The sequence below is a fragment of the Carettochelys insculpta genome, chromosome 14 (assembly GCF_033958435.1).
Source record: "Carettochelys insculpta isolate YL-2023 chromosome 14, ASM3395843v1, whole genome shotgun sequence".
NCBI lineage: Eukaryota > Metazoa > Chordata > Testudines > Carettochelyidae > Carettochelys > Carettochelys insculpta.
The window spans coordinates 41,461,673-41,600,076 of NC_134150.1; the positions used below are offsets into that span (position 1 = coordinate 41,461,673).

The 138,404-nt window shown below is 55.1% G+C and overlaps 5 protein-coding genes across 10 annotated transcripts; 2 read left to right on the top strand and 3 right to left on the bottom strand.

The window, feature by feature from the left end:
* The first annotated feature begins 7,316 nt into the window (after nucleotides 1-7,316).
* ZC3H18 (zinc finger CCCH-type containing 18) lies at nucleotides 7,317-74,446 on the top strand. 5 transcript variants are annotated; one of them, XM_075008426.1, is made up of 19 exons: nucleotides 7,317-7,423; nucleotides 15,192-15,790; nucleotides 19,567-19,651; nucleotides 25,814-25,962; nucleotides 26,256-26,348; nucleotides 27,131-27,288; nucleotides 29,402-29,434; nucleotides 32,847-32,973; nucleotides 34,404-34,690; nucleotides 55,707-55,907; nucleotides 58,033-58,158; nucleotides 61,135-61,236; nucleotides 63,156-63,299; nucleotides 65,024-65,176; nucleotides 66,446-66,600; nucleotides 67,200-67,399; nucleotides 69,210-69,306; nucleotides 70,981-71,080; nucleotides 73,491-74,446. In XM_075008426.1, the coding sequence occupies exons 2-19, from the start codon at nucleotides 15,206-15,208 to the stop codon at nucleotides 73,693-73,695; spliced, it is 3,000 nt and encodes a 999-aa protein (XP_074864527.1). In that variant the 5' UTR covers nucleotides 7,317-7,423; nucleotides 15,192-15,205; the 3' UTR covers nucleotides 73,696-74,446. The 5 variants fall into 5 exon arrangements, with proteins under 5 accessions (XP_074864527.1, XP_074864529.1, XP_074864528.1 ...); XM_075008428.1 differs by having other exon boundaries at nucleotides 70,984-71,080; XM_075008427.1 differs by having other exon boundaries at nucleotides 67,203-67,399.
* A 7,934-nt stretch (nucleotides 74,447-82,380) lies between these two features.
* On the top strand, nucleotides 82,381-85,822 carry IL17C (interleukin 17C). The gene is made up of 3 exons (XM_075008843.1): nucleotides 82,381-82,560; nucleotides 83,073-83,374; nucleotides 84,457-85,822. Exons 1-3 carry the CDS (start codon nucleotides 82,543-82,545, stop codon nucleotides 84,704-84,706), a joined length of 570 nt encoding a protein of 189 aa, XP_074864944.1. The 5' UTR covers nucleotides 82,381-82,542; the 3' UTR covers nucleotides 84,707-85,822.
* Nucleotides 85,823-89,596: 3,774 nt separating this feature from the next.
* CYBA (cytochrome b-245 alpha chain) lies at nucleotides 89,597-99,646 on the bottom strand. Its single transcript, XM_075008340.1, has 6 exons — nucleotides 99,482-99,646; nucleotides 93,814-93,883; nucleotides 92,968-93,042; nucleotides 91,799-91,882; nucleotides 90,653-90,734; nucleotides 89,597-90,055 (listed from the first exon to the last, which is right to left on the bottom strand). The coding sequence occupies exons 1-6, from the start codon at nucleotides 99,537-99,539 to the stop codon at nucleotides 89,867-89,869; spliced, it is 558 nt and encodes a 185-aa protein (XP_074864441.1). The 5' UTR covers nucleotides 99,540-99,646; the 3' UTR covers nucleotides 89,597-89,866.
* Nucleotides 99,647-102,166: 2,520 nt separating this feature from the next.
* MVD (mevalonate diphosphate decarboxylase) lies at nucleotides 102,167-111,822 on the bottom strand. Of its 2 annotated transcripts, XM_075008820.1 has the most exons (10): nucleotides 111,700-111,822; nucleotides 110,878-110,948; nucleotides 109,006-109,120; nucleotides 108,254-108,400; nucleotides 107,696-107,895; nucleotides 107,001-107,075; nucleotides 105,806-106,024; nucleotides 104,201-104,316; nucleotides 103,577-103,685; nucleotides 102,167-102,852 (listed from the first exon to the last, which is right to left on the bottom strand). In XM_075008820.1, the coding sequence occupies exons 1-10, from the start codon at nucleotides 111,767-111,769 to the stop codon at nucleotides 102,772-102,774; spliced, it is 1,203 nt and encodes a 400-aa protein (XP_074864921.1). In that variant the 5' UTR covers nucleotides 111,770-111,822; the 3' UTR covers nucleotides 102,167-102,771. The 2 variants fall into 2 exon arrangements, with proteins under 2 accessions (XP_074864921.1, XP_074864922.1); XM_075008821.1 differs by lacking the exon at nucleotides 108,254-108,400.
* Nucleotides 111,823-121,698: 9,876 nt separating this feature from the next.
* On the bottom strand, nucleotides 121,699-129,672 carry SNAI3 (snail family transcriptional repressor 3). Its single transcript, XM_075008580.1, has 3 exons — nucleotides 129,551-129,672; nucleotides 127,322-127,921; nucleotides 121,699-123,958 (listed from the first exon to the last, which is right to left on the bottom strand). Exons 1-3 carry the CDS (start codon nucleotides 129,630-129,632, stop codon nucleotides 123,777-123,779), a joined length of 864 nt encoding a protein of 287 aa, XP_074864681.1. The 5' UTR covers nucleotides 129,633-129,672; the 3' UTR covers nucleotides 121,699-123,776.
* Between the last annotated feature and the right edge of the window lie 8,732 nt (nucleotides 129,673-138,404).

A 138,404-nucleotide genomic window follows, 5' to 3' on the forward strand; every position in this document is an offset into this window, starting at 1 on the left:
CCCCCACCTGCTAGTTCCAGCCCCTCTGGGCCAGGGTAGAGGGAAGGGCTGGCTCCCCCCCAGCACCGAGGAATGACCCCAGACAGAGATCAGCAGGGGTCCGGCGCCCTGGCCATAGCACATCTGCAGCACCGAGGGTCGCAGCCCGGAGGTTCAGCGCCCAGTGTCCACACTACCGCCCCATGGAGCCTCTGGGCACGAGCCTCGGCCTCCACTCATACGGCTACATGGCAGCTTTCAGCCCCATAGCCCAAGGCAGCTGCGCTGGGCCAGTCACGGATGTGCTGGGGGGCTCTTAGTGCCGTGTAGACATACCCCAAACAAGCAGGCCTCCCATCGGGTGGGCAGGCGGGCACGGGGGGGTTGGGCTGTTACCCAGCTGGTCTCTGACTCCCCCCAAAGTGGCAGGCCTGCACGAGCCCGGCCGGTGGGGTCACATGGTGAGAACCCCAAAGGCTGCTCCAGCTTCGCCAGCCCCAGCCAGAGCAAGTGTGACTGCACAGGGCCCTGGCAGCCAGCCGCAGCCATTGTGGGGCACAGGGGCACCGCCCCAGGGGCAGAGAGGCTGCCTTGGTCCCTGAAAGCCTGGAAAACACCTCCCCTTTGGCTTGGCTTGGAGCTCCCCCTTGCGGTGCATTGGAAGGAGAATGGTGGGGTGTGAAGCCAGCCTGCTCCAGGCCCAGACTAGCACAGTCGGGGCATCCACTTGCACTGGTGCCGTTCCCTCCGAAGGGAAGAGGCTTCTGTTCCCAACGCTGCCCTTCCAGGACCAGGCCGGGCTGTTATAATGGCCCACACCTGGGGCTGCACCAGTACAGCCCCACCGCTGCGTGAGGCGACTTCTGGGTGCAGGCAAAGGAGTGCGGCTCGCGAGGAGCAGGGAGCGGAGGGAGGTGGGATCCGGTGTCCTGGGGTGAGGGGCAAAGCTTCGCCCTGTCTCACATGGGCTGGGTCTCTGGGCTGGGACCCCTGAGCACTCTGGAAGGGGGCGGGAGCAGGGAAACCAGCTCTTCCCATGGACTCCAAGCTACTAGAGTTAGCAGGTGCCAGAGAAGTGTGACGAGCTCATCAGAGAGACCTGAGTGAGCCAGGCTGGGCGAGGAGCTGGGGTGGCCTCTACTGGGGCAGCTCCAGTGGGTTTCCAGCCCCCGGCACTGCTGGGGCAGTGGCATGGGACGGGAAGGCTCAAAATCAAGTCCAGACTCCCCACTGAGAGTTCAGGGCTCCCTCTCCCTGTCCTGTGTGGTGCAGGGCCGTCTCTGACCCCAGCATTTTGGGGGTTGGTGCTTGTCTGGGCAGAGCAGCAGCCAGGCCCTGGGTGCTGGGCCATTCATCATGCACCTCCCCAAATACAGTGTCATCCGGGTCCTGCTTCGTGGCTTGTACCCAGCTGGCTGGTGGGACCAGGGTAGGGCTCTGCCACTCCCAGGGGTGACGGCTGCTCCACAGGTGGGATGCTGTTCTCAGGCACTGCTTCATTCCCTGGGTCAGGGCCTTCCAGCGAACGGCCGCCTGCAGCAAGGCCTGCTCCCTGCTGCATGGCTCACCAGACACCCTCTGCCTCCTGCCCCGGAGGCGCTGTTCTCTCTCCCCTCTCTGCAGTGGGGGAAGCACACCAACCACCAAACACACTGCCACTGGAGTGCTGTGCCTGCCGGTGCCCCCCCAGTGACAGGGCAGCTGGGGCTGGAGCAGGGGAAATGCTGGCAGACCAGAGAGCTGGGTCTCAGCTGGCTTGTGCTGTGCTCCAGGGTAAGGGACAGGGGCATCCCCGCCCATCCATAGTCACACGCATGGGCTTCTAGGGCAGAAGCGTTACCCCTCCCTGGCCACAGCAGGCTGGGGTCTGGAGGCTGCTAGGGGTGCATGCTGCCAGCTCAGCTGTGAATAGAATCACTGAATCACAGGGCTGGAAGGGACCCCAGGAGGTCATCTAGTCCAGCCCCCTGCCTAAAGCAGGATCCACCCCCACTAAGTCATCCCAGCCAGGACCTTGTCCAGCCGGGACTTAAAAACCTCAAGGGATGGAGAATCCACCACCTCTCTAGGCAACACATTCCAGTGCTTCACCACCCGCCTGGGGAAGTAGTTTTTCCTGATATCTAACCTACACCTCCCCCTCTGCAACTTCAGACCATTAGAACTCCCCTTCAGGAAGTTGAAGGCTGCTGTTAAATCACCCCTCAGTCTTCCCTTCTGTAAACTAAACAAGCCCAGATCCCTCAGCCTCTCCTCACAGGTCTTGTGCTCCGGGCCCTTAATGATTTTTATCGCCCTCTGCTGAACCTGCTCCAGCACATCCACATCCTTTCTATACTGGGGGGCCCAAAACTGGACACGCTGTTCCGGATGTGGCCTCACCAGTGCCGAATAGAGAGGGACAACCACAAATAGCAGCCTCCCGGCTTGTCTGCCCTTCCGCAGCAAATGCAAGCGCAGTGAAATGAGCAGAGCCCAACCCCTGCCCTGCAGTTCTTCCCCAGGGGCATCTGTTCCTGCTGGGCAGAAGCACATGGGGAGGGTGGATGGAGGGGGGAATGGGGGGTAGGTGGGTGGGGGCAGAGGGTTGGATGAATGTGTGAGGAGGGGTGGCTGGGTTCAGTGACTAGACAGCTGGATGGCGTGGGGGTGGGGCAGACAGCTAGATAGGGGGAAGGGTGGTACATGGCTGGATGGAGCTGTGGGAGAAGGGCTGGAGATGGGGGGTCGCTGGCTGGATGGAAGCGGGGTGGAGATGGGGTAGACAACTGTATGGAGCTGAGGGATAGGGTGTCGGGGGGGAGATGGCTGGATGACATTCTGGGGCACAGACGGCTGGGCGGTGATGTGGAGGACAGAGGGCTGGGTGGTGGTGTGGGGGTCAGACGGCTGGCAGTGTGGGGGTCAGATGGCTGGGTGGTGGTGTGGGGGGCAGACGGCTGGCAGTGTGGGGGTCAGATGGCTGGGTGGTGGTGTGGGGGGCAGACGGCTGGCGGTGTGGGGGTCAGATGGCTGGTGGTGTAGGGGGCAGACAGCTGGTGGTGTGGGGGGCAGACGGCTGGGTGGTGGTGTGGGGGGCAGATGGCTGGTGGCGTGGGGGGCAGACAGCTGGTGGTGTGGGGGGCAGATGGCTGGTGGTGTGGGAGGCAGATGGCTGGGTGGCGGTGTGGGGGTCAGATGGCTGGTGGTGTGGGGGGCAGACAGCTGGTGGTGTGGGGGGCAGACAGCTGGGTGGTGGTGTGGGGGGCAGATGGCTGGGTGGCTGTGTGGGGGGCAGATGGTTGGCGGTGTGGGGGGCAGACGGCTGGTGGTGTGGGGGGCAGATGGCTGGGTGGCGGTGTGGGGGGCAGATGGCTGGCGGTGTGGGGGGCAGACAGCTGGGTGGCAGTGCGGGGGGCAGACAGCTGGCGGTGTGGGGGGCAGATGGCTGGGTAGTGGTGTGGGGGTCAGATGGCTGGCGGTGTGGGGGGCAGACAGCTGGTGGTGTGGGGGGCAGATGGCTGGCGGTGTGGGGGGCAGATGGCTGGTGGTGTGGGGGTCAGATGGCTGGTGGTGTGGGAGGCAGATGGCTGGGTGGCGGTGTGGGGGGCAGACGGCTGGGTGGCAGTGCGGGGGGCAGACAGCTGGCGGTGTGGGGGGCAGACGGCTGGGTGGCAGTGCAGGGGGCAGACAGCTGGCGGTGTGGGGGGCAGACGGCTGGGTGGCGGTGTGGGAGGCAGATGGCTGGGTGGCGGTGCGGGGGGCAGATGGCTGGCGGTGTGGGGGGCAGACGGCTGGGTGGCAGTGCGGGGGGCAGACAGCTGGCGGTGTGGGGGGCAGACGGCTGGGTGGCGGTGTGGGAGGCAGATGGCTGGGTGGCGGTGCGGGGGGCAGACGGCTGGGTGGCAGTGCGGGGGGCAGACGGCTGGGTGGCAGTGCGGGGGGCAGACAGCTGGCGGTGCGGGGGGCAGACAGCTGGCGGTGTGGGGGGCAGATGGCTGGGTGGCGGTGCGGGGGGCAGACGGCTGGGTGGCAGTGCGGGGGGCAGACAGCTGGCGGTGTGGGGGGCAGATGGCTGGGTGGCGGTGCGGGGGGCAGACGGCTGGGTGGCGGTGCGGGGGGCAGACAGCTGGCGGTGTGGGGGGCAGACGGCTGGGTGGCAGTGCGGGGGGCAGACGGCTGGCGGTGTGGGGGGCAGACGGCTGGGTGGCAGTGCGGGGGGCAGACGGCTGGCGGTGTGGGGGGCAGACGGCTGGGTGGCGGTGCGGGGGGCAGACGGCTGGCGGTGTGGGGGGCAGACGGCTGGGTGGCGGTGCGGGGGGCAGACGGCTGGCGGTGTGGGGGGCAGACGGCTGGGTGGCGGTGTGGGGGGCAGACGGCTGGGTGGCAGTGCGGGGGGCAGACGGCTGGCGGTGTGGGGGGCAGACGGCTGGGTGGCGGTGTGGGGGGCAGACGGCTGGGTGGCAGTGCGGGGGGCAGACAGCTGGCGGTGTGGGGGGCAGACGGCTGGGTGGCGGTGTGGGGGGCAGACAGCTGGCGGTGTGGGAGGCAGATGGCTGGGTGGCGGTGTGGGAGGCAGATGGCTGGGTGGCGGTGCGGGGGGCAGACAGCTGGCGGTGTGGGGGGCAGACGGCTGGGTGGCGGTGTGGGGGGCAGACGGCTGGGTGGCGGTGCGGGGGGCAGACAGCTGGCGGTGTGGGAGGCAGATGGCTGGGTGGCGGTGTGGGGGGCAGACGGCTGGGTGGCGGTGCGGGGGGCAGACAGCTGGCGGTGTGGGGGGCAGACGGCTGGGTGGCGGTGTGAGGATGGGTGGGTGGTGGGAGAGAAAAGGAGAATGGCCTGACCAGAGCTCACAGTGTCGAAGGTTAAACAAGCAAAACAAACACCAGGCTGCTGTCCCTGAAGCAAACTGCTGTGGCTGGTCTTCCATGGGGAAACTCCAGCCATAAATGGTGCATGAAGCAGAGTCAGTCCCAAGCAGAGCGGCACCGGAGGGTTTCACCATGACGCGCCTCCGGCCTTGCAGCAAGACAGCGTGAGCGAGAAACAAGAACAGAGGCAGAAGACCTGCACTGATGCAAGCCCCTCAGGTCAGCACAACTTCCAGCGGCATAAAGCTTAGCAGCGCTGAGGTTTTCCTTTGGGTCCATCGCTCATTACACCACCTATCTACCCATTCCCCCTCCGAGCTGAGCCGTCTGAAGGGTGAGATTTGGGTCCTCAGCTTCCCAGGGAACACCTTTAACATAAGCACACTGAGAGAACCAGGGGGCTGGGCTGGTGTGGTCCCAAGACAACTGGGTAAATAGGTAAGGGGTTAATAAGCTCAGAAGGGCCCTGAATTACCACTGCCACTCACCCCAGACGCCCCCACGCCCTGTTGCAATGTCTGATTGCTGGGTTCACCCAGAGCTGGAGCTTTCTAGGGGAGAAGAGCCGTAAAACCATTGCAAATCGCACCCAAGACCTGACATGCAGCAGGACCTCACATGCCAGTTTTGGGCATCCCAAAACCCACATCTCAGTCCTGAGCCACAACTTCCTCAGTTCTTCTAAACCAAGGGTGCAAAACTCTGCCAGTTGTTAGCGCAGGGGCAGGATGTCGGGTGAGCAGAGTTTTAATTCCTGACCATGCCACTGACCTACAAGGTGGCCTAGGCATGTTTCTTAACCTGTCTCCTTCAATTCTCCCATCTATGAGGTGGTACCCTGCCATCTTTCCCTCTTGGCACATAGCCTATAGAAAAAAGCACCCACACATTGCTTTTATGACCAAGTGCATGCACATCTCCAATACAAGGCACTGCTTTACCACCACAGGTAGCTTCTCTCTTTTCAAACACAAGGATATTGCCACATGCTAGCTCTATAACAATCCACAGAGAATAACAGGCCACATGGAATCATATGTCCAATCTCTCTGAGCTTTAAAGGTGAGCGGAGGGTGGACATCTTTAGGGTTTGTCCAGTCAGGAATTTGTAAAATCCTCATTTGCATGCGGTGCCTGACCAGAAAGATGACCCAGCACTACACAACTGTTGCTGAAAAGTGACAGTGAAGCTCTGTCTTCTAAACAGATGTTGCCTTTCTAACTTTCCCAGGGCTATCCTGCCAGGGGCAGAGTAAAGGTGATTTGGGTTTCTGGCTTGGTAATAATTGTATTTAACTTTAACTCTGACTTTCTCTTGGTGACTTTGTTTTAACTTTCATATTCTTGAAGGATCATATACCTCCAGGCTTCTGCTATGGGCCTGCAGTTAGTGCGCCTGGGTCCTGCTATTGTGCTGCTTAAGCATTAAGGCCCCATGTTGTAGTTGCAACCCTACAAATTGTGGTGTGCATGCCTTGCTTTGCCTAGCATGGTATGACACTGTTGTATGGCACTGAGCCCTCTGGCAACAGGGTGGGGGGCAGAGCACAGGCATGTGGGCTGTGTGTGGTGTGTCACTCTGTGAGCATACAGATCACACACACTGCCTGTCACACATACACAACCTGCCACTCATACACAGAGCCTACCCCCACAGCCCGCCACACAAACACATCTTTCTCTTCCGCACACAAAAACCACAGATCCTGCCTGCTGCCAGCCTGGCCCCCGCCCCCCAGTGCTCACCCACAGGCAACCTTCCCCTCTCCACGTGCACAGAATCAGCTTCCTCGCTCTGTCTCCCCAGCGCACACACAGCTTGACTCCCTCCGCACACATGCACACACACAGCCAGACCCCCCCAACCCACGCACACAGCCTGACTCCCCCTGCATGCACACACAGCCAGACCCCCCCAACCCACGCACACAGCCTGACTCCCCCTGCATGCACACACACACACACACACACAGAGCCTGACTCCCCCTGAATGCGCACACACAGCCAGACCCCACAACCCACGCACACAGCCTGACTCCCCCTGCATGCGCACACACGCACATACACACACAGCCTGACTCCCCCTGCATGCACACACAGCCAGACCCCCCCCAACCCACGCACACAGCCTGACTCCCCCTGCATGCACACACACGCACACACACGCACACACACACAGAGCCTGACTCCCCCTGCATGCACATACACACAGAGCCAGACCCCCCCAACCCAGCACACAGCCTGACTCCTCTTGCACACGCACACGCACACAACCTTACTCCCTCCGCGCGCGCACACAGCCTGACCCCCGCACCGAACCCGGACACGGACACACGAGCGCGCGGCCGCACCGCCCGCTGCCCCTGCCCCTTTAAGGCCGGCCGGGGGCGGGCGGGGGCGCGCGCTGTGAGCGGCTGTCGCGCTCCGATGATGTCACACAATGGCCGCCCAGCGCCGCCGCCGCCGCCGCGAGTAGAGGCCCCGTCCCGCGCCGCCCGCGCCCAGAGCCGGAGCCGCCTCCCCGCGCCCGCCTCGGAGGCGCCGCCGCCCCCTCCCCCACCCCGCGCGAGCCGCCCGCCCCTCACCCCGCTCAGGTGAGCCGCCGGGGGCTCCAGGGAGCCGGGGCCTGGGGGACCGCGCTGGGCTCGGGCTCCCGGCAGGGGGAGGGGCTGGGCCCTTGACGCGGGCGGGCGCGGGGGGGGGGGCTGACCGCCATGGCCCCGAGGGGGCGCGGGGGTGGGGCTCCGGCGGTCTGGCCCGGAGGTGGGGGGTCCAGGGGCCCCTGACCCCCGGGCTGGGCGCGGTTGGGGGCCTTGGGCCGGGGGGAGCGGCCGCAGGCGGGAGGGATGCGGCCCCGCTGCGAGACCGGGGCCGAGGCGGCGAGCTGTACGGAGAAGTGGGGCGCTGGGGGGGTGAATGGGCTCGGCAGCGGGGGGAGACACCCGGAGCCGGGGGGTGGGGGCGGGGGCAGTGGAGGTTCGGGGCAGGGTTGTGCCATAGGGTGAGCTGACCTGGTGGCGAGGGGCAGCTGGGGTCAGGGGAGGCGGGGCTGAGCTAGCGCACCCCCAGGCACAGCGGAGGGGAGAGAGTGGGCTGCTTAACGGGACAGCTAGTTTGGAATCGAGGACAGACGCACAGAGAGGAGGCAAAGACAAAAATCTTTACTGAGGAAAAGCCCTTCGGGGCAGCCTGGAAAACCCTCTGGCGCTCGGATGCTCTCTTCAGGTCTCTGATGAACAGTGGTCTGCATCTAAACTTGTTTTTCTCTCCTCACCTCCATTGAAATTGCATCTGTGGATTTGTTATAGGATGACTTTTACCCATTAGGAACATAGGGGTTTTGTTTCTGGACTCTCACTGCAGGTTCTAACCCTGGTGTTTAGAAAGATAGTCTTATATGTCCACGTCCTGCTGGTTGTTTCATAAGAGCAGCCGTATTGGGTCACACCAACGGTCCATCTGTCCCAGTGTCCTGTCTTCCAACTGTGGCCAATGCCAGGCACCCCAGAGGGAATGAACAGAGCAGTGTTCCATCATCCAGTGATCCATTCCCTGGATGCAATTGCATGAACTAAGTCTTAATGTGAAAAAGCAGTTCTGTAGCACTTTAAAGACCTGACAAAATAATGTATTAGGTCTCGTGGGACAGACCCACTGATCTGAGGAAGTGGGTCTGTCCCATGAAAGTTCATTGCCTAGGAAATTATTTTGTTAGTCTTTAAAATGCTACAGGACTGCTGTTTTGTTTTGTGAAGATACAGACTAACAAGGCTACTAAGGCTTAAAGTATGAATTCTTTCTCTTGACTTTCATAGGGTTTGTCCAGACTAATGAAAGAAGTTCAGATCTTTTCCTAACATAAACGAGCCCTTACTAATCATCTCATTCAACTTATTTTCATAGAACCATAGAGTCAACTTAATGGAATTTAACTCTAAAGTCTAATTATTAACGAATAGTGTGCTGTATAATCTTAACAACAATTCTTTCAGCAGCCGGGAGACTAGCTTTTCCCATAACTGTCTAGCTGTGCTGAGGAGCAGTTTCTTTTAATTGTTTCTTGCTCATCTCCTTTTGTCCTCTCCCAGCTCTCTTATCGCTGCAGAATGAAATTGACCTGTCTCCCTGAGGGCTTAGGGAAGTCCAATTTTGAAATTGACAATGGTCTAATCAACTTCCACTTTGCTGTAATTTGGAGACCTCTGTGCAGTTACAGAGATGCAGGAGCTGAGGGAGACATTATTTCTTAGGTTTACACTTGTTCCCATTCTGAAGCATTTCTTTTTGGTCATAATGATTAAACCTTTTTCCCTTAATGAAAAGTTAGGTTCTGTGGAAATTGATGTTTGACGAAGAAAACTTTTCATAGGAGACTGGATTTTTTTCAAATCTTTTTGTTTAAATAGATATTAGAGGATCTAGGAGACAACCATTTTCAGCATGATTACAGAAAGCATTATTATGGCTTAATGGTAGCAAGTTGCTGGTTACAGCACCTGTTCAATGGACTTGCTAACAGATTTTCTGCAATTGGTCAGTTTGCTCTTGTAGGCAGAGCTTAATTTTCTTCAGATTTAATTGAATATGCTACTTAGTACAACAGGTGCACCTTTTAACAGGTTTCTGTGAAATACTGCACAAATAGTGGAATTTCCCTTCTTCAGAAAGAGAGTTCTGGCAACAGATTTTGATTAGCACCTACTTTAAGACAGCTTGTCCAAATAAGAAACATAAATCTCCAGCCCTTTAAATTCTGCCCATGGGGTCATGCACGTCCCCGTGACATCAACAGGAGGTATGCATAGAGCAAGAGAGGACAGAATTTAGCCCCATTTCCTGCAAAAGGCATTATCAAGATCCCTCAGCCCAGAACACGGTCACTTTAAATTCCACTGTTTTTATTTTCACTGTTTCCCTTATATTTGTCTATTAACTCCATACAATGAGAGCAGTGGTGTTACATGGAATCCAGCCTCTATCTTTGGGGGAACCTCATGCTGTCGTACAGCAGTTCAGGAGCATAGGTAGTAACCTCAGAGCAGACATTTAAAAAGCAGGGCCCAAACCTCAGACTGGATAAGAATCTTATATTTAGTTTTCTTCAACTATTTATTAAGTGTGAATGCACCCTGTACCATAACAGCCTAATCACAAAGTTACAGACAGTCCACTAAGGTATTTTGATATAACTCTCCATCCAGGTAAGAATGACTTTGGTAGATGGTCCTTCACACCAAAAATCACAGCAAAATTCAGTGTTGTATGCACGTCTCTGCATATTAAAGCGGCAAGGTCGGTGGGGTAATATGTGTTACCGAATCCACTTTTGTTGGTGAGAGAGAAGCTGAACTCTGTAAGCTCAAATGCTTGTCTCTCTCGTCAACGGAAGTTGACCCAATAAAAGGTATTAGTGCACCTTTTTGACAGTGTTACTTTCATAGACACTAGGAGTTGAGCCTGGTCTTGAGCAGTGGATCAGAAGCTTGGAATTCCTGAGTTTTAATCTTGGCTGTGTTGTCCTGGGCAAGTTAAAGAACAATTAGCACGTTAAAAATCATATTTTAAAAAAGAACATCCTTATGATACCAGCAGTACTTTTGATTAATAATGTGAAGAATTATTAAAATCTCTTGACTAGATAAGCTGTTTTTTCTTTTTACATTTGTTTCCATTTCTAACTAACTTCATTGCGGCATTTCTCATGCATAGCTCCAGTGCTATGGTGTTGAACTTGCAAAAATGCAGACTCTTTCACATTAAACGCCTATTTAAATGTGATTTAAAAAAAAAAGTTATTGATCTCTGGGTTATGTTAAAGCAAACGTACGAAACCTAAGTGGGCTAAACATGCACATGCTACCCTTTTCACCGCTCCTCAGTAAGCAAATTTATTTTACCTGCTGTAAAATTCGGATAACTTACATATTTTGCAGGCACGGTATGAAGAGAGTTCATATTTACATCCAAAAACCTAAATTAAAGAAACACTGTTTGCAGCATCGAACATGGAGAAGTTAGGAAGTGCTAGAACTTGGGCTATCCATACAACATTAATTCAGCCACCTTATGCATTGGTGTTATGATAGTCTTTTATTGAATGCTCACACTCTACTTTTTTCCCTCAGGACGTGTACCTCATTCAGTGCCCAGGACAGACCTGCTTTGGGGCTGAATTGGGACTGTGGAGTAATAAAGGCTTTTTGTCTTTAGCACCTCTGCCTCATGTGTCACAGAAGCTGAAATGTGTATAGTGAAGGAGGCAGGGGATTGGAGGAAAAGATGACAGTCACTACAGAGAACTGGATTCTCTCCATGCCTCTGTCACGGAACATCTGTGTGATAGTAGGCAAGTCACTTAACTCCAGAGATCAATAGGTAGCCACCATATGTTCCTCATGTCCCTAGATGTTACACTTGGGGACAGATTAGCTGAAATGCTGAGTGTTCACAGTTGTAGCTGAGGTCAATGAGAACTCTGCCCTGAATAGGCAGACCCTGGGCATATCAAATTAGGGAGCTGATATTACTGCCCATTTTTTCACCTTTGCTTTCTGCAGTCAAGTCAGCAGGCTGTTTCCTCTTTTATGTTGTCTGCCGTGGAGGGAGGAAGGCAGGGCATTGCAAATGTAAGGGAGACAGTCTGTCTGCTTTCAGTTCTGGTGCCACAACCCTTAGTAGCCACAGGGTCTGACTGCAGGGAAGGTCCCACTCAACACTGGCAGCATTGCGATGGAGCATGCTGAGATAATCTGTGGGATAACATAGTCCAGTCAAACATAGGAACTGTAAAGGGATGTGGCAAGCTTAGTGCAAACAGAATCTTTGAAGAATTTTAGCTACCAAATCGTAACAGGTCCCTGCTGAGCATGTGTGATCTAGATACCTTTTCAGAATTTTCCAACTTGGTGAAATTTGAGTGAATTCTCATGTGGACACCAAAAGGAACAACCCTGGTATCAGAACAACCCTGTCTGCCAAACTTAAAATGTCATATCCAATGCACGGAGGCATTTCTATAACCTGAGCAAAACCAAGATTTTTCTATAAGCCCATTCACAGATAAACATGTCAGTTGTTTCTGAAACTTTCAGAAGAAAATAAAAACCACCCTGGTCCAGATGCTGATTCAGATTAAAGTTTGATAAAGTTACAGGCAACTGAAAACAGGGTTTTCTCATGAAGAAAGTCAGGCAACCTTAAAGAGGGACGGCCCCACCTATGTATTATGAATAGGTTATGAGGGTGAAGTGCTGTAAGTTGAAGGTAGAATTTATTTCTTGGTGGTCTATTGCCACATAACTCTCTAGTTTATAAGTCCTACAGCATTATATGTTGGTTGGCAGTTCTCAATTATTTTACTATTTGTATTTCTTAAGAACGTGCTTTTAAATGCAGTTGTAAACTGGCCTATTTTGTGGTGCAAGGTTCAGAGTTATTCCCTTTCTTTGGATCTGTTTAGTGTTCTCCTGCACTGAGTAAGGCTCTCAGCCAGCCACAATGCACCTCTTTGTGTCCTGTCATACTTCTGTAATACTGCTCTGAATAAAGTAGTTATGGCGTTAGCACAGCTTCCTCATTTCCTTTCCCTCCTGTTCTCTGGACCTGTGTGAGGAATCTGAGAACTCGGGCAAGTGTGTCTTCTAGGGTTAGGCATCACCACTGGTTGATTGCTGCGGTAGAGTGGTAAATGCTGTCAGTGTAAACTTTGTGTCATGAAAATAAGCCTGGAGTTTTCACTAACCTTCCTTTCACTGAAGGAACAGCAGTTCGTGGCCATCTAGGAGAACGGTGACCACTCCTGTCTCGGTGTGAGGATTTCTTGTACTCATGTGATTTCATTCCCCACTTTTTTCCATCTTCTACTTTCTCCTTTGTGATTCTTGGGGTGGGTTTTCTTGATTTCCATGTTGTCTCATGAAGCTTAACAATCACAGCAAATGGTTTAATTTTTTGGTGTGGGTATGGTGTTGGTGTTTCACTGGCAAACTGAGGCAGAGTGATGGGGAGGGGCATCGATCAGCTGATGGAACCAATGGTGCTCTGTGTAACAGCAGGCATTAAAAGTCCCTTGTGTGCTGCCCCCGACAGGAGCTTTAGAGCTGAACCAACAGAAGAAGTTTGAGGCACGTTGCTGAGAATGAGTGCAGGCAAACATGCAGTGCTGCTGCTGGCAAGTAGGAAATATGGCCTGCAGTGAACAAACATGGCCCTTTCATTACTGCTTAGCTGGGTTCAGCAGGAGAGAGCTGTGCCAGGACTGCACTGTGTTCTCACAGTTTTGGTAACAGCCAGTAAGCACTGAACATTTGTACTCCCTTAAATTAATGATAAAATGAGCACAAGCACATTCTCTCCCACTCCCTTCACATCCTGTAACTTACATCCTCTTTGTAAACAACTTATCTGCAGCAAGTCAGAAAACAAATTCTCTAACTTGTCTTTGCTTGAGTTTGTACCTTTCTACGGGCCTGTTAATGTTGCTTTCATATGTGAGATGTAAGTTAATTGCCATCCATGTGCTGGAAAATGATCAGTTCTAAGGCAGTTAGATAATTAAAATGGTCAGAACTGTTCTTACAGAAAGTAGCAAGTTGTGACTGACATTTGAGTTCAGCATCAACCTCTACGTGTTTTTAAAAGCATGATTTGTTTGAAGTCTGTTCCGTAACCTGTGTGGCTGCCCCGTAGCAGAAGGCAATTAGCTATGTTTTTACTGAGCTTTCAGTTTCTTAATACAATCACAAAGGTGGTCATTTGGAGAAGCTTTGTGTGCTGAGAAACTCTAGACGCTACAATTAGGACCAAAATTTGACTACCATAATCTCAGTGGTAAACTGGGCAGAGGGGCACTTTACGCAGCTCTCGGCTGCAGTTGTGCTATTCTCAGTGAACAACCTTTCAGGGGTCTAAAATGGGGAAGAATCAGCTGAGTTAAGCATGATACATATTTTGGTAGATAAACTCAGTCTGTGAAGGGAATTTAGTAAAACTGATTTGCAATCCCATGGTTTTTCTCTCCACTATAAAGATACCTTAAGATGCCGAATACCAGTTTTGTTCTTGACTTCTGCCTCGTGCCCTCCCAAACTGTTCTGTGGAAGACTCCCACAAAGAAAAGTCAGTGTGCGCATTTGTGTGCGTGTAAAATTAATGGTGAATTTAGTACTTTGGAAAGCATCAGATTGACAGTGCTGGGGACTTCAGGCTGCTGTTTAATCATGTCATAGGTGCAGAATGGAGAATTACTCTACAGGCTTCCCTGTGCTACACCATTAGTTTGCTTCCCAAGCGTTCTGGAATAGTAACCTCTATACCCTGCTCAGACTCATGCCCATTTGGTCATGGGTGTCTTCTGAAACTGCCAGCTGGTGCCGATTTATTATGGTTTCTGGTGATCTGTATTTTGTTCTCTGGGCTGAGTCAACTGCATATTGCACCAAAAAGCTATCGGGTGGTAACGACTTTACCTGGGGTCAGAGGACCTATGCCTCATTATCAATTCCCTGGACCATGCAGTTCCCTGTAAGTCATCCTTCTCTTTTCTGGAACGCAAATGAATGTGTTGATGCTTCACTTCTGAAATAAATTCTGTCTTGCCTTGTGTCGTTACTGCGCTTATCTTTTCTATTACAGGCAGAAATGTAAACTGTAAGCGTTCAGATTGAGCATACAAAAAAGTCATGTAGCACAGGGGGTATACCTGGAATTGAAAAGTTTTTAAAAATGTTTTAGACAGTGGTGTTTATATTATTATAATACATATTAAATAAAGAGGTGCTAGTTAAACATTGTTTTGCATGCTAAATTTAACTGTTTCAAATTTCTTAACTCAGTCCAATCACACGTACATGCAGTTCTTGTTTTGTGTGTGTGTGTGTGTGTGATTGATATATAAAATAATATAAAATCTCCATCCTTTTACCGAAATTCATAACTCGTTGTGTTCCTGGCTATCAGAAGAGCTGAACCATTCATTGCTCCGGTTTACTTCAGAGAGATCTTTGGGAGCTGAGCATTTCTGAAATGAGGCTTTGTATGTCTAGAACTCACCCACCTCTTGTGGAAATGCAGCTACCACTGGGGTGGAACGCAGCAGCCGTTTTACACTAGCAATGCGGTGTGCCGCTTTTAGGAGGAGATGTGAAAAATAACTTTTCCAGATAAAACGAGTGGAGAACTAGGTTCAGTAGACAATCTTTGGCTCTTTAATCGTGTTGGTTTAGTGCAGCTTTTTATAAGTCAAGACCACGCATTCAGGCAACACTCTCCAGTGGAAAGATAACTATATTCCTGTATTTTATGCAATGAGGGAGACAAGGGTTTTGTTCCACAAAATAAGCATATGTTGTTTGCCCTTTGCAGACTAGTAGGTACTGATGGATGTTTCCGACAGCCCTGAGCAACACCCCTGCTCTCCTGAGGAGGAGGACCAACAGCTGTCAGACGACGAAATCCTGAAAGGGAGTGGCTCAGATCGGGAACTGGATGGAGAGGGTCGTGGCAACATCCTGGAGGAAGAGGAGGATACAGCCAGAGGACTTAGTCAGGGCGAAGAGGAAAACCACTCAGATGAGGAGGACCACTTAAGTGAAACTAAGTCTCAGGACTCTGACAATAATGAGCAGAGCAGGGAGCTGAAGATCTCCCTGTGTCACAAAGAGGAGGAGGAAGACCGGGCAAATGACCTTGGCGATGAAGCATCCTCTGTTACTCGGGAACTAGATGAGCATGAATTGGACTATGATGAGGAGGTTCCCGATGAGCCAAATGCGGCTGTTCCAGAGGATGAGGCTGAGAAGGCAGGGGGTGAGGATGATGAGGAGGAGGAGAAGGGAGACGATGCACCTGAGGATGAGAAGAAATCCAACAATAAAAGCGATGATGAGAAGGATGGCCAGGATCCCCTCAAAGAGAAGAAGAAAGAGGAAGATGATGGAGAAATTGATGATGGCGAGATTGATGTAAGTTTGAGTTATCCTTAGACAGCGGGAATTCAGCAGAGCTTGTGTGGGGTGCGGAAATGGGTTGTTCTGCTGTACCTGGTCCTTAGGCTGTTGTGCCCTGAATGTCTGTCATGCGTGACTATCTGCAGTAGCTTTTTTGGGCCTAATTTTTGGCTTCTAACTCCTATAGGCTGTCAAACTGTCCAGCCCTCAAAATCCCTGGCGTATAAATGAGGTGCACGCCCCTGAAGAGGAGGGTCTGCTGTGTACTTCCATTGCTCTGTTCTCTGGAAAAGCCTGTTGCACGCAGCATCTGTAAAGGTGTCGCAAGGAAACTTGATTCTGGTTGAGTGCACAGGGTCACCAGGGCTCCAGATTTCTAACTTTGGCTCGCAAAGGCCTGTAGGGTAATGCTAGCCCCTTCGTAGTGCTTACAACCTGTGTTATCTCTTCTGCCTTATTAACCTACCAGGCTGCAATGGCCCCAGCAGATAGAATGTGTGGCAAACTAGTCATGAATAAGGACCCACTGTGCTAGATGCCAGGCAGACACCGTAACAAAAGTTGCTGACGATTGAAGTAAGTTGTTGTGCCGCCTTGGTGGTGCACGTTCCCTATGGGGACTGATCTGCGTTTACTCAGGAAGGCCATGTGACCGATGCCGTTAGGAGTGGTGGTCGACATGCTTACTTTATACTTTGTGCCCAGATGCTGCACAGCCACATTCTTCAACCCCCGTGGAAGCTCTTCGTGCCATACTACAGATGGAGGAGACTGAGTAGGGGGTGACATGACTTTCTCAGTACCACAGGGCAGGGACTAGAACCCTTCCTATGGGCTCCCACTCCTGTGTTTACACCACACTTCACTCAGATTACTGGGAGTGTAAGACACATGGAATATGTAAAAGCCAAGTGATTAGCATTAATTTCTCTCTTTTCCGAGACCTAAGTGCAAATTCTTGGCTCTCTTTCTTGTTCCCCACGCAAGAGGTGCAACCAGACAGGGAAAGTTTATCAATGCAGCACTTCAAGCTAGGAAGCAGTGGGTCTGGAAAGGAATAATTTCTAGTCCTCTTCAGCCAAGGAAGATTTCCCAGACCTGAGAGTTAGGAGGTCAGGGTGGGTGGAAAAGTAGGATCTTCTCCACTGAAGTCTAACGAAGAGAAGGTGACCCGGAGGAGATGTACAAAAGAATAGTTTGCCATTACAATTTGTCTTTCATTTGAGCTGCAGCTGGCAGTGATGTCTGTGGAGAAGAAGTTCGTAGCCGAGTGGAAACCGGCATAAATCAGCATTTGCTGATGGCCTCGAACCCAAATTATGCATTGATATGCAGCTGAACTCCCCTGATTGAGGGTAGAATGTTCAGGAAGCTTGGGTGAATGACAGAGGTCTTAGCTTGCTAGGCCTTCTTCAAAGGGACCTCGAGTCCTTTTTTTAATCAAGTAGAAGTGTGTCCTAAATCTTGCAGGTGGAATAAAATAACAAAATTAGCCTTTCTTGCATTGGCTCCCTGTCCTTCTGTTTAATACACTGAATAACTTGATTCTCACTGAACAAAACTGTTGACATGCTGGTCAGCAATCCTCTGAGAGGATCTTGAATTTTCTTTACCACATGGTATTTTGGCTAATTCATTGATCAAGTCTGTGTATGTGATGTTTCCTTCTTACGTTCTGCTCACTGCGGAAGATCTGATAAAATTCACGGCTCAAATGTTCCGACTCAGTTTCACTTCAGGTTAGACACTTCTGTGTTCTCTATTTCCTGAAATCCTTATTCTGGGAGAACCCAGGCAATTAAATTTACTAGATTCCTGATAACTTTTATAACTGGATTTAGAATAACTTCTTGATGCAATACTAAATCTTTCCGCCTGATTCATAGGAATTCCTGGATGGGCTGTCCACTCTAATACTCAAATTGAACTTGCACTGTGAATGGCCGTCCTATGTTAGCCTATAATGGAGATCTCAACTGTCTGATTCTTACTAGAACAAACGTGATTACTTTCCCTTTTGTTCAAGCAACAGGTTTGCAAAGATTTCACACAATTCTGCTGAAAGGAGCTGAGTTAAGCTGACTATACCATTCACATTCTACAGCTTGCAAGACAATATTTTATTTTTTGGCGGAGGAGGGGGTGCTAATTTGTTTGCAGCTTATTCTGTTGGCAGACTCTTCTAGCTTGCTGAGGAAGAAAACCTGGCACAAGATTTAAACGTATACACCATTTGCAAGCATTTTTCAAAATGAGCTCTGGCCCCAGAGACTCTCTGAAGGAATAGAGAAAGCAATATCAAACAATGGGTCCCTGGAGAGCAGGGCTACCAGAGCCAAGCAGAGATTTCCCTTAATTTCCAGCTGTTGCGTGGCTACAAATACATAAAACAATGCTTTTCTGTTCAAGTAAGCGTTGTAGTTGCTACAGAGATGTCATGATTGCTAGTGGGAGGGAAGATGTCCACAGGGCTCTCTAATTAAGGTGTGTTCTGCAGTGTGAAAATGTCCTAGGGAAGCCAAGAGAGACAAAGGTAAGGTTCCAACGCCCATTTGGGTATGTCTATGCTTCGGCTAGGCGTGTGCTTCCCAGAATGGGTAGCAGGCTCAGGCACTAGCTCTACTCGAGCTAGCATGCTACAAAGAGTAGTGTAGCCAGGGGCTGCATGGGCAGGTGTTTGGGTTTACAGCTGGAGTAAGTACCCAGGATGGCCGGACGTGTTTGTAGGCAGGTGGCTAAACTGAGCCTCTGCTCATGCAGCCTCTGGCTACTCTATTTTTAGCATGAGAACTCAAGGAGAGCTAGATTCAAACTGTCTCTCCATCTGCCCAAGCTGTTCCCCACTGTAGTGTAGACATACCCTTCATCAGAGCTGCTGCTATTCTTGAGAGCCGAAGCCTGTAGCGCTTTTGATATTACAGGTGACGTGCCTCTTTCTTCATTCGACCCCTTAAAAAAATCTCCCTTTGACTGACAGTTCCAAGTAGCTAAAATCTTTTTCCAAAACATTTCCTATGAGGCCAAAAGCAGAGACCTGCTCTGGGAAGCTACATTTGCATTATTCTGGGGAGGTATATATCATTTCATAACCCATATTTGGATGTCTAATCTTCTAAGGTGACTAATCTGGAAGGCAATTTACAGCTCCTTCGTGCTCCATCTTCCTAATGTTCGCTCGCGGCTCTCAGTTTATGCTGACTGCCATTCTAAGGATGCTTCTTTATGATTTGAACTTCCAAGCAGAGCATTAAAAAAATAAAAAGTGGAGAGGGATGTGTGCTTTAACTGCTGCAACAGGAAATTTTGAAAGCAGTAGACTTAACTTTTTTCTAAAAGGCTTCTCGTGAGATTCTGTCACTCCCTGCTATAGAGGTGTATATTCACGTGGGTGTTATAACCTTTGGCCTCCAGAACTTTACATGTAGGTTACCGACATCTGTATTGACTCTCCTCACCAGTCATTGTTTCGGGCAGGTCTCTGGGTAAGCGACCCAGCACTGTACTTTAACATGCACTTCTAAATTTATAAACTAGAGGCGGAATGGAAGATAAGTCAATGTGACGCTCTTGATGCGTGCAAGATTCCAGACCTCCCTGATTAATACCCTTCCTCCCCTTTGCAAAGCATGGGAAGGTCCACAACATGTATGGCACAGCTGTGTTCCCAATGGCCTTGCAGGACACATTCTCAGTCGCTTTCGAGTCCCTGGCTTTGATTTTTTTTTACTGTAAGAGTGTGAGGTTTTCGTGATGATTTGATTCCTAAATATCTGTGCTTTTGTGCCGTGCAGGATGATGACCTGGAGGAGGGTGAAGTTAAAGATCCCAATGACAGGAAAGTGAGGCCACGTCCCACCTGCCGATTCTTCATGAAAGGTAACAAACAATATGTTGTTGTGGGGGGCGTGAACCACTTTGAGGCTTCTGTTATTCAGTTGTGTAACTGTTAGGCAACTGGTCACGTGAGGGATGCTGTCCCAGACATTACTAAAGAATACCTTTCTGATTTCTGTCTGGACCGGCGTGCAAAATATATAAGAACTGCTGCCTGAAGTGTGGAGTGCCTTGAATAAAGGATGAATTGCCACACCTTGAAGTAAAAAAAGAAAGAAAATCTTCAGCTGTCAGCTTAATAATGAAATATTGCGTAAGATGTTTTGAAAATATTGCTTTGTACAAAATAGAGGTGGAAAGTGCTCATTCGTTCTTGTCTAGCTTATACTCTGCCAAGGCAGAATTGTTCCCTGCAGTCGAATATCCAGGTTACTCCTGTAAATCCCAAACAACGAGGTTCCACTTCTTCCTCGGAGAGACATTTATTGAAATGTATTTTATTGAAGACAAGGCTAGAAATAATATTGCGTTTCCCTGTGACTGTTAACTTGGTATGTCATGGTCCCTTCCTCTCAGCTCCACCACCACCCATCAGCTCTGCGTGAATGTCTGTCTTTGTTGCCATGCACTATGTTGCCTGTAAATGTGCTGTTGTGAAATGCAGAACATTTTTCAGAAACTGTCCAAAAAGAATTCAAAAGGGCCACAGTACTAGAGGCAGATCTAACATCAGGACAAATTGATGAGTTTGGGAACTGTGGTGTCCCTTTGAGCTCAGAACACTGGATCCGAGGTAATGTCCTCCAGGAAGAGAAACTTTTGCCTTCAACATGGAAAATAAAGAAAGTGAGACCTAGTAAAGTAACTGACATAATACAGTGTGAGTTAATGGAGTTTTAGGCCTTTATGGTTTTCATAGTAAAAGATCATGATGGCAGAGTCCTCCCTGAAGGTGGTCCCACTAAAAGCCAATGGAGGGATTATTGTGACCATCTGTATGCCTCATCAGAGCCACTTAAACTACAAGACTGCAAAAGGGTGACTATGGGCCAGATAAATAAATAAAGGGGCAAGATGAAACACCCGGGGTAGATGACATATCAACAATATTGCTAAACGTGACTGTTGACTACAGTATTGATCTTGTGTGGAAAATTTTCAGTGATGTACGAATGATTGGAAGCTGACCAGATGAGTGGCTGAATGGAAACTCTCTGCCCTTATCAGAAAAAGGAACCATAACAGAGGGTAGCAACAATCCTATTATCTCCCTGCTGTCGCACAAGAGCAAAATTCAGCTCAGCTTGAAGGAGTGATAGAAGCAGAACTATCACCACAAACAAACAGGTTTTGGAGATAGACAAGGCACAAGATCAAATCATGAACATCCTAAATATCACTGAAGACTGCGTGGAATTTCATCACCTATGGCCCTGTGTTTCATGGACTCCTCGAGAAGTGATTGGTACCTTCTGATGTGGTGGTTTTGGGGAGTTACTGGCTAAAGTGCACTCATGCATCTGACTAAGCGGGTCCTTGCCCATGAAAATTTATGTTCCAAAACATCTGTTAGCGTATAAGGTGCCACAGGACTTCTTGTTGTTTTTGAAGATATTAACATGGTGACCTCTCTGATACTGGCCAAAATGGGGATTCCAGAACATCTCTAAGCACTCCTTGGAAGGGTTTGCTGGCAATAACAGACCGCAGTGGGAACACCAAGCGATTACAGCAGTCGGGCTTTCACTGGCCTGGTATGAGACCCTTTTAACAGGTGTGCAGAATTGGTTATGAGACAAGCCCTGCAAGGTTTTATCAAAGTGGAAGGAGCTGTCCCTCAGTGCACATTGCCATCGGCTGTCTGCGGCACATGCTCTTTGCTGCAGCCACTGAAGAAAGGCAACAGATGTTGGCATCTGTTTTAATATGGAGGCCTAGGATGAAGTGAAAATGAAATGTATGCACATTGACAAGAGTACCGAAAGGTAGTACCCAAATGGTACGATGAAGTGGAGATGTTAATGTAATTTAATTATCTAGGCTCATACGTACCAAGCAAGGAGGCTTTCCCAAAGAAACCAGAACTCTGTTAGGAATTGCTCCTCAGCAATGACCTCCCTTCATAGAAGTTTGGAAACATAACAGTATCTCAATGTACAAAGATTCAGTGAATGAAAAGTTTAACTTTTTCCATAGTGATGAAGGACTGGGAATTTTTGGGAAACCAATGCTGATAACCTGAAAATTAGAGCCTTTGAGATGTGGTACTTGCAAAAATGCGTACATATCTCTGAGAATGAAAAGACAAATGCCTGTGTTTAAAAATATTACTGGAGACAAACAGAGCCCACTGCCAGAATTCAATGGGCACAAACTTATGTATGTCAGTCACATCAGGCATAGAGATGGAAGTGGCCTGATAGGTGGCAGGTCATTGCAGGGAACAACCAGCGGGTACATAGATGATTTGTGGTGGATCAATTGGAGGGTGGCTTCTGAGTGCTCAAAGTAACTATAGATCAAAGGCATCCAAAAACTGTGCTCAAATGTCTCCAGTATTCAGACATGAAGAAATGGACTTAGGTTTCTATGAGCTGGGATTGAAAAGGTGTACTACTGAGTGAAAAATATTTTTAAGAAACAAATCATCTTGCCTTTTTATTACACACAATGCCTGGGATTAGTAAAACAAAAATTTAAAAACTAACTTGTTTGTGCTTTCAGCTTGTTTTTTGCATTTTCTTTATCGTGACCGCTGGCAATAAACTAACCTGTTTTCACTTGCAAGTTCTCATATGCTAGCACATGGTTGCAAAGACCATGGAGAGTGTTTAAAAAAAGAAAATCTGTTCTCATGGAATTTCTTCAGAAGATGGGGGGGCTAGGTTTTGTAAGCACTGGTTTCCAACAGAATTTAATATGAGGGACGTGAAACAGAGTTGCTTCAACTTCCCCTTAAAACTTTTGGTTTTAATAGCATTGGTAAATTTAAAGAAACTAAACTAAAGCTAGAAAGAGTAGTGGGAAGACTCGCTTTCACTGGTATGTTGAACCAAGATTTGGTTGGGATTTTCCCAAGAGGCAAGTGTTAAGCTTAGCTCACCTGTTATATTGGATGGCTTCCTGTGTCTGTTTGTTCCCTGTCATGACTTTTATAGTGATGTCACTAGAAGGTGTGTGTTTCTCTGTTGGAACATAACGTAAGAACGGCCATACTGGGTCAGACCAAAGGTCCATCTAGCCCAGTATCCTGTCTGCCGACAGTAGCCAATGCCTGGTGCCCCAGAGGAGGTGAACCAAAGACAATGATCAAGTGATTTTTGTCTCCTGCCATCCATCTCCTGCCTTCGACAAAAGGCACCATACCTTACCCCTTGCTAATAGCCATCTATGGACCTAACCTCCAAATATTTATCGAGCTCTTTTTTAAACTCTGTTAGAGTCCTGGCCTTCACAGCGTCCTCTGGTAAGGAGTTCCACAGGTTGGCTGTGCGCTGTGCGAAGAAAAACTTTCTTTTATTAGTTTTGAACCTGCTACCCATTAATTTCATGTGGTGTCCTCTAGTTCTTATATTATGGGAACAAGTAAATAACTTTTCTGTATTCACTTTCTCCACACCATTCATGATTTTATATATCTCTATCATATCGCCCCTCAGTCTCCTCTTTTCTAGACTGAAAAGTCCCAGTCTCTCTGGCCTCTCCTCATATGGGACCCGTTCCAAACCCTTAATCATTTTAGTTGCCCTTTTCTGAACCTTTTCAAACGCCAATATATCTTTTTTTGAGGTGAGGAGACCACATCTGCACGCAGTACTGAAGATGTGGGCATACCATAGTTTTATATAGGGGAAGTAAGATATTCTTTGTCTTATTTTCTATCCCTTTTTTAATTATTCCTAACATCCTATTTGCTTTACTCACTGCCACTGCACACTGCATGGATGTTTTCAGAGAACTATCCACTATAATTCCAAGATCCCTTTCCTGATCTATTGTAGCTAAATTTGCCCCCATCATATTGTATGTATAATTAGGGTTATTTTTCCCAATGTGCATTACCCTACACTTACCCACGTTAAATTTCATTTGCCATTTTGCTGCCCGATCACTCAGTTTGCTGAGATCTTTTTGAAGTTCTTCACAGTCTGCTTTGGTTTTGACTATCCTGAACAGTTTGGTGTCATCTGCAAACTTTGCCACCTCACTGTTTACCCCTTTCTTTAGATCATTGATGAATAAGTTGAACAAGATTGGTCCCAGGACTGACCCTTGGGGAACGCCACTAGTTACCGCTTCCATTGTGAAAATTTACCATTTGTTCCTGTCCTTTGTTTCCTGTCTTTTTAACCAGTTCCCAATCCATGAAAGGATCTTTCCTCCTATCCCATGACCACCTAATTTACATAAGAGCCTTTGGTGAGGGACCGTGTGAAAGGCGTTCTGGAAATCTAAGTATACTATGTCTACTGGATCCCCCCGTCCGCATGCTTCGTAACCCCTTCAAAGAACTCTAATAGACTAGTAAGACACGACTTCCCTTTACAGAAACCATGTTGACTTTTGCTCAACAAATCATGTTCCTCTACGTGTCTGACAATTTTATTCTTTACTATTGTTTCTACTGATTTGCCCGGTACTGGTGAGGTTTCCCTGGGCAGGGTTGTTTGTCCAGTCTTAGTGTTGTTTAATCATGTTACGCCACATTGGATCAAACTTATTTTGATCCGTGGTCCTTTACTTCAGCCTGTGACCGTTCAGATTGCATCATGGCATGCTCCTTTGCCAAAAAGCCATTCTTCTGATTTCACCAAGAGAGCTGTAGAAATATTGCCAACTAGGAGCCAAGCTGAAAGCATCGTTGTGGGACCTCAGTGCTCAAATTCTAGTCTCTGCTCTTTCTGAGAAATTGATTGGAAAGTGTCACCTCATGTGACTGCATCAGTCATTTTGGTAAATAGCTGCTTCTGTGAAGCGTGTGTTTACGTGACCTATCCTCGCAGCACAGACTAATTCATAGCCATTCAGTCACATGCACAAGGGCCTCTTACTTGCCAGGAATAACTCTTTCCTTTGACATGTTTAACTAAGAAATAGCAAGTGGTCTGTGTAAATTCTTATTCCACTTTTCCCTGCTTACCGCTTTCAGATCCTTTAGTAATACTTTACTGGAAGTATTCAGGCATATGAGTGACTTCAGTTTTATAAAGCTCCTGATGGGGGCACACTAACCCCATTAGAAAACATGCAAGTACCAAATGACTCAGGTTAACTTACTCAGTGTTAGCTGTGCTCGCGGATAAAAGCACACAGGTAACTTAGTGTAATGCAGTGAATAGCCCTTGAGACTGAATGCCCCTTTAACACAGAAGCGATGCAACGGAGACAGTGTCAATGTTTGTGTGTTGTCTAGCCAATGTGCCTCTGCCATTAGGAGTGACAGTGTGCACACGTTTTTATTTCCCATTAACTTTTTGCCGCTGATGCTGAGACTGCCAATCAAGTTTGCAGTTGTGGTGGTGGTGTGAGACAGGGACCTGTTGGGATGTCTGCGGAAGGTTAGAGAGGAAAATTGAGTTTTGTTATCTACTAACCTGAGCTAAATTCAAACCAGGACCTGAGACCACATCCATTCAGCATTACAGACACCCTGGATTCCCCATGATAACTTCAGCTAATCCCTTACAACATCTGGAGCAGACTTTCAAAGAGCTGATGTTAAACCTTGTCTTTGGCCCCCAGGATTATGTCTTCTCTCCCGATATCGTGCAGACTCCTCTAATGGGGTGCTTGGGTTGTCCGTCCCACCCACAAGCTGGGATACTTAACTCAGACTGATGCCTTCAAACTTTCTGGCAGGTTATTTAATTTTGAGCTATAAAAGTTCCTGACTATGCTCTAAGCGCTTATAAAAATGCATGCAAAGCTCACAGCCCACAGAGAGCCTTCTTGACCCACCAGAATGAGTGGCTCCCATGAGCCCAGCTGAGTTCGTCTCTTAGAAAAAGCCCAAGAAAAAAGGCTTTGCCATATGCCCTGAAGGTAAGTGACCTTGGGCCAGGGTGGGAAGCAGAAAGGTCATGACTCTGAAAGTCGGATCTGTTCTCTCCAGGGAGACTTTCAGATAGTTGTGGAAGTGAACGAGAGAGCAGGTGCTTGCCTGCCTATATAGCATTTTAATGAGATTTCTGTGCTTTTTCACAGGTCACTGTACTTGGGGAATGAACTGTAGGTTTATCCATCCTGGTGTAAATGACAAAGGAAACTACTCCTTGATCTCCCAACCAGATCCTTTCTCACCCAATGGTGCACCTCCCATCGGGCCTCACCCATTGATGCCAGCAAACCCCTGGGTAGGAATACATTGCTTTGCATTCGCAGCCTCTGTGTTTCATTCTTGTTTAGATCTGCAGCTCCATTGTTTGGATTTGTTTTATTTGTGCCATTAACTTAGAAAAACCAAGTGTTCTTGTGGGGGTGCATGACTTTTAAGAAGGTGTTTTTTACAACCACTCGTAAATGGCAGTAACTTTTCAGGAGTGCCCTGTTGATGCTTTGCCTGGCTATTGATTAATGGTCACAACGTGTATTTTCCCAGGTAGTTTTAATAGCCTGCATCTTTCCTTTTTCTTATTTTTTCTGACAGGGTGCGCCTGTAGTTGATGAAATTTTGCCCCCACCTCCTCCAGACCCTCCAACAGAAAGTGCCTGGGAGAGAGGCCTCCGACATGCAAAAGAGGTGACAGAGTTCTTTGTGAAATACACTAAGTTTTTCACTCAGTGTCAGCCCGTGTGCTGCTTTGTTAGCAGAAGGACAATATAGTCAAAGCCTGTGGGAATCTCTTTGAACGGTCTCCTCTCTCTCGGCAGAGGAGTTAGAGGGGTCAGCCGCTTTCAGTCTGAGTTGTTTTTAAATGGGTAAGATGTTTCTATGTCTCTCACCTGAACCTTTCTGGGCTCTGTGTAATGTCATCCTATTTTCTTTGGGGGAGCCTGTTTTGGGTTTTAACCAGCAGTCACTTTTATGCTGTATAACATGGCAATCCTCTGATCAGGCTGAGATGGTTCCCAACTTCCTTCTTCCCATCCACACTAACCAGAGAAGATTGTTCTTTCATAGAGCCAGGGACACCCTACTCAAATCCCCAAAACAGCTGCACTGTTTTCAAACAGGCATTGTGAGCCTTCGTGTCTCTGCTGTTTCCATTGGTGCTTCCAGGGTAAACTCTGTTTCATTCAGCTAGGATGCTGTGTGTGTCGTTTTCTGGCAAGGCTCTTGATGACACCTGTTTGTCCATCTGATCTATCTTTGTGAGCTAACAGAATATTGAAATATACATGTTCTGTTGCAAATAAATATCCAGACCCTCACGGTTTATGAAAATGGAACAGAAGAGAGACAGGTTAACTAGGAAGTATGTCCCTTACTAGTTCTGCTTTGCTGTGAATAAGCTAAATTTTGCCTTCTGGGCCTTAAAAATGATGCTGCCTTTAAAAGCTCTTATATGTGCCTTGTGACAGGTATTAAAAAAGGCAACAATGAGAAAAGAACAAGAGCCCGATTTTGAAGAGAAGCGGTTCACGGTGACCATTGGAGAAGATGAACGTGAATTTGACAAAGAAAATGAATTTTTCAGGGACTGGAATTATCGCATCACTAGAGATGTCCGAGACCCAGCGTAAGACGTGGCTTTGTGCTTGCACCCCGTTAGGAGTAGATGAGTGGGAAGTAATCTGTGCATGTTGGTCTTCAGTTAACCTTTCTCTCTGATTGTGTAGAAATACACAGCCCCATGAAAATCGCCCACATTTCTGTAACAAAATCAGCTGCACTACAGCAAAACTCTCATAGTCTCCACTGTTATTTCGCATGCCTCAGCTTGGTCTTCATTCAGCACCAGTTTTCCTTCTATGCTTTTATAGTCTTCTTCCTTCAAAGTACTTTCATCAGAGCCTGGTACACTGATTTGATTGTCTAGCTGTGTGCTTCCTTTGTCATGGGCATTTGAGCTAGTGATTTGTGCTCTTTTGCTATTTACACAGCTCAAACATACACCACCTGGTTGACTGTGTGCGTGCGTGCGTGCGTGCGTGCGTGCGTGCGTGCGTGCGTGCGTGCGCGCGCGCACACACCAACATCTCGCATTGTCAGAACAGCCATGACACTACCTTGACTGGGTTAAGGCTAACAAAACAAACAAGCAGTCATGTAGCACTTTAAAGACTAACAAAATAATTTACTAGGTGGTGAGTTTTCATGGGGCAGACCCACTTCTGCAGATCTGGAGCTAGTGCTGTACTGGAAATGTTAACGTACTGAGTTAAGGCTCACACTGAAAGTTTCAGGACAGCAGTCATGGTTGGCACGGCACTAGATTGGGCTCACACATCTTCGGGCCCCTCCTTCCCCCTTGACTGGTCATTTGTTAGGCCACACTAACCAATGTCTTAACCTACTTGCAGATGGGGCTTGCAGAATGGGCACGTTTGTGGCAATGGCAAATGTCAGAATCTGAAGCCTTAAACCTGCAAGATTTTTCGTGAGGTTAAACTAAGTGGGAGCAATGGAGGCCTCAGTCATACCCCACAGGTGGCTGGCAGCAGTTTGCCACTCTCCAGTGCTGCTGGCTGCCCGTCTGTAGACTCCAGCAGGAAATGACATTGGTCACGTTCAGGAGTTGGGCTTTTGTTTTTTTTTTTAAAGTCATATGGCCGGAAAATAATGAACGCGTCAGTCCTAAAGGAGAAGCCCTGGTGTGCACACGTGCATGGCATGGAAAGATTCCTGCACACCATATGAGAGTGTTTTTGCCAAGCCTTGATCCCAGCTAGTTTGACTGTATCGGTCAGGAAATGGAAAGAGCCAAATGAAATTGGCGGTTTGTGAGGCACAGATTTGTCGTGCAATTAAATAGAATTCCCTTTCTGCATTTTTACCAGGGGAGGGGGCCGTGCACCAATTCTGTAAATTGTTACAGGACAGTAAATTCTGCTTATGCATGGTAAAAGCAAATGCCAGTCATCCTGCAACCTGGTTTGATTTGGACTCATGTCTTTGGCATATGCACAATGTGCTTCAAGTGCTTCATCACCAAATTAAGTTTTTTGGTTGGATCATTAGCTTCCCTGGCCCCAGGCGGCTACTGATAAGGAGTGTGACATGAACACAGGCTCATGCCCTCCCACCCCCGACCGCCCCGTTTGATTCCGAACCTTTCATATGTAACCGGTACACATTGTTATTAGTATTAGCGGGTTACCTGTAACGCAGATAATACAGATCCTTAAATACCTACGTGCTCAAAGCCTGCATTGTGAATTTCAGAGTGGGTTTTAACAGTGTATAAAAGCAGCTTCCTAAAGTCTAAGAGTATTCAAGTTGTTGTTTTGCTTTATTGCAAGAGTTCATAGCAGAGACCCCATTGAGATCAGTGCCCCATTTTGCTAGGTGCTGTACTGTCCTTAAAAATAATTTAAACTTTCACTTGTTTGCAGCAGAGATATAACTGGCATGAACTGAATGCTGCAAAAGTACCATCCAGTTCCTTCAGGAAGTTGAAGAGGAACAGTTCTGTTTAAGTAGATTGATATAGGAAGTAACTTTATGTTGAGCCGTTACATTTAACCTGGAACATGTCAGCAATTTGTAAGCCTTTAATCACTGCTAGAGCGAAGTAGCCTATTGCAGTAAATCCTGACTGTAGATTATATGGATCATAATGTTGAGGGCTTGATTGTCTTGTGACAAATTGTTCATGAATCCTTTCTTTTCTCTTTCGAAAAAAACTATAGGGAGGCGGACATCAAAGAAAATGTGAACTATGGGTAAGTAGCTTTTTCTGGTTTCCATACTGTACCAACCCTTAATTTTCCTGTTTTCAGCTTTTCAAAGGTCCGAGGCCTCGGGCAGTTTGCACAAGGTTGGCTGCAGCTGATCAATTGTCTGACTATGTTTTCGTGTTTGGATGCTGGCAGTTATTTGCAGCAAACTAAAATTTAAAGTTATGCCTAATTTTATAAATGCACCGGGAAGGCAAAACAAAGGTGTATGTTTCTATAAATACGCGGAAGGGAGGGGAAGACAATGAGGGTGGGGCTGGGTTGAAAAGTCAGAATTTCTACCCTGGTGTAGTTTAAAATTCCTTTCTGTTTTTTGTTCCTAAACACCCTAAGACACCGCACCTGTTCTCTATTAGTGGTCCAAGCGTCTAGAACTGAATTCAGTAGCTGGCATAGTACCAGTCGTTTGAAGCTGTACCCGTTTTCAGGCAGAAAAGTGGGACTCTTAAGCTAGGTAAAAATACTGAAAGAAATATATGCGATAATTTGGCTCCCAGGGTAACACGCAGCTGTTGCTCTACCCTAGCTTTTGGGGCACTTATATTCTAAAGGTCGGGGAGAAAGGAAGGGTTAAATTCCTCCCCTATCTTTCAGTATGGGCTACCGAACTGAGCATGGGAATGGAAGCCAGGACCTTTTGATTTCTAATCTTTGTTTTTCCACTGACTTTTGTGCCTTGGGAAATTACTTGAACCTTTACTCCTGGGGGAATTCTGCACCAAAATGTTAAAATTCTGTGCAAGATGTTATAAAATTCCATCTCATTTATTTGTCAAAATAACAAAACATAATCACTCAAGTTTAAATTATTTTGATAATTTATTTCAGAATACATGGTCAGCTTCCCTGGTCCGGCCTGTTCAGGTCCCAAGCCATCCCAGACCAGAGGAGGTCACTTCTGTCCCCTGCTGGCCCCCAGCTCCTGGGCTCTCCTAGCTGTTGCAAGCGGTTTCCTGACCCTTCCCCCCCCCGCACACCTCCCTGCCAGCTTTGCAGCTTCTGGCCCCAGTCGCCTTTCCCCTGCTGCAGTTTTCCTGGGCCACAGCTTCCTGCCCAACCCTGGCAATGAGCCACTGCGAGCTGCTGCACCTTGGCCTGGGCTGCCAGCTCCCCAGCTTTGGCCACTGCTCCCAGGGCGAGGTTCTCTCACTGCTGCTCCTAGGCCCAAGCTCCCTGGCTGCTGCTGGGGTCCCCCCATTTGCCTACAGACCAGCTGTAGCTGTCCTGCCCTGGGCTCCTGCCACTGGTCTAACTGGCCTCTCCTCTTCCCAGCCCTGGTGCTTTCTGGTCCTGGAAGATCTGTGGTCCTGCACCACAAATGTTGCCAGATTAGGGAGTTTGAACGTGTACCTTTCAGCAAGCACGTTGTAACAATGCAGGCCACAAAGATTCAGAATTGTTTGTTTGTTTGTTTTACCAATCAGCTCTTTGCTAGACGTGTTATAGAATATTGAGTAGCAATTCATGTAAGCTACACCAGAGCACACTCTTTCCCACACACCCAGAAGCAGTGCAGAGGGTTGGGGCAGCTGGGGGTAAAGGAGAAACAGGGCGAGCAGGAAGTAATTGCTGGGCAGGAGCCTGGGAGAGGTGTTGGGTGCGGGTGAGAGGGGTCTGGAACAGAGGCTGGTTTAGGGGGGCAAGGTGGGAATTGATAGGGAGTGCCCCGCTGACCTCTAGTCTCTCCCATTGTTGAGCACGTTTGCCCCGTCCCCATGTGTCTCTGCGCTCCACTCAGCCGCTCCCTGCCCCCAGCCCTCTGTGGTTGTGCACCCCGCTCCTGTTCAGCCCCAGCTCAGTGCTGTCCCCCCACAAGCTCCTGTGCACCTGCCCCAATCTGCCCCCCCCCCAAAACCTTTCTGAACCCCAGTCTGTATGACTTCCTCAAGCAGTCCCATGTGCTCTTTGCTGTCCATCCCGTCTCATGCCACCTCTCTGGGCCTCGTGGCCAGGGTGCTGCAAGGGGAATAGCCTCTCCTCCCTCTGTGGCTGGCTGTTCTGGCCCTGAGTTGACTTCCCTCTCTTCTGGTGCCACAACAGCTGTGGGTAGGCAGAAGGTGTAACTGCAGCATCTCCCCACCAGAGAAGAAAGAAAATCGGCAGGGCAGCCTGAGTTCTGTGCATGCACAGTTGTGCAGAATTCCCTGGGAGTAAACTCCCTCTTCGTTTTCTCACCTGTAAAAGGAGTAGCATACTAGGTCCCTGCTCTCTCATTTGCAAGGGTTAGTCAGTACTGGGAACATGCCCTAAAGATAGTAGTGATCGCAAAGCCGCTCTATTGGAAGCAGCTTTGTGCACTGAAAGACTGGTGACTTTTAGGTGGTTCTCCCCAAAAGAAAAGATGGTCTTCCTGCAGTGCCCTGCGTAGGAGGCACACACAGCACTTGAGCCTGTGTTTTGGCACTGAGGCACGGCACTTGGTTTCCACTGGAGAAGCTGAGCTCCAAATTCCAAGAGTCTGTGTTGCGGAGGGTGACTTCACAGGCACTGCAAAGCGGTGGCCTATTTTTCTCTCACTAGAGAGCTCTGGCAACATGCTCATTTTTAGCACACTCACACAAGTGTCGTGCACACATCACCTCCATACACACAGCCCTAGGACACTCCGTGTGTAACCCCCCGTGACACAGCTTCACACAAGCACCGAGGGGAACGTGTGCTAAATTCTAAATGTAGGGAGAAGTGTGCTGCATTACATTAACATAAATATGTATATGACAGAACCTCTGCAGAAACCAAATGGAGTCACTCTAGGTGAACTGAGAGCAGAATTTGACCTGTAGAGCTCTGTGTTTCAACACATGCTTTCCTGAGTTTTGTTTTGTTGTAACGTTTAGAGCAAGCATGTCAAACCTGCAGCCCGACCAACGTTTTTTGTGGCTTTGGAGCTGGGAGCCCCACTGCAGCTTCAGCTCCAGCTCCAGGGCTGGGAGTCAGCAGAGACGCAGATTATCTTAAATTCATATTTAAATCAAAAATTATATTTGAGCAAATAGCAAGCTTACACATCTGTTATGAACTATTAATAAAATTCATGTTGTGTTAAATTCTCAGTTAAAATTGTTGTTGTTGTCAAACAAGACCTGTAAAACATTATAAAACATACCTACAACATAGAAATTATTACAACTTTCGGATAGAAGTACATTTTCTTTGGTTGCCCTGAAAGCAATTAGTGTTGGTTTATGTGGCCCTCAGTAGGCTTTGAGTTTGACATGCCTGGCTTAGAGGCTTTCTGAGTCTCTCTCCAGATGCCGATAAGTGAGCCATTTTATCCAGTAGCTAATCTCTGATAAGCTGACTGAAAGAGGAAAAATTCGGCTTCATTTATAATGCAACCTTTCTCCTATGGTGCAGCTGATGATCACCATTTAAAACCTTCTCTTCATCGTTCCAGGACGGATCCCTATACAGATCCATACTACGATTACGAAATAGAACGGTTCTGGCGCGGTGGGCAGTATGAGAACTTCAGGGTGAGATACACAGACCCAGACCCGTACCGAAACTACAGAGTAAGTAAGGTAATACACATCCCATCTGAGCTTTGTACTCTCTCGTGTGCTGGGTGCTTCGAGAAGTTTGTTTTCAGTTAGCAGATGGGTGGCAAGGTAGCTTTAGATTTGCTTTCTCTTTTGGCAGACTGTATGGACCAGACTTTTCCTTAGTCTGTAAAAACTATTCAGTTATTTACTTACACCCTTATCGTGTGCAAGGTGCAATATGAGACAAATGTGCTGGCCTGGCCTGCTGAGGTCACTTCCATTTAGATAAGGCAGAGCTCAGTGTTTCGTGCAGCTGAAGGAGTTAGTTCAGTATCCTTTGTTGCTTACGTCTGGGGCTGGAGCAGGAAGGGGGTTGCTTCAACCTGGTTGGAGCAGCCCTGGTTCCCATCATGTCATGGCAGGGGAGGGAGGGAGCTGGGGAGACCACTTCAGCCTCCCCAGCTGCTTCCCTGTCTGCCCCCCCCACCCCTTAACTGATTGACTGGTTGAACCTGCCAGTTAACCAGTTACGTCCCTGCAGCCTGCATGAGCCTTGTCCACTGGGGCAAAGAAAACCATGGATTTGGGCATGTGTTTTAAGTTCACAAATGCGCTGTCACCAGGATAAATGGGTATTGGAAAAACTTATTGTCTATCGTATGACATTGCTTACAGTGGTCGCTTTGCACTGAGAAGAGGCAGGCAGCAGCTTTGACTGGTCTGCCACTAAAATCCAAGGGCTATCTCCTTGTGTTTTCATTACTGCACCGTAGCTGCTTGCACAAAGACAGGTCAGAGTGTTTAATTGAAAACATTCTTGTTTCCATTCCGGATTCCAAAGGCAGTATTCGTCCTCCATGACATGTGACAGACTGCAGTGCCTTGGGACGCACCATTAATGAGAACTAATTTTGCCCCCAACTTAAATGTTCATCTGTATTTGTTATACAAAGAGCCAGCAACTGCTTATAACTTAAATAGTATTTCCTAATCTGAACATCTCCAAAGTCCTAGAGTGGCTGGTCTTCCACGCTATTTTTGTGTTGCCCCCACTGTGAACGCCCATGCCATTCAAAGTTTGGACTCCTCAGCCACATGCGAGTCCACAGCTGATGAGCGGGTCAAAGTTGCAATATGATACTGTGCTTTTCTCCCGAAGATAGGTTAGCAGCCACATACACCATTACTTTCTTCTCAAGGGAAGTCTTCTCGATCATGCACCATGTTCATCCTTGATGACTCGGTTACCTTTAGTGAAATTAGACGAACCTGATGCCATAGTTTATGTCTTTATAGAGCTTCTAAATAATTCTATAGCATTATGGCAATACATAAACACCATTTGCCTCCCCATGGCCATGCTGGAACTTCAGAGAGCTAGTATAATTGTTTTAATCACTGTCATTGGGAAAAAGAATGAGGGAAATGATGTTCAAGTCCCTTTTTGTCTGTTTTTTTTTCAACACCAGGAGAGGGAGAGAGAGCGGGAAAGAGAGAGAGAGAACCGCCAGCGGGAGCGGGAAAGGGAACGCGAGAGAGAACGGGAGCGGGAGCGCCGGCAGAGAGAGCGGGAGCGAGAGAGGGAACGGGAGCGTGACAAGGAGCGCCAGCGAAGGAAAGAAGAATGGGAGAGAGAGAGGGAGCGTGTGAAGAGAGACGAAAAAGACAGACAGCACAGAGACCGAGACCGGGACCGAGAGCGGGAACGTGAAAAGGAGAAAGAAAAAACAAAACCGAGGTCACCACAGCCACCGAGGTATGTGCTCTTTATTGATGCTTGGTTTTTCTTGGGACTACTTGAACAGTGCATTAACCAGAGATGCACCAAACAGGGAGAGGTAAATATACCCTTTGGATCTCTGTTTGGGTCTGCCACCCTGCATAGGAAGAGCAGTAGTTTCAAGAGGCATGCAGTAACCATAGGGAATATGCCCTGCCAGACAGGAAGTAGAGCTAGGTGCAGATTAGAGCATCAAGGGCCCTGGCTGGCTTTACTTGGAGAGGAGAACTGGGTGGAGGTGTTCAAAGTGTCGTTACTCTGCACCTGGGAGAGGTCTGCATAGAACTGTGGAGTCCAGAGCTGAGCTTCTGACTTTACCCTGCTTCTCCGCAGTCTAACTGGCTGAGCACAGGATAAGACAGAAGCGGGCAAAATTCAGGCTGCATCCAGCCCACCAGACCTACCCAGTGGCCCAGTGAGAGCCTTGCACAGGCTCCCTGCCTGCCCTGCCCCTGCATACTGCTCGAAGTGCACTGCTCTTGGCTGGAAACGGGGCCAGTGGGAGCTGTCTGGGCTGTGCACAAAGCACAGGCTGTGTACAGAGGGACATGCCCCAGGACGCGGAGCATGCAGAGAACGTGGTCCCCTGCAGCCAGGTGCGTTGAGCAGCATGTGGGCACAGGCGGCCGGGACCTGATTAAGGGTCCCATGAGGCAGCTGGCTCCCAGACAGATCCTGTATGTGGCACCCCAGCCCTTCCCACCCCTCAATCCTCTGCTCCCATTCCTGCCCCAGGACACAAGCCAAACCTGCACCCTAACTCCTGCACCCCTACCCCCTCCCAGACCCTGCACCCCATTCCCCTGCCCCAGGTCGCAACCCCCTCCTTCATCCAAATTCCCTCCAAGTCCCCTCTCCAGCTCCACACCCAACCTCCATCCAGATCCTGCACCTCCTCCATTAATATCATGGAAGAGCGCAGCCCTCGATCACTCACTAAATTCTTGGAGTGCCGCTCCCCCATCAAAATTATTGCCCACCCCTTGCATAAAAGCAGGAGTTGGAATCTCAGCACTAACATCAGCTCCTCTGGAGCCTTGGCAAGAATCCAGGACAGACTTGGGCGTTTTTGTGGGTAACTAGCTTTCTAGTTAATAGAAAAACAAAAAGGGGATTGAGAGGCACATAAACCTCAATTTTTCAGGATGAAACCAGTCTCCGTTAGGAGTTAATAACCAGCTCCTCCCAGGGCAATCTCATCCTCTGATCTGCCGGCTGCAGGTTCTTTTTTTTTTTTTTTCCACTTTCCTCTGTCTCCTCTAGTGCCAGTAACAGATGGAAACAGAGCACTGTATCCTGCCTGGGAATTCCCATGTTTCTTATCTGTCAACTAAATTATTGCGTCTTATAACCCACAAGTGGGTTCAGATAAGTTGTAAAGCACTATGTAGTATTGGAAAAAAGGGAAATGTCATCCCTTGGGAGCATCTGGTATTGCAACAGCCGTATTCATCCTATATCAGGGAAAAATAAAGTATCAAAGCCGTTTGCATAATTTAAAGTTCAGAAAAGCTTCAGCTCAGAGATGTTGAAAAAGGGGGGGAGAGGTGGTGAAGGAGCAAGGCCAGTGGATGCCTGAGAGATTCAGAACTGCATTTCCTGTATGGACTGTACAGGTGGCTGAGCCGTCATGGTGCCTCAGTCGTAGACTGCAGTGCCTCATGGGAGAAGTAGTCCCTCTTGAGGCAAATAGAGAGCATGAGCAACCCAGCACTACAATGCCCACGTAGTACCTCTGTGGTTCAAGGGGGTGCAGAGATTAACGCTGACCTGACCCAAACTGAAATGGTTATTTAGATTTTCCTGAGAGGAAATTTCAGTGCATTTCTAACAGGAAAGCATTTCATTTAAAAATCATCCTACCCGCCCTAATAGGCCGTGTCTACACGTGCACGCTACTTCGAAGTAGCGGCGCCAACTTCGAAATAGCATCCGTCATGGCTACACGTGTTGGGCGCTATTTCAAAGTTGAAATCGACGTTAGGTGGCGAGACGTCGAAGTCGCTAACCCCATGAGGGGATGGGAATAGCGCCCTACTTCGACTTTGAACGTCGAAGTAGGGCACGTGTAGACGATCTGCATCCCGCACCATCGAAATAGTGGGGTCCGCCATGGCGGCCATCAGCTGAGGGGTTGAGAGACGCTCTCTCTCCAGCCCCTGCAGGGCTCTATGGTCATCGTGTGCAGCAGCCCTTAGCCCAGGGCTTCTGGCTGCTGCTGCGGCAGCTGGGGATCCATGCTACATGCACAGGGTCTGCAACCGGTTGTCGGCTCTGTGGATCTTGTGTTGTTTAGTGCAGCTGTGTCTGGGAGGGGCCCTTTAAGGGAGCGGCTTGCTGTTGAGTCCGCCCTGTGACCCTGTCTGCAGCTGTTCCTGGCACCCTTATTTCGATGTGTGCTACTTTGGCGTGTAGACGTTCCCTCGCAGCGCCTATTTCGATGTGGTGCTGCCCAACATCAAAGTTGAACATCGACGTTGCCAGCCCTGGAGGACGTGTAGACGTTATTCATCGAAAGACTATTTTGATGTCGCTGCATCGAAATAAGCTATTTCGATGTAGTGTGCACGTGTAGACGTAGCCATAAAGACTCAACTTTTCAGTGTCTTATCAACATGGTATACTAAGGTTTAAAACTACAATTAAAACACGGGTGTTATAAGGGACTATATAAATATGCAACTTAACCACCTCAGTTGCCATTCATACATCTTCGGCTGCTGGCTCATATTCACGTAGGTCAGTGATGGCAAAGCTCTTACCATCAGTAAATGACTCATGATGCAGATGGATTACCTCTCCTAAAATGCCAGCGTTAGTCTCGTTTATGGTGACTGATCTAATGACAGTGCCCGCTGGCACAGAGAGGGAACTCTGGTGTGGCTGGTCCCATGGGGACTGAACTACTTTCTGTGGCAGTAGAGGTGGCTCTGCCCCAAGTCGGGTGCAACAGCCTGAAGAAACTTTGGCTACTGTTGCCTAAGGACCTGGTGGGGATAGCCGTGGTGTTCTATACCAGCCTGACATTCAATCATCTGCCACCTGCTCAAAATCATTTGTGCGTCAGAGCAGTGAACGTTGTTACCATAGCAGAAAGGTTTGGCTCATGTTTTTGTGGTACTCTTCTTGATTTTATACACTTTATGGGATTTGACTCTTTTTTTTCCCTGCCAAACAATCTCTCGTGCATCAGTGATCTGTGAAGTACGTAGCTACTCCCTAAACCAGACATCTTCAAGATAGGCCTGTGTCTGACAAGTAAAGCAGTACAGCAGGGGAAGCTGTGAGTTTTCATCTGGTGCAAGGAACACTAATCCAAGCCGTTCCAATAGTCTGCTTGCTTTGGGCTCAAGATCTGCTACTGAGCCAAAAGCAAATCTGCTTTTTCATACCCACTCCTGTCTCAGCTAGTAATCACCAGAAATAAATAGGTACAGGTTAGCAAGGGGCCTACCAGAAGTTACTGAGAAAACCAAACAGGAACTTTTGTTTTGGTTTCATTTGTAGATGGGTTAAAACAACAACAAAAAAAAAAAACGAAAAAAAAAGGTAAAACAGACTACCTCTTCGAATGCTGGCTGTGAAGTCATTTTTGTGCTGTTCACTGAGCTATCACTGCATGAGGGATAGGCCTGAAATTTTAAAGCTTCAAAATCTGATGCAAACATTGAAGGATAACTATTTTAAAAGGTAGCCTATATGGAGTGAAGCAATAGAATATTTACAGTGACCTGGTGTCTGAGAATCTTTCTCGTTTCCAATGGAGATAATGCACCAGTTGAAGACTCCTGCATATTAGAAGTGCCCTTATGCCAGCTGTCAAATCCCCACTTTCTGCTCTTGGTACTCCACTCTCGATCCGCTTGCTCTGTTATATATAAGTGTTCGGGTTTATTGGCAGATGAAAGAAGTAAAGGAAAGCAAACAAAGCCAGCTGCAGTTTAAATCCTAGGGATTGCTTACACAGGACATGGTTGCAAGGCAAGCCAGCGTGCGACTGCGGCAGTGGCCTCCCACGTGGACACTGCTACGTCATACTCAGAGTTCCACAACGTGCTTTGATGTGCTGCTGTTTGAAACACACACACGATTGCATCCATATTTATGTAAATATGCTCAATCTACTATGTGTTTGAGAGAGTTTGTGCATCTGTCTCTTGTCTGTCTGTTCAAGAACACCTTCTGCGGGGTAAGAACTAGGACCACCAAATTTGGCAGGCAGCTTCGTCCTATCACTTACAGCAGGAGAAGGTTTGCTTGTGCTGGGACAATGGGATACGCTAGGAATGCAAACGGAAAGGGGTGAGAGAGCAGGGACAGTTATACTCACAAATGACAACAGGGAGGCAGCAAGTGCCCCAACCCCTGTGAGCAGCTGCTGGGCAGCAGCCTGGCCCTGCTACCCTGGTCTGCCGTAGAGAGCAACTGCTGGCTGGGCTGAACAGCACCTGCCACCACAGGCCAGACCCAGGGAGGAGCCAGCCAGCAGCTGCCTCTGCCCGCTCCCCTGCCTCCTGCACCCTTACCCCCACTCCTGAGCCCCCCACGTCTTCAACCCCTCACTCTGCCTCCCATGCCCCAATCCTGACTCCTGAACCCCCACACTCCTAACCTCTGTCACTGAAGGACCCGAGCAACCCCGGTACATCTCCTAATTTACAAATATTTCTACCAGCCCATTAAACACGTAGGCTATGGCCACACTTGGCCAAAACTTCAAAATGGCCATGCAAATGGCCATTTTGAAGATTACTAATGAGGCGCTGAACCATTAGGGAAAGCAGAGGAGCCTATAAATAAACAGGACAGAGTTACTTCCGCTATGAGGGAGAGGCGTGCATCACCCATAAAGTAACCGCTAAGATGTTACATATTAAACAAATTCCACAAATAGTATATTTACAGAGTGCTGAAGTCAGAACTCGGTTCTATAAATAGCACCGAGTTATTGGCTATAATGGAGGTGGGGAGTTATTGAATTCTTATTCTTACGTCTCCTAATTTACAAATATTTCTACCAGCCCATTAAACACGTAGGCTGTGGCCACACTTGGCCAAAACTTCAAAGTGGCCATGCAAAGATTACTAATGAGGCGCTGAATTGAATATTCAGTGCCTCATGAGCATTAGGACACTTCCAGTCGCGGTGCTTCGAAAGCACCACTTTCAAACTCGCGTGGCTACACGGGGGTTCTTTTCGAAAGGGCCCTGCACGTTTCGAAATCCCCTTATTCTGCTCGGCTGAATTTATTTAATATTCAATTCAGCGCCTCATTAGTAATGTTTGCATGGCCATTTCGAAGTTTTGGCCAAGTGTGGCCACAGCCTACGTGTTTAATGGGCTGGTAGAAATATCTGTAAATTAGGAGACGTAAGAATAAGAATTCAGTAACTCCCTTCCTGCATTATATCCAATTACTCAGCAGTATTTATAGAACTGAGTTCTGACTTCAGCACTCTATAAATATACTATTTGTGGAATTTGTTTAATATGTAACATCTTAGCGGTTACTTCATGGGTGATGCATGCCTCTCCCTCATAGCGGAAGTAACTCTGTCCTGTTTGTTTATAGGCTCCTCTGCTTTTCCTAATGGTTAAATCACAATAGTTGGCAATTCCAGCCTCTTCCCTAGTTCTTGGTCTATGATCCTCTCTGCCTCCCTCTGTCACATGACTTTTTTGATGTAGAAAACAATGGGGTTCCAAGCGTGTCTGAAATTCCTTGTGCAGGTAGTCATTAGGTAGCACTGTAGCAGTAGAAGCAGGACATTGCATAACAAAGAGATTCCCATTTCCAGCTGGAGTGTAAATTATTCTCTGTGATTCATTAGTGACTAAGGAGCTTCGAAAGCCCAGTTTCAGAGACCATGCCAGGAGCCATGATGCAATGACTGAGACACAAAGGATCTTTGCCATAGATGCACCAAGGACAACTTGTAATTATAAGGTAAATGGCCTTTGGTGCATTAACTGGGAGTTTCCCCAACGGAAGCTAATAGAAGGGAACAGAAACTATGACCAGCAGAATGTAAGAAGGAGTGGAAGAGGATCTGAAGATCAAATAGCCAGAAATGTAAAAACAAATGACCTTTTACATATACTGCAGTCTGATCCAATGGCCATGGCAGCAAAGGAAGTAGATGAGAATGGGGGAGGTGCTGAGATCTGTTACATCCATCTTCACCAACGGGGTAGTTAAACCCTTTCTCTAAAATGTATAGCAAAAGCAAATGCAAAATGTTGTCCTCCTGATGGAGTGCAAGGCCAGAGGGGACTGTAGTGACCATCCAGTCTGCTCTCCTGTACAGCACAGCCAGGAAATAACTCCTCGTCCAGAGCAATCAGATGATTTTTCTAAAATTTGATGTGGAAGTGACCACTGGTAGAGAAATCTGTGTGACCATTGGGAAATTGTTCCAGTGGTTAAGAACTCTCACTGTTAAAATATTTATCTTACTTCGCATCTGAATTTCTCTGGCTTAATCTTCCAGCCATTGGACCATGTTAGATCTTTCTCTGCTAGACTGAGGAGACCGTTATTAAATATTTCTTCCTCTTTGCCTTCTCCTTGTTCCGCTAAAAAGATAGCGTGAAGGAGCTCAGTTACCCTCAGGCTTATTTTCTAATGCTTTAATCATTCTTGTGGCTCTTCTCTGAACCCTCGCCAATTTATCAACATCCTTCTTGAATTGTGGACATCAGAACTGGCCACAATGTTCTAGCAGCAATCACACCAGTGCCAAAGACAGAGGTAAAATAATCTCTCTGCTCCTTCTCTGGATTCCTCTTTTTATGCAACCAAGAATTGCCATAGTCCTTTTAGCCACAGAGTCACGTCACCACCTCCTCCCCCAAAACCTTTGTCAGTCACTGCTACTGAGAGCAGTCTCCCACTGCGTGAGGATGGCCTGGGGTCTTTGTTCCCAGTATTAGAACATATACTGTGTGCCTGAGCCTGTCTCGCCAAGTAATTCAGGTATCGGAGGGGGAGCCGTGTTAGTCTGGATCTGTAACAGCAACAAAGGGTCCTGTAGCACCTTATAGACTAACAGAAAAGTTTTGAGCATGAGCGTTCGTGAGCACAGACTCACTTCATCTGATGAAGTGAGTTTGTGCTCACGAAAGCTCATGCTCATGACTTTTCTGTTAGTCTATAAGGTGCCACAGGACCCTTCGTTGCAAGTAATTCAGATCATGCTGTACCAGTGACCAGAGGCCTCCAGTTTTTGTGTTGTCTGAAAACTTAAGCAGTGATGATTTTGTCGTCTTCCATGTCCTTCATACAAATGTTAAGTAGTGTAGGGCCAAGCACCAATCTCTGCAAGACACCACTGGAAATACCTGTGCAATAACCATTCCCCATTTACAGTTATATTTTCAGACCTATTGGTTAGTCAACTTTTAATCCATGTCATGTGTGCTGTCTCAGTTTTTCTTCCTATTTTTAATTAAAATGTCGTCCAATATCAAATGTCTTACACAAGTATCAGCCCTGTTTCCTTAATCAGCCAAACCTGTAGTCTCAAAAACTGATCCAAGTTAATTTGATAGAATCTATTTTTCATAACTCTTGTTGACGTTAATTATCCTTTATTTATTAACTTACTCCCATATCCCTCTCTCCATTATCTTTCCGTGAATCGATGACATGCTGACAGCTCTTAATTACATAGGTCATCCTGTTTTACACTGTTTAAATACTGGCACATTATTAGGATTCTTCCAGATCTTCTCCCATGTTCCAAACTTACTGAAAATATTAACAGTCCAGTGTGTTCCCCAGCCAGCCCTTTTAAAACTCTTGGGTGCAAGTTATCTGGACCTACTGATTTTTAAAATGGTCTAACTTTTGTAGAATCTGTTTAACATCCTCCTGAGATGCAAGTGGACTTGAAAGTGTCATCCTGTGAGATGACTATATCCTTTGTTTTCCCAAATACAGAATAAATATGTTTATTCAATTGTTCTTCCTTTTCTGCGTTTGATTCTGCCACTTGTCTTAAAATGACCCACTTTCATTGTCAGGATTCTTTTAGTTCCTCGTATCTTTTTTTTTTTTTTTTTTTTTTTTTTAAAAAAACACTCCTCATTATTATCCTTACCTCTGCTGGCCATAGATTCCTCCCAGTGTCCTTTTGCTTCCTATATCAGTGTTCTCAGTGCTTCAGGGAGAAGAATTAAGTTGTCCACTCGGCTGCTGCCCCTCTCACATACACAAAAAATTCCCCAATTAACTTTTTTTAGTATGTCCCCCAAAAATACAAGTGTATTTGCATGTTTATGGAAATTTTGAGGTAGTCTGTGAGCCGAAATGAAAGTAACCGGTACCGTGAAGGTTGCTTTCTGTGATTGTTGCATGAGAGACTGGTTTAACTTTTGAGTTGAGAACCAACCTGTGTATTTGCATCTGGTCAGTTTGCAAACTGGAAAGTATTAGGATAGGGCTCATCACAGAAGGGAGTGTTTCAAAAAGAAGCAGGGCAGATTATGAGTTTGAGGCATATGCCATTGCCGCCTGCAAGAGCTGGCACTCAACAAGAAGGGTTCATAATTGTCGGTGCTGCTCAGTCACTGACATCTTTCCTAATAGGTCTTGACTAACTTTGCGTTACTGTGTGATTTCAATTACTTATCTCTCTTCTTTTTTTGGTTGGATACTGTGTATTGTACCAGCTGGTACGATCTCCAAAGTCCAGCACAATATTGTAGTCAGTTACAAGATTTCATCCTAATATACAAGATACATAGGCTGTAATATGCAAGGTGTCATAGGCCTTTTTGTTTTGCAAGTAATCTTAGCTGTCCTGTTAAAGTACTGCTAGATTAAAAACTCTTAAACACTCCACTTTTAAAATGTTGATAACCACTCTTAGCTGTAAAACATTAGCCAAAATTTTTAAATTCTTTATTAGACAATTAACAAGAATTTTTATAAAATATTTCCTTTTCTGTCTTTTTTTTTCTGTGACACTTGATAGATTAGCCTAGGCACAGAAGACTGGCTAGTCCTTTTCAGTTTTGTTAACTCCGTCTCTGAGCCAAGTTCCTGCACTATAAAATACTGCAATTTTGTTGCAGCAGTATGGGGTTTTGGTTGCTTATTTTTTTTAAGAATTAATGGAAATTTTGAAAGGTTTTAGTGAAAACACTTCCAATAGCAGTAAGAACATAAGAAAGGCGCGCCAGGGTAAGACCAAAGGTCCGTCTAGCCCAGCAGCCTGTCTTCAGGCAGCGGCCAGCGCCAGATGCCACAGAGGGAGCGATCAGAACTGGTAATCAAGTGATCCATCTCCTGTCACCAATCACAGCTCTGATCAATAGAGGCTGGGAGCCCCATCCTGGCTAACAGCCATTGATGGACCTGTCCTCCATGAATTTTTCTAGTTCTTTTTTTGAAACCGCTTAGTGTTGGCCGTCACAACATCCTCTGGCAAGGAGTCCTACAGGTTAACTGTGCATTGTGTGAACAACTATATATATTTAAACCTGCTGCCTGTTAATGTCATTTGGTGCTCTCCAGTAGTTCTTGTGTTATGGGAAGGAATAAATAACTTTTCCGTATTTATTTCACACCAGTCATGATTTTATAGACCTCTGTCTTATCCCCACTTCGTTGTGTCTTTTCCAACCTGAGAAGTCCCAGTCTTATCAATCTCTCCTCATATGGCAGAAGTTCCATACCCTTAATATTTGTTACCCTTTTCTGTACCTTTTCCAATTCCAATACTTTTGTCCTTTTTTGAGATCAGGTGACTGCATCTGTACACAGTATTCAAGATGCAGGCATACGACGGATTCTTATGGAAGCAATATATTTTCTGTCGGATTATGTATCCATTTCTTGAGATTCCAGACCTTGTTTGTTTTGGGTTTTTTTTGACTGCCACTGTACATTGAGTGTTTTCAGAGAACTACCCACAATGATTCCAAGATCTTTCTTGAGTGGCAACAGCTAATGGGGGCCCTATCGTTTTACATGTATAGTTGAGATTGTTTTCCACTGTGCAGAAGGTGACTATATCTCCCTGTCCCAAATACGGGACAAGGAGATATGGGTGGAGGGATGGCTCCTCTGGACTGCACCAAGCCCCGGGGGAGCTCCCCGTTTCCCCCCAGCCCTGGGGGAGCGGCGGCAGAGGATGCTCCTGGTGTGAAGCCCTGGGAGAGTGGCGACCGCCGGCGCTCCTGTCCCAGCCCCCAAGGGCCTAAATAAGGAACAATTCATACCTTTTAAAAAAAAATAAGTCAGGGTGCCTTTTTTGCATCCCAGATATGGGACCGTCCTGCCAAATACTGGACGGTTGGTCATTTTCAGTGTGCGTTACTTTGGATTTTCAACAGCAAGTGTCATCTGCCATTTTTTTTTTTTGCTCGGTTACTCAATTTTGAGATGCTTTTGAAACTTTTCACAATCTGCCGCGGACTTTACTGTTGTGAACAGCTTTTTATCATCTGCAATTTTTGTCCCCTGGTCGATTGTCCCTTTCTCCAGATCATCATCCAGATAGGGTAGATCACAGAGGTCCCATTGACTGTCACCTGATGGGGTGATCATAGAACTGAAGCTGTCTGCCCTCCCTCTGGGGCGCCCCATCATCCTGCACTGCTGAGCCAGCAGCTGTGGTCTCCTGTGGTTGGAGTAACAGTCCCTCAGCGGAGTAACAGACTAATAACAGCTCAGCTCTGTGACTGAGCCCACCAAGAAACTTGCCAACACCCAGGAGCACAGCCCCACAGGCACCAAAACTCCAAATAAATCTGTTTTTCACCTTGTAAAATTTTACGGAGAGAGAGCTCATAAAGTTCACTTCCTTAATCGATGGAAAGGAGATGCAGACTGTTGTTCCCTCCCTACTTCCCCGTAACAATTTTCATTGGGTTTGATAATAACAAAAGTGATTTTATTACAGATAAATAGTGGGATGTAAGTGGTAGCAAGTGATGACTTTAAGCTAAAATAAACAAAACACCCCGGTTAAACTGAACACACTTTCATATCTTGATCATCCAGCGGCCTCGTTGGTTGTTCAGCAGTCTTCCTGCTTGGGAGGTACTTTAAAAAACTTTTTTTGGTTTTTGACTTCCTGTTCTTCAAATTTGCCCTTCCTAATTAGATTTTTACACTTCAGATGCCAGCGTTTATGCTCCTTTCTGTTTTCTCACTAGGATTTAACTTGCACTTATTGAACTATGCCTTTTTGTCTCTCACTGTTGCTTTTTCTTTGTTTTAGCCAGAGTGGCACTCTTTTGATTCTCTTACTTTGTTTAATTTGGGGTGTGCATTTAAGTTTAGCATCTATTGTAATAAATGATTTTGTTAGTCTTTAAAGTACTATGTGAGTGCTAGTTTGTTTTATTAGAATACAGACTAACACGGTTACCGCTCTGTTTCTATAGTACTGTCTTTAAAAAGTTTCCATGCAGCTTTCAGGGATTTCACTTTTGGCACTATGCCTTTTGGTTTGTGTTTAACTTTCTCATTTTTGTGTCATCCCCTTACTGAAATTAAATGCCACAGTGTTGGGCTGCTGTATAATGTTTTCTCCACCAGAGGGATGTTAATCTAATGTCACTATGGTCGTCATAATCTAGCAGTGCAGCTATATTCACCCCTTGTACCAAATCTTATGCTTCACTTAAATCAAAAATTGTCCCTTCGCTTGTCGGTTCCAACCAGTTATTTAAAAAAAGCTACAATTCTATTCAAGTTCTGTATCTCTGTCAAGACTTTCTCCTTCTGCTGGCTTGTCCACCACTTTCACAATAAAAAGGGAAGATGGCTGTGAACACAAGCCAGCATTAGCAAGTGGCTTGTGTGATTTGATTGTGTACCTAAAGGAGTATGTTCTCTCAGTAGCAGTTTGCAGCTGGAATTACTTGAAAAAATGTGGCCTGCTCTTATAAAATTCCTACAGAGAGTGTTTCCCAATTGTATTTGACCATGGAACCCTTTTAAAGTTGCAAGAATTTTGTGGAACCCCTAATAACAGTGTTTATATATGGTTTAACCCCTCTCAGTCCCAAACCTGCACTTCCCCACCCCCAGGATTAACCCACCTCAGCCCCAAACCATCCCCTGGAACTAACCCATCCACCCAAAGAGGCCCCTAGCCTAACAAACTATGCCCAAGTTATCTGCTCCCATTACCTCAGCCAACATGGTGGACAAACCGACCTTAGCTACCTCAGCTTCTCCCGTTCTAGTCCTGAGGAACCGACTTCATTGACTGCAGTGCAAGAGGCCAGTTGCAGCCAATGAAAGGCGAGGATGACGCAGGGGCCACAGGCCCTGTCTGGCTCCCCTTCTGGATAGCCATTGGCTCCCCTTGCCCTGCCCCCAGTGCACATGTGCCAGCTACTTTGCAGTTGAGGGACCCTCTGTGGCTCCCTGCCCTGCCACTGTTGAAATAATGGAACTAGATTCAGTTGGTTTTACGGCTGGATTCCTCCCCTACCCTGCTGGTCGTTAAACCAATTCAATTTCGTTCTACTGTTCGAGCAGCAGCAGGGCAGCAAGATGCAGCGGAGTCACCAGCAGCAGCAGCGATTGGAGCTGCAAATGACTCCTTAGAGCTGCATGGGGCTCTGGAGCCACAGGTTGCCAACCCCTGATCATTTTTTCCTGGAACCCTTAATTTTGCTTCAGAACACTGGGGTTCTGCAGAGCACCATTTGGGAAACACTGCTGTAAACAATGAGGCAGTGTGACTAGACACATTCACCTGCACTTCTCCAAACAGTGCCGGCTGTGGCTCTAAATTGTCTCATACCCAGCCCCCAAGGTAGGGTCCTTTCCTAGACACGCGCAGGCCGTGATAGGTTCAGATGCTACAGAATGAAAGCATCCGCTTTATTAAATTTTACAGTTTATCCTTGGTGGTTTGGAAGAAAACATTCCCAGCATGATGAACATAATTCTGTCTTACCCTGAAGTGCTCAAGAGAGGCAAGCTGTCCCCATCCATTTCAGAGGCACATTCACATTGATCACTGATAGCAGCGTAAGGGCCTGACACTTGCACCTGTGCCCAAACTGAGTTATTGCACATGCAAATCGCAAAATTTGATGTCGTTAATCTCCCATAGCATAGTAGGAAGCCCAAGTCTGGTGATACACAGAGCGAGAGAGAGAGCTTCCATTTAGATGCTTTTAAGTTACTGAACCTTAATGGCTGTTCAGACTGACACTTCTAAACATGCCTTGATTTTTATTTCCTTCTGTAAAATTCCGTTGTACTTTTCCTGGACAGCACGTGCTGATGTCATTGGCCCTTCAGAAGTTTACCTCCTGCCTAGTAAAGAGTTTCTTTACTATTTGAAAGGATGGACTTCCTCTTTCAAAACAAAGTGTAGTTACACTCAGAATAATAGCCCTGAAGCTGCACTGATAAGGCCTGTGATAGTGATGTCAAGTAGAGGGAGGGGGAGGAAGCACTTTCTGTGAGGTTATTTTCCTTGTTGTAGATTAGGAAAAATACTTCCCATAATTTGCATAAATTTATTGGAAGGCAAACTTGAGGCATGAGGTTAGATTTCCTCTTTTAATTTCCTCATGGAATTCAGTGACATGCCACCCCAGAGTCTAGAAATGGATTGTTGGCTAGCTGAGGATTAAGCCACACGCGGCGGTGATCTGCAGTATGATTGCATTTCCAGCACTGTTAGCTCTGTGCCTTGTTCTTTTGCTGGCAAAGCAAAGTTCAGCCTTAACCTTTTTGCTTAATCACCCCAGTTTGAAATTCCAGGTGAATGTCTTTGCCAATTTCTATAACGAACATCTACTCACTTTCAGAATTCAATCAAAATTAGAGATGAGAAAGACCTGTTAAGCCAGCTGGTTCTAGTGCATCCCCCAGGCAATGTAGAATTACTCCCTGGTGTTTAACCATCTCAGTGCAGTTGGGAAGCAAACTCCATGCTGGTGACTTTGACCACTAGGTTCACAGATGCACTAGAAAACAATGATATACCTGAGGTTAGGGATGCTAAATGATTACCTGGTGAGCTTACTGGTGTCTGTAGCCTTTTACTGGTCCTTGCAGTGAATGCCGGTGGTGGACAGCCACACTGGGCTGGAGCTGCCATGGCCATGGAGGACCTGGCAACCCAGGCAGTCAGACACCATGGTTGTAGTTTTAGCTGGGCCAGCTGGCAGGCCCTAATTTAAAACAATTAATTGGTTAAGCAGTAGTGTTTAACTGTTTGACCATTTGAGATACATCAGTGGTATTGTCATCCTTTGGACAGACAAGCTAAACTACCGCATAGATTTCCATTAGTGCTTCAACAACCCTCCCCTCTCCATTCAACTTCCTCTGGAACAGTCACACCAGCATCAACTTCCTGAACCCCATGATCAGCTACAGCTGCTGACACTGCTGAGAACTGTATACAAAAACCCAGGGATCACCACAGCTGCTTTTCCAGATCCCGTAACCACCCGAAACACACCAAGAAATCTGTAAGCTACAGCCAGGTGCTCAACTACGATAGAATGTGCTCCAAGGAGGAAGTCCAGGGTATGCATCTTAAGGCACTCAACGCCACCTTCACAAACAGGGAGGCTCTGCCAGAGAAGCAGAGCCAGGCCATCCATATCCCCCCAAGAGAATACACTTCAATATAGAAATAAAGCCCTCTTAGTTGTCACCAGCCCCCTCCCCTCACCACCACGCACACTGACTACAAGCCAAACTTAACAGAGACCCCATCCTTAAAGAAGTCTTTCCCAAGCCCCATCTTTTGTCCATCAGTCAAACTCCCAAGCTCTCCGAGCTTGTCAGCGCATGCAAACTCACCACTATATCAGAAGGCCACCACGCTCTGCCAGACCAACAAATGCAAAAGCTGCAGGCATCTCTCTGCTGCTACAATAATCAGAGCTGCCTCCTCTTATGGGTCCTGCACATACCTATCACAACACCCAGCACATCTCATCCGCTGCACTAAACAGCCCAATAGCAACTATGTGCATGAAGCCAGTCACTCTACACCTGAATGAACTCCTACTGAAAAATGATAGGCGACACAGGCACTTGTCATCCCTCAGTCTTGGTTTACATGACCAACTTAAGTCCATATACGTTGCTCGGGGGCACGGAAAATCCACAGAGAACATCTCTTCCCAGAGGATGCATCTTCACTGTGAGCTACCGCAGTGCAGCTGTGCCACTGCAGCACTGTGGAAATGTAGACAAGCCTTGAACGACATAGTTATACCAACCAAGTTTATAATGTCGATCAGGCCCAAGACCTGAAGAAGAGCTCTGTGTAAACTTGAAAACTTGTTTTGTCTCACCAATCAAAGTTGGACCTAAAAAAGAGTTTGTTTCTCTCACCTCATCTGACTTCATGCCTTGTCTTTCCTAGACAGTTGTACTATTTTAACCCAGTCCATTTAGAAACTGAGTCAGTTAGATCAAAGCAGACACTCTTACCTTGGAGTGCCTGAAGTGCAATGCTCCTGAAGTCAGTTTCTTGCTGAAAAAGATCAGACCTTCCAGTATGGACGTTGAGGGTTCTTCAGGTGCTTCCTTCTTTGGAGGTCCATATTTCAGGCAAGGCAGAAAATTGAGGCCCTCATTGCTTGAGGTCATTCAAGATTTCAGAGTGTTTCCCCCACCCCACCCCCAAAAAAGAAGGGGTTTTCCTTTGATGTCCTAGACAGATTCCACTGCAGTTAATTACATTCTGATTCCTTTCTCGCTTCATGCAGCCTCAGTGGGAATAGAGCTCTTAAACTGAGCTGTTACACTGTCTCTTGGCTGTGTGCTTCTCAGCAACCACTGTGCTCTGCCGCAGGAGGAGCTTTGCTTTGGTCAGGGGTGAACAGAGCCTTTTGGGTGTTTGATGAATAATTCCTGTTTTATTAAGGACTGAAAACTGCACCATGCTATAGAGGACTCAGGCTACGTTAACATCCACATAAAAGCAAATGAAGAACATACTATTTTCTAGGAGCTTCTCTTTTTGAGTACGGCTTCTCAGACAGAATCCAGAGATTTGGTAAATTGGTGGACTGAATTATCCTCCCTTGTCTTTCGCCCTATCCACAACAACAGAGTACCAGGACAGAGCATTAATGGTGAGCGCACGGATTTATCAAAGGAGTGAAACAAACCTCTTAACAAGAAGTCCTGTGGCACCTTAGTTTATATAAACTAGGAGATTTTTTTTTAGCATAAGCTTTTGTGGGCAAAGACGTACTTTGTCAGATGCATGTCTTTGCCCACAAAAGCTAATGCTGCAAAAAATCCCTTAGCCTATAAGGTGCTACCGGACTTCTTGTTGTTTTTGTGGATACGGGCTAACACAGCCCGCTCTTTGATACTTGAAACTTCCCACTGGTGGAATTCCTTTGAACAGTGGAACAGAAGCATTGTTGTGCTGGGTACTTCAGAAGTTGACCACCTTACTTTCACCAGCTATAAGATAGTCCCCATCTAGCTTGATCTTATGCACAGAGCCTGGGAGGTAACTGCAGAGAGGATTTATTAACAGAGTGCCTGGTCAAGCTCCGTGCTACTTTATTGCAAGGAGACATATAATCCCTAACCGGTGAGGTCTGTGCGCTAGAAGGCAAAAAGCTGCGAGACACTCAGCAGCTTGGATGAAATATGGATAAAATCCCATGCAAGCTACTTTCTTTGATTTCTCTCCATTCACCAGTTGTTGTGCACCTAGAATCCTTCCCTGCTATGCCCGTTCTTTCCCTCACACCACATGCCGGCAGCAGTCTTAACCCTTTTCTGAAGCACCTAAGACCTGGCTTCTTTTTTCTCTTGGCTGCCTACAAGTCATCAAAACCACGGACTACATGGTGTCTTGGGTGTGCATGTTGAAACCACGGCACTACAGGTCACATGGGCTACCAGCCTCAAGAACGGGGAAGGAGAGGCCGTGTGTAACTGAGCTGTAGCTGTTGAGCAAGCAGGAGCTGAAGCAGACCTGAGAAACAGGAGTGTCCATAAGCTGGTAAGAATTTGTATAGCTGTCAGCAAAGTTTTGAACGCTGGCTCTCAGACATCACTGCAGGATATTAGCTGGACCAGAGCCAGGACTATCTGCTGGTCGAGTGCGTAACCAGTTTGTCGGGTGTTGCTGTATATTGAGTAAGCCGGTAGTTCTTGAAGCAAGACTAAGCCTGGAAATGCCCTCACAGAAACATCAGTTTCCCCTTGGTATGAGCCTGGTTGCTTGCTCACTGCTGAGTCAGGTAACTGGAGTGTATACGGAAATGAGGCTTCCTGTCGTGATTTTTTTCCCCACACCAAAACCCTCTCCAGGAAGCGTAAGCAGGGAGAAAGCATTGTTTCGAGCCAAGCAATAGGTCCATGCAGCTGGGTCTGCTTTCTTGAGCTTACTCAGACAGGGATCATGCTTGGTGTATAGTGTCCAGGATGGGCTGTCCCAGATGAAACTGAACCTGGAGCCATTGACCTAGTAGCTTTCTTTGATAGGCCTTGTGGATAAGGGGGAAGTGATAGATGTAGTATACTTAGACATCAGTAAAGCATTTGCTACTGTCTCGCATGACCTTTGTATAAACCAGGGGTAAGCAAACTTCTTACGGTAGGTCCCACTTTTCATCTTTGCCTTTAGCAGTCCCTGCCCCCGTCTGTTGTCCAAACCGACAGAAACTTTGGTTATGTTCAGATGAAAAAAGAACCCTTTTAGCAAGTGTCAGATAATAAGTCTGTAGAATGTAAAAGTGTTATTAATCAGTATATAAATGTGAATACACAGACATAAAAACAGTCACAGATTTCAGTATTTTTAATGATGGATGAGCCTGAGACCCAGCAGCTCCCCTTTATGAAATTTTGCACCTCCCTGAGGGGGCCCACCCCCGGCTTTGCTCACCTCTGATTATAAACAAATGAGGGGAGAAAGACAACCTAGATGGGCCTAGTTTAAGATGGGTGGACCATCTGGTTGGTTTATCATTTCCAGAGAGCAGTTATCAATGGGATGACTTAGTTGGGACTGATTCTGCTTGAAGCAGGGGGGTAAACTAGATGACCTCCTGAGGTCCCTTCCAGCCCTAGGATTCTATGGTTCACAGTCATTCTGGAAGGCGATAATAAGTGAGGTTCTGCAGAGCTCAGTTTTCGGACGAGTTCTGTTCAATATTGTCAATCAACAATGTAGATAATGGCAGAGAGAGTATGCTTGTAAAGTTTGCAGGTGATACAAGTCTGGGGAGGGTTGCTAGTGCTGTGGAAGACAGAAATATAATGCAAAACTATCTAGAAAAACTAGAGGAATGGTCTGGGGGTAAGTAGGATGAAATTCAATAAGGACAAGCACAAAGTACTCCGCTTAGGAAGAAACAATCTGTTTCACACATACAGCATGGGAAATGACTGTCTAGGAAGCTGTATGGCAGAAAGAGATTTGGGGTCATAGCGGACCACAGGCTAAATATAAGTCAACAGTGTGACTTGATTGCAAAAAAAAAAAAAAGCAAACATGATTCACGGTTTTGTAAGCAAGGCACAAGAAGTAATTTCTGCTCTACATGGTTCTGATCAGGCCTGATTTGGAGTACTGTGTCCAGTTCTGGGCACCGCATTTTAGGAAAGGTGTGGACAGACAGGAGAAGATTCAGAGGAGAGCAGCATGAATGATTAATGGTCTAGAAAACATGACCTGTGAGGGAAGCTTGAAAGAAGTGTGTTTGTTTAGTCTAGAAAAGAGAAGACTATCTTCTTTACATGTCCATACTTACCACTGGGTTGAAGCACTGGCGGTTGATGAAACGGGGTTCGATTTAGTGTACCTAATTAGCGTAGGCTGCACTAAATCATAGAATCATAGAATATTAGGACTTGGAGGGGACCTCGAGAGGCCATCGAGTCCAGCCCCCTACCCCGATGGCAGGATCAAGTACTGTCTAAACCATCCCTGATAGACATCTATCTAACCTGTCTTTAAATATCTCCAGCGATGGAGATTCCACAACCTCCCTTGGCAATTTATTCCACTGTTTGACCACCCTGACAGTTAGGAACTTTTTCCTAATGTCCAACCTAAACCTCCCTTGCTGCAGTTTAAGTCCATTGCCTCTTGCTCTATCCTCAGAGGCCAAGAAGAACAAGTTTTCTCCCTGCTCCTTATGGCTCCCTTTCAGATACCTGAAAGCCGCTATCATGTCGCCCCTCAATCTTCTCTTTTCCAAACTAAACAAGCCCAGTTCTTCCAGCCTTTCTTCATAGGTCACATTCTCAAGACCTTTCATCATTCTTGTCGCTCTTTTCTGGACCCTCTCTAATTTGTCCACATCTCTCTTGAGCTGCGGTGCCCAGAACTCAACACAATACTCCATCTGAGACCTAACCAGCTCAGAGTAGAGCCGAAGAACGACTTCTCGTGTCAAATGCTCTGGGTGCTCCCGTTGATCCCAGTACTCCTCGCAGTTGCAAGCAGCAAAGGAAGTCAATGGGAGCGTTTCTCCCGTTGACTTCCCGCTATAGGAACAGGACAGAAAATCGATGCAAGGTGTGTTGACTCCAACTGTACGATTCATGGAGCTGGAATTGTGCATTTTATGTGGATGTTGTCCCCTAATGTAGACCTGGCCTGAGGGGGACATAAGATTTCAAGTACCTAACAGATTGTTACAAGGAGGAGGGAGAGAAATTATTCTCTTTAACCTCTGATAGGACAAGGAGCAACGGGCTTAAACTGCAGCAAGGGAGGTTTAGGCTGGGCATTCAGAAAAGCTTCCTGACTGTCAGGATGGTCAAACACTGCAATAAATTGCATAGGGAGGTTGTGGAATCGTCGTCATTGGAGATTTTTAAGATCAAATTAGACAAATATCTGTCAGGGATTATCTGTGGCACCTGGTTTGGCCGTGAGTGCGGGGGATGTCCTCTCGAGGTCACTTCCAGGTCTAGTATTTGATATTGTATATCTTCTGGGAATCCTGTGTGTAGTTTTTGAAAGAAAAAAGCTCTTGTGAGGTGGGGGGTGAGGTTTGGATACTGTAGAATGGTGAAATACCCATGGGATCTTTGGTAACTGAGGCACCGTGGACTCTGAGATCTAGCAGTACTTGAAAAGTTTAAAATGAGATGCTCAGATTAAATTCAGTGATGAAGTGGTAGATCTTACAGCGGAGAAGACACACAACCAGCATCGCCTTGCTACCTTCCCAAGCCTCCTGGGCAGCAAGTGGGCCAACAGGCTTCCCATGTGACTCAGCGGCAAGTCGTTTTGCAGTTGGACACCTGTGTCTGGCCCGTGCCAGCTGACTCAGGCTGTAGGACTGCTCCGTTGCCGTGTAGACAGACTCAAGCTCTGGGACTCTCCCATTGCCACATGGTAGATCCTGAGTCCCAGCCTGAGCCTGCATATCTACAGTTATTAAGCAGCTCTGCACCCTGAGTCCTATCAGCCCGAATCAACAGCACAGATGTATCCTCTGTGCATGGCTAATGCTTCCTTTCTCCTGTCTCCTTTGGTGACTTAGATTGTAAGCTCTTTGGGGCAAGGACTGACTCATATTATGCATCTGTAGCAAAATGGCAACTCAGTCCCTAACAGCAGTAACCAGGGCTATCAGAATACAAACAGGCTCTGCATTGGCCAGCCAAGTCTCAACATTAAATGCAGAGAGTCCCGTTGAGATGCTCAGAGAAGGTTGTGAATGCAGTATGGAAGCCTAGGTCATGGCTTAATCGCCATGCCAGCTACTCTCCTGGTATTACAAAGCACAGAGCAGAGTGGCATTGGAAACGGACAGTAATGCTAACTGAAAACATGGCTCAACAGCCTAATACTGCTCTGCACAGCTGTCCTGAATGCTCCACATAGTGTCGTTGTGGTACAAAACTCCTGTTGGCCTAAGCAAGGGGCTGCAGCTGTGAACAGCCGAACGTGAGAAACGGACGTCTCCTCTGCCATCCAATTTTACATTGCATTGTCTCTTGGAAGGTACTGCTGCATGTGGGAAAATCCCAGGTAGTTAAAAACGTCTGTTTTCCAGCCGTCAGCCCGAGCCACCAAAGAAGGAGAAGGAGACGATCACAACCACCAGCTCTCAGTCCAAGAGGGCAGATGAATGGAAGGACCCCTGGCGCCGATCCAAGTCGCCTAAGAAGAAGCTTGGAGCCTCTGCCTCTCCCAGCCGTGCACGCAGGCGCCGGAAAACCTCTGCATCATCAGCGTCAGCCTCTGGTTCTTCCAGGTAAATGGAAGCAGGGGAGACTGTGGGAGAGCGAAGATCTGAGCCTCTCTTGGATTGTCCCTGCGATATGGTTACCTGTCCAGAATAGCACCACTGCAACAGGCACTGGCACTTGGTGGTCTGTTAGAGCACAACTTACTATTCCCCTGTATGCACATTGTCCGCATGTGCCGGACGGGGCTGCAGATTGTAGCGAACATGGGGCGCCTCTCCGGCTGCTCCATGCATGCACCCCACCACGTGGCGGCAGGAATGGAGGTGCTCCTCCAGCCCCGGGGCAGTTCCAGTGAGTAGCCTCGGGAGAGGGGGGGTGTGGGGCAGGGGGGAGGGGAGGATGGCATCTGGGGAGGTACCTGGCAGGGAAGGGGGCATTTGGGGGTGGGGGGGCTTTTTGTGATCCCCAAAACATTTGTTTTGGATATCACTACCATATTGTGTTCCTAGAATTGTAGCAGTAGGCATGGGGTCAAGCTGGTGGTAACCACAGGAGAGGAGAGGCTGGGATCTTTGGTAGACACAGTGGTGTGGGCTGCATTGTTTTACCACTTAGAGCAGGGGTGTCCAACCTTTTTTCAGTGGGGGCCACACAGCAATTTTTTACATGTTCAAGGGGTGAACACAAAATAGCCCCAAACCACCACCCCACTCCCAGCCTTAAACCGCCCACAGCCCCCAACCTGCCCCCCAACTCCCAACCTTAGACCCCCTGCAGCCCCCAACTACCCCATCCAAACCCGAGATTAACTTAGCCAGGAGCTGCATGTGCTGCTATCGCCGGCTGGCTCCTGGGCTGCTTCTGCCCTGGGGCTGCTGGGGTTAACCCATCTGAGTCCCAGGGCTGGAGCTGCCAGTTCTCAGCCCTGGGGCTGCCATGTTTCCCCTGGTCCCTGCAGAGCTCTGCTTCCGCGCCTTAGGGTGGCCGACAGAGCTCCTCTCCCTGGAGGAGTTCCTCCACGCCCCAGGGCTGCAGACATTGCCTTGCACACCAGCAGAAGCCCTCTTGCCATCAGACCCCTAGGGCCGCCAGCAGAATACTATTCTTTCAGTGTGCCTGGGTGCTGCCCCGGCGCGCTGTTCAGGAGCCAGAGGAGGAGTCAGGTGACAGAGGCAGGTGCCTCAAATGGCTCCTTAAAGAGCCACATGTGGCTCAGAACTGTCGAGCCAGCTCTTAACAATGGCACTGGTGCCGGCTCAGTGGGCCAGATAAAAAGGCTTCATGGACCAGATTCTGACCTGTGAGCCACATGTTGGACACCCCTGGCTTAGAGGATTGCGGTACTGAACTGTCACTGGGAGCAAGGAGAATCCCTCCAAAAAGCAGGTTTAAGGTAGTGGACTATCCCAGGAAATTAGAACCTGAGTGACATTCATCTGGGTGTGATTACTAATCCTTGCAAAGGCCACTGGGGGAGTCAGGAGGTCTGCGGCTCATAAATCAGGCCGAGCTCACTCCTGGGGTAGCAGCAGGAGGGTTGAGTCCAGGATAGGTGTGCTCTCACTGTAGGAGTCGAGTCTGGTAAAAACTGGGAACATGGAAACTGTGGAGCCCAAGAACAGAATCCAACAAAGCATTAGAGGACGCAAGAGCCCCATGGAACGCAGGTGTTGAAGCAGAGAGAGTTCGGGCAGAGGTCTGGGTCTTAAAGACTTGAAGTTTGGGTCCAAAACAAGTGTAAACCGCTGGTAAAATAAATCCTGACACACCTTTGTCTTAAGAACTGCTGCATTCCCTGGATTTCTCCCTGCATCCTGATCAGCGGCAATCAGGCCACCCTGACCAGCTAGGGAACAAGGGGCTGGTGACATGGTTGAACATCATAGAGAAGAGCTGGATTCTGAGCTGCCTTTCTCTGAAAGGGGGTGGAGGGTCACTCTGGAAGAGGAAGGTGGTCAGCCTGTCCCAGATGGCTAGGGAGGTGTTGGTGACAAGAGATCCCTTTCCATCGAAGGAGGAAAAGGAGAGGGAGGATGTAGGTAGAGGGGTCATAGATCTATAGGGGAATAAGTCCCTGGGTGGGGATAAGAGTTGGGCATTTGGATGATGTTTGTGAGAGTCCCAACACTGAGACCTGAAAATGAAAACTTTGCGCTCTCCAGAAATGAATGATGAACCCTTTTCTTCCAGGTCGTCATCTCGCTCATCCTCCTATTCTGGTTCTGGTTCTTCACGGTCACGGTCCAGATCCTCTTCCTACAGCTCCTACTCTAGTCACTCTTCCAGACACAGTTCTTTCTCAGGCAGCAGATCCAGGTACTGTTTCTCTGTCTTCTAACCCAGCAACTGCAGTCTTCTTGCTCACCACAATAATTATGTAGCGTGCTTAGATTTAAGATCTTTTTTTTTGTAGTACTCGGTTATTAAAAGCAGACACAAAACCGGTATAGGGAACAAACAGAGTCAAACCAACCATGATCTCAAACAGCAAGATCAGCATATAAAGATAATTACTGGGAATTAGAATGCTTGCAATAATTAGACCCTCTGCTGCCTCTATTTCAAACCAGTGTTTAATGTTCTCTCCCCAAATAGATCCAGTCAGTCAGTGGGCCTGATGTTTTCTTTGTGGAAACTGTTTATTGCTTCTTTCCCACTGAGATTTTCAGTACCTCCCATTCACAAACAGCAGGTCTGCAAGAATCAATGTTTGAAAGAACTGGGAGTGAAAGCCTTACAGAGTTGTGAACTAGATTCTATAACTCTTTAGTTTTGTTTTTATTTAAATCAACCAACTTTTTAAGTGACAGACTCACAATAAGCCACATTTTAAAATGTTCTTTTCATATTTTTTTAAAGAGAAGCTAATTTAGCTCTGCTCTGCATCATACAAGGGTTATTTTATTTTTTTGGTGTTTAGTGTTTAAAAGTCAGCCTCTTCCAAACTGAAGTTGCTACAGTACACCCTTTGTGTGCTCACACAGATTGCATTTGTGATTAGGTATTTGTACACTCATACGGCCAGTTACATCTCATTTCCCAGTCCAGTTGTGGTAATTGTACAGTTGCATATTCCTGGCTTAGAAAATTAGTCCCTTCTGATATTCAGTGATCTTTGGGAGGAGGAATGTTAAAGACTGTTAAATGCATTGAGATCTACTGATGAAAAGTGCTATTTCAGAGCTAGGCGGTATTATGAATGTCTGTCATCCTGTGCTGCAATTTCCCTTGCAAGAAGAGGATCTCATTTCTTAACAGGAGCCAGCCTGAGCGGCTTTGCCTTAAAGAAGCTTGGTTATTTTGAAATGACGCTTCTGTGCCGTAGTGCCAGTGGAAAGCCGGCGTATCTGCTGCTTCGCCACTCGCTGAAACTGAGCGAGTGCAAGGCTAGTTGTCCAAATCAGGAATAAAAACAGGAGGCAGAATTGCTCCCCTCGTGGGCACCACTTTAGGGTTGAATTTATGTAACCTCGGTGTGGATTGAATTGAAAATACAAGTGTGCAGCATGGCATTTGAGCTTCTTCACCCAACGGAGGAATTGCACTGTAAGTGCAAGTGCTCATAGGAGGAAATGGAAATGAGCTTTTCACTTTTTCCTGCCCTGCGCTTCACCTTGTGTTCATTGCAAAATACTGTCTTCCTGGATGGTACCAGTCAGTCTGACCTGTTCAGCGGGGCTGCTGCTACTGTCAGCAAAAGTGATGAAACTCTTAGCTGTGTTCCCAAGAGCCAGTGTTATCTGAAGGAAAAGTTGCGTACACTAACACGTCTTCTGCTCCTGGGAAGTATTAGGCTGCAAGAGACTTTGAGTCCTGGTAGTAAGGTGGCTCATTTATCAGCTGCAATTCTCCGGTACAGCACTCAGTGGTACTGGCAAGTCACCTGACTCTGCCAGTGTCAGTCAAGGAAATAACTTTTACGCTTGGCTCCCCTGTACTCTGCTTTAAAATAAATATAATATGGAAGTATACCTATCTCATAGAGCTGGTAGGACCCTTCAGAGGTCATCAGGTCCAGTCCCCTGCCCTCACAGCAGGAGATATCACCATCCCTGACAGATTTTTGGATCTATTTGCCCCAGATCCTTAAATGGCCCTCTCAAGGATTGAGCTCACTACCCTGGCTTTAGCAAGTCAATGCTCAAACCACTGAGCTACCCCTCTGTCTGCTTGATTGTTCCCCTAATGTTTCAGGGAATTGTGAGTGTGTGAGCTCTCCCTTTTTTTGTTTTAACCTTACCCCAGAGTCTCTTCACTTCCTTTTAGCAGTATGTCTGCACAGCACCCTTATTTCCAAATAAGCTCTTTCCGAAGAGAGATTCTGGAATCGCTTATTTGAAATAACGCTGCTCCACACAAAATGCATTTCAGCATAGCACTTAGCTGTTTCAAAGCAGAGCATCTGCACACACACAGAGCTTATTTCAAAATACAGCCATTGGACCCACTGTGGTTTATTTAAACGTAAGCGCTATTCCCTGTCTAAACAGTGGCTATTTCAAAATAGGTGCTGTTCCTCGTAGAATGAGGTTTAGCAATTTTAAAACAAGCCAACGGCTATTTCACAGTTATTTTGAAATAGCGATTGTGTCGTGCAGATGCTAGGATAGTCATTTCAAAACGACTTTGCCGTGCAGCCCCACCCTAAGGGACTGCATTTGGAGAGTCTGAGCCACAGCAAGAAGACGTAGGTCTTGGAACAGAATTCATACTTGCGAACATGGTCTAAAACAAGAAGTCCTGTGGCACCTTATAGACTAACAGATATTTTGGAGCATGAGCTTTCGTGGGCATCTTACGAAGAGGGTCTTTGCCCAGGAAAGCTCACGCTCCAAAATATCTGTTAGTCTATAAGGTGCCACAGGACTTCTTGTTGGTTTTGAAGATACAGACTGACACGGCCACCTCTCTGAGCATGGGCTACTTTCTCTTAATAAAAACCCATGTAGTGAAGGTGCCTGTGGACCTGTGATGGAGTGTGGCAGGCTTGGGCCCAGGCTGAGAGCCACTTACCGTCGAGCTAACATCCAGCTTTCCCTCAGAGTTCCTCTCCCCTCTCGGAGCATCCAGAGCCGAGGGCAGGCATGAAAGTAAGAAAACAAGCGGAGTTCCACTAGAAATAGGCAATGCAATACAACTATCTAACCCTGGGAAGAACAGGTACAGATGAGAATAGGTCCAGTCTGCATCCCTGCAAGGCCTAGAGACGCCAAGGGAGCAAGTCAGAGTTGAACTGAATGCCAGACACTGCCTCTTCCTCATAGAGCTCACCTTTTATTTTCAATTACCCAGGTCACGGTCCTTCTCCTCTTCCCCCTCTCCGTCCCCAACACCGTCTCCGCACAAAGCGCCCGTGAAAGCAAAGGGGGAGCCTGCACCGCCTGCTGGAAAAGGGTAAGATCTCTTGCCTGCTTGGAAGAGATGGCGTAGGAAAGCCCCAGAGCTATAGTTTCACCTCAGCCGCTGCCAGGTTCTGCAATCTGATCCTGACCTTTGGCCCTGAAATCACTCACCCTACTGAAAAGTGTAAACCGAGAATGTGGCTGGTCTTGCCTGACATTTAGCTCTGTCTTTGGTCAGTTGCAGTCTCTTTTGCAACCTTTCCCAAGGAGATAATTAAACGTCAATTTCTCCATTGGTAAAGGCTTACCATGTCTGAACAGTCAAAAAGGAGGACACCTTAAGAGGGTGTGTATCTGTATCGGTAGCTACCCACTCACATTGTATTCATGTGTTTATATAATTATAATATATTCTAATGTGTTATAATACATGAGACATTAATACAACATGAGATGGTCAATACAGATACACTCCCTCTCGGGGTGTCCTCTGTTTTGAATGTTCCAATATGGTAACCTTTCATTGTGCATTAACAGTTGAGGTACACAAACTGTCTAGGGGTCCACATAAACGTTACATGGGTATGCACTGTGAAGTTAGGTGTGTACAGGTATGCAATCTGAAAGGTAGTCTTGTTGAGGGCTTTCCAGCAATAATAAAAGCTTATGACTATAGATAGTGTTTATTACAAACACCTTTAAACCAGTGAGAAAAACAGAGCCATATAGAGCTAAGGTGTGTCTGTTTTGCAATGTTGGATAGGATTTGGCACAAGTACAATAGGTGTATAAACTAAAATATTTATTTAACAGCTTATGTCACCCGTCATGCTCTTATTTTAATAGACCTCTATTTCCTATCTCACACTCTTCTGCCTCAGTAAAGCAGTACACATGGGTATCCTGGCGAATGTTTCTCTGCTGTATAATGAGCTCATCATTTTGAAAGGCATCATGGAAATTTTTCGAAAAAGTTGCATGAGCTGAATGCTCCAGCAGTGCTCAGCCCATTTCTAGTTCACTTCCTTGAGCCCAGGACACGCTTTCTGATGTGGAGTGATGCCTTTATACATACTCTTCTGGTAAAATTGCATCTACTGCTGAACAGCATTAGAATCCTCCAACTGCCTAAAATGGCGAGGTTTTTTACCTGTTGAATTGTGGAACTGTTCTTCGTGTTCTAAAATAAGAATATTAAATAGGTAGTAAAAGGGAGAAACTAACATCCTTTGCAGGGAGGCAGCCGACCAGCTCTACCCTGGTTAAAAATGGGTGTGACATCACTATCGGAAGTGTTCTGGACAGCAGCCAACATTTAAATAAGGGGATTGGTTCATCGTGAGCCTGGCAAAGTACCAGTCAGTGCTGGAAATGAACCCTTTCCTATTTGGCATGTTCAGTATGAAAGCTTAAAGGCAATAAAAAAGTGCAATGGTGCTAGTGGCGTCATACCCCTCCACGGTGTAAAATGCAAGATTAAAAGCCTAGGGTCAGAGTTTCAAAATTAGGGCATGTCCAAAGCAATGTACGCAAGCTCAGCAGGCAAACCTCCAGCACAGACAAGCGAATCGGTTATTTGCACACAAGTTAGTTTTCTGTGTCAGTAACTGTTAAGTCTACCCCAGAGTTTCTGAGCAGGTGTATGTTTCGGATACTTAAGTATCGTAAAAGACAATTCCAGGTGGGCCTGTAAACTGCTGGGGTTGGGTGTCACTATAATCCTGTCTGTTTCTGTAATAGCTGATCTCTCTTATTAGACAGCAATAAACTGCCCTTGCTAAGGGGCTCCGTAGCATCCGAGAATGTTTCTGTGAAATATAGCTTACGTTTTATTTTCCAAGACACCCTAGTAACAATATGTTTCATTAGTAGAAATGTCGGCAAGTTACATTATTTCTGAAAATCCCCGTGTTATGTGCCCATGGTGTGTGATCACACCACGAGAGTATTAAAACTGCCTTAACTTTGCAGTGAGAAGCCTGTGAAGAAAGTAGCTGCCCTTCCAGTCCCACCACCATTAACTAAAGTTGCAACAGCTGCACCAGAGCCAGCCAAACCAGCGGATAACAGAGAGGCAAGAAGGAAGGAACGTCAAACAAGAACTCCACCCAGGAGGTAGGAGAACTGGGGCAGGGGGTTAACTACATGTACAAATAAATAGCTGTGTAGCTGCTAATTGAGGAAAACACCTAGAGCTCATTCTGACTTAGGGAAGAAATCTGTTCCCTGGGGTGACAAGGGAACGGGAAGAGGAGCAGAACGTATTACTTGTGTGCAATCAAACAACCCAAGCCGAGCTCTCTAGAGACCTGTTAAGTGGGAACTGCCGATGGAATCCTTGAATTGCACCAACAGGAGCTTCTCACATTGTAGTGAAAACACACATTTTAGGGGCAGCTGGTTAGTTAGTCCAGCTATTGAGGAATCAAAGGAAACTCGGAGCTATGTTGAATCCAGAAAGTAACATGCCATAATGAAATAAAAGGAGGGAAAGACTCGGTACTGTTTCAGCCCAGAAGAAAATATGATTTCAAAAGCATGGGACTTCTCCAGACCTAGGTTGAAGGGCAACAATAATTTTCTAGGTCTTGTGTTTTAAATCAATAAAAACAAAGTCCTGTACCATAATTCCATTTTCATTTACTAGCTTCTGAGATCAGTTCTTAGCTCTGAGTGGATCTTGGTTCCCTTGTTCCTTTATAGTGACTAGAGAACAGAACTGGAAAGCTTGAGTTACTTCTGTCTCTAAAGCTGGTTATAGCTCATTTATTGGAATTGGTCACTCTTTGGTTGTCCTTGAATAGTGGGATCCCTTGAGGGAGGGAGGGAGGGAGAGAAAGTGTGTGTTTTCATGAAGGAAAAGAAAATAAACTCTCCCTAATGTGATAGTTTGGAAGCTCATCCCAGTTAGCTTCCCACCCCAAACTTTAAGTAACAAGAGATGTTTGATGTTTGTAGAGTCCGCTGCAACAAAGTGGGGTGGTGGTGAGGATTTTATTCCTCTGGTTAGGTTACATGTGTTTTCCACTGTCCTGTAGTAACACCAGGTGTGTGCCTCAGTTTCTTTAGGCAAAGCATCAGTGCATAGTGGTGATGGGAGTTTCTGTGTGATGGCTTCTCTCACAAAGGCAATGGCTCTCCATGGCCATTTGTAACCTAGGCAACCAGGTGACCCCTTTCTTCCCCGGGAAGCAGGACAGGTGGGCGGAGGGGCCTGGCTGGCTGGAATTGGAACTGGGCTGGTGAGTGGGGCAGTCTGGGCTGGCTGGAGAGGGAGGAAGGAGGAGCAGGGCCCAGCTCGGGGACCCCTCTGGGCCCCTCTCCCCCAGCTGGATTGTCCTGACGGCTTCTGGTTCCTGTGCTGACAAGTCTGTTCTACGCTGTGTCCCTGTCGCCCGTCACCTCCTGTTCTCCTGCTGAGCGAGAGCCGCCTCTGCCTGCGGGTGGGGGGCAGGGCCTGGTCACACTGGCCCCCCTCCCCCCATACACAAACCTTGTGATATCCATGCCACAAATTAGTCCTACAATCTCACACGTTTGTTTTTAGGGAACATTCACAACAGACCCAATAGGACAGGACAAAGGTGCTGTTCTGTGTCCGGCTCTCACCAGCATCTTTCAGTCTTGCCCAAAAAATCTGAAGTGGAGCTGTGTGGCCGGGCTGGGGAGATCTGTTTTGAATGGCACCTGAATAAATGACCAAACTACATGATCGAGTGACAATCCCTGTCAATAACCTCATTGGAAGCTTCCTGCTGACTGTTGATCAAACGCGCAGAAAGCAACTGCTTTAGTGCTGAGAGTCAGGGGAAAGTGGTTTGTTTTGATCTGTCTTGCAGGCGGACCACAAGTGGCAGCATCAGTGGCAGTGCCAGCAGCTACAGCGGCTCTAGTTCCCGGTCTAGGTCCTTGTCTCGCTCACTGTCCAGATCTCATTCCCGATCCACGTCTGCCTCAGTTTCCCCCTCCCCATCTGGATCCAGGAAATCCAGGTACGGCGCTCTGCTTCACACCTGAAGGTGAAAGTTAACGATGTCAGAGCGCGCGGAAGCGTCGCGCTTGACAGGGTTAAGAGTTTCCTCTGTGGGAGGGTTGGATGGCTCCCATTTCTCCCACGAGTGGAAGCGTGTTTGCAGAACGTTTGTCTGATTCGTTGGGCCCTCCCAAGCCTGGGAGAGATTGGAGGGCGTTTGCCTCACAGACGCTCTTTCTATCTCAACCTCCAAGTCTATAGTTAGGATTTTGAATGTCAGCCTCTGTAGTTTGAAACCAGTGTTGGGCGTGCATAGGCTGGAGCCGCAGCCCAGGTGGGGAGCAAGGGCAGAGATGGGCAGGGAATGTTGGTCTTGATGCTTAAACATCCACCGCGCTGGATGCGTACTTGCTGCCCTGCTACTTTACTCAGCTGTGTGCATCACGCTCAGAGCAGCCGGCCCACTTGTGCGCCTGGACCAGAACAATCTGTGACGTAGTAAATAACAAACGTGCTCAGACGTAATTCCGTAGCCACTGCGGCCTCCCAGGGAGGTGAAATTCTATCGCTTGTTGCTGGGTCCCCAGACCATCGCCCCATCCCTCGTGGAGAGCTCCCCTAAAGCTCGCCTCTGTCACAGCGCTGCCGAGGGGGAGCTGGTGATTTGCTTTCAGGTGTTGTGCCCTCCCCGGAACTCCCCGCAATAGATCAAAGGAAATCGGGGCTCAGGGACTGCCTTGTCTTTATCTGGTTCGGCGCCAAGTACAAAGCCTTCCTCAAAAACCACAGTCGCTGTCCTTCTGCTTTTCACTTGTGCAGAACATGTCGTCCCACAGCAGCATTTTATGGGCCCACCGTCCCCGTCTCTGAGGTCTTGTAGAGTTTCAGCAAGGGAACCGGGTGGCCTCTGGAAGGTAGCTCTGGAGCCCCTGCTCAGAATCCACGTCTTCTGTTCTGGGAAAGCTCGTACAGTGCAGAGCTCCCCCTTGTCCTCGCAGGACTGAGCTCTGTGGATTCGTGAGCTGTACGCCTGGTGCCTGTAGTTGAGTACAAGGTTGCATGGGAGGGTTTTGTGGCCTTGCAGCAGACAACACATTAGAGGGGGCAGTGCCATTCCTGCCTCTGGGGATACAGCTGAGCTTCTTGCGTTATGAGTCCCCCTCAACTCTGGAGTGCTTGTGACCGCACCTGTAACATGGTGTGGGATTTGAGGGTGCTTGCGTGAACACAGACGGCCTCCCGGTGTCCTGTGCTGTCAGAGGGGTGAGTGCCTCTGTCTGTTTTCCAGGTCCCTGAGCGTGAGCAGCGTCTCCTCTGTGTCTAGTGCCTCCTCCAGTAGCAGTTCCGTACGCAGTGCGGACTCCGAAGACATGTACGCCGACCTGGCCAGTCCAGTGTCCTCAGCCAGCTCCCGATCCCCGACCCCAGCCCAGCAGAAGAAAGGTAGAGTGGAGAATGAGGGCAGGGGGTCGGGTGAGAGCTGACGTGGTGATACGGCGGCAGGCCGTGCAGCATTGAGCCCCTCACGTGGCGGTAGATACGAGCGCAGGGAGCCACTGCTGCTTAACAAAGCCGGGGAGGGTCCCAGGGCTTCACCCAGCAGGAGTGCCAAGGAGGCAGAGGGGAGTAGCCAGGCATCACTTCTGTGCTGTTGTCCTTGGAAGGGGCGCTTCCCTTCCTCACAAGCGCTGTGCGCCCTCCCACATGGTCCTTCCAAATGCCCATCTTTCTGCACTGATGAGAGAAGCAGCCGGTGCCGCTTGCTCTTCCTGGGGGGGGCCATTATTCCCCCCCGCCTCAAGTTCCTCATTTGAGCCCCCCCCCCCCCCCCCATCATGGTCGGAGGCGAGAGCAGCTCATTCCTCATCTGCTGCTATGTGAGGTATTCTCCCCTAGGGAATTCTGGCTTCCTACCGGTTTTAATCTGGGCACCGTCAGCTTTGCAAGCCAGCCTGGGTCCCTGCAGCACCTCTGAGCCTGTGCGCGCTAGGCCGGGCAGGATTTACTGCCGGGAGGCGCTGAGGGGGCCGTTCTTGTTTCAGCAGGAAAATCCAAAAGAGAAGACAGCGCTAAAGAGGAGAAGCGGAAACGGGAGGCGCCTGCCCAGCCCCTGAAATCAGCAAAGCCCACGCCAGCGAGCAAATCGCAGCAGCCGCTCCCACCCCAGCAGCCCCCGCTGCCCCAGCCGCAGCAGGGGGGCTTCAGCGCCCACAAAGAGATCAAACTGACGCTGCTGAATAAGGTAAGAGGTGGGGCGCACGCTCTGGAAGGAGCAGGGGAGGAGGGGACCAGTTGCTGCTTCTCTGGGCTGTGGAGGAGTATGTGCCACCCTCTTGCTGGGAGAGCTCTGCTGGGAATGTCTGTAGCTGCTGCACAGGTTCTCTGCTGACGGAAGGCAGGCACATGCCAGAACCTGTTGGGCAGTGTACGCTCTGGTGGAAGCTTCCCTCGGGCACATGCCTCATACTTTCCCTGACCCACATTCTTTAGGCCTGTGGCCATCTAGCACCTTGGCCTGGGATCTCAGCCTGCACTCCCCTGAGCTGGGCAGGGTCACGTGGCGCCTTTCGCTGCAGGCTCTCTGCCCCAGCCTGAGCCTCGCCATCCTGCAGACAAATGGAAGCAGGGTTCAGCAGGCTGAGCCAGCCAGGCTAAGGGGACCTCGAGGGTGGTCACTGAACTGGGTCAGTGTATGAAGGGTGAGACCCCACTGGAACATCCCAGGGGCTGCGGAGGGGGAAGCTGGTGGCTCATTAGGTGCAACTCCCTCGTAGGTAGTGCTGAGACCAACACCCTGGCATAGCGGTGGGGAAGAAAGGTGCCCATCCTTTGACTGAGCAGGTCAAAATCCTGACCGCTGTGACGGCTCTTCCTAAGGCGGGGAGCTCGCCCCTGGGACCTGGACAAGGTCAGCTGGAGTGGCCAATTCTGCTCCCTGACTTCTACGTGCAAGTGCAGCTGTAGATCCAATTTCTCTTCCCTCGGCTGCAAGGAGCGTGTCCTGTGGGCTTGCTTCCACTAGGACAGCGCTCGAGCCACTAGCCATCGATTGATCAGGTCTGCCTAGACATGAGAAATCGATCTGAGTGCTCTCCTATCGAGGCCGGCACACCACCAAAACGAACGGAGGAGCCGGCGTCGACAAGAGAGCAGCCCCCCGCCACCCTGACTGCACGCAGCACTCTGCAGGGAGTCTGCTGACGTCCCCTTGGCTGCTTGCATGGCTGAAGTAGATTGCTAACCCCTGCAGTGAGTCATAGACAAGGCCTGTGTCTGGTGGGAGCAGGGTTCCCTGGGAGCTGAGTGGGTGGGTGGCCGCCCAGGAGAGATTCAGGGCCTTCCCAGATGATTAGCAGAGCAGCCACAGCCAGCAGCCTGTTTCTATTGGTGGTGCACATCCATACATGCCTTTGTGCACAGAACAAAATTTATTCCTCCCATGGATGGAAAACGTTGGAAGGAACTGTCTGGGATTCCTTCCACTAGCTTGTAAAGCAGGTGAGGCACCTCTCTGGAGAAGGGAACAGAAGAATTGATTTATTAACTGCTACAGAGAGACCTGCCACCCAATACGATGGTAAAATCACCCTCCCTGGTGCTGGGACACGTCCTAGGGCAAACCACAGCCCCACAGATCTTGTTCGTGCTTGTGTCGTCGTCCTAAGCCAAGACAAAAGAAACTGGTCAGAAGGCAGCCTTTCTCTTCCTGCGACGGGCTGTCAGATGCCCTATCAGCGAAGACGCTGCTGAAGGCTAGTTGCAGCTTGCAGTCCAACCTCACAGAGCTGCTCACCTTCCTTGGAATGGCATATGACCCCCAGGGATCGCTTTGCTGTTCTGTCAAAACAAAAAAGCCGTCCAGTAGCGTACGTCCACGGGGAGGCAGTTACCAGCCAGCTTCACAAACATCTGCTAAAGAACTGGGGCAACGTGAGTCGCCGGCGTGGGAGCATTTCAGTGCTCACAACAAAGGGAAGGGCCCGGCTACATCTGTTGCCTCCCTACAGGATAGCTACATGTCTAGGTCTGTCATCTGTTTCCTTCCGTTTCAGGGGGCTGACAAAGGAAGCAGGAAGAGATACGAGCCAGCAGACAAAGACAGGCAGGGCTCTCCTCCAGCCAAACGAGTTAACCTGTCACCTGACAGAGGTGAGGAATCTGAGAGACGCAGCAATCAGGCCAACGCTCCCTGGCATGGCCTGACTGCAGCTCACAAGCAGCTGCCCTGCACTGCTAGGGGAGGTCATTTGGGCCTGGGACTGCTAGCAGGTGAGATTCCAAGGGACCAGACTTCAAAGTCTGTGCCTCGGTCTGCATGCGCTGGAGGAATGACCAACTGGCACATACCACCAAACCGGGGCTGTCTCCTCTGGCAGAAAGGAGGGTGGCCATGCGTTCCCGCTGGGAATCTGGGGGCAGGAAGATCTTTGGTTTCCTGCCAGGAAAACAAGGCGAGGTCCGCCCCAGGAGGCGGGTAAAGTGTTGGCTCCCCACGTTGGATTTTTCAGGACAATATTTTGCCTCCGTTGTCAGGCTGTAAAATCGCCCCACCTTCCTGTCCGTGCCGACGGGGGATGCAATATAGTGCCTGTGTCTCCTCAGAGTCCAGGAAACATTCGGCGCATGCAGGCCTCGTCACCTCCTGGCCTGCTACTGACGTGGCTGCTTGAACCAGTGGGTTTAGAAACCCCTGCGTCTCCAGCTCTCCCCCTGCACAGAGCATTGTCCCAGGCTTTCCAGGCTTCCGCAGGGCACGGAAGGTCGAGGCACCAGAGCAGACTATTGCTTCCTTCCCCCACTTCCATACACTCATGTGTGACACTAATAATAATGCACCGCCACTCCGGTCTCTCCCCTCTCTTGTGAGAGCCGAGCTGTCTGTATAACTGCTCTGCTAGCACCTTGGCAGTGGTCAGGGCCTGGAGATGCAACCTGTGGGATAAGCGGCCGTCACCCAGCTTTCGTTCAGCTCTGGCTGCTGCTCGTGCCAAACGCAGCAGCAGCGGAGGAGGAGGTGAGGCAGCCTTGGCTGGAGTGCCGTACAGAAGCAGGCAATGGCACGTGATGGTGTTTTCCTTGAGCTCTCACCGTAGGTGCATTATGTTGGGTATGGCTTGGAGCCAGAAAACTCCTTCCAGTGCTAATCGCCCCAGCACATCCCGCTCCTGCAAAGCTGACTTGGAGGCTTTGGTTGGATTTCAGATCACTGGGGCTGAGCTCCTGCAGCGAGAGGGTGCAGCCGGACCAGATATTCATGCCTGAGGCTGGGAGAGCTGTTACCCTTGCCCTCTGATTGCTGGATGGCTGCGACAATGCCAGGCCCAGCAGCACGGCTGTTTCCCTAACACCCCTGGAGCACAACTGCCAGCGAAGGCCCATGCACCCAGTCCCTCGAGCGTGCTGCCTGGGTGCGCCACTCTCGTCACCGTCCGTCTGGGTGTAGCACTGTAGGTGTGCCTGGCCTTTCCCAGGCAAACAGCCAAACGAAGGCCCTGTCCCAAGGGCTCGGGAGCCAGGGAAAGGGGTAGCACTCGCTGCAGCTCCCATCGTAGGGCGAGAGGGCACAGCTGCGTGCATCACAGCTCCCTGCTGGTTCTCCCTCCTCTCGGGTGTGCTCTGGCTCTGCATGTGCGGCAGCTGGGCTTTCGCCTTTGCCAGAGCCGTTCTGGGCACGCCAGGAGCCCACCCGGAAGTCCTGTGACACCTTCTAGACTAACAGAATATTTGGAGCGTGCACGTTTGTGGGCAAAGACCCGCTTCGCCAGATGCATGCACGCTGGGGCTCACGCAGGGGCTAAAGCCCATGGTCTTTCCGTTCTGCAGCAGGTCCTCGGGATAGGAAGCCGGCTGGGAGAAGCTCTTCACCCAAACAAGATCGACAGAGGGGCCAGAACCCCAAGCCATCTCCCGCGCAGACAGACAGGTCAGTTGTCTTGCCTCTGCTCTCCCCTTCCTGCCTGAGACTCTTGGCCAGCGTGGGTTGTAGAACAGCAAAACCCTTGGCTTGTTGGCTGGGGAGAGAGCTCTTTGGAAGGAGACTTGCTTTCCTTTCCTGAGCAACGTCACCAGACAGAGAAGCAAGAGCCTCATGCATGGTCTATGCAGAGACGGCTGGGAGGATGAGGATCTAGCTTGGTGTCAGCAGGGCGACCTTCAAGTTGTGAGAGAAGCAGAGACTTCTCTGCCAGTGCCCAGTTGCGTCACCCCATGACTCAGTTTCCCTGCCCCCGAAACAGGCGTAATTCCTACTTCCCGGGGAAGCTGTTTCTAGTGCACATTGAGATCCTTGGCTCAAAGGGGCTGGAGAAAGGCAAAGTGTTAGTCGTGGCCACATGGATATAGACACGTACTTGAGAGAGAACTGCTGGGCAGGCGGGGATTGCTGGGCAGGGCAGGGCTCGGCTCATGTGGAAGCCAGTGGGCTCCCTGCATCAGCCAGCCGGGACCTCTCACCTCTCCTGATCAGTGGGCACCATTCCACGCCTCTCGAGGAGCCACTGAAACAGAGAGTAGGCTGCCAAGGCGTGGCCTCTGGTTGGTGTTCGAGTGGATGATCCCAATTCCACCCACACCCGTCCCTGGCCTTGGCAGTAGGTGTCTAACAAGCCACTTCTCCTGCCTGTAGTCTGTCGCCTGAAACAGAGCAGGTCAAAAGTCAGGGCATGGGACAAGCTGGCTCAACAGCTGCCCAGCTTGCAGAGATCTCTGCGGGAAGGAGCTGGAGACATGCCAGCCGTGCTGCCTGGCTACTACCAGCATCACCAGCTCTGCTGTCACAGGGACATACTCCCACCTCCGAGCAGAGCCCGAAATGCAGCTGCAGGGCTCTGGTGGCCTTAGCCAGCAAGGACTGTGCTCTGTCAGCGTGGACTTAGCAGAGGCGGGAGCGTGTCCCTGCGACGGCAGAGCTGGAGATGCCAGTAGTAGCCAGGCAGCACGGCTGGCGTTTCTCCATCTCCTTTCCGCAGCGCTGGGCAGAAACCATCCCACGCAGCGCGGTCTTTGCAGATTGCAGCGTTGAGGCTTCCCCAGCGTCCAAGCCCGGAGTAGACCCCAGGCCTCGCGCTGCTCAGTCCTCTGCTTTGAGCTGCCCTCCTTCACGGGCCAGTCCCAGGGCCGGGGGGCTCTATTTCAAAGCCACAAAGGGGAATCCGAGCATGGTTACGTGCTTTATCTGGGCTGGCATCGCTAGCTCCTGCCTCTCGGCCCCTGCCGTTCAGTGGGTTAGCAGCGCTGCCAGCTGGGCCAGGGGACCGCCAGGCCCTGAGCTCGGGGGCGGGCAGGGGAGAGAGGGGCAGTCAGGCAGCGCTCCCCCGGTGCTTGGCTTTGAGATCGCAGTTCACATTTGATCAGCGTGCCCCGAGTCAGGGCTTCATGGGAAAGGGTCCCAGTGAGGAGTGGCCCAGCTCGAGGAGAAGGATTGCCAAGCTGTGTCTGTAACCTGGGCTAGTGAGTGTTACCGCCCGCGGGACATGCTGCCATCAGGTGCCCCAAGCAGCTACACACGGCTCAGCCCAAACGGCACTAGTGCGACAGCTGCCAGCGAGGGAGGCTCGGCTCGGATGGCACCCGGCCTTGTGACCTGCTGAGCACAGCTCTGCAGTCAGGTGCACGGTTGTGCAAGTCAGCAGGCTGGGGACGCTGCTGTGCAATCCTTGCTCACCCGGGCGGGAGCGGGCAGAGCACTTCCTGGCTTCTGTCTGGCATCGCTGCCTTCCCAATGGCCGGGGGTTTCCTCTGGGTGGTCGTGGTGCCGAGTAGCTGGGAGCAGGAGAGCAGTCGGAGGAATTCAGCAGCAGAAGGACTTGCCTAGAAATCCGCCTCTGCCCCGGTGGGTGCCTGGCAAGAGCCGAGTTTATTCAGCGGTGGGATTCTTTGGGGCCATCACGCTGGGCAATATTTAGCCATGTGGTTTCCCCACACCACCTCCTTGCTACCTTTATTGTCCTTTATCTCTGAGCAGCCTGTAAATCCCTGCGGGGGAGGAGCCAGGCCTTCCTGTGCCCATGTTCTGCCTCCAGCACGCTGGAGCCCTGCCCTGGGCTTCCTGCAGCGGCAGGAGTAGCGGGTTTAAACTCCACCGCTCCTCAGGTCCTTTCCAGCTGGCGTGCCACCCCGCGGGGGGCTGGAGCCCAACAGCTCTGTCACATCAGCCAGCTGCTAAAGCAGTGAGGTAGCTGCTCCTGGAAAGACCTGGTAGCTTCAGCGATGTTTCTGCAGCCTTTGGCAAACATGCAGCGCTATTGACCTGCTGCTGGTCCAAGCCCTCTGCGACCCCTCACTCCCCTCTCATCGCATTGTGGTTTTCTCTCTCTCTCTCTCCCGCCCCCCAGGAAACGCCAGCTGTCTCCCCAGTCCAAGAGCTCGAGCAAAGTCACAAGTGTACCAGGCAAAGCACCCGAGCCAGGCCCAACAGCTGCAGGTGGGAAATCGGGCAAGCCCAGCACGCTGTCACGGCGAGAGGAGCTCTTGAAGCAGCTGAAGGCTGTGGAAGACGCCATTGCTCGCAAACGGGCCAAAATCCCTGGGAAAGTATAGTCCCATGTGCACAGAGCTCTGGCTCCACCCGGATGAGAGACTCGTCCACGGTTTTATAAATAGTCCGCAAGCGGCCGCTCTGGATTTTGCAGTTCTGTCTGATTTTTTTGGCTGCAATTCTTTTTAAAAATGAAAAACAAAAAACAAAAAAAAAAAACCCAACAGGAACAAGTTTGTCAGTTGAAAAATCCCACAAACGAGACAACTCACTCTGGCTCCTAACTCAGATGGGGGAGAGTCTGGGCAGGGGGTAACCCCCTCTCTGCATCAGCCATGCAAGACAAACTGAGCCAGTTCTGTCCTGGAGACCCACACCACCACGTACGCCCTGTAAATTATGCACAGAGGACTCCAAATTCCAGCCCCGTGGGATACTTTCACACTTTCTCTCCCCTGCCCTGCCCTGTCCTCTTTGCTAGCCATAAGTTGTATTCTTCTAGTTAGCCTTGCTGTGTGTCGAGTGTCTTCAGCAATGCAGTTCTATATACTGTGTCACGAGAGAACCGAAAACCGCTGTGAACTACTGGCAACGTGATCTTCTCTCTGCCCTCCCGGCCACCCCCAGGAACAAAACACAAATATATATATATTCTTGACTACCGTCTGATTGGGAAATACGGCCTGTCTTTTATTTTAAGCATCAGATTGTTTTAGTTGATTTAAAAAAAAAAACAAAACAAAGGTATTGTTGGGATGTCTGTCTGAGGAGGGTCTTTTTTTGAGGGGTCTCCCTGAAAATAAAGTATTTTGATAAACAGTTTTTCCTATCTGTTTTGTTCCCTTCAGGATCCCAGTCTGGGCCTCTCACCCTAGGCACCTGCCTTCACCTCTTTGAGTATTTCTTTCCTCTATCCCAAAAGCTAATCCCAGCGTAGCACAGTAGAACCCTGAGACACAAGCACTCAAGTTGTGCCAATCTCGGGTTAATGTGACTCCCAGTGGGGGAAAGCTGGCTCTGGGCTGCCCACCACTCGGGAGCCACGAAACTGAGCAGGGCAGCAGGCTGGACAATTGCCTGTCTCCTGCGAGCATTGGGAACAGGGCTCCGGCTCCCCCCTGCTCATGGGAGAGGGGAAACTGATCAGCACTGGTCAATTTCCCCGCCTCTGTGTGTTGGGGGGGACCTGGAATCTGGTTCCTATCTCCCTGCCCCTCACAGGAGGCAGGAAATTGTCCAGCCTGCTGCCCTGCTCAGGTTCTTGGCACTCCCAAATAAGGTGAAATTTGACCTCTGTGTAAATTGTGGGGGCGGGTCTACTCGGTAGTGCGGTGACCTACCAATCTTCCACAGCTGACGCTTCTGCTGTTGAGATTTGTTAGAATGGGAGCTCCTGGCATGGCTTAGCTGCCTTGACACCCTAGCGCCAGCACATCTTGTGCTCCATAACTGGATCTGGAGGCATGTAGTGCCTTACAAACACTGGGCTCCAGCCAGCACTTTCCTGGAAGGCCGTCTGTATTGTTTAACCCTTGCAGAGCTCCCATCTGGGAGGTTACACGATCCCCATTTTTCAGATGGGGAAACTGAGGCACGGTCACTGAGTGACATCTCCCCAAGTTCACACAGCAAATCAGTGGCAGAGCCTGGAGTGGCTCCCAGACCACCTGGTGGGTAGGCTGGCGCTTTAACCATCGGCCGGCGCTGTCTCTCTTGGGCTTCGTGTTCCACTTGGAGAGCACATGTAACGTCACAAACGTTGTCAGTGTTTGCAGTGCAGGGAAGTTACACAGTGAAGGAGAAACTGCCGCTACTTCTAGTGATGAAAAAAAGAGCCCTAGAAATCCCTTTGCTGCAGAAAGGAATTTGCATTTGTGCAGCGAATTTTTCGGTTTTACGTTGCGAGCAGGGGAACCGTATCTGTACCCAGTCGTGGGCTAGTGAGTGGGGCGTGAGTGGCCCTCCTTCATCTCTGTGGGCTACAAACTTGCCGTACCCATGACAGCCTCCCAGGGGAGCGATGTTTTGCTAACTGCATTTGTGTGCCTAGGATGAACCCTGGGCTGATGAAACCGTAGCAGCTCTTGGATTGGATACAGAGGGAGCACACGGCTTTCATGGTGTGTTGTGTGCAATCCGCCCTTTTACTTGTGTGTGTCTGTAGGAGAACAATTGTGCAAATGGAAAACAGCAGAATCTGGCAACCCTATGCGGCCAACAGTGAGCAAAATGTCTGGGGGATCCCACCTAGAAGGGGTTGCCCACCAGTGCCCTAGAACCCCTTTTATCCAGGCCTCTGCGATGACTCTCCATATTAACTGAATCACCAGTCCCCCGGGTCTGAGAAGCAGGAAGCCGACCACCCATTTCCCCAGCCCCCTGGCCCTGTCTGCCTGGGTCCCAGGTGGCTGGCGACTCTTGATACAGAGAAGATGCCACGGCAGCTCGACTAACTGGGCTTCTGTCGCAGATCGTAAAATGTTCAGCTGGTGGCTCTAACAAGTTTCCGTGTTTTGTTTAACTGGGGGAGAACCGGGATTGTTTTAATGGCTTTTGTTGGAGAGTTGTATCCCAGAACACGAGGAGTGCTCGGGATGAGCTGTGAGCTCAGGGCACGTGGGAGGTGGTGTCTCTCTCCAGGCTGAGGCCCACGTGGCATAGGGCTACCTAGGCTTCGTTGGGGGAGGAAAGGGCACAGTCAAAGCGCGGCAGGTCCTGGAAGGACATACAGGCTGGGGGAGAGAGGTCAACAGATGGGCAGCTGGAGTCCTGCAGGTCTGCCACTTTCACCCAACCCCTGTACTGGTGCTCTCTGTGCTGCACACGTCCAACTTACCACCAGCTGCAGGTACAAACCCAGGCTCACACAGCCTCAGGGTGCCGGCCGGAGGAGCAGGCGGCAGTGGTGCAGCTGTAGCTGGACGGAAGCCGTGTTTTGAAGGGGAACTGCCCCTCCTTTCCATCCACTGGCTGCACGGTCTCCCCCTGCTCCTCCCAAGTCCTCCAGCCTGGGCTCGCTGCATCCCGGTGCAGCTGGCGGGAGCGGCTGGGGGATGGGGCTGGCCACAGGAGCCAGAGCAGATCCTGCCAGGGTGGCGGGGCTGGGCCTGCCCAGACGTCCCCTTCAGAATCTCCATATTCCTCTGCTATTCACACCTGCCCTTCCCTAAGCACCAGCCTTCAAGGGCAAAGAGAAACTCTCTTCCATTGCAGATGTACATTGGGTCAGCCACGTGGGGGTGAAAGGGCTTTGTGGGCTGGCTGTTTCTGTGGGAAAAGGTCTCCCGAGCTCCAAGCAACCTGGACCGCAACCAGGACGTCCTGTACCCCTGCTAGTGACAAGCGCAGGCTATGGGGGGAAGGGGACCCCAGCCTTCTGGACTCCAGGCCGTTTGCCCTCCTTCCCTGGCCCCCCATTAGAGGCTTGGGGGATGCCAGTGGGACCAGGCCGGACACTGGAGCGGGTCACAGCCCAGGTGGCTTTTCCCAGCTCGGCCAGCGGTTCGGGTTTGACGGGCTGTTTGCCTCACTGCCCGCTGCAAGCTGGACGTTTCCCTGGGGGTGGGGAGCCAGAAGAAGTGGATTCGCTGCTGGGGTGTCTTGGCTCAGCACCCAGCAGAGGGGAGCATGTTCCCAAAGGTGCTGGTGACTGTCATGGAGCTGCTGGGTTTGAAACTTTCTCTGTAGCCCCAGCCACTGCTGGGAGGCCGGGCTCCCTGGACCAACGACCTCTTCCCCAGAGTGCTGGCCACATTCTTAAGCTGCCATAGCACCACTCTGCTTTGACTTTCCTAACCTAAGGGAGGGAGTGCATATTTCTGGCCTGGGCTAGCTGCTCAAACCTTACCAGCTCCTGGGGACGGTAGCAGGCCAGCTTGGGTCAGCAGAGACCTGTCCGAGCGCCACTCCTGCAAAGGCCATGAACCCCTGGGTTAAAAGCAGAGCCTGCCAGGGGCCCGTTCAGGCGAAAGGCCGGCCAAGAGGGTTCCCAGCTTTGTTACCCAACGTCGCTGCTGAACGACTCTGCTGCAGGCACTGCAGCTTAGGGGCGCCTGCGCGTTGACTCGCGCTGCCTGTCTCCTGGGCTCTCCCCCTTGTGGAAGGAGGGTGCGGGGGTGCAATAGTTTAGTGGTTTGTGCATTGGCCTGCTGAAGCCGAGGTGGGAGTTCAGTCCTTGACGGGGCCATTTAGGGAGCTGGGGCAAACAGATCAAAAAAAATAAGTCGGGGTGGTGCTTGGTGCTGCCAAGGGGGCGGGGGCTTGGGCTCAACGCCCTCCCGAGGTCCCTTCCAGCTCTGTGAGATGTGTGTCTCCATACAGGTAAAAGAGCAGCCAGCAGCAGTGGAGACAAGCACAGGGCTCGCTTGGGTGAGCTTTGTTCTGCCTGCGTGGCAGTAACAATGGGACCCCATGGCACTGGTGCAAGGTGAGCCCATGTTCTTCCAAGCCAGAGTTGGAGGCGTGGCCCCTTTCGGGCTGGCCATGGAGCCCCAGGTCTGCAGGCTCTGTTCCCCCCGCCAGATATTATTTAATGGCTTTAAGGAACGGAGGCGGATGATGCCCCAGTCAGTGCCACAGCCATGGGGGCAGGAGCCGCTGTGTACCCGCCAGGCGCAGGGTTGCCGGCAGCGTTCCCTGTAAGCTGAGCGCTTGGGCGGCTGCCCAGGAGAGATTCAGGTGCTGCCCAGCTGATTAGTGGAGCACCCCCAGCCAGCAGCCTGTGTTCCTACTGGGGGTGCACATTGGGACATGCCTTGGTGCACATAACAAAATTAATTCCACACATGCATGGAAAGAACAAGAGGGCACCTTGGTTGCTGGCCTCTCTGCATGAGCAAGTGCCTTCGTCGTGGTGCACATATGGCCCCAGGGGCTGCAGGGCTGGGCTCAGAGAGCAGAGGGGACAGCACGCACCCCCAGAAAGCAGGGGCAGGGTTACGGGGGGCCCTGGCAGAGTAGCTCCCCCCACCATTTGAGTGGCCGGCTTGCTGGGCTGGCCACTTCTCTGAGCAGCCTGAGGTTACAGCCACTTACGCCTGAAACTCCTAGAGCTACTGGGGGGGCCAAACCCTTACAACCCTCCCTCAGCGCTCGCCCCTGGGTGTAGCCCCAGCAGAGTAAAGCCAGGAGAGCAGGGAGGACTAAGCCTTGTCTCAGTTGCGCCCGGCCAACATGCAACGAATGAGTCCAGCCAGGCCCAGCTCCCTTCCAGGAGCAGCTCTCGCCGGGCCAGACCCCCACCAGAGCTACTGCAAATGCGTCATGGTGTCAGCCCCAGCCTCCTCCTCCCTCTGCCCCCATCAGTGGGAAGAGCCTGGCTGGGCGAGATCCCATCCTCAGGACCCCTGTGCCTGCCCCCAGCTGGCCCTGGTCTCCCCTGCAGGCCCTTGGACGCCGACCTGCTGCCATGGCTACACCTGCCTGGCCAGGTGAGCTGGGAAGTCCTTGGGCGAGCGGACGCCTGCAAGGAGAGCTGGGCATTCTTTCGTGCTGCTCTGCTTTCGTGCCTGCCCTGAGCCTTGTCAAGGGGCCATGTGATCCCCGGCTGTGTGTCAGCCCCAGGGGGGGTGGGGCCGTGCCCCAGGGTTTCACGTTTGCACCGGTGAGGGCCCGGCCATGCCCACCGCTGCCGCCCTTTCACTGGCACGTGGGCAAACAGTGTCGCCTGTCAGCCCTTTCCAGTGTTACCCAACCTGGGACTTCTCACCTTGCTTCAGCTCCGCAGCCCCCAGGGAATGGGCGCGCGTGACGCAAGGCTGGTGACCTCATCCCTGGCAATGACACAAGGGGGGGGTGTGGTCTGTGGCTCACTCTGACTGGCTTGGTGCCACTGGGCCGCGAGCCCAGGGCCCACCCAGCCAGCTGCTGCTGCCCCGTCCCCTGCTTTGGCCAGCGGCTGCCTGTCTCCCAAGCCGGGGACCCGGCGCTTAGTGGCTGGGTTGCTGCAGAGAAGGCAGCTGCATGCACTGCTTTGGCTGGGCAGGGTGGGCTCAGGCCCCTTCCCTGCCAGCAGCCAGTGCTGGCACCCTCTCTGCTCAGCACCAAGCAGGGGGGCAGGTCCTGGGGGGGGTCTCACCTGCTCAGAGAGCAGGTCTGAGAATCTCCTCTCCACCCATACTCAGAAAGGCAAAGGTGTGCGAGGGAAGCAGGGGCGGCAGCTCCACTCAGGGAGCAGCGTTGCCTGTGAGTTGTTCCATGCAGGGGCAGAATAAATTTTGTTATGTGCCCCAAGGCAGCTGCTTCTGTGCACCCCCAATAGAAACACAGGTGGGTGGCGGTGGGTGCTCTGCTAGTCAGCTGGGCGGCACCTGACTCTCCTGGGCAGCGGGCCCAGGGTCCCGCTCCCAGGAGACACGGCCGGGGCGCCCCTGCAGGGAGCTGTGGCCCACGAGGAGCTCCAGATCTCCCGGCTGGAAGGCGGCCGGCTGTCTCTGCACAGCGTGGGGCGAAGGCGGTGGCGTGCAGGTGCCTCGGGGTGGGAGGACGGGGAGACACATACAAACGCTTTGCACCCAGAAGTTTGGGACCTGAGAAATGGAGCCTTGACAATAGCTGGACAGACCTCCTCCTGCCCACCCCTTCCCCTGCCAGTGCCGCCCCTGCCATGGGCCCGTGCCCTGCTGCTGCCTGGAGGGCAGAGAGCCTCCAGCCTGTGCCAAGCAAACCTGCCCCTGCCAGAGAGGGCTGCCTCGGCGCTGGCAGCGCGTGGCCTGTGAGCACAGGGCCGAGGGATGGCTCCCTCCCTGGCTGAACCCGCAAGGGCTGGGCTGGGCTGGGCTGCCACCTGCCAAGCAATGCAGGCACACGGGGCTTCAGCCAAGCGCTGCCCTGTCCCCAGGCTGGTTTGCACAGAGGGCTGGGTGCAGGGCTCATCACCTCCCAGCCACTGGCCAGGGCCAGGCTGAGCCCAGCCAGCTGCAGTTACCACACTGGGGACTTCCCCTGGTCCAGGGCCAAGCAGGCCAGAGCCTATGCCAGCCCTTGGGAAGGACCAGCCCCAGCACAGGAGCAGGAGCCACTGGAAAGGCAGGTTTCCACCGAGCCCAAGATCGCCCTCCTGCAGCCAGCCCTTCAGAGCCTGCTTGGTGGGCTGGCCTCGGCTGGGCTGCCTGTTAACCCTCAGGGAGGGGGCACGCCCCGGGGGTGCAGCTAGGAGCAGAAGGGTGGGTGGGCCCCAACCCGAGCCCCTGTAAGCTGGGCGCTTGTGCGGACGCTCAGGAGGGGTTCAAAGGGTGCCCACAGCCAGCAGTGTGTCTTTCTATGGGTGGTGCACATCCACCCATGCCTTGGTGCACACAACAAAATTTATTCTGCCCATGGAGGAAAAAGATGAGCGGGCCCCTTAGTCCTGACTTCCAGGTGGATGGGCCATGAGCGACCGCTCGCTCCCCTTCTCCCCAGCTACCCGGCCCCCTTTCAAGCCCTGCTGGCCCCCAGACCTCAGGCATCACCCACCCACACGCGTGGGGTGGCTGAGCCAGTCGAGGCAGAGAAGTGGGAATGGAGTGTTTGGAAGGGCGCATGAGCAGGCTGCAGCCTGGATTTCAGGGGCTCACGATGCTGTGGCCGGCTGCAGCAGCCCCGCGCCCCTGCCCAGATTTGTGGGGCCTGGATGTGAAGTGGGCACCGCCTGACTCGCCCCTGGCTACGCCCCTTGCACCCCCCCACCCCAGCTCTCCAGGCCTTCCCAGTGCTGCACGTGAGCCAGGAAGGCTGGACTGCCCCCCCCAGCCTACCCCCGCAGCCAGCTCAGACCGACCAGCGGTGTCCGAGGCCACCTGTGCCATGTGGCCAGACCACAGCAATGCAGCCGTGTGGGGGGGGGATTCCAACTGTGAGTTAAGGGCATCTTGGGCACCACCGTGGCCCATTTCTCACCGCAGGCCTCCCGCAGTGGGGCCTGGCACTCGCCCACTCTCATTCAGCTGCATCTGCCTTGGGCCCACAGCCGCATGAGGGGCAGGTGAGCAGCTGCCAGGCCTGTGCATGTTTTACATATTCCCTTTGGTTCCTAGGCCCTGGTAGTTTGAGTCTCTGCCACCAACTCACCAGGGGCCCTTGGTCAAGTCTCTGTCTCGTGCCTCATGGCACTGGCCCACTTCTGTGCAGCGCTGTGACCCTCGCGGATAAGGCTCCTTGAGCAGCTTTGGCAGCCTGGCTCCCTTTGCCAAAGCTGACACCTTCCAGCTGCTGTGCCAGCAAAAGATTACAGCTGGGCATGAGCAGGCCGGCCTCATGCAAAGGGCTGGGGCCAGCTCTTCAGGGCCAGGCATGAGCCCCCTGGGCAGCTCCTTTCCTGGACACCTCTCAGAGCAACGCCGGCCTCAGTTCATCCCTGAGGCAGATACACCATGCAGCTGCCCATATGCCCCCACCTAGAGGCAGTGGCCAAAGCCACGGGGACCCCCCCCCCCACAAGCTCAGTAGAGGCATCACTTTGCCAGCCCCCCCCCCCCCCAAACCACCCCCATGGTCACTGGCTCAGGCCCCAGAGAGAGGTGGAGGAGCAGTGAGGCAGCGCCTGTAAAAAGAAGGACCCACCCCACCCCATTACCCCAAGGCCTGCTCTGGGCCACCCGGCCCCTGGAGCACTGGGCCAATGATTAACGCGGGTTGCAGAATAAGGAAAAACCTCTCTCCTGAGCAGCTGCCCCGGCCCAGGAGGAAGTAGCCAAGCTCAAAGGGGAGGAGGAAGAGTGCTGGGCGTGCGGAGTTTCCAGGTGTGCCTCACCTGCTCAGGTTGCTATTTAAGTGCAGGCAGAGAGCAACCGGGCCAGAGACCAGCTGTGGCTGCAGCCATCCTCGAGGGCAGGAGCAGCTGGCCTTGGGAGATCCAGAGAGACAAGCCCGCGCGCTCCAGCCTGAGGCTGCAACGCCCGCTTCAAGCCACTCCATCGGCCCCTTCCGCCATGGACTCCACCAGCCTGGTAAGGGCTTTGGCTTGCCTGGCAAGTGGCAGGGGTCGAATGTCCACGAGGGTCAGGCAGGCAGGTGGGTGGGTGCACAGCTGGCTGGTCTCGCACTGTGGTTTGTGTAGCACTACGTGGGGTTGTGTGTGTACCATAGTGCGCTCTGGGCACCCCGAGAAGCTGTGTGGTTTTGTGCATAGGTGGGTGTGTATCTACACACACTGTGCGCAGTACTGGGGGGGCCCTACAGCCATGCTCTGGGCAGGGGGGTGCCCAGCCCCACACGCCGGGAGTCTCAGCCGGCGTGGGGGCCATACACGGCCACGGGGTGGCTGCGTGTGTGGATAACGTGGCAGGGTGGCCAGTCGCCAGGCCGGGACGCTGGGACTGCCTTGCCCCAGGCGTCGGGGTTATGGGGAAGCCGGCCCAGCCGGCAGAGGGGAGGCAATTTCGGGCGGCGTTCGCCGGGGCTGGGACAGGCCATGCAGCTGGTGGGCAGGCCCTGACCTTCTCCCGTCTCCTCCCGTCAGGGGATGCTGTGCGCCCTGCTCCTGTTCTCGCTGGCAGCCACCCACGGCAAGAGGCCCCACCGCCAGCCCCACTGCTACAGCCAGGAGCAGCTGCAGGCCGGGGAACTGCCCACCCACTTTGTGAGCAGGCATATGAAGTGGGACCACTACACCCCCGTCCAGCTGGTGCCATTCCTGGAGCAGCTGCAGCAGGACGCAGGCCGGAGGCGCAAGCGCCAGGTGGAAGGCTGTCCGGTGCTGCAGCTCCAGGCCAGCCTCGACAGCGAGCCCAACGAGCGCTCCCTCTCGCCCTGGCGATACCGGTAGGCACGGCCGGGCAGGGTTTGCGTGGGGGGCACCTTAGTCACTGGGACCTGGTGGGCGGCGTGCTGGGCAGGTGTTAGAGAAGGGGTAGCATTGCCTAGTGGTCTCAGCTCTCCTGGGCTGGACTCTCAGCTCAGACCCTACCGCCCAGCATGACTTTCCCCAGCTGTGCCTCAGTTTCCCCTCCCGGGGCCTGGGCTGACAGCACAGCCCCCTGAACGCCAGCTGATTCCGATTCCTTTGTCGGCTGAGCGGATCTGGAGGGCAGGCCCCAGGAGGGAGCCGGGGCTGATGGGTGGAAGGCAGGAGGTCGCTCTGGAGAGGGGGGGTTACGATCTCTGCCCCCACAAAACAGGGCCAAACAGCTCCAGTCCCTACTCACACCCCAGGCTGGGAGCCCCAGGGGACTGGGGCGCTGCCAAGGAGCAGCTCGCTCAGAGAGCAGCAGGGCCAGAAAGCGCTCACTGCGGTCCTGGAGCAAAGCCCCCCCTTGGGAAATCCCTGCGAGAGACTCACAGCCCTCAGCAAAAGCGAAGCCCTATAGCTAGTTCACATCACATCCATGCCCTGAGGCCAGGGCAAGCTGGGCACCTCTCTTAGGGCTTAGTACCATTCACTGCTCCCTCCCTCCCAGGGCTGGGAGGCAGATGTTTCTGTGCCCATTTCACAGGTTGGAAAACTGAGACCATCCCATTGCCCCTCCCCCCGCTCCAGCCAGTGTTCATCCAAACGCTTTGCTTGGGGCTGCCCCAAGGAAACCAGCCTTAAATAGACCCTGAACCAATCCCCCGATGGTCCAACAATGTGGCACTTGATCGAGGGCCCTTCCATGGCTCCCTTCCCCAGCGACTTACCTATTTAGGGTTCTACCCCTCCCCAGGAGAGAGTGTGCCATGTTGTGCACTGAGGAGCTAAGCGACTTGCCCAAGGACACACCCGATGCCTGTGGCAGAGCTGGGTGAACGGCAATGCCTGGAAACTCCTTTACCTCCGACTGAAGTCCCCGGGCACTGGGGCGGTGGGGAGCGCTTGCACCCGGCGCCTTCCCCAGTGCACGGCTGACCCTCGGCCCCTCCCACAGCATCGACGAGGATGAGAACCGCTACCCGCCGAAGCTGGCCTTCGCCGAGTGCCTGTGCAAGGGCTGCATTGACGTCAAGACCGGCCGGGAGACGACCTCGCTCAACTCGGTGCTCCTGAGCCAGACCATGATGGTGCTGCGCCGCACGCCTTGCCCCACCAGCGCCAGGCCGGGATCCTTTACCTTCGAGGTGGACTACATCGAGGTGCCGGTGGGCTGCACCTGTGTCCTCCCCAAGTCCCGCGGCTGAGCCGGCCCGGCAGGGGCTGGAGCAGCCAAGCTCCTGTGGAGCTTGCTGGCTTCCAGCCTGTGACCCCAGACCCGGTGACCGTGTCACGCAAGCTGTATGTTTGTTTTAAAGCACTTATTTATTTCCTTGGTAGGCCCTATGGAACCGTTTCCCCGTCCTTAGCAAGACAGCCCCAGCCTGCTAGCCGGCCTTGGGCTTGCGTTCCAGCCTGCCGCCTTGTGACCCTGAAATCCAAGCCAGCCGCTGCCAGCGTGGCACCATGGGGGCTTTGCATGGTGGAGAATGCCCTAAAAAAGAGCTGTGAATCCCCATGCCGCAGGGCACCAGCTGACTGCCAGCGCCAAGGGGCAGGAAGGAATTGCCTCCTTGCTTGAGTTAAGTGTAGCTCTTGGAGGGGGGGATTCCTTCCGCTGAAACAACCGGCATTAACCGCCGGCCAGTGGCCTCTTGGGGCGCTCGGTTTGTTGGTCTTGCGTTTATTGCCGACTTCATGCCTAGCTGGCCCCCGCCGTCGCTGGCTCCAGGGTGGATAAGCCAGGCAGCAGGCAAGTCTGTCTTGCTAATTGCACACATTGTGCCAGGCAGTGGCGCCTGGGGAAAAAGCCATTCGGTACAGAAAGCCCTAGCTGGTGAAGCTGCTGAGTGAAGCAACGGCCATGGGTTGCCTCCGTACCCTTACCTCTACCCCCATGAAGTGGCACCTGGTGCTTTTCTGCCTAGGCTTGCCCTTGCTGCTTCACTCTGCAGCCTTACGGTGCTGTGTGGGCAGGAAGACCTGACCATCCAGCCCTACCGAATGCAAGCACTTGGCTGGCCGGCCAGCTGCGTAGTGGGGCCATGAGCCCTGCTCCAGGGCCCAGCCTGCCTGGGCCCTGCGCATGCCCAGCCCCTGGGGGGGGACTTGCAGTGCCCTGCAGCGCTCCCTGCCGCTGGAGGACAGGAACCCGGGGGCGCTGCGTCCAGCCCAAGGCCAGGGCCAGCTAGCTGTGATACTGACGTGTTCTGTGTATTTATTGGTTATTTATTTATTGCTGTGTGGCGAGGGATGCTGTGCCCGGCACTGGAGGGCAATGCCATGGCGCTGAGGCCTAAGATTGGTCGGGGGGGGGGGGGGGGGGGGGGGGCTCACCACTGGGCCTCCTCCACTGAAAGACGCCTTTGGCAAACTGCTGAGATGGTCTCCCAGCCGCCACAGCCTGGGCGCTGGGGCCAGGAGGCTGCTGGCTCTGGGCAGTCGCTGGTGCAGCCAAACGCCAGGGCCGAGCAAGCCCCGAGGGCCACAGCAAGTGACCACACGTGTGCGCCAGCACCAGGCCAGCAGCGGCTCCAGCCCAGCTGGCCCCAAGCACACGGCCCCGCTGCCATGGTGGGTGCTTTTGCTGAGCCTGGCTGGGGGGGTGCCCTTGCCACAGGGCCAGCCCTCCCGGCTGCACAGCTCCCAGGAAATCTATTTATTGCAGCGCCCGCCGAAGGCCGGATTGTGTGCGTGTGTGTGACAATGCCTAATTATTACTGTTATTTATATCGCACTCTTATTTATTGTGGCCCTGTTAAGCCACCCTAGTTAATAGTGCCTGGGGCTGTTTGTCAGCCGCAGCCATGTTCCTGGGCTGGGGCGGTGGCCAGCAAATAAAGGATTATTGACCTATGAAGCCTGCCTGGTTCAGCCTCGTTTGTGGTACCACCATCCGGTGCTGGTGCCTTTCCTCAGTGGTGCAAACTAGGGCTGGGAGCAGCCTGCCCTGGGTGCAGGGGCAGCTGCCAGGAAAGACTCAGGTGCCCCCTACTCAGCACCCAAGAGCTGCTTGGTGAGTGCCACCCCAACACCTCTACCCAGACGGGCTGGCCCATGCCCCCCCCACCAGGCCAATCAGTGCAGGGCAGGCACGGGGGGGTGGGGGGCGACACAGGCAGGTGTGGGGCACAGAGCAGCCACTGCCCCAGAGGGCGGCTAGACAGCTGAGCCGCCCAGCAGGTACAGGCAAATGTGCAGGCACCAGCTGGGGGTGAACCGGGTGGTGGGGGGCAGCAATGCCACCTGCCCTGTGTGCCCAGCCGTTGGCAAATGCGGCAGCCGCCCATGCCGGAGCAGGGCAGCGGTCCAGCCCTGCCATGGCATGCGGCCGCTCAGGCCTAATACGTCCTGCTGCAGCCATGAAGGGCCCTGCCCGGTGGCGTGGCAAGTGCAGCGGCCAGCTGGTGCCCAGCTGACGGCAGGGGGCCCTGTGAGCCCAGGCCCTACACCCCAGGATCTCTCCCGTTTCCCGACCCCTCCCCCCCCGCCCCAAACGGGGCTTCTGGGCAGTTCTCCCACCCCAGCCCAGGTCAGTGGTAGCTGAACACTGTGCGGACGTGGTGGGCGCCTGTATGGCTCTGACACCCCTAAGTACTGCCCAGCTCCTGCTAGCGCAGCCCGGCCTGCCCGAGGGAGCCCTGGCAGGGGGCATGTCGGGGCCAGAGCCCCAGTGGCCCTGGCCCGGCTGCCAGCCCGGTGCAGCCCACCTTGGTGGAGCCAGTGTCCCCTGCAGCCCGACAGGCGCCTAAAATCTCAGCTGCACCCGCTCCCCAGCCGCGGCCCCGGAGCTACACGGGGCTGATTTTTTTGCAGTAGCTAGTTTGCCAGGTGCCTGCCCAGAAGTGGCCCTGGCTGGGGTAGGGGGACAACCCCCCCCCAAAACGAGCACTACAGGAAGCCAGAGGAGGGGTTACCCCCCCCCCCCACAGCCTGTCACCATACCACTAGCCGAGCCAACGGGCACGGAGCACCCACAAGGCGGTGGTGGGGAGGGGGCAGCCCCGGCTTGGGGCCCTCAGCTGGCTGCACCTGGCTCCCGACCCCCCCACGTCAGCGCCAGATGAAGCCCGGGCCTGCTGTGGGCCCTGCCAGGGTGTTTGCAGCCATTACACAAGGCAGCAGGCACGGCCCAGCGTGTGGGGGGGGTGGGCACGTGCAGGCAGGGGGCTGCAGCTGGGGGGCAGAGCCCCAGCATCCCCCCTCCCCCAGCCACTAGCACCTTTTTAATTTAACCCCAGCAGCACAAGTGCACCTGGCAGCCCATGCAAGGCCGGCACCCGCTGGCGAGAGGGGTGGGCAGAGCTGGTCCCCGTGGGGGCCCAATGCTCCCCCAGCCACTGGGCACCAGCTGGGTGATCTAGCACGAAGGACTCAGCCCAGGAGAGGGGCCCCAGCTGGGAAGCGCGGCCAGCCCGGAGGCAGCCACCAAGCCCCTCGGAGGCCGGGCTTCGCACCCCCTCCCCATCGCCCGTTGGCTGGCTGGGCCGGCTCGCCCTTCAGCGCACTGGCTTTTGGGCAGCACACTATGGGCCCATCGCTCCCCGGCAGCCTGCAGGAGTCAGGCCCCCCTGCGGGCATTGCACCCCAGCGCTGGGCGAGGTGCATACGCCAACAGCCCTGGGCCCCGCTGCCTTCACGCACACGGCCAAGGCCCCCAGAGCTGCAGTGCCTGTCCTGGAGCAGCACACGGCCGAGCAGGACCACAGCACCGCACGGCCCATGGCCCAGGCCAGCCTCCCACCCGGCAGGCCCTGCGGCACTGCCAAGAGCCAGGCCGGGCGGTACCGCTGCACAGGGTGCCGCAGCGTGGGGCCCTGGGGCGAGGCAAGGCCAGACACGCAGGCGGAGACATGAGCTGCCCGGGGGGCGAGCCAGGGGACTCGGCTGCTTGCCCCTTCGGACACCAGGGTCACTCCAAGCCAGGGCAGGTGGGGGGCCCCAACCCTCCCCGGCCCTATCGGAGGCAGCCGGTCGCAGCGTGCCAGCTTTCGGTGCCCTGCCTGAGAGCAGCACTCAGCTGCTCAGGCACTCGCCCCAGGGGGATGCTTGCAGAGGCAAGGGCCACCTGCACCCCACCCTCCACGCCTGGGGGGCTCCCTCCCGCTGCCCCTTCGCCTGCCCAGGTTGCGCTAGGCCCAGCGGACATCAGCCAGCCCCTTGCCCAGCACCATCACGGCTGGCAAAACCAGGCACAGAACAGGCCTGGGATCCTCGGGCCTCCCCCCTCGGCCCATAACTCCCCACCTGCCTGTCTGAGCTCCCCCGGCCTCCCAGCTGGCACCACCCGGCTGAAGGGCACCCGCAAGGCCCCAGCGCCACCAGCTGCTGCCACACACCTCCAACCCGTGACTGCCGGCGGCTGGGCCCCCCCGGCTCCACCCAAGGAACAAGCCCAGCTGCCACGCCAGCCTGGCCTCTCCCGGGGGCTAAGGCCCCCATCTCCCCCACCCTGGCTCTGACCTCTCTGCCGGCGCCAGGCCTCCAGGCACAGCCAGAGCCACGCTCTGCTCCCCGCCGGCTGCCGGCTCCCTTGGAGGGACCCTCCCCCCAGACCTGAGCACCCCATGCCGAGGCAGCCCCCCCCCACTTTGCCTCCCCCCGCCAGTCAGCGGGTGGGGGCCCTGGCTGGCTCTGAGGAGCAATGGCCACAGGGCAGCGTCGCTTACGGCCTGTCATCTTCTCCCCTGCTGCATTGGCCTGGGTAGCTTCTGCCCCTCCCTACCCCCCACCTCTGTGGGTGAGTCCGGCACCTCCACCTAGGACCACTCGGCACCCCCCCCAGTGCCCCCACAGACCCCTGGGAGCTTCCCCCACCCCCAGCTGCTGGCCGATGCCCCCCTCCCTCACGCCCCCATTGGCTGGGGAGCGAGTCTGCCAGCAGCAGCCTGGCGGCCCTGGGGGAAACCCAGCCCAGCGGTGTCCTGGGGGCTGGGAACAGCTCCAGCTGTACCCGCACCGTGGGGCTGGGCGTGCCGAGGGGCTCAGCTGCGAGGCCCTAGTACCAGCTGAGGATGGGGCAGAGGCCGGCGAGGAAGAAAACACGAGGCTCCGGGGATCCCTCCTGCCTGAGGCCCCCCTCACACAGAGATCAGAGATCACCTCACTCATTTTATTGAGGTACCCCAAGGAGACGGACCCCATCACGCCCGCACACAGGGGAGGGGCGGCAGGAGACGCCCCCCGGGGCCCCCACACCTCTGTGCAAAGGAACACAGGGCTGCCAGGTTGGGCGACGCAGGAAGGCAGAGGTGGGGGGACCAAGCTCTGTAGCTGGGGGCAACTGTGTGTCCGGGGGCAGGGAGCACGCTGGAGCCTGGGAGCTGGCAGCGGGTGGGGCAGCTCGGTGCCAGGCTGGGCAGACGGTGCTAGGCCTTCGTGGTGACGGGGATGGGATTCTCCTGCCCGGCCTCCTCCGAGGGCTGCTTCTTGCGCGTTTCCACCGGGGGCCGCGGGGGCGGCATGCTGGGGGGCTGCTTCATGGTGCCTCCTCCCACCTGCAGCCGCTCCGGGGCCTTCTGCTCGATGGGCTTCCACTCCTCGCCGCGGATGGCCGCCTGCAAAGCATCCCCCCCAAGGCAGTGAGAGCCGAGTCCTCCCAGCCCCAACCGGCCACCCTCACCCTACCCCCGGCACGGGCGCCCGCCCACCCCACTTGGGTAGAGAAATGTCTCGGGCAGCCCTAGGCACGGCAAAGGGGATGGGGGACTCAGAGGTGAGCGCCCCCTTCCCCCTGCCATCCTCCCACCTCTCCAAACACTCAGCCCTCACGAGAGACTGTAGCTAAAGATCACCCACCACCGTTTGCTGCTAGGGAAACTGAGGCACGCCCCAACCAGGCGAGAAGCTGAACCCAGGAGTCCCAGTCCCGTCTTCTCCTCACTAGACTGTGCTCCTTCCTAGACCCAGAAATGGAACCCCAGAGTCCTGCGCCTCCTTTGCGCTCTAACCACAAGGCAACGCTGCCGGGCGACACGCTCCTGTCATCTGTGTCTCTGATTCAAACACAAGCAAATGAACAGATGACCGGAGGGCGGGAGCGCGCAGGGCGAGCGCCAGTCTTGGGAGGCCAAGACGCCAAGCGCGGTCTCTTTAGGAATAAGCCCCCGGGAGGACACTAGCCAGGCAGGGGAGGTGCAGCTCTGGGGACTTACCAATAAATAGATGGCACTGGCTATGCCCAAGCACACGGTGCCCAGGATGGTGGATAACAGGAACCCTGCAGGCACCGCCAGACTGCGAGAGAGAGGAGAGAGGGGGGAGGTTTAACTCAGGTGTCTTTTGAAGACCAGCCTCCTAATAAATCAGAGCACAGGTGTGCGAGGAACATCGGGGGAGCAAAGGGCAGAGCAGCCGGGAGCTGGTTCTCTCTGGGAAGCCTCATGGGGGCGCAGGATCCAGGCAGTCGCTTACCCAGAAATTAAACCTTTTTTCCCACCTGGCGAGTTGAATCGTTGGGTCTGTCCAGGGCTGGCCAGACAGAGCTCATCTGCCGGTGGGGGAGCGGGTGCCGGCCATAGGGGGCACAGGGGAAAGCTGAGTAGGGTGCCGACCCCAAACCAGCAGCGTTCACTGCCCGCTCCTGGCTCCTTCCCCCTGCAGCCTTTGGGGGACTGGGGCAGACTTCTCCGCAGGCTCAGACCCAAGCCGGAGGCCAAACAGCTGCCAAGCCCGGCGAGCAGCCTGTTTACACACAAACTGACTGTGAAGTGAAGCTGGGGAGCTGCCCGCCGTTTGACATCCAGGAAGGGATATGAAACCAGCCCCTGCCGAGAACAACACGTGGCTTCCCCTCCCCTACACACATGAGACTGTCTCCTGCTGCCTTCTGTACATCCCACGCAACACCCACAGCCCTGCTGAAATGCAGCCACCTCTGGGGAGGAGGACACCAGCCTACAGGGCACACGGCGCTGCATAACAGCAGAGGAAAGGAAGCCTTAGGGCCGGATCAAGGGGAACCCCTGCTAAAAACGAAAAGACTCTTGGGACAGAGCACACAGGAGCTTCCACTCACCACCTTGATCCACCTCGGAAGGGTGAGGGCTGCACTGGCCCAAGGGGGATCAGGCCCCACGGCGAGAGGGAATTAGGGATGGCAAAGCTGGTGGTTACGGAGCGAAGCTCACCCACTCCATCCACGCTGGGCTGGGCGTCACTGGGCAGCAGACATGGCTGGCCTGGGGCGTGGTTAAATGTAACCTAGTGTAGGAGCCAGCGGTTGGTGTCTGGGGGCGGAGGAAGGGACAAAGGAGACGGCAGAGACCACTCCCCGCCCCCCCCGAGCCAGCCGGACTTACGCAGCGTGCAGGATGGCCCGGACGTAGTAATTCCTAGTGACCGGCCCGAAAACCTTCACCACGGCGGTCAGGTACTTCTGGCCGCTGCAGGGGGTGGAGAGAGAGTGCACACAGGGAAGCGGGGTCAGAGAGGCATGGGATCCCACAGAGGATGGGGCACATGATCCAGAAGGGCAACGCCCTGCCCCACCCCCATTCCCAATCCCATGCCTCCGCCACGCCCCTCCCCTGCCCCCGTCCTGACCAGGGGATCTCACAGCTGCCCCTGCCACAGGAAACTTGGCCCGACAGAAGTTGCCTCCCGTCACACCAGCCAGCAGCAAACAGGGCAGCGACCAGCAGCCCCAGCTCTCTGGGGAGCTGACCCACAACCTGCCAGCAGCCAGAGCAGAGGAAACCCGGCAGCTGTGGAGGGGGCTGGCACCCTGGGCACAAGGCTGCAGAGGACCCGAGCCACGGCAGGTCATGCTACCCCACTGCCGACTTCCCCAGCACAGCCCCAGCGCAGGCCTGCAGCGGTGAATTCTCAGGCCACGGATGCATCTGGGGCCTTTAACCCCCAGCTGAGCTGTGCATTATTGCCATGGAAGCGCCTTCGCCAGCACCCCGCTGCAAGGCGAGACCTTATCTAGCAGGCCACCCTCCCGGCGGAGAAAAGCCGCTCAGCCACATGTCATGCACCCAGTACTACAGGAGATTCGCTTTACCAGGCCTGAGAGGCAGAGCAATGCCAGACCGGATCTGACCGACAACCTGCCTCCCGCCAGCTTCAGAGGAAGGTGGGAGAAACTCCACAGCGGACGCTACGGATCCCACTGTCTGCAGGGCAGAGGTCCTGCTTAACCCTTCTCAGGGAGCTGCTGCCCTGCAGCACAAGGCTCTCCCAGGTTTCATCTGATCCAACCTAACCGCAGATGCTCTTTTCAGGCCTCCCCTTGTCTAAATCCCTCCTGAGGATCCCACGGGGCTCCTGGCCTTATTTCATGCTGCAGTGAGTTCCAGAGGGTAACTATCCACGGCACCAGCCACCACTTCCTTTCCCCCCACCCCTGGCTCCAGGTCATCCCATCAACAGGCGGGAGGGGCAACAGGCGGGGCCAGTGTGGGCCTGGACTGAAAGCCAGGGAATCCCCCTGGTAAGATCACAGCCCCAGGTGGAGAGGACTTACCATCGCTCCATGGTGGAGCCCTTCTCCCGCTTCCCCCGGGGGTATTCCAGCAAGCAGACAAGGACCCCAGCTGCTCTAAGCAGGGCCAGTTAAGGAAAGCAGCTTCCCAGTCCCCCTCGCTCCCCTGGGCTACCACCCAACGAGCAGGCTCTGGGGGGCAGCACAGACCACACTCAGCTTTAGCCCCATGAGGACGGGACAGGCCTTTCCCAGGCTCCCTCCTGCACTCGCTGGCTGAACGAGGCCGTGAGCGGCAGCCCGACGAATGCACGACCCCACCCGTGGCCAGGGACAATGCCGGACGGTCTGGAAGGAGAAGCCGACGTTGGACAGCTAACGACGACAGGGCTAGGGTGAGACCAGCGGGCCGATCCCAGCAGGGAAGCGGGAGAAGAAGAGAGTTTGCCCCTGAAGCGTGAGGCTGGCACCCCACTGCTTAGGCAGACAGCCACAAAGGTGGTTAACCGGAGCACGGCGCCCGCAGCAGCCGGGCAGGGTCGTGCTTGGACCCTGGAACTTGGCAAGTCAGTTTCATGGCTTGTCTATAGCAAGTTCCACTTCCAGGTTCTCCTCGGCAGGCCCCCAGCTGCTGCTGCTGCTTTTAGGTTCCTAACAGCTGGGGGAGAAGGGGCTGGAAACGCTTCCCTTCCCCCAAACTTCTTTGCAGTCTGACCTTGTAAATTGTGGCATCTTCTCCACTGACCCCCACCTCCCAAAGAGCCTGAGCCCCGAGCCGCCTGTCTGCCCTTCTCCGCCGATGCCTGGAGGAGCAAGGCAGGAAATGCCACCTTTGCCAGCAGGATGTCTGGGAGCCTGGGGCCAGCTGGCAGCTCTGGCAAAGGATACATGGAATAAGCAGCGAACTGCCAGCCTTTGAACTGAGCCGCTACAGCCACGATCCCTCCTGCCACGAGAACTGAGAAACGAGGGAGAGAGACAAGGTTAGTAAAACAGAACAACCAGCCCCACGCTCTGTCCTTGGGGGACCCCACAGCTGAGCTCCGCTCAGCCCCTCACAGGCTCTGTCCCCGCTACTCTGCCCCCAGCGAACCATCATGTGGCTCCCACACGCCGTGGCAGGCAGGGTTATTTATGGAGACCAGGGGCCAGGCGAGGGATGGAGCAGCCCCAGTTTTCCTGCACAACAGAAACAGGGCCCCTCACGTGGTACAACTTCCTACTGCCCGCTGGGCACCCCCTTCCTCACCAGCATCGTGCCACAGACTGAGCCTGCATCAGATTGTCCTGGCTTTTTTAATCACACCCGTCCTCAGGGGTAAGAGCCGGAAACTGGCTCCAACCTGAGAAAGGTTTGGGGAGACCCTCGGAGGAGACCGAGCTGGAGAAGTAAATAGCCCCACACCCTACAAGGCGCGAGCTGAGGCGGTTGCACAGTGAGCGGAGCTGGGCTTTGCACCAGGGAGAGGGACCCCACCTGGGTCACTCTGTGGTTTGGTCAGTTACTCTCCAGCCTTCCCTCCCTCTGCCTGGGCTGGCACAGCTGTGGGATGTCGGTACAGCCCCGGCTTGTGTTCCACTCGGGTCATCCGCCACAGACAGGAGCCATCACCTGCAAACCACGTCAGCCCGAGCCGAAGGCTGGGTTTAAATGTCAGAAGAGCACCAGGGTGGAGGGTGTCCTGTGTACCTGGGCCTTGCACCCTGGGGTGGGCGTACGTCACTGCAAGGGAAAGCGACACCTCCAGGACTTGACTGGCGCTGGGGCGAGGTGGTAGAGGAGATGAACGATGAACTCAGCTGAGCATTACAGGGAGGACTCAACCAGAGGCTCCAGAGGAAAGGGCCCCTTGGGAGCACATCAGCCCCAATTACTGCAGGAACTGGTCAGCACCTATACACTAACCCAGACACCACGACCATCACCACATGGGCTCCTGCCCACAAGTCCTGCCACAGCCATGCACTGAACCCAGCTGCATTCTTTCCCGGGGAGAAAAAGGAAGATTTCACTAGTTACCCAGAAGCCCTGGCTGGGAACTAGCAAAGGGACTTTCCCACGGTGTTACCAGAAGCTTCAAGCACAGGAAAAATCTCTCCAGCTTCAGTCACCTCAGCTGCAGAAAACCCCACTGCCTGGCGAGCCCTCCCCAGAGAGCACACAGCTGTCATGATAGCTGGGACCTGAACCTGCCAGCGGGCACCAACACAGCAGGGCCACCACTGCCCTGAAGCCCAGCCCGTTCTGCAGGAGGGTTGCAGGGTGAGGTCACCCCTCCTCCGGCTGCCTGGGCAGGAATGTGGCTCTCACTCTGGTCAGGCCAGTCCAGAGGCTGCTGTTGAAAACGGCCACTGTGCCATCCGCCAGGCTGAGCCCCGGGAAGAAAGCAGCAGCAAACAGACTGATCTTGCCTGGCTCTTCACTCCCTGCCACAGCCCCTCTGGACTAGTCACAGGCCAGCAGATTTGATCTGAAATAACTTAGCCAGCCCCAGAGGGAGTGTTAGATCTATGGGCGGACGTGCTACATCTCCGAGGCAGGCCCACAGCTGGGAAACTTCCTTCTTTACTGGTCAGTTATCTGAGGACACATTCCTTCCTAGCTCCAAACCAGAAACACAGCCGTAACATTCTCCAGTCCTCCAGCCGGAGCGATAACCCTACAGCACGGCGTCTGCAGGGCAGGGAGAGATTTCCAGCTCTGATGAAGCAGGTCTTTGCCCATGAAAGCTTATGCTCTAAAATATCTGTTAGTCTATCAAGTGCCACAGGACTTCTTGTTGTTATTTCCAGCTCTGCGATTTCTGTGAAACCAAACAGCCCTGTTGTCAGCCTTCCCCCCCGACTAACGACTCCTGGAGACTTTTTGTGTCTAAGCATTAAAAAGAAGAACCACCACCCAAAAGCACAAAGCTGAATCAGCAGCTTACTGGGTCCCTACCTCATTGGCCTGGCAGCCGTCTGCCACTCTCTCCCACCACCCTGCGACGGGCCACACAGCTTGGATAATGACATGCATATGTTGCTAATTAGGCCCCGATCACTAATGAGGCCTACGGCCATGCACAGTTACTCAGTTAGCCAGCGTAAGGATTACAGGCCAGGTGCCAGAGCCACGCCTGCTTCAGACCGCTTGAGAAGGAGCCTTCCCTTCAGACAAGCTGGTCCATCCCTGCTCACGACAGGTGTCCTGCACCTTGGCCGAAGGACCCGGCCCAGCCTGTCGGTGCCAAGTTCCCAGACCTGGGGAACCTGCACCTGATCTGGACGGGCAATTCCCACGCGCCCGGGCAGGGGCACAGGCCTTGCCGACAGACGTGGCTGCTGCCCGCAGCACCGCGCAGCTACATTGACAATGGGCCGTTTGCGCTTCAGGCTGGTGCTGGCCCGGCAGCTCCCAGAACAGCTGCTCTGCGCTCGCATCCCCATCACCCTGCACAGGAGCACCAGCACAGCCGGCCCGTCCACCGCACGGGGTGGGGTGGTCACCCCAGCCGTCCTATGGACAGGAGATGAGAGCATGACCTGGGGCAGCGCGTGGGAAGCAAGGGAAAGCAGTGACAGCAGCCGCAGAGGACCACCTCCCCTCAGCCTCTCCCCTGCCCTGCACTCACCTCGGGGAGCCAGCGGCTGCCTGCTCCGCCCTGCTCCTGCAGCGGGCCGGGAGGTAGCAGCAGAGTGCCCCATGGAGAGTGGGGCAGGGGAAGAGCCTGCCCCAGGTAATCCCCAGCCAGCCTGGTCGGGGAGGGGGAAGTGGGAGCAGTGGGGAAAGGGCAGGCCACACACTGCCCGGGCCCCTTGCCTGGGGCACTGGGGGGACAGTTGGGCCAGGCCCCACCTCCCTTCAGGATGGCTCTGGGCGCCAGCCACGGAGCTGGGAGCAGGAGACACAGGGTAGGTCTACACCGTGGTCGGGAAGCGGACCACAAGGGCAGAAGGCAGAACTGAGCCAGCTCAGTACAAGTAGCAGCGTGGGGGCAGCGGGGTGGGTCAGGGGCCCAGAACGTACCAAGCAAGGCAGTACATCTCACAGGAGTGTTGCCACTGACTGCCGAGGGCCCCGAATTTCACCCCCCAATACCAGTACTTCTGGCTACCGGTTTTAACCCCCTCTGCCAGCGAGGGTGCCGGGTTGAGGGCAGATTTGGAGCCATGCAGCACTGGGCCAGTGGGGCTAGTGAGTGGGCTACAAGAGGCCCTCCTCCATCTCGGCAGGCTGCCAGCTAGTGGTACCCTAGATGCTCTTCCGGGATGGTGAGAGGTGGTAGAAGGCGCACACGGATCTCACCATTATTGTGCGCAGTCAGCACGCAACTCACATTATGCGCCCACGCATTAGGTGCATGTCACTGTAGTAACACCAGCGGGAAAACATTATGCCAACAGTACGCTGGTGAGGCCACATCTGGAGTACTGCATCCAGCAGCGGGCCCCTCAACAGAGGAAGGATGTGGATGCACTGGAGAGGGTCCAGTGGAGGGCAACAAAAATGATCAGGGGGCTGGAGAGTGTGACCTGCGAGGAGAGGCTGAGGGATCTGGGCTTATTTAGTTTGCAGAAGAGAAGAGTGAGGGAGGATTTGACAGCAGCCTTCAACTTCCTGAAGGGGAGCTCTAAAGAGGAGGGTGAGAAACTGTTCTCAGTGGTGACGGATGGCAGAACAAGGAACAACGGTTTCAAGTTACAGAGATGAAGGTGTAAGTTGGATATCAAGAAAAACTGCTTCCCCAGGAGGGTGGTGAAGCACTGGAATGTGTTACCGAGACAGGTGGTGGAATCTCCATCCCTAGAGGTTTTTAAACCCCAGCTTGACATAGTCCTGACTGGGATGATTTAGTTGGGGTTGATCCTGCTTGGGGCAGGGGGCTGGTGTCAGTGACCTCCTGAGGTCCCTTCCAGCCCCGGGATTCTGTGATTCTAAGACAGAAACCAGCGTTATCCAGCGAGCCTGCATGTGGCCACAGCAAACTAAATGTCTTATTGTCCACACACACAACCCCAATGGGCCCCTCGCCACAGGCTGCCCTAGTCTAACTTGGTGCTTCCTCTCACCGGACGTAAGGACCTCCGGTCACCAAGCAGCAGAAGTCTCCCTTCTCCCCATCTCATTCCTCTTCCCACAAGTCCCACTCCCTCACACAAACTCACTCTACCTGTGCTTGTTCTCCGCCTGCCTCCGAACAACACAGGTGCCCTAATCGAGCGCACTTCTGGTTGCAGCTAAGCCAACTTTGCAACCAAGTCACGGCAGTAGGGGAGGGAGACGCGAGGGCATGTGAGTGTCACAAGCTGATGGGGGATTGCAGCTCACCACCTCTTGGGAAGAAGGAAAACCTGTCCTAGCTCTCAAAGGTCGCTGCCCCAAGCAGTGCGTCAAACAGGCCCAGCCCCTCTTTGACAGGGTGCCACGTCCCTGGCTTGGCTGGGGCAGCTTGCGGCATGGGCCCCGCTCTCCCCGTATAAAGGACAGATGTAGAGTTCCCTGCCTGCGCAGGAAATGCGACACCAGGTTTGGGCACCTTTACGCTGGGGCACCTGCCTGGAACATGGAACTGAACCGGTGTAAAGGGGAGACACACACACACACACCCCTCTCATAGAGCTGGAAGGGACCTCCGGAGGTTACCGTTTAACCCACTGACTAGAGAGATGGGATTGCTCATCCCAACTATGCAGCCGGGCGACAGGCCCTGCACGCTGCGGTGCCACCGAGAACCAGAGTCGGTGGCGTGAGCAGAGCCCCCATCCTGCAAGGGGAGCTGTGGTGACTGTCGCCAGATGCCGCCAGGCCAGTGGCCGGGACTCGTCAAGCCAGAGGAACGGCAAAGACGGCAGCAAGGCTGCTTCCTTCTCCTTTTTAGTCTTTCACTTCCTCAACCTGGGCCCAGCCAGCGCCCTGCAGGGAGGCCCAGGGGGGTGCTCGCCAGGCCCCTCTGCCTGGGGTGGGGTCCCCAGTGAGGAACACAGCAGGCGGGGAACAGTGCGCAGTGAACTTGTTCACAGAGCCCGGAGTCGTCACTGCGTCCCCGGCACCAACAGCCCTGGGGACCCGCAGCCACTTGGGACCTTCTCAAACCTGCCGTTCTCCAGCGCCTACCACCCCCAGCGCCTACCACCCCCAGCCCCTACATTCCTCCCCTCCCTCTCCCCCAGCCCTTCCTATCCCCTCATCTCCCCTTCCTCCCTCTCCTAATCCCCTCCTCCCAGCTCCCCTCCCACCCCCACCGACCCCAGCTCCCCCCCATCCTCTTCCAACCCCTACCACCCCCAGCCCCAACCTTCCTCCCCCCCCCAGCCCTTCCTACCCCCACCCCATCTCCCCTTCCTCCCTCTCCTAATCCCCCCCCAGCTCCCCTCCCACTCCCACTGATCCCAGCTCCCCCCCTCCTCTTCCAACCCCTACCACCCCCAGCCCCAACCTTCCTCCCCTCCCCCAGCCCTTCCTACCCCCACCCCATCTCCCCTTCCGCCCTCTCCTAATCCTCCCTCCTATCCCCACGATCCCCGGCTCCCCCTCCCCCTCGCTCTCACCCCCACACCCCCCCGCCCCACTCACTGAGCCCGGACGCCAGCGCCTGCTCGTTGGCCCACATGGCCCACTCGATGCGCCCCATGGCTGCGCTGCGCTGCGGGCGGAGAGCGGAGCTGCGGTGGCACCAGCGGGCGCCCGGGACACGCTGCGCTGCGCCGCGCCGCCCGGCCCCGCTCGGCTCGGCCCGGCCCGGCCCGCCCCGCCCCGCGGCCAGCCCCACCCCCGGGCGGCGCGGACCCCAGCCCGGCCCGCCCGGCTAGGGGCGGAGCCACGCGGCAGCGGCTCCCACAGGCTTTAGAACCCGCCCTGGGAGGAGGCGTCGCCCCGGCCCCCGCGGGGAAACTGAGGCACGGGGGTGCAGCGACTTCAGGCTTTCCGCCAGCCCCCGCCGGGGGCAGGCAGGGACCTCCCCCGGCTTCTTGTCTCCTGCCTAGGAGGCACCAGCGGCTGCTCGGGCTGGAAGTGCGAACCAGAGCTGGGGGGGGCCGGGGTCCCCGTGCTTGGCTGGCTCTGGGTCCCGCGGATCACCGGGGCAGGCAGGAGCACCCCCACCCCCAGCTCAGCGGGGCCCTGGCTGCGGCACGTGCGAGGGTTATGGGTGTCTCGCCCCCTCCCTGCCCCCGGGCAGCGCCCCTCACCCCGTGGGGCTCGCTCCGCGCCCTGCTGCAGCACGGGGCAGGTTTGGGCGGGGGGCTGGGCCGCCCCTTAGGGCGCACTCACCCCGCCGGGGCTGGGAACAGGCTCCTGCACCTGAATTGCAGGGCCTTGCGCTAACCCTTAGGCCACCCTTCTGCAGGGAGGCGGTAGAGGAGGAGCAGGGTCTGCCCAGGGCCGGGCCCTGGTACGAGCCCTGATAGAGCTGTTGTGCTCCCAGGGGCGGGATGCAGCGGCAGAGCTGTGATCGTTAAGGCCAGGACAGCTCGGGGAACAGGCCAGGCCCCAGGCCTCCAGTAACTGCCCCTAGCCTAGGGGGCTTTCCAGCTGGTCTCACAGCCCTTGAACAAGGCTGAAGCTGGGGAAACTGAGGCACAAAGCACCAACAGGCTCAGCCCCCCCCAGCCCAGCCAGGGCAGAGCAGGGGCTGGAAGGAAGGGTTACTTGGTCCAGGGCTGTTAGCTGAGCTCTGCTTTGCATGGAAACCACAAGACTGGGGGTTACCAGAGGCTGGGGAGTCATCACAAGCAGAGAAAACTGCTGCCCTCCTCTCCATCTCCAGCCGGGGTGGGGACCCAGAGGAAGAGCCCCGTGCACCCATCCCCCAGCCATGCGAACAGCAGGACCCTGCTCTGGCTTGACGCGCCCAGGGCTGGTGGCAGGCCCTGCGGCCCAGCCTGGCCCGCGGTTGTTTCCCTCGAGCCCCTGGCTGCAGGACGCAAGGTCTGCAAGCCGATGGGGTCGGAGCTGCCACCCCGGGGTGTGGAAATCGATCAACTTCCGTGGTGCTCCTAGGCAGTTCCTCCTTGGCTGAGAGGGCTGCAGCCTGTGGTAGCCCCCTGCTTCCTTTGTCACAGCAAACTCTTCCTGCTTCCTTTCCTCCATCGCCCCCTTTCCTCCCCGCCCAGCAAGCTCTCTGCCGGCCCTTCACCGAGAGCCCCCGGCCACGACCTCATGCAGAGCTGCAGCCGGAGTGCTGGGCTTGCCTCTTACACTGTTACCCTAACGCAGGCGCTGGCATAACCCAGCTCACGCATTGCTTCTGCTGCCCTTCCTAAGCCCCCGCCATGGCATCACCATTCCCACAGCAACCTTCACCCCAGCCTTTCAGGATGAGCCATGGTCCCAGGCAGGGGTCCCTCTAATTTTCATCTTTCCCAGGCAGAATAAATTGTTATGTGCAGCAGGGCAGGCACAGATCAGCACCACCAACAGAAACACAGGCTGCCAGGGGTGGAGGTGCTGCTAATCAGCTGGGCAGCACCCAAACCTGTGCTGAGCAGTCACCCAGGTACTCAGCTCCCAGGGAACACCGTCTCCAGGCACAGTGCGAAAGGCTGGTGAGAGGGACCCAGGGCATGCAGAGAAGAGCAGCCAAAAGCTGCTGGAATGAGCTACAGGCTTTAAAAGAGCCACCCGCCAGGCAGGCAGCCCACAGCCAAACTCATGCCAAGCCAGCAGGCGCTGGTCACAGCACGCAGGGAGCAGAAGGGTGTCTCAGAAGGAGCAGAAGCTGTTCAGGAACAAGCAACTGCAGAAGTTGGGATGGGACATTAGGAAAAGATTCTGAAGAATAAAGTTGCTGGAACTACTGGATGGCATGCATCTTCCCTTGGAAGTGCTGGAGCGGCTGTACTTACACCAGTGGTCACTCGCTGCCTCTGAAATGCAGCTGTCTCTGGGGTGGAACATGGCAGCTGCTGAACAGCCCACAGCATCGCAATACTGATAGGAATTAGGTGGGAGTGTTGTTAAGAGGGGAAATGGAAAACCACTCCTACTGCTGGAACACCATATGGTACTAGGAGGCAGACACAGCAACTGGAATTTGCCCCACAGACCAGGCGTTTCACTCCTGTTTGCTGCAGTAACTGCAGCATCACCGAGGAATCAGCCCAAAACACACCTGGTGGGATTGGAGTGGTTAGCACTGCTAACGTGACACAGAAATTTAACCTGCCTCGTTTCTCGCCTCTTCTCAGCGCCCTGGTACCTCCTGCAGGATCCCAGCGAACCCAAGGGCCGTCGAGCGGGATGTAACCAACGACCCGACACTTCTGGGTTCACAGAGTTCTATTCATGGGCCTTTACACCTGACCACCACCAAGGGACGCTTCCAAGTTATGCCTCTTGCTCGACAGTCTAGCACCTGAGCGGTGTGGGGCACCGTGCTCGGTGGGGCTGGGGAACACAATGCCTACCAGAGACAGCACCAGGTGGTAAGGGAGAGGTAAAAGACCTTCATCTCTAGGTCAGTCCAGATCAGGCCTCTTCAGACGAGTCCGGGGCTGTTGGTACCCAATGGTGGTTTGTCCAGGAGCCTCAGTCCTCGCCCCAGCAGACGGGCAGCCTCAGCACAGCTGCTCTCCTTTTCTGGCAGCGTGGAGAGGGACTCCAAGCGCCGGCGCATGGGGGAAAGGCACTGGGTGGGCAGCAGTGGGAGGCCGGCACTGCCCTGGCCCAGCTGCCTGTGTTCTGCAAGGGAGCTTTGGTCCGTGGTGCTGTTCCCCGCCTCGGCACCCCCAGCTCTGCTGGGATCGATTCCCCAGGGCCACGTTCCGACCGCCTTTCCACTCTGCTGCCCGCCAGCTGCTGAACCGGTGTGCCACGACGCAGGTTCCCAGCTCCCAGTGGCTGAGGGCGCCGGACGGCTGCTCTGCTCAGGCGCTGGGCCGGGGAAGCCCGTCCGTCCCCAGTAGATGCAGGGTGGGATCGTCCAGCTGCTGAGGCCCGGGCCCTGGCTGGGAGAGGAAGAGGCGCACGTGTCGCAGAGGGGCGCAGGGGAGGGCGGCTGTACCCAGACACGGGGACGCGCCGATGCCTCGCCCGTGGGGGAGCTGAGACAAAAGCCCCCATGAGCATCCTGCCTTCTGCACTGCGCGTCCGGGCAGCGGCCGGTGACCACAAGGTCCAGCCTGGGAGGACAAAGCCTGCCCAGCAGCCTGCCTGCCCACGGAGGGGCATGCACTGGATTTAACCCCGGGACCCCCTGCATCATGCACTGCTTCCCTCTCAACCAGCACCGGCCAACCCCTCAGCTGGAGCCACGTGACGCCCCCAGGCCCCGACTCCCCACAGCTGACGGGCAGGGGAGTCGGGCGCTTTCGTCCGGCCAGAGGAAGAGAAAGCAGGTGCTGGCGAGGGGCAGGGCCAGCTGCTGGGGGAAGAGCTCTGCATGCCCAGCGCTCAGGGTCTGGGGCCCACCTCCCCGCACACGGGGCCAGCCTGAAAGGGGGCATTTGCAGTGGGGCTGGGAGAGGAGGCCTCAAGCCCCCCGCCTGCTTTCAACACCCCTAGTTCAGACCCTGGGGGTCAGAGTGCGGCCAGAGACACAGAGGAGAGTCAAACAGACCAGCCCCGTTACAGGCCAGGCACGCACGGCTTCGTCCCAGCCTGGCTGCCTGCCTCATTACAGCCCCCCAGCGTGGACAGGCCTGAGTCTGCGATCCCCCCCGCAGGCCATACCTTCGTGTGCAGGATGTACCGGATGGCCCCCGGAACCGGCTCCTGCACCACGGTGGAAAGCAGCTCCCCCGGGAGCGAGGCGGGCCCAGCCGGCAGCCCCTTCAGGAACCTGGGGGCACACCGGGGGGCGGGGTGTCAGCAAACAGCCCCAGGCTGGGAATCGCTGCCCTCCCAGGCCTTGGACCGCCCCCGCCCGGCTCTCACCACCACCCTCTCCGGAACAGCTCCCGCAGCTCCCGCCTGAGTCTGGCCCCCGACGTCCCCTAGTGCAGCCCCCCCATGCCCTCCGGCTGCTCCCAGGGCCTGCAGCGGTGACACGCCCCCAGAAGCGGACCGCAGCACCAGAGCTGAGAACGGCAGCGGCTCGAGACACTGGTGGCTTGCTCCAGCTGGCTCCCCCACCCCCTCAGTACTGCGGGTACAGCCCTTCCCACCCGCCTCGCCCTCCACCCCACACACTGCCCCCAGCCCCAACCCTGGCCAGCATCGTCTGTCTCCCCCATGCCCCCTAGACTCCTTTGCTGGTGCTGCAGTCCCGACCCACAGCCACTGCTACGCCCATCCCCATCCCTCCGCACTGGCTGATCGGCCGGGGTGGGCGGGCAGGCGCGTGTGACAACTTACTCATCTCCGTTAGCCTCCGGAGGGAAGCTGCGTTTCACCACTTCCACGAACTCGGCCACTGTGTCGGCCAGGGTGAAGATCACGGCGTTGGGGCCGGCGTCGAAGGTGTAAGCCACCTGCCAGGGAGCAGGTACGCTCAGTGCTGCTCTGGAACATGGGCACCTCTCCCCGGTCCTCAACGCCCGGTGCCCTGCACCTCACACACACCCGCAACCCCAGGGCACATCTGCACCCCCAGTGCCCTGCTGTACCACTGCACCAGCGCAGGGCATTTGGGGGCGGGTGAATGGGGCTGACCAGAAACTCTCACAGAGCAGGTTCCTGGCAACCGCTTCCTCTTTCAACCACCTCCAGCGAGAGGCACGTTCCCAACCCCTGCCACGGGGCTGGCACGGCCAGATGGGCAGACAGACCCTGCCCAGGGCTCTGCAAGACCTGGCATTCACGGACAACACCCAGCACCGCAGGAAACCCCAAACACAGCATCTCGGGCCAGGGCAGAGAGATACGCCCACCCCCGACACACCAGAGGCAACAGCACCTCATCGACATGCCCGCCTGCTGCTCGGCCGTCCCACACCCTTCCCAGAGCAGCCGGGGACGGGGACGGAGCGCTGCAGGCTGGTCTCGGGAGAAGCCGGGTAAGTCGCTCCCACGGGGAGGTTTCATCTGCTAGAGACGGGCAGGCCTGGCAGTGCTCTGTGGGGCTCTTGCTGCTAGGCAGTGACCTCCTGCAGTCAGCTCCTGTTGGCTGCCCTGCCCCGGCACCCTGGCCCCTGCCCTAAGTTTGGAAGCAACATCTTCAGGGCCCTGCACCCCCAGAGCTCTGTGCGCTGCTCCAAGCTACAGCCGCGGGGGCCTTTTGCGGGCCGGGGGAGCTGGGCAAAACTCGCTCAGCTCCCGCCATCCTCTTGGGGAAATCCTCTGGGTCCCTGGGGTCTGTCCGACCAGGTCTCTGCGCGCCCCGGCCACGCTCCTGCTGCTTTTGGAACACCCGTGTGCGGAATGCAGTTTGTGTGCACTGACCTGGAGGGAGGTGATGTGGGGTGGGGTGGGGTGGGGCCAAGCGGGTCAGTGTGGGAAGGGGTTGGGCAAGGGACCGAGGGATTTGGGGGGCTCAGGGCTGGGCAGAGGATGGGAGCAGTGGGGCTGGGCAGGGGCTGAGGCTCAGGGTTTGACGTGCCAGCTGCCCCAGGACTGCGTTGTGGAGAAAGGACTCCCCAGCCCTCTCTTGCTGCAGCAGGTCGGGGCCAGCTGAGAAGTGCAGCTCCCCTGCCACGGCGCCTGCGACGAGGCCAGGCAAGGGGCCCCAAGCTCCGCATAGCCCCGAACAGCTGGCTGCCCGTCCCCGTGGCTCAGAGGAAGTCGGCTGCCTGGCACTGCAGAGTCAGCCTGGGAGATCTCGGGGCAGCCAATGGCTCTGCCAGCACCTCCCATGTGTTGGGAGCGGACAGACGCCAGTCTGACCACAGGGCTCCGCCGCTCACGCCCCAGCCCCACCCCCACCCCCGGGGCCTGGGCAAGGAGCAGCCCCGCTCTGAGCCAGGCCCTGCCCCAGGTGCCAGTGCCAGTGCCAGCGCCGGCCGGGTCCCGCTGCGAGCCCACCTTGGTTTTGCCGTGGTGGGCGTTGAAGCGGTGGACCAGGGCAATGACGCGCCGGGAGGCGTCGCTGAGGTAGAAGATGGGAGGGAAGGTGTCCAGGCAGGTGGCGTGGAACTGGTTACTGTCCTGCATGGTCAGCCGGCCGAAGCCCTCGAAGTCACGCTGCTGGGTGCACTGGATCATCCGAGCCAGGCGCTGTGGCACCACCGCCTCGGCACGATGCTGCGGCGGGCGACAGCTGGTCACGGGGAGCAGGGGGAGGGGGAGACACCGGTGCCGCCTCCCTGGGCCCTCATCCCACGAGGGACGGCCGGCACCAGCCCCGACGCCGGGCCGCTCTCGGCCCCAGGGAGGCGCTGCTCCCAGGACGGCCCCGGCACACGCGGCCAAGTCCTGAGACGGGCCGAGACGGTAGAGCTGCACAAGACAGCCGAGAGCTTCCATTCCCTCCCCGCCTGGGGCTGCTCTTGCCGGGCCGGGCTGCTTTGAAGGGACAGGTCTCCCTCCCGCCCTTGGAATCCAATCAGCGCTCCAGCTTGCAAGGGGCTCCCAAGACCCCGCTGCCACGGCACAGCGCTGCCGTTGGCTGAGCCGGTAACAGCCAGTGCCGTGCTGGCAGCTGCGTGAAGACTCGGCCGTGGTCAGTTGGGCAGAGCCCAGTCACCCGCTGGTAAAACCCTGCCACGGAGGCAGGCGATGCCCACGGATCCCGCAGCCCCCCAGGAAGAGACATGGAGCCACCCGGCCCCGCCGGCAGCCAGCTGCCTCTCCGAGCACAGTCAGGCACTCCCCAGGGACTCGCTGCAGTGGAGGGAGTTGGAAAAGCACCAACACTTGCACTCAAAGCTCCGGCAGATTCAGCGGGAGCCGGCACCAGGCCCACGAGGCCTGCAAACACCAGGGACAAGCTAACCCACTCCTTCCCGGCTGGCGCTAGCCAGAGGACAGCTCAGGCCCCGGAGCAGGAGAGTGTAGATCTGGTAAGTTCCATGCCCCCCTGGGACAGGAGCATGGAGAAGCTGGGAAAGGCAGCAGCAGGCCCCCTTCCTCTGGGGTTTATTTGAGTGCCGTGGTGTATTCCAAACTCTCTCCCCTGCCAAGCACCACAGAAGCAGCTGGATGAACCACCTGCCCACTCCACTGCTGTCCCCCTGCCACCCGTGATTCACAGGCCGGAGAACAGGCGCCGGCCTCGTACCTTCAGCAAGGGGCTGGTGTCCACGCTGGTCTGCATCCCAGCCGTGCTGCCCACGGGCTTCTTCTCTGCGCTCACCTGCCGGCGGGGCAGAGAGCACCTGGCATCAGCCCGCCCTAGGGCTTTCCCGGCCCATGGGAAAGCGCAGCAGCCCCAGCCGCCTGGGGAGTGGCGGTCTCTGCCAGGGGCCGGCCAGCCGCCCCACCCCAAGTACAACGCAGTGGGCAGTACCTCCCACCTAACCCCCCGCCCCCCTGCACAGCTGCTCTCCCTGCCAAGCGTGGGCTCAGCAAGGGCAGCACACCCCAGAGCCCAGGTCTGGGCCGACAGGTTCTCAGGCCCTGCCTGCGAGCGTCCTACTGCCCTGCGTCCTGTCGGGAACGCAACCCCTGCAGATGCACCCCCGGGGCTGGGCCGGGGACAGGTGGAAAAGGACCCCAGGGAGCGGGCAGGGCTTGCCCCCCGTCTAGTAAATGAGAGAGGCTGGCGCAGAACCCGGGACTCTGATACAGAGCGCCCTGCTCTAACCACTGGACCACACTTCCCTTCCAGAGCCGGGACGGAAAGCGCCCAGGACCCAGCTCCCGGCGGTGAAGCAGCCATTGGCTCTCGCGCTCCCCTCGCCATCCCATAATGCCTTTCCTGCCCTCCCCGCGCTCCGGATGCCCCGACCCGGGGGCGCGACCAGACTCACTCACCACCAGGAGGAGCACCCTGAGCTCTGGCCAGTGCGTCTCCGGCGCCACCTGCTGGGCAACGCTGTCCTTGCCGTCAGGCCGCTCCCCCATCAGCCACTGCACGAAGCCCCCGAACATGCTCCTGCAGGCGCTGCCCGAGCCCTGGCGGGCCACCTCGGAGAGCTCGCCCTCCACGCCGTAGAGCCGGGCCAGGGTGTGCACTGGGCCACGAGACGGGCAGGGCTCAGCACCAGGGCAGACCTGCTCCCTGGCCCCGGGGGCTCCCTCCTGACCCCACCGCAGCATGGCCCAGAGCCCGGGCAGGAAGGAGGCAGCGGGACAGCCTGGTGCAGGGCATGGGGATGGGGACACTCCTCCCTCCGGGGCAGGGGAGAAGGGGCACAGAGGAGCTCAAAACCAGGAGCACATAGCTCCAGCGTCCCCACCACAGAGCTGAGGTGTAGGGGAGGACAGCTCAGCATCTCCCCACAGAGTGGCGGGGCGAAGCCCAGGGCAGGTAGCAGCAGCAGACTGCCCTCTCCTAAGAGCTGGGGCAACAGGGCTCATGCCCGCACTCACCCAGGCAGGCATACCCTGCTGCTGAGGACGCCAGGCCAGCCGCCGTGGGGAAGTTGTTCACCGAGGCGATGTGCACTTTGTAGGCCAGGCTGAGGGGGGCTGCGGCCCCAGCACTGCCCCCCCTCCGCTTCCTGGCCAGGCGGCGCACTGTCGGCAGGAGCAGAGAGGGGCTGAGATGTTGAGGGGGCACCTGATCCCCCCCCCCACCCCGCTGTGGGTTTTATAGGGGTTGAGCTGGGGGTGGCAGATCTACGGATAGGAACCGACTCACCCTTCCCACACAGAGCCTGGACCAGCTGCTGTGGCTGGAATTAACCACTTGGGCCTGGGGGCAAGGGAGGAATTTACAGTGGGGAAACTGAGGCACGCAGCAGGGCGGCAACACCGGAGGGTCACATGGGGACTCAGTGGGACAGCTGGGAATGGACCCCAGGAAGCCAAGGTGAGGGCATTGTAGGGTGGTACCACGCACACTTAGCAGGGATCATGCCCCCTTGCAACTTGGAGCTATCCAAAAATCCTGAGGGACCGGGACAGACCTTGGCCACCTGCCTTCCCTGCAGAAGACAGGCCCTGCTCCCTTCCACTGCCCCCCAGGTGTGGATTGTGACCACTAGAACAGACCACGCAGTTCTCTGATCAGCCAGGAGAGGGTCCCCCGAGGGCACATGGCACTGCCCATGCAAGGGAGAGGTGGGGGCTCCCACCCAGCTGGCTGGGCCTGCCCTGCCCCACCCCCACCACAGACTCACTCTCCCGCAAGCAGGACTGCAGCCGTGGGTGCTGGACGTCAGCCTCCTCCCCGTTCAGCCAGAGCCGGTCCTCTTTGAAGTCTCTGCTGATGGCGGCCGTGGTGGTGGTTTTAAGCTGTGAGGGAGAGATCGGAGGAGGCTGAGCTGCAGCCTGGTAAGACTTACAAGCACATGCTGAGATTTAGCCACCTGGAACCCCCTTGCCCACCTCAACTTGAATCAAGTAGGACGAAAGCCCAGAATGCATCTAGTTCATGGCAACTACTCTCAGTCACGTTAGCGCTGAAAGGCTCCAATGGGGCCACGTGCTGTATGCAGGCAGAGTGACCGGCCCCTGGTGGGTAGGGAACAGACTTGCCCAAGGTCAACAGGGGCTAGGGGCAGAGGTGGGATTAGAACCCTGATCTTCCTACTGCCAGTCCAGCACCCTGCCCCCCAGAGCCCCTCGCCACCTCCTCGCTGCAAAGGCTGCCACCTGGCCCTGCAGAACAGGGGAACCGATGCTGCACAGTTTACTTTGTTTCACAACATGGCTCCTCCGTAATCCCAGGCACACGCAGCGTGAAAGACAGGTTTCCCCACCTCCTCAGCCCTCAGGGCAGTGGCCTACACATTTTGCTAGACTAATAAGGAAAGCTTCATATTCACACCCCTGCCTACCTTACTGGGGCTCCCACAGCTGCACAGTATTTACCTGCCACCTGGGGCTATCGCCCCCACTTTACACCCAGGGAAACTGAGGCACTGAATTGGGAAGTGACTGAGCCAAGGCCACAGGAAGCAAGCCAGTGGCAGAGCTTGGGAGAAAACCCTGCTGTTACAGCCATGAGGCCATACTCCCTCCAAGGGCAACATTTCAAACTGGGAAGCCGCATTGCTGACAAGCACAGGCAGGCTGGAGTCTCGCACCTTTCTGGCAGAGGCGCCTTCAAGTCCCTAGAAGGGCGTTTTAAACTAGGTGTCTATTTGGAGCTGAGGTGCAACAAGTCAGCCAAGAGGAGGCAGCATTTCAGCCCTGGCCCTGTGCTGATGGGAGAGCCCTCTGAATCCCAGGTCCCTCCTTCTCCACCAGGCTGTGCCCACCTCGCCTAGCAGGGACGTGAGGAGCTAACACATGGCTGGATGCACGTCTCCCAGCCCTGTGCCACTTCAAACACTGCAGAGGGACATGTAACACCAACAGACCCAGGCTGCAGGTACCAGGGATTGAACCTGTGCTCACAGGGGCTAAAGCCCTGTGGTCTACTGCATGAGCTAAAGGCCAGCTGGTCTCAGCCAAGGCTGTAGAGCAGAGACGTCACGCACCCTAGTATGAGGGCTCAGTACCTCTGGGTACTACAGACGGATCACAGTACACCCAGGTCTGAAAATAAAGGGCCAAAGGTGACTCGGCTGAGCTCCGGGGAAGTCAAGATTACACCACGGGATGAACTGGGCCAAATGAGATTCACATCAGGGAAAACACAGGACTTGTTCCTGATATTTAGCCTAACACCGGGTGTCAGGAAGCTGTGGAATATTCCCCCAAGGGACAAGCACCACTGGAGACAGTCACGCAGTGGTCCTGGGGGAATGCACTAGACACCACCACAGAGTAGAGATGGGGAAGATTTCTAGGACGCATTGATAACAAGACTTACAGAAAATTACACTTCATGGCAAACCACCCCCATGCCTCTCTGGGAAGACAATTACCACGCGGTTCCTTGACCATTTGCCTGACAGTTCCCAGAAGAGCGACTGCTGTTTTGCAGATGAAACCCTACTGGCAGCTCCGGTCCCAGCACTAACCACCTCCCCTCCAGCAGCCGCAGCTCAGACTCACGCCCGAGCAGCATCTCCACCAGGCTTTGGTTACCAGTTCACACCCACCTGATCCTGGTGCAGGGTGACGCTCAGAGAGGAATTGATGGGTAAAATCAGCTCTTCATCTCGCTTCCCCCCTGGTAGAGATCAGAGGGCAAAATCAGCCCCAAGCACCCGCCCACCCGCCTGCCATGTTAAAAAGTCACCAGCCAGGGTGAAAGTAACTTAAATTTCTTACAGGTACTATAAGGTACTCTTACAGGTACTAGAGGCCTGTGGCAACTACCTCCCTGGGAGGGCTCCAGGCAGGGGGCAGTGATAGAGCAGTACCTGTAAGAAATGTGCATGTGGGGTGGAGTACAGGGGACCGAGTGCCAACCAGGGCTGGGAGTGGGGCCACCAGGCTTAGCGGTCAGGCGGCACCAGGCCTGCGCTGCGGCCACGCTGCCAAGGGAGTTGACAGCACCAGAGCTCAGCCTCCAGCCGGCCGCACTGGGGCACACCAGCTTGCTTCCCCCTTTGTTCATCCCTGTGAATCACGCGGCCCCTGCTTCAGCAGTGGCCCCAGCGCACGCCGGCCAGAGGAGCCCAATAACGCCAGAAGAAAGACGCACACAAAAGCCACTTCCAGGGGACCCGGCTTGGTCTGCCAGGAAGCAGCTACAGCAAACAGGGCTGGCGAGACCGCGGCTTCGGAATTCACTTGGCTCCCAGATGCAGGGCCTTTTGGGGTGACTGCTGGGCCCCCTCCCTTTGCGCCAGGGACCGTGCACCAGCCAGGCCCAAAGGGAGGTGTCGGGGAGAGAGAAGGGGGTTCAGGAGCTTCCTTGGTCCGTGGCCCCGGCCCATGGCCCCTAACCCCCGGCCGGGGGTGCGGCGCAGACTCACAGTACTTGATGACAGCGATGTTGACGGGGGCTGTGCAGGTCACCACGGTGAGGGGCGTCTCCTCGGCCATGGCCGCGCAGCACCGGGCTGCAAGAGCCGGAGAAGGAGCACCTGCCCTGCCCTGCCCTGCCCTGCCCCGTCCCGTCCCGTCCCGTCCCACCGCACCGAACCGAACCGAACCGAGCCCAGCCCAGCCCAGCCGACCCGTGCCGCGCCGCGACCCGGCAGGCACTAACCCTCCCACACGTGTCTGCCCGGCACGACACACCCATCAGCTGATGGCAGCGGATTGGCTAACGTCACACCAGCTGCCACAGCCACGTCCAATGAGAATCGGCCCCGCTCCCTCCTGGGTCTCTCCGCCAATGGGAGGGATCGGAAGATGGACGAGTCCACTCCCGGCAGGAGGAACGCTGGCAGCGCCGGGCTCATGTTTCCCCCCCGGCAGGGATTAGCTGTCACACGCAGGGGGGGAATGTTGCTACGGTCGCGCCAGGTGCCATATTTGTGAGGGGAACATCGCGCACATGCGCAGTGCGGCAGCTAGCCCCCAGCTGCATGCAGGCTCTAGGGCTCCAGTGTTGGCCATGATGCTGTAGGCAAACCCCAGGCAGGGGTGGGGGGTTGCTGGCTGGAGTCAGGGGCTGGTCCTGCAGCAGCCTGAGCCGCCTGCAGGGCCGGGAGAGCTGGGGTGGCAGGGTTGCCAGCGCTCAAGATTTTGCATTGTGGCTCTTGTGCCTTTGGGCGGGTTTGGGGAACTTTGCAGCATAGGGGGGCCTTGGCCAGGGGAGCGGCAGTGCCCATAGCCGGGTCTGAGCCGCTCATGCTGGCCAGCAGCTGAGCTGTCCAAATGCTGCCCAAAACCACAGGGGTCCTCAGGTTTCGAAAGCCCCAGCATCCGGAGTCATGGGATCAGGTGGGAACTGCCAGCCTGCATTTCACAGGAGTCAGGGTCTGGCTTTCCTGGCTGCAGAGGAACTAAAATGTCCCGCCCCCTCCACACCCTGGTGGCTCAGGCACCAGGAGGCACATGAAAAGAACATGCGATTTGTTGGTTATAAAACTCCTGGATTGCTTCTGACATCACATAGCCTCGTCTAGATTTCGGCTCTGAGCAGCCGGTAGCCTCACAGTTTTGCTGGTTAACAGGGTCATTTTGCAGGTGACAGAATGCAGTCCTCGTCTGTGGGATTAATGCTACAATTTCCTCTTCATTTTCTCCAAACCAGCCTTGGGGCTGATGTGTGGCCTATCCGATGGTTTCAGAGGGCTTTATCAGAGAATCACAGAACGATAGAGCTGGAAGGGACCTAAAAAAGCCATCGAGTCCAGCCCCCTGCTCTAAGCAGGACCAAACTCATCAGCTCAGCCCCGCTATTAAGGTGCTCAGGGGGAGATAGGTCACTAGCAGTCGCCTCATTGTGCAGATGGGGAAACTGAGGCACCGAGCTGTGTCCCAGCTCGCTCAGTGAACTGGGAATACAACCCAGCTCTGCTGACACGTGCAGGCTCTGAGCCAAGCTGCCAGCTCCCTTCCTGACAGTGGCGGGGTCACATGACCCTCGAGGGCCCTGGCACAAGACTAGGTTGTGGGCCCCCTTCCTGATTCTGAAATCTAAAGTGCTGTTTACTCCTGATCACCCCATCCCCCAGCACAACTCACTCCCCTCTGTACTTCTCTCACTGCATAGCATCTTGCCCACAGGCCGGGACCACCACCTCCAGGCAGGTGTCTGTACAACCCCTGACAGGTGGATTCAAACCTGGGACCTCTGCATTTGAGCTAGAGGACAGCCAGCTCTCAGCTAAGGCCGTAGAGGGGTGTCATTCGCTCTCTCTGCAAGTGTTCCAGGTGCCGCTCCGTGGGACAGTGACGCATAAGTGGGTGGGGGGGCTACAGCTGCATCTTCTGCCCCTTTGAACAGCGAATGCTGCTGGTATCAAATACCCCACCACAGAGGCCCCCCCGGCCCACCCCAGTGCCAAGGCAGCCGGTGCTGGGGGCAGCCTGGGTGGGCTTGCCCAGCAGGTGATGCCTCGGGCCTGGCTTTCCCAGAGAAATGACCCCGGCGCTGTGCAGGCTTTGGCTGTGAGTTGGGGTAGTGCCGTCCAGGCGCAGGGCGCTGAGCGGGGTGAAACAGGGAAGGGAGACGCTGAGGCCAGGCCAGGAAAACGTCCGTCCATTCTCCCGCACCATCCCATGCATCCTCTGATCTCTGCAGCATCACAGCTCTGGTGCCTGCCAGCTGTGCCCCCATCAGGCTGCTGGGCATGGCCTGTCCACCCCCCGGGACATGCTGACCTCGGGCAGGGGTCGGGAGAAGAGAGGAGCTAAGCTGGGTTCTCCTGCTGGGGGATTTCCCTGCCCAGGGCTGGCCCAGATCCCGGCCTCCCTTGTACCCCCCTCCTATCCTGCTAACAGCACCAGCAGGGATGCATGTGGGTGCTCAGCTGGGATGTCCTCATCTCACCCCACCCCACCGCCAGGCTCTAGAGAGCAGCCGAGTTTGTCCAGAGAAACCCATCACCGCCAGCCACTGAACTTTGCATCTACAAGGGTGAGTTGGTTTTATACCCTCTCTGCCTCCCCTGGATCCTGGCCTGCTGCAGGAGTTGGCCTGGCCTGGGGCAAATTAGAGCAGCCCTAAGTTACCATCGCCTCCCTCAGGTGCAGAGAGGCCAAGCTGCAGCTCAGGCTAGAATCAGCACACACCTGCCCTTCTCCTGTGCCTTGCTTTTCCCTAGTACAGGCCTGCACTGGAGGCTGCCAGCTGGGGGCAGCTGAGACCCTTTTCTCCAGCTCTGTGGCACCAGGGACTTTCTGGCGCTGGGGTAATTCCTGGTGAGATGACCCAGTGGCTTGGCTTGGTGGGCTCCAGACACGCAGAGCTGGCATACCGGGCCCACAGCAGAGCGCTCAAACCGAGCCCCTCGATCCTTTCCTTCTGCTCAGGGTGCTAATAATTAGCCATAATTCGTTTGGAAGCGGGGAGATGGATCCCGGCTGCTCTAACCCTTGAACCCGCCTGGCCAATCTCCAAGGCTTTCTCCAGGCTGGGGGGGAACATCCTGGAGAATGAGGAACATGACAATTACATTTTCCTTTCCTCTGGTATCCCATCACAGCCTGTCGGGCTGGGTGACATGAGGAGGTGGAGACAGGCCCAGCCTCTTTTCCTGGAAGACAGCCTTAGGGGAGGTCCATGGGATGTCAGGACTAGCTGAGACCAGGGGACAGCCAGGGAGCCACTCACAGACGAGCCGGTACAGCAGTGAGTCAGGCGTGAACGCAGCATGCTGGTCAGAGCTTGGTACCTGCAAGCTCCTTGGTACCTGCAAGGGGACCATGCAGCAGTGTCCAGCAGATGCAATGGGAGGTGCAGGTGTGTATGAAGGGAGAGCTTTGCTTGTGACTCTGGCTGTGCCCTCTTCTCACCTCCCCCGGAGTCTGACCCACTCAGCGTCGCTTTGCCGGCCGCCCAACGAAGGCCTGGACTCCTGGCTTCTTGGGGAACTGGTGGCTTGGAGCAGTCAGTCCCTTGGCGTGACTGGCAGTACTTTGCAAAAGGAAAGCAACAAAAGGAAGATTTTCTCCACCCAGTGCACAGTCAGCCTGGGGAACTCCTGGCCAGAGCAGGGGGCAAACACCAGGGCTTTAGCAGGGTTCCAGAAAGACCAGGAGAAGTTCATGGAGGGCAGGTCCCCCAAAGGCTGTGAGCCAGGCTGGGTAGGAACGGGGCCCTGGCCTCTGCTTGTCGGAGGCTGGAAATGGAGGACAGAGGAGGGATCCTCACTGACTACCTGTTCTGTTGGCTCCCTCTGGGGCACCTGCCACTGGTCACGCTCAGGCAGGACCCTGGGCTGGAGGGCCCTTGGTCTGCCCCCGCGCAGCCGTCCCCATGCCCCTTGCGGTCTCCTCTGGCCATGCCAGACAGGCCCACTTCATTCAGTGTTGGCCATTTCTGAACTCCTTGACCTTTGAACAGGCAGGAGTCCCACTGCTGCCCGCTCGGAGCTGGAGGCAAACCAGAAGACCCCCTACCCCAAAGAGCAGCTGCCCCATCCCCCGGGGCAGAAGCTGGGTTTCAGCCCTGGCTTGCTTGGAAGAGGAGACCCCCTCCCCAGGCCTGCGGGGTGGGGGACTGCCCCTGCTACCCAGTGCGGCCTGCCCAGCAGCCTTAACGATTTTCCTAAACAGGCAGCTGCAAACACTGGCCGCTGTATTTACTACAGGAGCCGAGCCCAGAACTGCGGGTGACGAGTGCCCCAAAGCCTCATTCACCCAGCCAGCCCGGGGGGTCGGGGCGGGTATTTTTATCCTCCAGTCACTCGCAGTGGAAAGTATTCCCCAGAGCTATACACCCGGCCCCAGCCCCGGGATAAACATAGCCCAGCTTGGATTCCCGGGCTCTGCTAAGAATAGCAGCCTTGCAGAGCACACCCAGGCCTTGGCCGGCTGGGTCCCCTGCAGGCCGAAGGGGAAGCCCTGGGCTGGGTGGGCGCTCACCCACTGGAGAAGGCAATCGGGTCCCATCCGGATCAGAGCCGGGTTCCTGAGCACCCCAAAGCCCTGAGTCCCAGCCCCGGCCCTGGCCCTTGCTCCTGAAGGTCCCTCCTGTGCCCAGCAGCAGCCGGCACCTGAGGCAGGAGTCAGACCCAGGCAGCAGTGGAGGTAGGAGCATCTGGTTGCTGGCAGCTGGAAAGTGGCTAAGGCCCTGAAGCCAAGGGCGTAACGTCCCTGCCAGCCTGACCCCTGGGCCTATAGCCCTGGCTGCCTACTTCTGACGGGCCCTAGGTGTGGCAGGGGATGGGCTTGCCCTCCGCGCCCTGGGGCGGGGAGTTCCGCAGGTTAACAAGCCGCTGCAGGAAGAAGCCTTCCCTCCACCAAGCCGCCCCCTTTGCTGTCTGTGTCTCGTGCTCACCTGCCTGCCTCTGGGCGCAAGGCTGTGGGGGGCAGCTCAGGTGACCCCCCCAAACCCTCAGGGGCACGAAGAGCAGGCACTGTAGCAGTGGGGCTGGCCGCTAAGGTACGAGCCCATCGCTCTGGCATCTGGGCGTGGCAGAGCTCCAGGAGTGGGGCTCCGGCTGCAGCATGGGCTGCTCCCACTAGGCCCCCAGAGGCCGGTCCTATGTGGGTCTGCCTCTCTGGAGCCGAGGGCAGGTGCCCCTGTTGCCTTCAGCGCCTTCCCCTGCCGGTGATAGATGTGGGGGGAGTCCTGCAGCTGGAGGGGAAGTCCTGCAGCCAGGCGGGACTCCTGCAGCCAGAGGGGAAGTCCTGCAGCCAGGCAGGACTCCTGCAGCCAGAGGGGAAGTCCTGCAGCCAGGCGGGAGTCCTGCAGCCGGAGGGGAAGTCCTGCAGCCAGGCGGGACTCCTGCAGCCGGAGGGGAAGTCCTGCAGCTGGGCAGGAGTCCTGCAGGCCTCAGGGCTGCCCAGAGCTCAGCCACAGGCCTTCCAGGCTCAGCTCTGAGTCCCAGTGCAAGCACCAGGTGAGCGCTGGGGGCCAGCGGGGCCTGGCTCGGACTCGGAGCTGTGCGTCCGCCACCCGCGCTGAGCCGCAGGAATCCTGGACCGGGGCTGGGACCTCAAGAGGCCGCTGGCTCCGGTCTCCTGCCCTGCGGCAGGGTCAAGCAGCGTCTAGACCAGCCCTGGCAGGTGTGTGTCCAACCTGCTCCACCTCTGCTCCTGCCCCCATGCAGCCCACCCCCCTGGGCTCCTGCCCCCCGCAGGCAGCCCACCCCCAGATTCCTGCCCCCCCTGGGTTCCTGCCCCCCTCCCCCAGCAGCCCACTCCCTGGGCTCCTGCACACCCCAACCAGCCCATCCCCAGGGCTCCTGCATCCTCAGGCTCCTGCCCTCCCCCGGACAGCCCACCTGGACAGCCCACCCCCTCCCCAAGCGATTTATTCCGGTGCTTCGCCCCTCTGCCAGGTAGGAGGCTTCTCCTCATGTCCAACCTGCCCAGCCCCCACCCCACTGCGGGCTAACCCCCTGCCCCCTGTCCTATCCTCAGTGGCCCGGGGAGAACAAACTTTTCTCCCCCTCCTCCGCAGAAGACCCCTTCAGGCCCCTGCAGCGGACGGGAGGCGTCTCCTGCCTCGCTCCGAACACCCCCCAGGGAGGTTTGCTTGTTTTGCAGCCGGCTGGCCCAGGTGACTCAGATTTAGCTTGTGATCCCCTGGGACCCCGCCACCCCTTTGGGCCCTACTGCTTCCTAGGTGGTCACGTCCCACTGTGAATGCCTGACATGGATCGGTCTGCAGGCAGGAAGCTCGGGCCCCCTTCCCCTGGGGACAACCACCGACGGAGCGGTGCAGCTTGCAGACCAGCAGATTGTTCCCCTACCTGCCCCTGGCTCTGGGAGCCTGGCAGCTCTGCCCAGCCTCCTGCATCACTGCTGTCAGCTCAGAGCGCAGGACCCCCAGGCGGTGGGCAGACCTGGGGGGCAGGAGCCCCAGGCTGTGGGCGGGCCGGGGGCGGGGGCAGGAGCCCCAGGGGGTGGGCTGGCCGGGAGGGTGCAGGAGGCCCAGGGGTGGGCCAGGTGGGGCAGGAGCCCAGGGGATGGGCTGGGGAGGTGCAGGAGTCCTGGGGGGACAGGAGCCCAGGGGGTGCAGGAGCCTCAGGGGTGCAGGAGCCCAGGGGGCAGGCCGGGGGGCAGGAGCCCAGGGGATGGGCCGGGGGGGTTGCAGGAGCCCCAGGAGTGGGCTGGCCGGGGGGGGGCAGGAGCCCCAGGGGGTGGGCCAGGTGGGGCAGGAGCCCAGGGGATGGGCTGGGGAGGTGCAGGAGTCCCGGGGGGACAGGAGCCCAGGGGGTGCTGGAGCCTCAGGGGTGCAGGAGCCCAGGGGGCAGGCCGGGGGGCAGGAGCCCAGGGGATGGGCCGGGGGGGTTGCAGGAGCCCCAGGAGTGGGCTGGTCGGGGGGGTGCAGGAGCCCCAGGGGCGCAGGAGCCCAGGGGACAGGACGGGGGGGTGCAGAGCCCCAGGGGTGCAGGACCCCAGGGGACAGGCTGTGGGGTGAAGGCCCCACATGCTGTGCACAGCCCAGGCCCCGCAGCCGCAGGGTGGGAACTTTCCTTCATTCATTCCCACGCGGCTCCCCTGGCAGCTGCCCCCCCCCACGCCCGTACGCTCCTGCTCATGTTTTCCAGCCCTGCCTGGCCAGGGGAAAACATTCGCGGTTATTCCAGCTCCTGCGAGATTCTTTCCCCGCTGCGCGCTCGGCGACAGGTGCAAGGCCGGGATTAGCCCTGCGGTGCTGCAAATAGCGCTCCCTTCCCAACACAGCTTCCCTCGTGCTCCGGGGCTCTATTTATACCCGGCCGATGCCCAGAATAGCCACATCCGCCTGCTGCGCCAGGAACAGGACATCAGCCCCCACTGCCCGGGCCGCACAGCCCTGCTCTGCCCTGAGCCGCACCCCAGGCTGGGGCGGGCCTGCCTCGCTGCCCTCACACCGCTGCCAAGCGGGGCTTGCCCTGGGCAGGGCCCCTCCAGCGCCTAGCACCCCGGGGCAAAGCAGGGCCCTGGAGCCGGCTGCCTGCGCAGCTTGGCAGGGTTCTGGGCTGCCGGTAGGATGGGCCCACGGGGAGCCGGGTCAGAGAATCACAGAGCTGGAAGGGACCCCAGGAGGTCATCTAGTCCAGCCCCCTGCCCCAAGCAGGATCAACCCCCACTAAGTCATCCCAGCCAGGACCTCGTCAAGCTGAGACTTAAAAACCTCCAGGGATGGAGAATCCACCACCTCTCTAGGCAACGCATTCCAGTGCTTCACCACCCGCCTGGGGAAAGAGTGTTTTCCTACTATCCAACCTACACCTCTCCCTCTGCAGCTTCAGACCATTGCTCCTTGTGCTGCTATCTGACACCATTGAGAACAGTTTCTCTCCCTCCTCTTTAGAGCTCCCCTTCAGGAAGTTGAAGGCTGCTGTTAAATCATCCCTCAGTCTTCCCTTCTGTAAACTAAACAAGCCCAAATCCCTCAGCCTCTCCTCATAGGCCACATGCTCCAGCCCCTTCATCATTTTCGTTGCTCTGCACTGAACCTGCTCCAGCACATCCACATCCTTTCTATACTGGGGGGCCCAGAACTGGACGCAATACTCCAGATGTGGCCTCACCAGTGCTGAATAGAGGGGAACAACCACCTCTCTAGATCTGTTCAAAGTGCTCCTTCTAATGCACCCTGATATGCCATTGGCCGCCTTGGCTGCAAGGACACACCGTTCACTCATATCCAGCCCTTCATCCACGGCAGTCCCGAGGCCCCTTTCTGCTGTACTGCTGCTTGATGACTCCTGAGGCCCTTCCATCCCTGGGATTCTGGGATTCGCTGAGATGTAGCCCCAGCAGGTGCTCTTGTGGTGGAGGCTACCACCGGGCACCCTGCACCCAGCTGGCTCCCAGCCACCAGGCTGCGTGGTTCTCCCTTCCTTCCAGGCCAGAGTTCCCACAGCTGGCAGCCACCTGGGGTGCAGAACCCGGCCGGGGTGGGAATTCCCTGCAGGCCGCGGCCCTTTGTACTTACAAGCCGGCCTTGCCTTGGACAATGGGGCCGGTCCCACAGATTGCAGGACGTCTGGCAACCCCGCCTGCAGAGGCCCACTGAGTGTGGGGAGGAGCCGCTGACCTGGGGCAGGGACCTGACCTTTCCTAAGGAGGAACCAGGTGCCGGCGCTCAGGCGCATCCAGCTCATTACAAACCTCGGGATCTGTTGCAGCTCTTTGGTCTGGGCGTTCACGTCGACACAGCGAGTCCTACCAGCCTGACACACGACAGAGCTCCGCTCCCACCTCCCAAAGGGGCTCTGTCCACACCAGCCTCACCGACACTTCCATGGCTTTGGAGGTCATTCGCCAGGCGGGGGCGGGGGGGTTGGCGCCCGGCCTAGAAAGTTTGCCCACCGCGGTCTAGAGGGTGTGTAAAGGCGAATGCCATCGTCTCCGGCTGCCCCATCACAGCATCTGCCGCAGGGAGCAAGGCTGGAGCAGGACACGTGCGAACGCCCTGTGTAAGTATAACCACCTGTGCTAAAATAATGGGTCAAGGTAGAGCTAAAGCAGGACTCCAGTTTCACTACTTAAAAGTAAAAGTAAAATTAAAAGTAAAAGTAAAAGTAAAATTAAAAGTAAAAGTAAAAGTAAAAGGAAAGGAAGAAGAGGACATCAAGCAGGAGGGAAGAAGGAAAACCTTGAGGGGAACTCGCCCACCAGACCCTGAGGAGCAGCAACCAGCGTCCTCTGTCCCAGCAGTGGAACTCTGCCTGCCTGCCTCAGCAGGCCCGGTGAGCATGAGCCTGGGTGCTTAGTGTGTATTCCGCTTTCCTGGCAATTGGAAATAAATAGAGACTGAGAATGTTCCTGTGTGAGGCTTTTTCAGTGGCACAGATCCCGCAGAGCCACAGGGAATTAGGCCCCGAGCCCTAGGGCCTGGGTAAAGGAGGGAGTTGAAATGAAGAGGGTCCCAGCTTGAGCCCTACGGACTGGGAAAAGGTGTGTGTGTCCCTAAGTGAGGAAGGGATGCGCAATTGGTGGGGGGCGACACACACACACACCTCCTTTGCAATGCCAATAAAGCCAACCCAAAGCCTTTGCTGCATCCCTGGCCAGCCCCCCCAGAGCGGGCAGCAGGACAGAGGTGCACCTGCAGCCGGGGAGGAAACAGAGCCTGGGAATCTGCTGGCTGTGAGGCGCCCGCTCAAGTTACATTCAGCTCTCAGCAACACCAAACACCCCACCGCTATTTATACAGCCTGCCTGGAAGCCGCCTCGGCCTGGCCCTCTGCTTCCTTGTGCCATAAATTGAGAGAGGAAGGCAGCGCACTGAAGAGGGTGTGATGGGGTTCAGGGGTTTCCAAGCTCTGCACCCCGGCTGAAGGCAGGAGGGACTCTCACTCAGCGGGTAGAACAGATTTATTAGGCGACAGAGGCCCAGCTCAGCCCAGAGGTGTCAGTACAGCTGGCAGAGACAGTCATTCCAACCCATCCTGGGGAGAGGAGCCCGAGGGGTGCCCCTCTGGGGTGCAGCTTCCCCCTCAGCCAGGCTGGCTGCCTCCCAGCTCTCTCCCACCTTCCAACTGCCCCCTCCCATTCAAACCCAGCGCGGCTCCTCCCTGCTCTGTTCAGGTCAGAGATGTTACCTGCCAGCTCAGGGCTATGGTCTGAAGAAGTGGGTCTGTCCCACCAAAGCTCAACACCTAGGAAATTATTTTGTTAGTCTTTAAAGTGCTCCTGGACTTCTGTGTTGTTTTGCTAGTCTATAGGCGAGCATGGCTTCCTCTCTGGTACGCCAGCTTAGGCTGCAGCCCCAGGGGGTTATCCTCAGCCACTGGGAGCTGCTCTGCCTCTCTCTCTCTCTCTCTCTCTCTCTCTCTCTCTCTCTCTCTCTCACACACACACACACACCAGCCTGACTCTCACCCCCCCACTCCATCACAGAAGGTGAACAGTATAACGCGTTCAGAGCCCTGGCTGGGGACCCGTCCCCGCACCCCACTGGGGAGCTTCTCCCCTACACGCCGCATGGCCCCTGCCAGCCCCCTGGGGATGCAGGTTGATCTACGGAAGAATTTGCCCCCCCTTGTCCCTGGCCAGTCCCCAAGGCAGGCAGGCCCCAGGAGCCCGAGATAGGGGAGACACGAGGAAAGCGCCCCCAAAGGAAGGCCCCCAGCGCCCTCCCCGGCATAGCCGGTGTTAGGACTTCCCTCCTGGCAAGGAGTGGAGAGCCAGGAAGGGCTCAGGGCCTCTGGGGGTGCAGCTCTGGCTGGCGCAGCCTCCTGCGTAGAGCAGAGCAGAGCAGAGCAGAGCAGAGCAGCTAGAAGCGGGGGCCGGCCGGGGGCACCGGGCCCTTGGAACCGAGGTCCCGCAGACCCAGAGAGAAGTACCAGGGAGCTGGCCCTTCCCTCGCTGCAGGAGCGGAGCCGTGCCAGGCTGGCTGTAGCGGGGAGCAGGGCACGCCGGGGTAGGCAAAGAGGAGGTGCAGGGTTCTGGCTGGTTGTCCAGGGGCCAGAGGTCTCTCGCTAGCTCCGAGCACAGCTGTGACCGCCGGGCTACTGCCAGGGGAGAACCGGCGGGCAGCGTGCCGCACTGGCAGTAGGGCCTACATAAACAAGGGTCCTGGGAGCCCTCCTCTGGCAGCGCCGACCGCAAGCCCCGGGAGTGCCCCAAAGTCCTGGGAGCGAGAGAAGGGAGTGCCCCAAAGCCAAACAACACAGCAGCAACTTCTCTGCTGTGACTATGCACAGCCCCGGAGGTACCCACCTGCCAGCCCAACCACCATCGTCCGGCCACTTCTTCTGGGCTGGCTCCCCTGAGAACGAGGGCTTTTCTTTCGCCGTTCGTTCGTACAGCGCCTAGCACAACGGGGTCCCGGCCCAGCAACGCAAACAACCGCAGACGTGCTGAGGCTGGGGGGCAGCCTGGCCTCATGGAACAAGGCGAGGCGGGCACAGCCCCAAGCTGGAGAAGGAGGCAGCCTGCGCTCCCGGCCCCCTGCTCTCACGGGGCAGTAAGACAAGCGCACTTTGCAGGCTGCGAGCTTCAGGTTTTATTATGCACCAGGCAACCACACCAAAGCCACGCAGGGCAGCAGAACGCCCTGCACTGGCAGCCCCAGAGCAGCTGCTGCGTGGTGCAGGGAATGCACACAGCCCAGCGGCTCCCGGGAATGGGAGAACAAGCTGCTTTTCACCTCCCCGTGGGGCATCTCTGCTGGGAGGGATGGAAGCGACTCCAGGCTGCTCGCCCCAGCCGGCTGTGCTGGGAAGGCTGAAGGGTGCAGCCAAGCTGTCGTTCCCGGCAGGGGCGCGCCCCGGTTCAGCCCCTCCTCGCATCCACGCTGCAGGGTGTCGCCTGCCTGGAGAGGGAACCACGGCCCTCCTGCCAGGAGCGCGCCAGGCCTCCGGCTCCGGCCCCGGCCCCGGCCCCGGCCCAGTGGGCACAAAGCCAGGAAAAGGGCCACCGCCGCCAGGGACCAGCGCGCATCCATCCACCCGCCCCTCCCACGCGTGGCTGGGTGCCTGAAGCTGCCCCAGGGGCTCAGGCCCGCGGTGGGCTCCCTCGTTGCAGCTGCTGGGCACAGCAGGGCTCAGGGTGCAGGGCAGCAGCCCCCCTCCTCGTGCCGGGAGAGCAGGGACACGCGGGAGAAGGTTTTGGAGCAGCCCCGGCACTGGTATTTCTTGATGTCCGAGTGCGTCTGCAGGTGGGCGCGGAGGTTGGAGCGGTCGGCGAAGGCGCGGCTGCAGTGCGAGCAGCTGTAGGGCTTTTCACCTGGCGGGAGAAAGGCAGCGCGGTCAGAGACCTGCTCGGCCGGCCCAGGCCCTGGGGCACTAGCCGAGCTCGGCTGGCTGGGGGAGAGGGACCCAGCCATTGGCTGGTCTGGGTTAGGCACAGCCTGGGCCCCAGCAATGGCAGGACAGATCCCCGCTCCTGGCCCCCTGCGGGAATCGGTGGCCAGGCAATCGCCACGGGGTCCTGGCACTCAGCTGGGGGAGGGAGCGGCCGGGAACAGGAGGGAGAAAATGTTGGACGCAGCTGCCTGGGGCCTTTGCAGCTGGGGAGCAGGAGAATGGCCCTTCCTGCACGCAGCCCACGGGCAACCTGCGGAACTCCCTGCCGCAGGAGGCTGTGCAGAGTGGGATTCGAACAGGTTAGCCAGGTGCATCGAGGGCCGTGAGCCAGGACGGGCGGGCTGGGGTTCCTAGCCTGCCTGCCAGAAGCCAGGAAAGGGTGGCAGGGGATGAATGACTCGATGGTAGACACATGCGATCTAGCTGGTGCTCGGTCCTGCCCTGGGGCAGCGGACTGGGCTCCATGACCTCTGGCGGCCCCGCCCGGCTCTATTGTTCTAGGATTACCTGCTCTGTTCATCCCTCGGGGGCACCAGGCACTGGCTACTGTGAGCAGGCAGGCTACTGAGCTAGGCCGACCTGTGCTCTGACCCAGTGTGGACACCCAGGGGAACCAGTGTTTGGTGTTCCCACCGAGCCACACCTGGGGTGACTCCCCTGTGCCCCCAGCCTCTGCCCCACAAGCTGGCCCAGCTCTAGCCAGCTGAGTGTGACATCCCCAATTTAAACACTCCCCCTTGGATCCCCAAAGGTGGAAGATGGAGCAGCCCCACCCAGTGCCGCCCAGGCTTGTATCTTTCTCCCCCCAGCTCCATTTGCCAGCCCGGGGGCTCCCAGCGCTTCCTGGGCAGAATGTTCTCACGGCCCAGGTAGCTCAGGGCCAGGTTCTCCTGCACCAGCCTGACCTACGCCCCTTTCTGAGGCGCTCCCCACTGCTGCGCGGTTTAGCCAAGCACCACGCCTGCAGCTTTCGCAGCCTTTCGTTGCCAGTCAGTCCTGCCGGGTGCTGACCGGGCACTTCTCTGATTGGCCCGCAATTTGGCAGCGCCCTGCTGGGATCCGGCGCCCTTCCAAAGAGCCGCACCAAGGAACCAGCACGGGCCCCACTCCAGAGCCCAAGAGCCACAGGGATATTTGCTCTGCAACCCAAGCACACCACCAACCTGTGGGACGTGGGTGGGTCACCCTCCAGCCCTGCCCCTCTGCCCACAAGCAGCTGGTTGTGCATCCTCTGTCAGCTCACTTCTGTGCGGGCACCGGGCCTGCGCGCAGCCCGGGTTTGGGCCTGGAGACGGAGCGTGCAGCCGGCAGCTGTAATCTCTTTCCAGTGTCCCCACCTCTATTTCAGAGGGCGTGAGCACATCCTCTTGGGAGAGGGACTTTCCCACCACAGCCGGCCTGGAACGTGATTGCTCAGGTGGAAGAATTGTCACGGAGGCCTGTTCCTGTGCCATGCTTTGCTCTTCCCGGGACCCTGCTCTTTAACTACCCTTCTGAACACCCGCCCCCTCGGGCTCATGCATCTGATGCAGTGGGTCTTTGCCCAGGAAAGCTTATGCTCCAAAATATCTGTTCATCTATAAGGTGCCACAGGACTTCTTGTTGTCTCGAAGCTACAGCCTAACACGGCTCCCTCTCTGATACTCAGCACTTCAAAGTATTGCCCCGGTTCACCGTGGGGAAACTGAGGCACAAAGCAGCACCATGCCAAGGCCCTAGGCAGTGAGCCAAGCAGGGGCAAACCAAGACCATAAAGGGCGCCCAGGAAGCTGAGGATAAGCACATGGTGAGTGAACAGAGTCAGGGCCGCTCTGGATGGATTAGAGAAGATTGCTTGAAAAAGATGGTGGCGTTTCCAGCTGCCTCCCGCTCCTCAGCTGTAACGCCCAAGGAGAATTCTTTTAGGCCTCTTACTCCCCACTCTCCGCATGTGCTCTGGGGGTTATTTTCATCCGGCAGCGCCACCCGGCTCGTCAGTCTCACTTTTGGTTACTTCCTCACCAGCCATTCTGAAGGGAGCTACGCCAGCTCTGGGGGAAGAGGTGGGAAATACGGCAAATATTCCTACCCCAGGGACGTGACCCAGTTAAATAGGAACAAAGCCCCTCCTTTTGCTAAACCAGGTTGTCCCCAACCTAAGCCTGACAGGGCAACAGTTCTCAGCCTTCCCACGCAAGCCGCTGCTTTCAGTCGCCTGCCGTGTGGGGGATCCAGGCATCCCAGGCCCCAGATGCTGAAAGCGGAAACTCCCGGGGCAAACAAAACACAGCGTTTGCAGCGTCCAAGCAACCAGAGAGGCAAAGAGCGAAGCCAGGGCTCAGCAAAGGGGCTGCCAGGTCGCTCAGGCCGCAATGGGCACCCCCAGCAGCGAGCGGGCTGCTTGAGTGGCTCCCCGGCTCAGAGGGCTGTGTCTGGGGCTCCCCTTCTTCCCCCTCACGCCTCTTGCAGCCTGGGGCACCAGAGCCCCCCTGCACCCACCTGCTCCTCTTCCTTCCTCTCTCCCTCAGCACGTTCAGAGCATGAGACTCGCCTGATTCACCAGCCCCTCCAGCTCATGCGCCTCCCTCCCAGAGCTGTTCCCCATGAGGCGCAGGGATGCAGCAGGGAGTGGGCCACTCGCAGGCTCTGAAAGCGCTGGTGGGGGCGCGCCGGGTTCTGCAACCAGAGACACGTGGGGGTGTAGAAGACACGGGAGCCGCAGGCTGGAGGTGGCGCTCCAGGGCCCGCCTGGGAGCTGCAGGCTGGCCCCACTGCTCTAAGGGGTGAGAGTCTTCCTCCGAGATCCTGCAGGCAGAGCTGTGGAAGCCAGTGGGTCTCCGGTGCATGAAGGGGACCTGCCCATGGCGAGCTGCACAGGCCAGGCCTTTGGGGCTTGGACCGGCTGGAGATTGACCTCCAACGCGGGTGTCAGGTTAGGGACGGCCGGCTTTAAACCTCCCCTCCCTGGCCCCGCTGGGGGGAAGAGCTGGAGCCTGCGTGGGAAGGCGGCAGCTCAGATTACAGCCACTCTTCAGCTAACAGCAGACCTGGCCACGCAGGGACGGTGCTCCCCAGGGTGCCCGTCCAGCTCGGCGGGCTGGCCAGGGTGCCACTGAGACAAGGAACCTGCAGCTGCGTCCCAGGCAGAAAAGCGGGGCTGGAGGTTCGGTGTGGGGCGCAAGGGGGACAAATCCAGGGGACAATCCACCAGATGGGGCAGGACCGAGCAACGGCTTGGGCACGTTCCCCCTCCCGCTGGACGCGTTGTGCCCGGCGGAGCCCTGTGCCCCGGCCCGCTGCCCACCTGTGTGCGTTCGGATGTGTCCCTGGAGCAGCCAAGGCCTGGAGAAGGCTTTGCCACAGATCTTGCAGACGCAGGGCAGCGTGTGGGTGCGGAGGTGCATCTTGAGCGCCCCGAGGCTGCCGTAGGCCTTGGCGCAGTACTTGCAGGGGAAATCGCTCCTGGCCTGCAGCAGGCAGCGGGGCTTGGCCAGGCCGGAGAAGGAGTGGGAGCACTTGGGGCAGCCCAAGCACTGGAAGCTCTCTGGGGGGTCCCCTCCCCGCGCCCCTGGCCCTTTGGCCTGGGCTCCCCTGGCCCCCTCGGCTGGGCCCCGTGGGTCGGACAGCCTCCGGGGCAGGCTGGGGGCAGGCGGCAGGTTGAGGTTGTTCTGATTGTCTTTGAGGGGGGTGCCCAGGCCTCGGCCCGTTAACGCGTCCACCAGGCTGAGCTCCAGGCAGCGGGGGCTCGCACCAGGTGCCCCTTTGGCATCGGCGGCCGGCGGGAGAGGCAGGGCTATGCGGGCCAGGAGGGAGCCGCCGGCCCGGGGCGTTGCCGGGGCGCTGTCGCTCGGGAGGAGGATGGGGACGAGCCGCTCCCCGCAGGACTGGCAGGCGCCGCTGGTTTCTGGGGAGAGGGACAGCAAGACAGCCTGTTAGCCCTGCGCTGCGCAGGCCTGGCCGGGAGCCGGGCACCGCTGAGACCGGGCCAGCGGAGGGCCAGTCCACACGTGCCAGTCAGCCACAGGCCTCCACACCCACGCGCCGCACACGCGCCACCCGACGAGGGCTGGAGAGAGCTGGGAGCCTGGCCTATGCCAGCCCCACGTGGGGGAAGCAGGGCCCACGCCCAGCGATGCGCGCTGGGGGGTCCACGAGGGAGGCTCTGGTCACAGGCGCTGGACTGAGCACAGGAATGGCAATAGCCCTGCCAGGAGCCTTAGCCCCCGGGGTAGGTCAGGAAGAGCTGGGGAGGTGATGGGTTTGCGGGGGGTGTAGGGATGTGGGGGGGAGGAGTTGGGGGTGGGGTGTCAAGGTGGGGAGGTGTGGGGGAAGGGTTGTAGGGGTATGGGGTGGGGAGGACTGGGAGGAGGGGTTGTAGGGGTATGGGGTGGGCAGGAGTAGGGGGTGGGGTGTCAGGGTGGGGAGGAGTGAAGGTAGGTTGTAGGGGTGTGGGGTGTTAGGGTGGGGAGGAGTGGGGGGAGGGTTGTCGGGGTACAGGGGTGGGGAGGAGTGGGGGGAAGGTTGTCGGGGTACGGGGTGGGGAGGAGTGGGGGAGGGGTTGTGGGGGGTGGGGTGTTAGGGTGGGGAGGACTGGGGGAGGGTTGTAGGGGTATGGGGTGGGCAGGAGTAGGGGGTGGGGTGTCAGGGTGGGGAGGAGTGAGGGTAGGCTTGTAGGGGTGTGGGGTATGGAGGTGGGGAGGAGTGGGGGGAGGGATTGTGGGGGGTGGGGTGTCAGGGTGGGGAGGACTGGGGGGAGGGTTGTAGGGGTATGGGGTGGGGAGGAGTGGGGGGAGGGGTTGTGGGGGGGTGGGGTGTCGGGGTACGGGGATGGGGAGGAGCGGGGGGAGGGGATTGCAACGCGCCCCGGCTGCCCGCATCACCGCGAGGAGAGCTCTGCCCCGGCCTCCCCTGACGATAACAGAACCCAGCGTTGTTCGCTGCTGTGCGAACGGCCCATCACCCCGCGCCCGGGCTCCGGAGAGGGCAGGAGCCGGAGCCGGGGCCGGGGCAGCCAGCGCTGCGCCGGGAGGGTCCCCTGGGCGGGCGGGCGGGCGCGCACGGCTCGGGACCCCCGCCCCGCCCCGCCCCGCCCCGCGGCCGGGAGCCGGACCACCCTCCGCCAGACAACCGAGTTTACTCTCCACGGCCCCCCGGGGCCAGAGCCCGTCCCGACCCCGCCCTGCGCTCGGACACCGGGGACCTGTTCTGGCAGAAGCGGGTCCCAGCGCGGGCCAGAGACGCGCTCAGGCGCCCGCAGAGGTGCGGGGCGGCGAGGGAATCCGTCCCGGTGGAGAACCGCTTCTCGTACGGGCACAGAACCGTCCACACTCGATCCCCCGCGGACGTGGTCTCGCACCGCCCCCCCGGCCGCGCACCCCGCACCCGCACCCCGAGAACCCAGCACGGCTCGCAGCGCACCCCCAAAACACCCCCTGCGCACAGGGCCACAGCGCAGCGGGGACGCAGCTCGGTCAGGGGGAGCGGCGGGCGCAACGCAGCGGGGGGCGCTCCGGGCGCGGTCCCGGCCCCTCACCTTGCCGCCGCCGCGTCTCCAGCTGCCCGTAGTTGGGGACGCGGGTGCTGGAGGGTTTCTTCACCAGGAAGGAGCGCGGCATGGCCGGGCGGGCAGCGCTCTGCGCCCGACCCGCCGGCAGGTGCCATAAGGCACCCGGCTCATTAGCATGGGCCGCTGGCCGGGCCAACCGCAGGGCGAGGGCGGGGCTTGGCCGCCCCCAGCTGCAGGTGCCGGGCCATCCACGTGCGGCGCCGCTCGCTGCTCACCCACGTGTGCGGCTGGAGGGCCGCTTAGACCGCCCCTTCCCCCACCCCCTCCTGCTCGAGCCCTGCCCCTCCCCACACGTCCCCGTGTCCCCCTTCACAGCCACAACAGCCCCAGTACCACCCACAGCCCCTGCTCCTCCTCAGTGCCCCCCACCCAGCCTGAACCCACTTCCCCACCACCCCCGTGTGCCCCCCTTCTCTGCCAGAATATCCCCCCTCACTCTCCAAAGCTGTGACCCCCCCAACCCCACCCGACTTCCAGCACTGCCCCCAAACAGCTCCAGCCTCCCTATCCCCCACCTCTGCTCCCCCCCCAGTATTCCCTGACCTCACCTCTGCTCTCCCCCACACAGCCCCACCCCATGGCAGAGTATCCCCACCTGCTCCACCCCACCCAATCCTGACCCCCCCAACTCCAAAACCCAACATACATACCCCCTGCTCTGCTCCATTTGCACCCCACCATGCACCACTGGGCTGTCCCCAGCCACCAACCCCTGTGCAGTACCTTCCTCGTACCCACACCTAACCCCCCAGTCCCTCCTGCTCACCCCCAATCTGAGCCACCTGCCACCACAACACCCTCACCTCTCCCCCTCCTGTAGGCCACCCCCTCCAGTACTTCCACCCCACTGCCTTGCCTCCCTACCCACCCTCCCACAGCAGCACTGCAAAATACAGCCCGCCCCATGGCCACAGCCCCCCTGCAGCTCATCTGCACTCCTCCCAGGGAGCTTTGTACCAAACCCCCTCCCCCCCAGCACCCCATAGGCTGTGCACCGAAGAGTGGTTGTGTGCATGAGGAACTGGGCGAGGCCACAGGAGGTCTCATTCAGTTCTCAACTCTGCAGCCGGCCCTGAGTAGGCCATTTAACCAGATGCTTTTTCAGAGCTGATGAGCAGCTCTTAACTCCCCCGACCTCCACTGCAACAGACTGGAAGAAGTAGGAACAAGGCAACTGCAAACTGCTTGTGCCTCAGTTTCCCCAGCTCTAAAATCAGGATCAGACTTCTTCACTTCCCAAAGATGGCGTGGGACATGCCCATTGGTCTAAAGCCCTGGGGAGGCAGAGGTGTTTTACACACACACACAAGAGTGTGTCTGATCATTTTGGTAAGCAAGAACTGGATTCTAATCCCAGCTCTGCTCCTCACTCACTTTGAGACAGTAGCTTCTCCTCTGCCTCAGTGTCCTCGGTCTAACCAGGGTTATCGCCATTACCTCCCCGGGAGAGCTGAGGCCAAAGGGGTATTTAGAGACTCAGGCAGCAGGTACAAGACAGGAGTAATTCTTCCATGTTTTCCCAGCCCGGGACAATGCATACACACACCTGGCAATGGGTTTGCAGAACTCTTGCTGCTCACATGGGAATACCTAGAAATAATTTGTCCCACCAGCATCCAAGCCTGTCTCCTCTTACACACGGGCCTGCTGTGAAATCAGAAAACTCAACTGGACACGCCCGTGACAGCTACTGCCCGACTCCACATTCTCAGAGGTTACAGGACTTTGGGCAGCCAGAGAACTCTGTGCCACAACAGAGCACGCTGCTCTTATTGAGGCATTGTTACTATTTGATACCACCCTGCAGCCCATCCTCTCCAGGCACCGTTCAGTAATGCAGTAAACGACATCATTTGCAGCTGGCCTAGGTCATGCAGGAAGTCGGTCTATGATCACAACTGTCTCTTCTGTCCTTGATTCACGAATCTGCTATGGATGAATCACACTCACTTGCTCTGACCCTGGGGGAGAACCATCAAGGTGACTATTCATTTTGGCAGGGGGCTTGTCTCTTCCCATGCAGGCTGCTCTGCCTCTGTCGGAGAAGGTGGGTAAAAGCCACAGGCTGGAAGGGTGGAAATACTCTGTCCTACCATCTGGGGAAATTTGTGAGTCTTGCTCTGACCCCTGAGAAAATGAGAACAAGAAGTGGTGCTGTGGCACCTCACAGACTAAGTTATTTTGGAGCATAAGCTTTCGTCAGCCAAAAGCCGCTCTGTCAGATGCATGAGTGGCTCACAGACAACACTGCTACCTCTCTGATCCCTGAGGAGAAAATGGTTTGTTAAGAGAAGACAGTGGGGAAGCTAGGCCATGCTTTCTGAAAACCGTCGTCGGGCATAGTCTGCCAAGCTCTCCCATGGAACCTGCAAAGAAAACAGAACAGGAAGACCTCGGACAACGTGAATATCTCCTGAGGTTGCAAACAACTGGTGCACTCCTGGGGCCAGCGAGAAATTTTGTCCAGAGACAGAGTGAAGTGGAGGAGGCCTGCAGATGACCTCTGCTCCACTTGGAGCACAGGGGTTTAAGTCAAGTAAGTCACCTTTAGAGGGGGGCAGTTTTGTTCTCCCTGTCCATGCAGCTATCAGTGTAAGACGCAGGATGCTCAGAATCTGTTCCGTCACCACTGCGGAAGTGCCCCTTGCAAGACAAAGGCAGAGACTGTTCTTTGTCTCAGCTTTGGCAGTGCCTGTGTTTAACCCCACACAGTGAGACACACCACCGTCCGGCTCCCCTGCCCCGCACGTCTTTGACATCTGCCTCTGCCAACTAACTCAAGTCTGGAGTGAAACTGGAGCCTGGAATGTAGAGTTAGAAGAGCCACCCTGGGTCATCCCACCCTTCTCCCAGGGCAGGATTTCAGAGATGACTCAAAGGTGAAGCCGTTTGTGTGATGACTCCAGGCTAAGAAATCTTTAGCGAGCCCAGGACTGCTTCTGAATCAACAGAGCAAAGACCCCTGCCAGTCTGGGATTAGCAGGAAATGAATGGCCAGGACAATGACAACAAACACTGGCTAGGACAGATGGGAACAGCCCTGGCAAAAAGCCCCATTCTCCAAAAATGCATCGTCCGCAGAGGCAGGTGTGCAGTGCGTGGGAAAGAAGTAGTCCCTCTGCTGGGGGGCAGGGAGGGGGATCACAAGGTGTATCTCGCAGAGACCACTAAGGGCCTGAGTACTGGGCAGAGTGGCCAGGGCCAGCACCAGGCAAAGCCTCAGACCATGCAGCCAAGGGCTGGAGAGACCAGTGGCTAAGTCCAGGCAGTTCCTGAGCAGTTAGAATCTTTGGTCACCCATGTAGGGATGCCAAGTATGCCTAGCTCCTCCCTCAGCCCTCACGCCGCTGTAGTCTGCAGAGGACTGGCACTGCTGGAGCACCAGTAGTACCATGCACTGCAAAACCTGGCTAAACAGAGGCACCCCACCGCTGTGCCCACACAGAAGCAATCCATTGCTCCCACAGCCCAGGCTCGGGGTCAGGCTATACCCTGTGAGCATTCCAGAAGGACCATGAGGCGCAGCCAGGCTAAGAAACCAATTGCCCTTCAACCATAGGTGTGGGGACAAGAGGTTGGAGCGTGCTGCAGCATCCCCAAGCTTTGTATGAGGTCCTGGCTGAGGGTGCCAGACCCAGCTGTGGTCCTAGCCTCAGCCCCCTTATCCTCGTTCACACCCCCACCCCCAGCTTCCCAGACCCGTGACTGGTCCTGGCTCCAGCTCTGGAGAGAGGGGCACGGGCAGGGATAAAGGGGGTACAAAGTAAGAAGCCTGGGGACCACTGCCTTCCAGCACCCCTACTGTAAAATATATCCCAGCCCCGTGGTCTTCTAGGGCATGACCTGTCAGACCCTCCATGCCCTTTGCAAACACTTGTGGCTAAAGGCTCACAACCCCCCTGAAAGCTAGGAAATGGTCTCCCTGTTACAGATGGGGAAACTGAGGCAGGGCTGTCCACTGGCTTGCCCACCACTTCATAGCTAGCCTGCAGGGAGCAGAGCCCTCACCCCTCAAGGCCAGCTCCTGTGCTCGAAACCCCAAGAAGCTTAAACCGCCCCCCTCCCCACCTGCCTCGCTCCAGAGAGCCATGCCAGGCCATGCCCACGGAAGAACCTTCCTGCAGTTCTGGAATTGTAAGGCAAAGGCAGCTCCCTGCTGTGAGAAGTGGTGTAGTCAGCCCCCTGGGTTAGCTCCCCACAGTTAACGCTGGAGGGGGGGGTGCTCAGACTGTCAGCCACGCTTTCAATTAGTGCGGGCTAGGCCTCTTCACGGGCAATCCCTTGCACCTGCCGTCTGCCCCCTGCAAGTAGGGTGACCATCCCGTATTTGGGATGCCCAAAAGGTGCCCTGACTTTTCTTTTAAAAAAGGGGTGAAGTGTCCCATGTTTGCCACCCCCCCCCAGCCTCGGGGAAGCAGTGGGAGCGTGGGTGGCTGCCGCTTCCCCAGGGAGGCTGGCAGCCACCTCTCCCCCCATGTCCCTGTGCTGTATTTGGGACGGAGAGATATGGTCGCCCTACCTGCAAGGGATCCCGAGTGAGTGTAACCAGCGCAGTGGCCGCCCAGGAGAGATTCAGCGCTGCCCAGCTGGTCCGCAGAGCGGCCGCAGCCAGCTGCATGTGCTCCCTATTGGTGGTGCACATACTTCGTGCACATAAAATTCAGTCAGCACATAGATGGAAAAGACTGGAGGGACGGGTGCAACCTGCTCACACTGAGGGCTGGGATAAAGGTTAAGCACAGCTGTGGAATCTAAGCTACCCTGACACACAGCAGCACACTAGACAAAAGGCAGCCGGGGCTTCCGGAAGCTGTGCTTACTGCTCGCCCTCTTCCCTGCCTGGATCAGACACCCCCCACGCCGCAAAGCAGCTCCTGCCCACACTAGAGGCGTTGCGCTGTTGGTAAAGCTGGCTCAGCCGGCGAGGCTCTGTCCCACAGCTGGCTACTGCACCTATTTACATCAGTTTATGCCTCAGCCACACAGGGGCCAAATGGACCCAATTCTTCCCACCACGTCATGCCCTGGTGTGGCAAGCTCAGACTGGGCCAGGCCACTGCAGAGGCAGCCGCTGAGTTCTAACCCCCGGGAGGCCTGGAGACCCAGCCGCTGAGGCAGCGGCAGAGGATCCTTGCTTGCTTAGGTGAAGGGGAAAACCCAGCAGACTAGACAACAGGTAGGGGACGTCCCACCAGGCAGACAATTAGGCCAGGATCCACCTTAGACAAAGGAAGGCGCAGCCCCGGCACACTGACGGCTCCGTGATGTCCCTGTGCATTTCTGGCAGCTTCAGACCATCAGGCACAAATGGGCTGAGAGACTAATGCTGCCTGCGTTCCAAGCAGCCCCAGCCCCCTCCCGTCCCACCCTGCAGGCAGATTTCACCCTGCTTGCATAAGTGCTGTTCCCCTCTCACCCACAGCTGGGAGGCCACATCCCACGCTCCGGTAGAGACAGAGACAGAGACAGACAGCGGGGGGAACCCTGCAGAAGGCGCTCAGCCCTGCCCTGCCCTGCACGCTGTTCAGAGTAACGTGGTCTAAAAAGCCAAGGAGGGGCAGCCACGTTCATCTGCAGCTTCCCAAACAACACGCAGCCCTGGGGCATCTTAGAGACCAACACATTCTGTCCATGAAAGCTCCTGCCCTACTAAATGGGTTGGTCTCTAAGGTGCCCCAGGACTGCTTGTTATTTATGGCCCCAAAAGGGTTTTTCCAACCATTGGGATTTTTAAGATGCCAAGAAATTGGAATTGACTCAAGCACAGGAAAACATCCCTCCCCACCCCTCCCTTCCCTGCTTACAATTCAGATTTTACAGGCCCCAGCTGGTATGCTCAGTCTCCGGAGATGAGGGGTTCAGCTACAACCTTGGAAAAGCTGTTGCTTCCCACCCACAAGACCTAGCAGCGACAGCAGGAAAAATCTGGCAGCGTTGTGAGTGATTGCTAAAAACATGGGCCCACATGTGCACATACCCTGGAAAAATAACAGGCATCCAGGCTGCGATGCCAGACCGTGCAAGTCTCTGTGCTGCTAATCAAAAACCCTTCACGCCATTTATCAGACCCTGAGGAGATAATCTATTTTACCAACTTGAGGCCTGGTCATCTGGTAACACTTAAATGGACCTAGCTAACTCGCTCCCAGTTGTGAGAGATTTCACGGTCAGAGCACCTTAGCTTGGTTGACTTAACCTCCAGGGCTTGATGGAAGAATTCCATCAACAGGCTACAGTCTCTTGTGAAGACAGATTAACTACATTGATGGAAAGCTTGAAGGGGTCTATGCTGTGCCCTCGCAGGGGAGACGCAGCCTGAGACGCTGAGCCCTGAAAGGTTAAGTGACTTGACTGAGGCCATTCAGTAAATCAGTGACAAGGAAAAAAAGCACAACTTGCATTCACAGCTCCCAGTTTGACCCCTTTGACCCCCACGAGCCTCCCGCTGCTGTCTCTCTTCACAGCAACTCCCCCCCCGCCCGCCATTTCAGAGCAGCATCTTAGCTGTTGACAGTGTAAAACGGCATCTGGGGCACTGATATTCACACCCTCTGCGTTTGGAAGTGCCTGTGCGTGTACAGTGCCTGGCACCACAGGGCCCAGGTCCGTGACTGGGCTCTTATGTTTTACACCAATACAAAACCAATAGCAGGTCCTCAGCCTGCCCTCTGAGGGAGCACCCTAAGCAGTTCAGTGTGGAGAACAATACAGTGCTTATGCAAACTCACCTTTCCCGCTTGCAAGCGGGTTTGCAGCTTGATCCCAGACGGCCCTTCCTGGGTCAGCACAAAAGCCTCTCGTGTCCTCGGCAGATTGCGGAGCTGGGAGCAGGAATTCGCCCACATCAGAGCATGGAGCAGCATCCCTTGGGGCTGGCCTGGGATCTTGTCAAGAGGGCGGCAGGCAGCCACGATACAGCACTCCCACCCCCACCCCTGCTCCGGGCACCGCAGGGCAGGCCGCGGCGCATGAGCCGGAGGTGCAGACCGTCGCTGTTCCTCAGTGAGAGGGGACGAAGGGCCAGTCACCCACTCGAACCAGCGTCCCTGTTGACTTGTCCCTCTGCGGCAAATCCGCCAGTGATGATAGGGAACCCAGTGCCACTACACAGCAAAGGCTCAGGGCTTTTCCTGTGCGGGCCAGGGGATGCATTCTGCAGGGCTTGTTACACTGATCATATTCCAATATAAATACGCTTTACAAGTCTCCCCCCAGTTCCTAAAAGAGCCAGGAAATAACGTGACCCACTGCAGCCCCAGGCAGATGCGCTCCTGCACAAGGGGGAGGGAGGTGAGATTGGGCTGTAGCCAGTGAGTCAGAGAAATCTAGGGGCATTGTCTGGTAGATGGAGCGTGTCCCCTAGCAGGGACCGACAACCACACTGCCCTCCACAGCCCCTGGTGGGCAAGTCCCACCAATGCTAGATGCGGGATCCTGGAACCGTGGCAGACACTGTTACTAAAGCAGCATCCACACAGCGACTGCCTGGTTAGACAACACAGCCACGCAGCCCTTCCTAGGGGGCACGGTCTGCTCACAGCTGCAGGGCAGCAGCCTGCCTGTGGTCCCACGGACACAATCCAGGAGCGCGATTCGGTCTGAGCATTAAGCACCAGCCCAAGGCTCTGCAGTGGCCAGGGTCGTTACCCCAGTTAATGCAGCTGGACTGAACCCAGGTTCCAACCTGGGCGGCCCAGAGGCAGGGCTGGGGGGGAATTCAGAACTCAGCTTATGCCCCATGGGGTGTTGGAACCCAGGCCTGGCTGGGAGGACAAAGCCCCCCTGCCCCTCCCCAGTAGGGCTGTAGAGAGAAGCCAGGGCTGAGCCTTTGCCGACGCGGCCCTTTCACACCGGCCTGGAGATGGAACACCTCCTAGAGCTTTGGAGAGGGACGCAGAGCTCCACGAACCAAGCTTTGCAGCAGGCTCCTGCTCCCAGGGCGATGTGGTGCCACCCAGAGCTGCACAAGGCACCCCGGCATGCCGAGACCAGAGCGAAGCAGGCGGCTCCAAGTGCAGCTTCCTGCACAGTTCTGGGTTGTGAGGAGGAGGCTGCACTTTCTGCCCTGACCTCCAACTGCCCCAGCTCACGTTAAGGGCAGCCCGGCATTCCCTGGGCAGACCTCGCAGCCTCTGCAGTTCTCCTATAGCCCCAGCAGCCCTTATGCGAGCCCGTTTGCCAGGCCCGGAGGAACGCGCTGAATGACGCAAAGCAGTTCTGAACAGGGCAGCCAAACCAGCCCATGTCAGCAGCCCAGAGCAGGCTCTGCGGGAAGACAGTAGTTAAAAGCCCCCTGCTTAGGGCGCCTGTGTTAAATCCACACTTGAATCCACTGTTGACAAAGGTGAGACAGAGATAAGGTTGTGACTGCCTGGCCTCAGCCAGATAAGCAGCAGCCAGTGCTCTGCCCGGGACTGGATACAGCTGCCGACCTAGCAGAGGGCACAGCGAGGAGGGATTTGGATGATGAAACCCATCTGCTGGACACATGACAGGCACCACAGTGCTCAGCTGTAGTTAATGAGTCAGTGAGGTCATAAAGATCAGCTCAGCGCCTCCCTTTCCAAACAGGGATGCTGATTTCATTCAGCTCTCGTGGTCCTGTCTTGGCGGCTTTGCCTCTGTCTACCTGCTTCTGCTCCAGGCTCCTGGTGCTTCAGAGCAGACAGGTGAGACACCTGGAGGTGCACCCTGGAGGGGAAAAGCAACTCAGCCAACAAGGGGCAGGCTTAGTGTGGCTGGTAAGGCCATGAAGAGAGACAAGTTAATCTGCTACTGCAATTCCTTCAAGTGCCGCCTCCCCTCCTTCTAGCTGCTAACA

Excerpts from the sequence above, each read along its gene's own strand:
- ZC3H18 (XM_075008426.1), top strand. The coding sequence starts at position 15,206 with ATGGATGTTTCCGACAGCCCTGAGCAACACCCCTGCTCTCCTGAGGAG. Across the intron at positions 15,791-19,566 it reads TTGATGATGGCGAGATTGAT|GATGATGACCTGGAGGAGGG; the intron begins GTAAGTTTGAGT and ends TGTGCCGTGCAG. Across the intron at positions 55,908-58,032 it reads TCAGCCTCTGGTTCTTCCAG|GTCGTCATCTCGCTCATCCT; the intron begins GTAAATGGAAGC and ends CTTTTCTTCCAG.
- IL17C (XM_075008843.1), top strand. Across the intron at positions 83,375-84,456 it reads CTCTCGCCCTGGCGATACCG|CATCGACGAGGATGAGAACC; the intron begins GTAGGCACGGCC and ends CCCCTCCCACAG.
- CYBA (XM_075008340.1), bottom strand. The coding sequence starts at position 99,539 with ATGGGGCGCATCGAGTGGGCCATGTGGGCCAACGAGCAGGCGCTGGCG. Across the intron at positions 93,884-99,481 it reads GGCGCTGGCGTCCGGGCTCA|TTCTCGTGGCAGGAGGGATC; the intron begins GTGAGTGGGGCG and ends CTCGTTTCTCAG. Across the intron at positions 93,043-93,813 it reads CAGTTCGCTGCTTATTCCAT|AGCAGCTGGGGTCCTTGTCT; the intron begins GTATCCTTTGCC and ends GGCCCTGCTTAG.
- MVD (XM_075008820.1), bottom strand. The coding sequence starts at position 111,769 with ATGGCCGAGGAGACGCCCCTCACCGTGGTGACCTGCACAGCCCCCGTC. Across the intron at positions 110,949-111,699 it reads CATCGCTGTCATCAAGTACT|GGGGGAAGCGAGATGAAGAG; the intron begins GTGAGTCTGCGC and ends GATCTCTACCAG. Across the intron at positions 107,896-108,253 it reads AGCAGGGTATGCCTGCCTGG|TGCACACCCTGGCCCGGCTC; the intron begins GTGAGTGCGGGC and ends CTCGTGGCCCAG.
- SNAI3 (XM_075008580.1), bottom strand. The coding sequence starts at position 129,632 with ATGCCGCGCTCCTTCCTGGTGAAGAAACCCTCCAGCACCCGCGTCCCC. Across the intron at positions 127,922-129,550 it reads GGAGACGCGGCGGCGGCAAG|AAACCAGCGGCGCCTGCCAG; the intron begins GTGAGGGGCCGG and ends CCCTCTCCCCAG. Across the intron at positions 123,959-127,321 it reads ACACATCCGAACGCACACAG|GTGAAAAGCCCTACAGCTGC; the intron begins GTGGGCAGCGGG and ends TTCTCCCGCCAG.